This window comes from Podarcis melisellensis (genome assembly GCF_964234715.1).
Source record: "Podarcis melisellensis genome assembly, chromosome: 1".
NCBI classification, from domain to species: domain Eukaryota; kingdom Metazoa; phylum Chordata; class Lepidosauria; order Squamata; family Lacertidae; genus Podarcis; species Podarcis melisellensis.
In genome coordinates this window covers 125,748,266-125,892,444 of record NC_138528.1, presented here as the reverse complement: position 1 = coordinate 125,892,444, position 144,179 = coordinate 125,748,266, and the positions used below count along the sequence as shown (strand labels likewise).

The following is a 144,179-nucleotide window of genomic DNA, read 5'->3' as shown; positions in this document are numbered from 1 at the left end:
CTCAGTAAGGCAAGATGGTTTAGAACTGTTTTCTTATTTGCTAGCAGCTGCCAGAATTTTATGCCTAGAGAAGTGGAGATCTGTCACTGTATCACATATTAAAGAATATGAAAGAAAAAATATGGGATTGTGCACTAATGTCAAAACTACCCATATTGTCAGTTTTAGAGAACAAAACAAAATACCTGTCAACTGTAGGTCAAGATAGATTGGTTTTATTGATCACATCAGGATATAGAGATTATTTTCCAATGAATGTTATGGGTTTGCAGTGGAAAGGAAAGAGAGAAAGAGGGAGGGAGGGAGAAAAGAAAAAAGGAAGAAGGGAGGGAGAAAGGAAGGAAGGAATTATGCAGACAGGTCAGAGTTGATTTACTCTTTGTATCCTGCTTTTCCAACAACAAATGTTGAACTCAAAACAGCTTGCAATAACCACAGTAGCATTAACACTGCAATCACTATAACATCGAATACAGTAGCCTATAAAGCAAACAACAACAACAAAATTTCATCAAAACAAGTAATACAGTTGCTGGAAGTGGTGTCTCCATTTATGAAAGCCTTTATTCAATTTCTTCTTATTTAATAGTTTGGACCGCACTCCTCTGTCATGTGATATTGTCTCCAAATCTCTGCCTTTCAAATTCTCCCAGATAAGTACTGCCCTCTGTGGCTTCTTCTCTTTGCACAGATCCTGAATTTACTTAATTGCAGGAAGTCGAATTAATCAGCCTGGGATTAATTAAAAGACAAGCTGAGTAAAAACGTAAACATTTTTGGCCAGGTCTGTGTAACTGGAGATTTTCACAGTGCCTTTCCATTTCCACATTTAAGGAAATGGCTTTAAGGATGTTGCACTCCAGCAAATACTGAACACTATGCATGTTCTGGCACTATGGGAAAGTCCTGATAATTGATAAAAATGTATACTCCTCCTGCCGCTACGCATTTTATCACAACAAGCTGTCACGGAGTACACAGGACAGCTTAATCAGATATAAACAAGCAAAAGCATTCCAGCATTTAGCTAATATTTGTGGGTCATTTCCTGCTCTCCTCCCAAATACTTTTCCAAGCATCTCAGAAGTCAATGTTCTGTCTGAGAATGAACGGGAGGATACTTAAGACTTCTGGCTCAGCTCCAGAGCAACTCAGTGTTATAGTCTAGGCTCTTTGGACAACTATAGAACTTCAGGTGGTCATGACTAAGATCTGATTCTCATTGAGATGGTTTCAGGGCAACCAGGATGCATGTGGAGGCTCTTATGACTGAATGTTCCTTGGTAGAACCAATTGGGAAAAAATAGAATTTGGAAAGATGGGGCCTAGCCTTCCCAATTCCATGCCATATTCCCCATGTGTGGATGATGCCGCGCAATGGACATCATCTGGCCACTAACTAGTCAGTGCTTGTCAAGCAGTTCCCAGGCAAACTGATTTTCTGGATCCATTTCAAACAAGATTTAGTCCTGACACACATCACTTGCAAAGACAGGCGAACTAATGCCAGTGTACTGGAAGAAGCAAAGATCACCAATGTTGAAGCAATGATTCTTCAACATCAACTCCGTTGGACTGGTCGTGTTGTGCAGACGCCTGATTATCGTCTTCCAAAGCAACTACTCTATTCCGAACTTAAAAATGGAAGGTTTAATGCTGGTGGTCAACAAAAGAGGTTTAAAGACTCTCTCAAGGCAAATCTTTAAAAATGTAGTATAAACACCGACAACTGGGGAACACTGGACTGCGAGAGCTCCAGTTGGAGAACAGTCTTTACCAAAGGTGTCATGGACTGTGAAGACACTCAAACTCAGGACACAAGGGAGAAATGTGCTAAGAGGAAGGCACACTTGGCAAACCCTCACCGTGATCAACTGCTGCCCGGAAACCCTTTGTCCTCACTTTGGAAGGACGTGTGGATCCAGAACTGGCCTCCACAGTCATTTACGGACTCATTGTTAAGACCGTGTTCATGGAAGACAATCTTACTCAGCTACGAGTGACCGCCAAAGAAGAAGACATTTCCGAGCCCAATTCCATGTTTTTGTTTTAACCCATAAAGCCCTATTTGTCTTGAGAGGTCCCTTTTCCCCTCAGAGACCAACAATTCCCAGAGTTCCATGGGAAGAAGGGTGGACTGCTAAACCGCACTGGGAAACGCAGCTCTGTGAGGGGAAAAGGAGTCTCCTAATAATGCTCAACACCCTTAGCAAATTGTATACAGTGGTACCTCGGGTTACATAGGCTTCAGGTTACATATGCTTCAGGTTACAGACTCCGCTAACCCAGAAATAGTACCTCGGGTTAAGAACTTTGCTTCAGGATGAGAACAGAAATCGTGAGGTGGCAGCGGGAGGCCCCATTAGCTAAAGTGGTACCTCAGGTTAAGAACAGTTTCAGGTTAAGAACGGACCTCCAGAATGAATTAAGTACGTAACCAGAGGTACCACTGTAGTATGGTTGGTTGGTTGCCGTCTGTCTTGGGAGACAATAGACAAGTGTGCCTTTGGAGACGAAGTTTTTTTTTTCTTTTTAATTTATTTAATTTATTTCAGATTTTGAAATTTACAAACAATGATCAAACAAACAACAGAGAAAGAGAATTCCAAAGAATCTCCTGAACTTCCCTCCTCCCCTTTGTGGGTCCTTATATTAACCTTTTCCTCCTGCATCTTGTCTATTAATCCAAATCTCATAACTCTCCATTATAACAAAAAAATCAGCATTAAACTACAAGTGTTATTCCAATCCTACTAATAATTTTGTTTGCCATAGTTTTTAAGGTAAATTATTTATTTCCTCCATTCCTTAATAAAAATTTAATCTTCCTGATTTCTGATTCATTTTTGCCATTTTGGCATAGTCCACCAACTTAATCTGCCATTCTTCTCTGGTACAGACTCTGTCTCCTTCCCATCTCTGGGCTAGTAACATCCGAGCAGCAGTAGTCATTGGGGTGAAGTTAAACCATTGGAGAGGTGCAATGCCTACTCTGGTTGTAGAGACCAACATGGGAGAGACATATTTTGATGCAGGCCCTCTGCATTGTTCTCTGTAACTTCACTTCTCGCAGTGAGGGAACTAGACCTCAGCGTCTGGGTTGAATGATGGGGGGTGGAGACGCTCCTTCAGGTATACTGGGCCGAGGCTGTTTAGGGCTTTAAAGGTCAGCAACAACACTTTGAATTGTGCTCAGAAACCTACTGGGAGCCAATGTAGGTCTTTCAGGACCGGTGTTATGTGGTCTCGGTGGCCACTCCCAGTCACCAGTCTAGCTGCCACATTCTGAATTAGTTGCAGTTTCCAGGTGACCTTCAAAGGTAGCCCCACGTAGAGCACATTGCAGTAATTCAAGTGGGAGATAACCAGAGCATGCACCACTCTGGCGAGACAGTCTGCAGGCAGGTAGGGTCTCAGCCTGTGTACCAGATGGAGCTGGTAGACAGCCGCCCTGGACACAGAATTGACCTGCGCCTCCATGGACAGCTGTGAGTCCAAAATGACTCCCAGGCTGCGCACCTGGTCCTTCAAGGGCACACTTACTCCACTCAGGACCAGGGAGTCCTCCACACCTGCCCATCCCCTGTCCCCCCAAAACAGTACTTCTGTCTTGTTTTCTGTCTTTAAATGTGTTGCGCAGAAGGGGCCCCACTGTGAACAATGGGTGAAATAGCTGATCCGGTATAAGACAGCTTTCTTTATTCCCAACGCTGTGGGTTAAACCACAGAGCCTAGGACTTGCTGATCAGAAGGTCGGCGGTTCGAATCCCCGTGATGGGGTGAGCTCCCGTTGCTCAGTCCCTACTCCTGCCAACCTAGCAGTTTGAAAGCCCGTCAAAGTGCAAGTAGATAAATAGGTACCACTGGCAGGAAGGTAAACGGCGTTTCTGTGCGCCATTCTGGTTCGCCAGAAGCGGCTTAGTCATGCTGGCCACATGACCCGGAAGCTGTACGCCGGCTCCCTCAGCCAATAAAGCGAGAGGAGCATCGCAACCCCAGAGTCGGCCACTACTGAACCTAATGGTCAGGGGTCCCTTTACCTTTACATATCCCTAGATGACCAACAGCATATATTGTACTGGTTCTTCCTAGAACCTAACTGGCAGAGCCAGTTCAGAGCTGCGGTAGAAATGTCATTGACCAGCAGAGTGGGAGCTACAAGATCAGCAACCGCAATTGGAAATCTGTGGCTCACAGCTTTCTCCTGAATGATACGACCGCTGCCATGTGCAAAACATCTCTCGGACACATGTTGCAAAGCTCACCGTCCCTGGGGGGGTGGGGCTGTGTTGAAAGAGTGATGACATCATTTTCTATCGCCATCCATAAATCCCACAGCAGGCTGCCTTCTTCTGCAAACTCTCAGGGAAATCAAAATAATGTTTTGCACATGCCAGAAGCTCTTTGCTTTTGGAGTTCCACAAGGAACCACGGGACAGAAAGGAAAAGCAGCAGCTTCGAGCTACAGCTGCATTCTCAAGGAAGCATGTTCTCTCGACTGCTAAGGGACACATGGTTTTGTTTCTGTCAGGAAAGCCGGTGGAATTCACAAATGTTCCCACATTCATTTCCATGTCTGTGTGAAAGGTGGCTGCAACATCTTTTCCTTGCATTTAAATTTTGTTCTACATTTCAAGAGTCCAGAGTCCTTGAGGAAGGAAGGAAGGAAGGAAGGAAGGAAGGAAGGAAGGAAGGAAGGAAGGAAGGAAGGAAGGAAGGAAGGAAGGAAGGAAGGAAACTTATGCTTATAATCTGTTGACTGGCAGAGGTTATTTTTTTATTTTAAAAACGACATGATAAATTATAAGTTCTCATGGTACATATTCCGTTAACTTCCCTGCACTGTGTGGACTAGACATTATAGCAACTGGGGTTCATTGTTTTTGAATTTGTTTCTGTTGCTATGGCAACACTTTTCTGCTTTCTAATCTCTTCATGCAAACGCTAGGTGCTTTACACACCTTGCGCATCCTTATAGACCTAGAGGGCGGCAGGAACGAAACACTAAAGACCTTCTTCAAACATCGTAAAACCTACTCAAAATAACTGATTATTTTTCCGATGACACTTTTTTTGTACTCTCTGCCTATAAATGCACGGGTCATCTTCATAGGCACCAGACCACAGCCAGCATCTGTCGAGGATAAATTCTACAGATTTAATGCAAAAGTCATTAAGAATTGATAATAGACACCAGGGCTGGGTGATATCTGGTTTTCAACATCATGATCTATCACCAGCTAAACGTCGTGATACAGTGGTACCTCGGGTTAAGTACTTAATTCGTTCCGGAGGTCTGTTCTTAACCTGAAACTGTTCTTAACCTGAAGCACCACTTTAGCTAATGGGGCCTCCCGCTGCTGCCGCACGATTTCTGTTCTCATCCTGAAGCAAAGTTCTTAACCTGAAGCACTATTTCTGGGTTAGCGGAGTGTGTAACCTGAAGCGTATGTAACCTGAAGCATATGTAACCCGAGATACCACTGTATACCGATTTATCATGATGTCTGAAATAAGGATAGAGCTATGTGAATACATTGGCTGGTTTCATGGTTTCCCCCGCATTGTGTTTTTTGCGTAGCACATGCACACACACACACACACGCCATGATTTACAGTATATTGCCAGGTCAAAAATTATGAAACCAGTATCACGATATGGACTTCAAACCAGTTTGGGACGACATATCGTCCAGCCCTAATAAACTCACAAGGCCCCAGAAGGCATCCTTTTTATTGCACATTCACGATGACTTGTGCTCAGGATGCTATCAGAGTGGTCATACGTGATTTCAATACCTTTTGCGCGCACAAAATTTTTGGGTGCTTTCTTTCCAGCCAGTCCATATTCTGAAACTACCAGCTGAAATGCAATAATTTTTTTATTCCACAAACATCCTGGACTTTATTTTGGTCCCGCTTTTGTTGCACTATAGCCCCTCCAGACAGCAAGAATGGGAAAGCACCGCAGAACAAACAAAAGCAGAATAAACCCACCAGTTGCTGACAGCATGGTGCTGAGCATGTTTGATCCCTGTATGAGCTAGCTGCATATTCCTGCATTGCAGAGGGTTGTACTAGATGATTAGCATAACGATGCCTTATGAGGAATGGCCAATGTATTCACGTGAAACCAGCCAATGTATTCACATAGCTATATCCTTATTTCAGACATCATGATAAATCGGTATACAGTGGTATCTCGGGTTACATACGCTTCAGGTTACATATGCTTCAGGTTACACACTCCGCTAACCCAGAAATAGTGCTTCAGGTTAAGAACTTTGCTTCAGGATGAGAACAGAAATCGTGCGGCAACAGCGGGAGGCCCCATTAGCTAAAGTGGTGCTTCAGGTTAAGAACAGTTTCAGGTTAAGAACAGACCTCCGGAACGAATTAAGTACTTAACCCGAGGTACCACTGTATCACGACGTTTAGCTGGTGATAGATCATGATGTTGATGGGCATGTTTAGCCTGGAGAAGAGGAGGTTAAGGGTTGATATGATAGCCATGTTCAAATATATAAAAGGATGTCACATAGAGGAGGGAGAAAGGTTGTTTTCTGCTGCTCCAGAGAAGCGGACACAGAGCAAAGGTTCCAAACTACAAGAAAGAAGATTCCACTTAAACATTAGGAAGAACTTCCTGACAGTAAGAGCTGTTCGACAGTGGAATTTGCTGCCAAGGAGTGTGGTGGAGTCTCCTTCTTTGGAGGTCTTTATGCAGAGGCTTGACAACCATATGTCAGGAGTGCTCTGATGGTGTTTCCTGCTTGGCAGGGGGTTGTACTCGATGGCCCTTGTGGTCTCTTCCAACTCTATGATTCTATGATTCTATGATCAGGTTTCCCTTCCAACTCTACAGTACTATACTATGATTCAAGAACATACTTGTGTCAAGAACACTAATGCACTGCAAAATACACTGCAAAATATAGTCGTACCTTGGATCCTGAATGCTTTGCGAGTCGAATGCTTTGGCTCTCAAACGCCACAAACCCGGAAGTGAGTGTTCCGGTTTGCAAACATTCTTTGGCGCCCTAACATGTGATGTGGCTTCCGATTGGCCACAGGAGCTTCCTGCAGCCAATCGGAAGCCGTGCCTTGGTTTCCGAACATTTTGGAAGTCGAACGGACTTCTAGAATGCAGCAGTCTGATTGGTCCTAAAACAATACGATTCAGAATGAAGCAGTCTGATTGGTCCTAGAACAACAGGATCCAGAATGCAGCAGTCTGATTGGTCCACAGGAGCCGCCCAATCCATCTCCAGGTGGAAGTGAATCTGCAACCTGATTGGCCTGCAGAAGAATCCTGGAATTAGCCAATCATGTGGGGCCCATTGTGTAAATAATGTATATAAAGCAGACATTCTGGGGGAACTTCCATTCCTCCTCACCACTATGAGCTGAATAAAGAGCATGAAATCCACTCTCGACTCCGAGTATATTTCAGGAAGAGTGGGGTTGCCTTGGGGGGGGTAGAGAAAAAAGAGGGAGGGGTGTTGGGGGTAGATGGAGAGGGAAACACAGGAGACATTCCCCATTTCTAGAGATATTTTTAAATCCCTCCTTATAGAGCACACACAACATCAATGGGGTCTCTGGGGTTTCAGGCAGCAGTTTTTTTCCTAGCCTTACTGGGGAGGTGGGGGGGGGAGTTGATCCTGAGACCTTGTCAGTGGGAGACATGTGCGAAAACCACAAGAGGAAAAGCTCCCCCTCAGCCGGTGCTGGATAGGAAAATTTATTCTAACACAATCAAGATCAGAGAAATCGCAAAGCGTTTTGATAAAATATTCCCCAGGGGCCGTGATATTCTGTCTCCCCTTCCCACAAAGAAGCATGACGTCTTCCAAAAGCCCTCTCTGAATCCTTATCTAAGCAATTGCCACCCTGCTAATAGCTCTTCCACCCCACCCAGTGCTTTTTTGTTCTATTAAAAAAAATGTTTAGGGGTACTCTCATGTTGACTCAAGAAAATCACCATTTTATAGTTAGAATCGGGGAAAATAAATACAGTAAATGGACGAAAGTACGAAGATTCACAAAATATTTAGGGGCATACGTACCTAGTGCTTTTTTCTGGGGGGGACGCAGGGATACGCATACCCCTAAACCAGGGGTGTCCAAACTTTTTTCAGAGAGGGCCAGATTTGATGAAGTGAAGAGACGTGAGACATAGTGGTCAACCTACAGATTTGAAAATAAGGGACCAGAAGCCTCGAAAAGAAGGGATCAGCGGCCAAAATAAGGGATTTTAGTCAACCAGCTCCTTTCCTTTTCCCCATAACAATATAGCTGTCAACTGTCCCTTATTTGGTGGGAAAGTCCCTTATCCCAGCGCTGTGTCCCGCTGCTGTCCCTTATTGATGATGTCCCTTAAATTTCCCGGGTTTCAAAGGAAGCAGCTCATCTCTCTCCCTCCCAGCCGGCCAGGGAGGAGGGAGGCTCCAACTGTGTTGCTTGGCTGCGTTGCTCACCCAATAAGTAGTCTAAGAACGACTGGGGGGTGGAGCTTGCATGCCTTGTGCCAATCAAATCGGCCGCGTTGCCTGGGGACTTGCCTTTGCTCAGCGCTTCCCAGCGGAGAGGTGACGGTGGTTTTCCTTGCTGCATCCCCTTTGCCGGGTTGCTCCGCTGTGGGAACCACCGCTTGAGGCTTCGTTTGGCTGCTGGCTGGGCTTTCTGCCTTTGGCTCGGAGGGGCTCAAAAGTTGAACATACCTGTTTTCGGAAAATCCCTTATTTTGGCTGCTAATCCCTTGTTTTCGAGGCTGCTGGTCCCTTATTTTCAAATCTGTAAGTTGACAGCTATGCATAACAGTGCATGCCCGCCCTAGATCCTGCACCAAGCAAGACCCTGCATATCTAGCTATGCATGCTAGGGGTGCCTCGGGCAGCTGAAGCAGCGATAGTTCTCTCCTCACTGGCCCTTTAAAGAAGGGGGTGAGCCCTGCCGCTCGACAGGATGGACCAAGAACTCTGGCCACAAGTTTCAATGTAAGGATTAACTACTACTCAAAGGTTGAAAAGAAAAAAACGTATATATTCTGCAAAGAATGACAGTTTAAAGCTAATAGTAAATTTAAACACAACGTGTGAGTACAATAGTTTTAAGATAATAATAAATTTAGATTTAGAAATAACGTTTAAGTGCCGAAATAATGTAGTTTCAAATGTGCAATAATATAGTATCAAGGTACATAAAATACCAGTACACAACAATAGTTTTATACAAGTCTCAATGGTAGTCAAAAAGAGTCCATATTATATAAACTCAGAATAAAGAATAAAGAGCCAAAAAGGAGTATCCGGAGTATGAATCAGATGTACGACTCAGTAGTGGTGACCAGGACAGGGCCCTGTTTCGGAGTAAACGCCTTCTTCAGCTGGTAATATCAAATAATATGTCAAAATAAATCAAGGTTCTTCAATTCCATAGATCATAAATATAATAAAGTATATACATTCTAGAGTGTATTAGCACATATCATGATATTTGGTTCCATACCTCGGTTTTTTGAGGACTATAAATCTGTTGGAAGTCTATATCATATCATATAATTCTTTTATGTTTCTTTTTCAACATGCGTCTAGAAATAAGAATTTACAAGAGTTATTATTTCCAGTCAAATTGTTTTTTAAAAAAACGGACATCAGATGAGTGTTTTCTCACCTTCGATAATTTAAACACGTTGTGTTTAAATTTACTATTAGCTTTAAACTGTCATTCTTTGCAGAATATATACGTTTTTTTCTTTTCAACCTTTGAGTAGTAGTTAATCCTTACATTGAAACTTGTGGCCAGAGTTCTTGGTTTATCCTTTTCAGTGCTCGACAGGATGGGCCAGATGCGGTTACCTTGGCCTGCTTAGAGCTCCCAAAGTCTCGCTGGAGTCCAGGGAATGGGGAGCTAGTTGGCCGCTTTTGGTTCAGGGAAGAAAGCCCCCAGATGGCACCATAGTCACGCCCCGTAGGCGGATTGCCCCCGCCCTGGAGTGCACATCATCTTTCCAGCTCCTGGTGCGACCCGGGAGTTGCGGGGTCTTGGGTGTGTTGGGTGGCGGGCACTGTGTGATGGCCTGGGAATCCGATTCAGAGGCTGAACCTGAGGAATCCCAGCCTGCACAGGAGTCCCCACCTCCAGGGCCGGCTGAGCTGGGGCAGGGGCTTGAACCTGAAGGGCCCTCACCTGTGCCGGATCCTCAGGAGCAGACACCAGCTGAATCCTCTCTGGCTCCAGAGGTGATCAAGGACCCATTGCCTGCAGGTGCTCCACTCTCAGCCCCGTCAGGGGAAGGTGAGGTTGCCTCTGGGTCCAGTAACCCTCCAACCTCTCCTGAGCGGCAGAGGCTCAGGGCAGAGAGGCGGAGGGAACTCAGTTCCCGCAGGAGGAGTGCTTGCCTCCAGGCCAGGAGAGGCGGGTCACCTGTAGGCCGGGACCGCCCTATGCCTCAGAGGAGATAAAGGCCAGTCAGCCCAGTCCCAGCTTGCGGGAGCAACATTGCTGGTAGCCTGTTCCTGCCTGCACCCTGTCCTGCTCTTCCAGAGTTCCTGACCATGCCCGGCTCCTTGTCTTGGACCCCGCTTCACCCTTGATGGACAGCCTCCATACCCTTGACCTAGGGCCAGACTCAGACCACGCCGCACAGTAAACCCCCCCCCCCGGGACCAGCACACGCTGCGACTCTCCAACAAGCTGACATTCTCCCCCGAAGATGCGCTCCTCCCTTATCTCCTGAGACAGACGGATGCTCACCGAGGCCCTGCCGCGATGTAAGCAGACCCTTGTGGGGATGGGTCTTATCCCTGCGAGTGGGGGTGGCTGGGAGGTGGGGGTAGTAGGCCTTTTCTCCCAGGCAGCATTGAAACCCGGGAAATTTACAGGATATCATCAATCCGGGACAGCAGCGGGAAATGGCGCTGGGGTAAGGTAGTTTCCCGCCAAATAAGGGACGGTTGACAGCTATGCCGTGAGGGCCGACCAATGTTGTTGACCTTTTTTTGTTGAGCTTTTTTTAAGATTTTACCCCAGGAAATAAACTGCTACAGGGGCCGGATTAAACTGACTGGTGGGCCGGATTAGGCCCCGGAAATGGACTTTGGACATGCCTGTCCTAAACAGTTTGTGAATCTAAGTTTGGCCTCATTGAGGGCTAGTATTTCAATATGAGTAGGAAAATGAGAGTACAGTCATACCTCGGGTTAAATATGCTTCGAGTTGAGCGCGTTTGAGTTGCGCTCCTCGCAACTCGGAAGTAACGGAGCGCATAATTTCCGTGTTTCGCCTCTTGCGCATGTGCAGACGCTCAAAATGACATCACACGCATGCGCAGAAGTGGCGAAAAGCCACGCACGCGTGCGCAGACGTGCCGTCGTTAGTTACGTTTACCTCTAGATGTGAACGGGGCTCTGGAATGGATCCTGTTCGTATCTAGAGGTACCACTGTAACCCTAAATATTTTTTTAGAAAAAAAGCACTGTGCCACCCACCAAGTGGTCAGATAAAACTATATTCTATTCCTCCCCCTCACCACATCTTCACAGCCAAATCCCCTGGATTTTTTTTCCTCCCGTTCCAAATCTATTATAATTATGTCGTTTTCCGCATGTGGGATTTTGTGACTTATTGATGCATCCTCAAGAAACCAGATTAAACGTTAAGCTAAAAGTGCAAGTTCGTTTCAATTTAGAACTTGTTGCATCATTTGGCCTACGTTCTGCTTGGTTTCTGCAGGATTGGCTTGGCTTGGCGTAGCTATACATTTTTTTAAAAAAACCAACAATAACCCAAAACCATCAAGAGCATTTCCTGGGAATATTTCCCACCAACCTTATTGACTTGTTTGATTTTTCTTTGCAACTCTCTCTCTCTCTCTCTCTCTCTCTCTCTCTCTCTCTCTCTCTCTCTCTCACACACACACACACACACACACACACACACACAATGGGTGGGTAATATGATATAGCCTTTACATTGGCAAAGTGGCATTTTATGGTCCCAGCAGAGTTCTACAGATGTTGATGTCATCTTCCTACGCGGAGTCTCGTTCTCCCAGATTCTGTAATTTGAACATAATGAGTGGCTTTGGTTAGGGCGGCCCAGCCTTAACAGGCAACCGTCTCATTTTACACTCAGAAACATCTGTTCGCCAAGATCAGTTATAAACCAATACTTTAAATTAGTAGGTCCTGGTTTGCACTCTGCCCATTTTTTGAACCTAGTACGGGAATTATGGTATAAAGTGTTTCTCATGTTCGTTGCTCTCTGGACAATCACCATTATGACTATTTTAAAAAAAAATTCATCTGGATTGTATTCCTTAAGACCAGACAAGAGCATCTGAAAAATATTATTATTATTATTACCAAGGGCCTTCTGGCGGTTCCCTCACTGCAAGAAGTGAATTTACAGGGAACCAGGCAGAGGGCCTTCTCGGTAGTGGCACCCGCCCTGTGGAATGCCCTCTGTGGTGTTTGCCCTCTGAGGTGACATCATGCTGAGTCATAAGGAAAGGGTTAAATGAGTGTGACGTGATTGGCCAGTGGGGACCCAAGGGGAGGAGTTAGAGTTAGAGTTGTTGAGGAGTCAGTCGGGTGTTAGAGAAGATAGAGGGAGGATAAGTCTGTGGGTTGGGATAGTTTGATGTGAGAGAGTGAGAGAATCTGTTAAGAGGAGTCAGATAGACAGGTGGGATAATTAGTTAGAAGTTATTAGGAAGGTATAGGCCGGTAAGAACCTAAGATTAAGAAACTGACAAGAAAAATTATCTGAAACCATAAACTTGTTAAGGCTTATAATATAAACTTGTTTATTTGGTTTAATGTTAACAACTGAGGAGGTCTGAGAAATAAGGTAAAAGAAAATAAGTAATTGAAACTTTATGTGTTTTTAATTGTTGTTAAGTTTTGATTTTTTTGTATTTTTGTGTTGTTTTTATTTTGTTTATTTTTGTTTTCGATTTTTAAATGTATGCTGAAAATACCAATAAATATTTATTTTAAAAAAAATAATGTTAACAACTGTCTGGACTCAGTGTGTACCCAAGAGAAATGGGTTGGTGGCAGCGGGGAAGCAATCACAGTGGTGGCACAGGGATCAATAGACCGTCAAACGTCTGGGGACCCTGTGTGATCGCCACCCCTCCCATCAGATTTCAAGGAAATATTTAACTATCCGACTTTTGGAAAACATCTGAAGGCAGCCCTGTTTAGGGAAGTTTTTAATGTTTGAAATTTTATTCTGTGTATAATGTTCTGTTGAAAGCCGCCAGAGGCTGGGGAAACCCAACCAAATGGGTGGGGTAGAAATAATAAATTATTATTAAATTATTATAGAATTTATATACTGCCCTAAAGCGGGAGGACTCAGGGTGGTTCACAGAACAAATTATCCACGTTGTCTATGACTTCTGCACAGATCAAAGTACAAGTAGATAAATAGGTACCGCTCCAGCGGGAAGGTAAACGGCGTTTCTGTGCGCTGCTCTGGTTCGCCAGAAGCGGCTTAGTCATGCTGGCCACATGACCCGGAAAAACTGTCTGCAGACAAACGCCAGCTCCCTCAGCCTGTAAAGCGAGATGAGCGCTGCAACCCCATAGTCGTTCGCAACTGGACTTAACTGTCAGGGGTCCTTTACCTTTACCTTTAAGGAAAAGTGGGTCATTCAGGGATCAAAACAGAAACTGGGTCAGATCCTGTAAATCCAAGACTGTCCCTGGAAAATAGGGACACTTGGTAAAAAGGTGAAATGCTTCTGGGAGATGATATATAATGAGATGAAAAAATGTTGAAATATACATTTATTAAAAAACCAGAAGCATTTTTATTGGGAATTGTTGGGAGTGAAAAAAATAGAAAGGAATATAAGCTTTTTTTATATGCAGTAACAGCAGCAAGAATATTATTGGCCCAAAAATGGAAGCAAGAAGAATTACCGACGATTGAAGAATGGAGGATGAAGTTAATGGACTATGCAGAACTAGATAAACTAACAGGAAGGATTCAAAACTGGCGGGACCATAAATTCACGGAAGACTGGAGTAAATTTACGGACTATTTGAAAAGTATTTGTGACGATCAGACGACGTTTGTAGGTTTGCAAGAAGTTTTGTGAGGAGTATTATTAGAAGTATTGTAAAAATGGACATGGGGGAGGATGATTTGTTAAGAGATGTAAAGGCAATATAAAGTTAAGAAATGCATAAGAAGTGGTTAAAATGGTGGGTCATCAGAGGTGCTGATGGAAGTCTAAAAAGATTGTATAAGTGATAAGTTTTGTGGTACATTTTACAATTTATATGTTAAAATCAATAAAAAAAATTTTTAAAAAAAGGAAAATAGGGACACTTGGAGGTTCTCGAATGCCAGATCCGTAACGCTGTACTCCCTCACCTGTCATGGTGGTTCTTCTTCCTGCCAGCATTTTGTCTGCTGACTTTCTTTCCGTAGGTGGTCTGCCAAGTCCCCTCTACAGTTTTTTGGCCCATCTCTGCACCTCCTCAATAATAATAATAATAATAATAATAATAATAATAATAATAATAATTTATTATTTGTACCCCGCCCATCTGGCTGGGTTTCCCCGGCCCTCTGGGCGGCTTCCAACAAAGATGAAAGATACACTAAAATGTCACATATTAAAAACTTCCCTGAACAGGGCTGCCTTCAGATGTCTTCTGAATGTCAGGTAGATGTTTATTGCTTTGACATCTGATGGGAGGGCGTTCCACAGGGCGGGTGCCACTACCGAGAAGGCCCTCTGCCTGGTTCCCTGTAACTTAGCCTCTCGCAGTGAGGGAACCGCCAGAAGGCCCTCGGAGCTGGACCTCAGTGTCCGGGCAGAACGATGGGGGAGGAGACGCTCCTTCAGATATACTGGACCGCGGCCGTTTAGGGCTTTAAAGGTCAGCAGCAACACTTTGAATTGTGCTCGGAAACATACTGGGAGCCAATGTAGGTCTTTCAAGACCGGTGTTATATGGTCTCGGCGGCCGCTCCCAGTCACCAGTCTAGCTGCCGCATTCTGGATTAGTTGTAGTTTCCGGGTCACATTCAAAGGTAGCCCCACGTAGAGCTCCTCTACTTCGTGCATGTATTTATTCTCCAAAAATATTGACCCAGACTTAAGTCACTATGTCAGCGTTGGCCAGAATGTTGGAGCAGGTCTATTCTTACCTTTATTATCTCCCAGACAATGCTTCGGTCCATGCAAAAATGTTATGTGTCTGGAGAGTGGGGTGGGTGTTCTTTTTAGCAACATCGTGTTTTAGTAACCTTCAAGCAGCCTGCTCACTCAATGGACAACCGACTCAGCATTGTGCACCGTCAGTTCGCCTGACTAAGGCCTCCAGCCTTCGATTTTGGCTGCCGCCACTTCAATATTTGCTAAAGGGAGATCCCTTGACTCGTGTGAATTTACATATACACCCACGCACAGTCATTTTGAAGTTTCAGCACTTGTGTAAAACTCTTTCAACTACACATGCCATTCTGCACCGGAGTATGGTTTAAGATACTCCAAGTGTCCCTATTTTCCAGGGACAGTCTCAGATTTACAGAAACTGTTCCGGTTTCTGATTTGATCCCGGAATGTTTCCTTAAGGTAAAGGTAAAGGGACCCCTGACCATTAGGTCCAGTCGTGACCGACTCTGGGGTTGCGGCGCTCATCTCGCTTTATTGGCCGAGGGAGCCGGCATACAGCTTCCGGGTCATGTGGCCAGCATGACTAAGCCGCTTCTGGTGAACCAGAGCAGCGCATGGAAACGCCGTTTACCTTCCCGCTGAATAAAGAGCATGAAATCCACACTCAACTCCGAGTATATTTCAGAAGGATATTGAAAAGCGGGAACATGTGGAGAGGAGGGCAACCAAGATGATCAAGGGTCTGGAAACTAAGCCTGATGAGGAGCTCTTGAAGGAGCTGGGTCTGTTTATCCTGGAAAAGAGGAGACTGAGAGGAGATAGGATGGCCATCTTCAAATGTCTTAAGGGCTGTCACATGGAAGAGGGACCATGCTTGTTTTCTCCTGCTCTGGAAGGTAGGACTGAGGCAATGGCTTCAAGTTGCTAGAAAGGAGATTCTGACATCCGGAGAAACTTTCTGACGGCAAGAGCTGTTCAGCAGTGCAACCGACTCCAACGAGAGGTGGTGGAATCACCTTCCTTGGAGGTTTCTAAGCAGAGGTTGGATGGGCATCTGTTATTATTTCAGCTGAGATTCCTTCATGGCAGGGGGTTGTTTGAGATGACCCATGGGGCCCTTCCAATCCTTAAGAAAGTGTTGGTCATTACCTTTAAAGCCATATATGGCTGTTGCCTAGTATATCTGAAGGACTGTCTCGTTCTGTCAGCACCTGCCCTTTTCATGAAGATCTACTCAAGTGGTTTTACTTGGTGTCCTTTGGGTGGTCAAGACACAACTGGATGGACCATGGGAGTGGGCCTCCTCTGTGACTATGCCTAGTGGGCCTCCTCTGTGACTATGCCTAGTTTTTGAGACTCCCTCCGTCTTTAGTTCTGTCTTCTGCACCCTTGTCTTCTGCCCAAGACATTATTGTTCTGGCAAGAGAGGTGGTGGGCTCTCTTTCCTTGGAATGTTTTAAACAGAGGTTGGATGGCCATCTGTCATGGATGCTTTAGCTGAGATTCCTGCACTGCAGGGGGTTGGACCAGATGACCCCCGTGGTCCCTTCCACCTATGAGATTCGATGGTAAACTTTTTTTTTAATTCCTATACAGGGCTGCCTTCAGATGGCTTCAGGGTCACTTAACTCCATACCCTCCAACACTTCTCTGATGAAAATAGGGATGTCCTAAGGAAAAGCATTTCCCAGTAGTGATATATGGAAGTGAGAGCTGGACCATAAAGAAGGCTGAGCGCTGAAGAACTGATGCTTTTGAATTATGGTGCTGGAGGAGACTCTTGAGAGTCCCATGGACTGCAAGAAGATCAAACCAATCCATTCTTAAGGAAATCAGCCCTGAGTGCTCACTAGAAGGACAGATCCTGAAGCTGAGGCTCCAATATGTTGGCCACCTCATGAGAAGAGAAGACTCCCTGGAAAAGACCCTGATGTTGGGAAAGATGGAGGGCACAAGGAGAAGGGGACGACAGAGGACGAGATGGTTGCACAGTGTTCTCAAAGCTACCAGCATGAGTTTGACCAAACTGCGGGAGACAGTGGAAGACAGGAGTGCCTGGCGTGCTCTGGTCCATGGGGTCACGAAGAGTCGGACAGGACTAAACGACTAAACAACAACAAGGAAAAGCGGGACATTCTGGGATTAAATCAGAAACTGGGGCAGCTTCTATAAACTCAGGACTGTCCCTGGAAAATAGGGGCACTTGGAGGATGCGAGAGAGAAACCAGCCTACAGTACAAAGGTAGAATTTACATTTGCTGGCCCACACAATTTTGCCTCTGGTCCCCAGAAAGTTGTCGAGAGGGGAACATGGCCTTCAGTCTGAAAAAGGTTCCCCCCCCCCTTGTTTTAATGATTGAAGACCCAGAAAGAGCTGTTTTCTGCTGTGCCTGTTATGTACTGAGTTGAATAGGATCCAAAATGCAGCAGTCTGATTGGTCCTAGAACAATAGGATTCAAAATGCAGCAGTCTGATTGGTCCTAGAACAATAGGATCCAAAATGCAGCAGTCTGATTGGTCCTAGAGCAATAGGATCCAGAATGCAGCAGTCTGATTGGTCCTAGAACAATGCAGCAGTATGATTGGTCTGCAGGAGCCACCGAATCTGGCTCCAGACGGAAGTGAATCCACAACCTGATTGGCCTACAGGAGAATTCCGGAATTAGCCAGTCACGTGCAGCCCATTGTGTAAATAATGTATATAAAGCAGATACTTTGAGCGGACATTCATTCCTCCTCACCACTATGAGCTGAATAAAGAGCATGAAATCCACTCTCGACTCTGAGTATATTTCAGTGCCTCCGTTGCTTTTGGATGGGTGTTCGTTGTGGAATGGGTGTTACAGCTGTATGCAACTTTTTCCACAGCATCCCCATGAACACCATTGGGATCAAGAAAGCCAGGCTGTACACCTGCAATCTGAAGGCCTGGAAGAAACCATAATAATCATTCTGCTCCCTGAACCATTTCCGTTCAACTGACCCGAACCTTGTGTGTGAGATTTGACTACGGTGATTCTTGTGTATGACTCAGGAGTGCACCCAGGTCATTCATTTATAAAACAGGAAGTTCTTCAAGCTCTCCTCGATATTATTTCACAAGGGAAAAGCGAGCCAGCCTGACTAAGTCGTTGAGGAGGACGGGGAATTCTCTGCAGCGGATGGGAGTTGAATAGCGTGGAAACGCTGATAGTGCTTCGTGCTCCGAATATTTCCACAAAACAATAAACAGAGTGGTGATGCAATCACTTCTGCAATCGACACAAGATAATATCACCATGGAAACTATCTGTAAACAAACAATAAACGCCCATAAAAGTGGCAAAAGTAGTTTCTTTCCCAAATCAGTTTTATCTTAAACAGTAGCAAGTGCAGTAAATAAGGAGTTTGCTTGTAATATATCAGTAGTTCAGTCCTCATTTCTTCTCTTTCCAAAATAGATTTATCTTGAATAATTGTTACGGAAGGGGGGGGCATGTCTTCTTCACCTTCTTCTTCGCTACAATATATCAATTTATTTCCAATTGTCAATGTCAAAAGGGACTAAAATCTATAAAATTCATAGAAAATCAACGTGCCAGTTTGCTCTGATCAGCCTTTCCTCCAGGCAATGTCAGGTGCCAGACTATGCATATTTGAGACCATTGTTTTCTCATCCCCAGGAAGTGTTTATCTGTGCATATCTCCAGCTCTGCATATTCCCCCCTCCCTCCTCCTTATGTTAATCCGGTGTAGCTCTGCATATTCCCCCCTCCCTCCTCCATATGTTAATCTGTGTAACCCAACCTCCCTTTAATATATTCATGATGTAATCTGTGTAACCAAACCTCTCTTTAATGTATTCATGACGTGTTTTGCACTGTATTCTGGGACATGGAGGGAAGTTTCAAAAACTCATGTCACCCCTTTCTCACTGTTCAATCTCGTCTTGAACCTGTTGGCCAATAAACTTGGATCTTCTGCAGTTTGCTCCTGTCTCCGGCTGAGCTCATTTTCCTCCGCAGGGACCCACGGACTGAGTCCGATGAGCTGGGTGGCAGAGCAGCCTCGCACCCAGATTTTTGCCGTAACAATAATAATAATAATAATAATAATAATAATAATAATAATAATAATAATAATAATTTATTATTTATACCCCGCCCATCTGGCTGAGTCTCCCCAGCCACTCTGGGCGGCTCCCAATCAAATGTTAAAAACAGTACAGCATTAAATATTAAAAACTTCCCTAAACAGGGCTGCCTTCAGATGTCTTTTAAAGATAGGATAACTGCTTCTTTCCTTCACATCTGGTGGGAGGGCATTCCACAGGGCAGGCGCCACTACCGAGAAGGCCCTCTGTCTGGTTCCCCGTAACCTCGCTTCTCGCAATGAGGGAACCGCCAGAAGGCCCTCGGCGCTGGATCTCAGTGTCTGGACTGAGGGGGGTGGAGACAATTCAGGTATACAGGACAATTACAAAGGCAGTAATAAATAGTCCAGTTGTGATATACCAGTGGTTCGGTGCTTGGACGTTGTTCCGGTAATCCAACGTTTCATCGCTAAAGAGCTTAGTCATCGGACTTTGTAGTAAATAATATACAAGAGAAGGCAGTATGTAAACGGCTTAAAGCAGGGGTATGTTGTTGTTGTTGTTTAGTCGTGTCCGACTCTTTGTGACCCCCTGGACCAGAGCACGCCAGGCACTCCTGTCTTCCACTGCCTCCCGCAGTTTGGTCAAACTCATGCTGGTAGCTTCGAGAACACTGTCCAACCATCTCGTCCTCTGTCGTCCCCTTCTCCTTGCGCCCTCCATCTTTCCCAACATCAGGGTCTTTTCCAGGGAGTCTTCTCTTCTCATGAGGTGGCCGAAGTTTCGGAGCAGGGGTATATCTGTCCCCATTTGCATGTTTCCATCGGGAGGAGCATAGAAAAAGGAAGCTGTCCTTCAGTTTGTTAACTGCTGCTACCAATGGAAACATGCAAATGTGTGTGCGTGCGCGATGCAAAAATCTCAATGTGGTGGAAACCGGGAAGCCAGCCAATGCTTCTCTCGATTCCTGCAGCCCCTGTTAACTCTGCTGGTTCAGCTCTCCCCTTCCTCTCGCAGGGGGAAGCAAATCACAAGATCAGGCGCCAGCCGAAATCACGATGCAATAAAAATCACAAAGCAAACCAATTGCCTCTGCACAGCTCCATCCTTCTTTCAGACATCGTGATATATCGCTATAAAAGGTAAAGGGACCTCTGACCATTAGGTCCAGTCACGGACGACTCTGGGGTTGCGGCGCTCATCTCGTTTTACTGGCTGAGGGAGCCGGCGTACAGCTTCCGGGTCATGTGGCCAGCATGACTAAGCCGCTTCTGGTAAACCACAGCAGCGCACGGAAATGCCGTTTACCTTCCTGCCAGAGCGGTACCTATTTATCTACTTGCACTTTGACGTGCTTTCAAACTGCTAGGTTGGCAGGAGCAGGAACCGAGCAACGGGAGCTCACCCCGTCGCAGGGATTCGAACTGCCGACCTTCTGATTGGCAAGTCCTCGTCCCTTATCGGTATACTACCTGGTGATATATCACAATGTTGAAAACCAGATATCGCCCAGCCCTTCTCAGTACATCGCTTTTTCTTTTACATTTCTGACAACTCGAAACCAGGCGCTAAGGGACAAACTGACACTCTCTCCCATGCATGGTGTTCTAAAAACTACATATTGAAAATATTCCGGAAAGACACTAAAGGAACAACGAAATCCTTGTAATATTAAAGGCTATGGTCAGTAGAGTCTTGTGGTTAGATGAATCGTTCTGTTCTATTTTATAAGAATGATCTACCCTCATAAGGATTCATGAATTTCAGAATCAAGACCAATTTCTGTATTGCCTCATAAGAGCGAATAACATTAGGGACGCATTGGGGGGGGGGGAGTGATTATCCATTATTAATGCCCTATCTGGCAAAAATAGGCCTTTAAATATTGGAATATACATCAAACACATACATATTTTATCATCGGGTCACTTAAGTCAACTATGTTCGCTGCAGAATTTTCTTCCATTGGGCAGAACGTCCAAGTGTTCTGCATATCTAGTAGGCAAAAATACATTTACAAGCTTTCTTCTAGCTACCCATTTATTATCTATCTCTGTGGCCGTGAATGCTATATCATATGTAGTCTGATGGCCTGGGATTCAGACTCGGAGGCTGAACCTGAGGAATCCCAGCCTGCACAGGAGTCCCCTCCTCCAGAACCAGCTGAGCCGGGGCTGGGGCTTGTACCTGAAGGGTCCTCACCTGTGCTGGAGCCTCAGGTGCAGACACCAGCTGAGTCTGCTGTGGCTCCTGAGGGGATGGAGGACCCATTGCCTGCAGGTGCTCCATTCTCAGCCCCATCAGGGGAAGAGGAGGTTGCCTCTGGGTCCGGTAACCCTCCAGTCTCTCCTGAGCTGCAGAGGCTCAGGGCAGAGAGGCAGAGGGAACTAAGTTCCTGCAGGAGGAGTGCTCACCTCCAGGCCAGGAGAGGCGAGTCACCTGTGGATCGGGGCTGCCCTATGCCAGATAAAAGCCAGCCAGCCCCAGACCCAGGTTGCGGGAGCAACATTGTTGGTAGCCTGTTCCTGCCTGTACCCTGTCCTGTTCTTCTGTCAGAGTTCCTGACCTCACCCGACTCCCTGCCTTGGACCCCGCTTCAGCTTTGACAGACAGCCTCCATACCGCACCCTCGACCTCGGACTGGACTCAGATCTCGCCGCACAGTTAACCCTCGGGACCAGCACATGTAGTCACAGATGTTCGCTTGTAATATTTTTGTTTTAAGATATATTACCAAGTGCCCCGCATTTTGCTATCACTGGTTTTTTTTAAATCTTAACTTGAGTTCTTTGCATATTTTAAGAGAGAGAAGTGCTCTTAACAGCTGGGTGGCAGGCAGAAATTAAATGGAGCAAGCTTTTTCTAATTCTGGGGGAAGTGTCACCAGATCGCATTCTGTCTGTCAGACATCTCATTGCATTGTGCCCGAAATACATTCTGGTGGAGTGCAATCTTGCACATGTCTGCTTGGAATTAAGTCTCATTGAGTTAAATGATTTAGGATGTCTGTGCTTCTTCACCAGCTGTAACTTCCGGTGTGCTGCAAAAACCGCTAGCAGCAATCACAACTCTCTCACCGCACTCAAGGCAAACTGAAAGAATTGTTCATAATCTTACAGTGCAGTGGTTCCAAAACTCCCAAAGATAACTTGGAAATTGCTGAGGCTCTTGGCATTATACCTGATTTTTCAGCATGTTGTAGCAATTGGAATGCACCGTGCTGGGTGCTGGATGAATTTTAATTGCATTTTAATTGCTTCTTTTATTTGTTATGTCACAAATTGTTGCGTTACAGTGGTACCTCGGGTTAAGAACTTAATTTGTTCCGGAGGTCCGTTCTTAACCTGAAGTACCACTTCAGCTAATGAGACCTCCCGCTGCCACTGCACGATTTCTGTTCATCCTGAAGCGAAGTTCTTAACCCGAGGTACAATTTCTGGGTTAGCGGAGTCTGTAACCTGAAGTGTCTGTAACCCAAGGTACCACTGTACAATTCGAATTCCATAGACTGAGAGACAACGACTGGCCCAGGGTCACATAGTGGGTTTCGTGACTGGGTGGTGATTTTAACCCTGATTTCCAAGCTCCAAGTCCACTTGATATCCCTGCATTTCATTCCACATTCAGAGGGCAGGGATGTTGAAATGAATATAATATAATTAATATAATCCTTTCCCATAGGCCTGGAAACACATTGGGTCCCTTGTTAACAGTCCTGTGTTGCACCTTTAAGACTAACCAATTCATATTGCAATCCTGTACATATCGGGGAGCAATTCCCACAGAATTCAGTCGGGCTTCTGAATATTATTGCGTATCAAGACCCCAAGGCTTATGTTGAACAATAACACCAGGACACAGTATATTAGGTTAATGGGCAAATTTAGATCACAACTTTATTGGTTACAGAATGTGAGCGGTATTGGCTTAGGCACTGGAATTGAACCGACTATGTCTGACTCCTGCCCGCCATGCAGGTAGTCTAGTAAGGGTCAACCGCCAATAGGGGAAGCCATGTTGATGTACATCAACTCAAGCTCCCCCAGGGTCCCTGATGCACCCGGGGACTTCTACGTCATTGGAAAGCTAAGCCCAGCGCCGGTGCAGGCAAGAAGCCAAATGGCCTACTCGCAACACCGCCCCACCAGGAAGTGGAGCGGCCTTGTCACATGAATCCACACAAAAAATTGGGACGGGAAGGATCCCTTCTGAACTAAGAGATGGAGGCCGTAACCTTTGTCCCTGCAGAATGGCAACTGTGACATCCGGGAGCCCTTCTGAAAGAAGTAAGACATTTTTCAGATTAGCTAGTTGCTAACTACAGTGGTACCTCTGGTTACGTACTTAATTCGTGGTCCGTTCTTAACCTGAAACTGTTCTTAACCTGAAGCACCACTTTAGCTAATGGGGCCTCCTGCTGCTGCCACGCCGCTGGAGCACGATTTCTGTTCTCATCCTGAAGCAAAGTTCTTAACCTGAGGTACTATTTCTGGGTTAGTCTGTAACCTGAAGCATCTGTAACCCGAGGTACCACTGTAGTAGTAGTAATAATAATAATAATAAAGCGGCAAAACATCAAACATTAAAAACTTCCCTAAGCAGGGCTGCCCTCAGATGTCTTCTAAAGTCAGATACTTATTTAAAAGTCAGATAGACCTACATACATAGGTCATAGGGATTCATATTTTTTGTTATGTACTGAAGTTCTCACCCTGGGCCAGCAGGGGGATACTGTAGATAGTTCAGGTCCACATATGCAAATAAGGGATCGAAAGTGACGTTCAGTGATTGGATAGTTACAGAAAATGGTTACTGTTGCGTTGTAGTGGAGCTCTATATAAGCAGGCTGGCTGAACCCTTCAGTTCAGTTCTGTTCTGGCCTGTGTATAAACAAGAGCTGTTTGAAGAATCGCTGTGTCGTCAGTTATGTTCACCCACAACTTAACATTTTTCCTCCTTCAGATGTCCCTTGCGGGATGAAGCAGAGGGGTTATAACTCGGAAGCCCCTCTTAGTGCTCCACACTGCCCTAACTACAAAGTTGCTCCCTCCCAAGTAGACAAAACCACATGCAGGCTGACAATAGACTCACAATCAGAGCCTCCATGGTGTTGAGTACTCTTCTGGCTCAGCAAGCACACACAGCAGGAGATGTTTTTGGCAAAACTCTATTCTTTGCCCTGAAGGTAATGAATGTTTGCAGATGGCATCCACATGACCCAAGTAGGAAGTATGAATGGAATCCTTACCCACAAACAAGAAAACAAGGCTTGCATCTTCAGTCACCAAGATGCTGATAGATGCTTGCCCAGAAGGCGGTTGAAATCTGGCTGGATAACTACATTCCTGGCCTGGAGACAGTTCCTAAATTTACTCTCATCAGACTGTTTACAAAGCTGTGGCAGAAGAATGCTATTCAGTGGTTTGGAGCACCTACGCAAGCCTGACACACAAACCCCATTTTACAGTGTTTCTGAAGTTTTTAGGGGCTCCCAAAATATCCAGAACAAGCACCAGGATGAAGACCGCACTCCAGTTTTCGGGATTTTTAGTGCAATTGTTATTATTCATGGCAAACAGAACCTGGTCGTTCAAAAGGCAAAATGCCAGGCAAAGCAGTTATAGACAACTTTGCCAATCTGGTATCTTCCGGATGTTTTGGACTCTACAGCTGGAATCCAAAACATCTGGAGCTTGTCTGGTTAGCAAAGACTGAGCTATAAAGTATTTCTCTTCTGGATAAGAAAAGAGGTGGATGAGATCCAGCAGCAGGCCCAGAAGTCATGTGCAGAATAGCCTGTCTCCTTGACAATTACCAGTCCAAGAAAACTGGAATAGTTCTGATATGATGTGCCGTATCACTCATCCAAAGACTATCTCTGGAGAGACTTATCTTTCATTTGTTGGCAGCTTCTCTAAAGCTTCAACTTGAATGCGGAATATCTGCCCAGGTTTCCTATGTGCAGGGTGGAGAGAAGGTGTGTTTATGCCATGGAAGGCAAAAGAGCTTAGCAAAGTTCATGCAGGTTCTCACAAGAGGATGAGTGACTCATTAACAAACCCCAAATGAGCGGGAACGCTGCGATTGTGACGGCAAGTATTATTGTTATGACATTCATGCTGTGCTTCTCCCTTGTCTGGCTGTATTGTGGCCAGCCTTCTGAGTAGGGAAGTTAAAAATAGAGAACATTTGTTAGAAAGCTTTGGGGAGCGTTCTTTTTTCCAAAAAAAAAGATAATTATGGATCCCCTATGGTGCATAGATTCTCACTAGTGGTGCAACATTTGTTCTGTTCAGAGGATTATTCAAGACATAGATAGGAAATCAGAACAGCTATTCCGATGTCTTGGGCGTGTGATAAACTGCAACTCTTTTGGAAGACTGCTGTTAATGAGATAAGCTTCATTAGAAACCCAAACGTTATTTGCACCCCAGCCTTGGTTTTGATAATCTTTCTCCAAGGTCCCAGGCAGTTCCAAGAATGGAAACTCAACGGACATATTTGTGTTTCTGTGTGTGTGTGTGTGTGAGAGAGAGAGAGAGAGAGAGAGAGAGAGAGAGAGAGAGCTCCCATTACTTAGATGAGAGTGTTTGGATTCCTGTAAACCACAGAGCCTAGGACTTGCCGATCAGAAGGTTGGTGGTTCGAATCCCCACGACGGGGTGAGCTCCCATTGCTCGGTCCCTGCTCCTGCCCACCTAGCAGTTCGAAAGCACGTCAAAGTGCAAGTAGATAAATAGGTACCGCTCCAGCGGGAAGGTAAACGGCGTTTCCGTGTGCTGCTCTGGTTCGCCAGAAGTGGCTTAGTCATGCTGGCCACATGACCCGGAAGCTGTACACTGGCTCCCTCGGCCAATAAAGCGAGATGAGCGCCGCAACCCCAGAATTGTCTGCAACTGGACCTAAAGGTCAGGGGTCCCTTTACCTTTACCTTTAATATTTCCAGGGGATTACAAGTCATAGTAAGGCTATCTTTAGGGGGTCGCAGGGCCTGGGGCAAATCACACACCCCAGCCTTCCAAAGTCCAGACCATCCCTCTCAGCGACATCCCCGGATATCACGCCAGGTAATTTTCAATGAGAATGACAAGCAAAGCCCGCCGAGGCTGTTTTTCTTCCTGCAAGGATGCCGTTCTCTCAGATGTCAGCTTAAAGGTTGTGTATGTCTTCTCTCCCCCTTCCTCTTAAAGTTAGAAGTCCTGTAGGTACCATAGCAACAGCTGCATCACGTGGCTTTCTGCAATGCCACCTAGAACTGTGTTAACTAATAAAGTCTGTGCAAGTGTCAGACAGAGAGAGAACTCAGCCAGACTCGGCATTGCTTGGGAATAATTCATTACTCAATGATTCCTCACTCCTCTGATTCACATAGGTAAATCCCAGCCCACAAGCAAAGTGAGCTCTAATTACAATTCTGCCTTTTAAAAAGGAGCTGTCAGTGCTACTTACATTCTGCTGATCTCTCTCTCCTTCTCTCTCTAATTATCCAGTACTCCATTGTGCTAAAGCTTGTAGTTGGGTGAGTTTGGGAGTGGAATCTGTATTCCTATGGACATGTGTTAGCAACCATTGAGGGGCCCTTTGCTTTGCTATTGGTGGGATTGATCCTGGCTGCAAGGCTGTGATATAGAAAAAATAGGGGTGGTTGCCTTTTGCTGCCCAACTCCCCAAGGGACTGAGTCCCCTAAGTCCAGAATCAGCAGAGATGAAGGGATGGAGGCAGGATGCAGTGAAAGCAAGACAGATCTTTATTTTTCTGTTGCGACAGAGTTCCCTCCCCTCCTAGCAAGGAGGCAAGAGAGACCCCGGAACCCAGAAGAAACATCTCTTTTCATGGTTTGCATTTTGGCATCAAGAGGAGGGACACCCCCTCTACAAACAGTCAGAAATTATATCACACACAAGGTGGGGTTACTGTGGCTCAGGCAGGCCAAGGTGTGATATTCCTGAGGATTTAGCAAGCTTCACAAAATTCCAGACACAGTTTACACAAAACATTAGCATTTGATAAGACCATCAGGATGACCATTGGACATCCCTCAATGCAGAGCATCTGGGCAAACCATGACAATTAATACAAGGGAGGTTTATAGATATAAGAGAAGAATTCCTTCAGGAACTTCCCCTGATTGCTGTCTGCCTGCCTGTTCTCAGGAAAGGGAGATTAAGGAAGCAAAGGAAATATTGAGAGCGCCAAAATGGCTTTTGGATTGCTCTCCTGTACTATTTTAGACATGTGATTTATATACTTACCGTATGTATGTGTGTTTACCTTGTGCAATTATCAACATTTATTCTATACGGGTGGCGCTTAGAAGAGCCTAGGACTTGCTGATCATAAGGTCGGCGGTTTGAATCCCCACAACGGGGTGAGCTCCCATTGCTCGGTCCCTGCTCCTGCCAACCTAGCAGTTCAAAAGCACGTCAAAGTGCAAGTAGATAAATAGGTACCACTACGGCGGGAAGGTAAATGGCGTTTCTGTGCGCTGCTCTGGTTCGCCAGAAGCGGCTTAGTCATGCTGGCCACATGACCCAGAAGCTGTACGCTGGCTCCCTCGACCAGTAAAGCGAGATGAGCGCCGCAACCCCAGAGTCGGCCACGACTGGACCTAATGGTCAGGGGTCCCTTTAAGACCTTAGAATTCCTATAACAGCTGGTTGCTGGCATTTAAGGGGGAGGTGAACCTAAAATTGAATGGGTATCTGAACAGTTGCATTAAACATGCTAAAAAACTGTTGTGCCTACTAGAAGCGCACACTAAAACAAGCATAGATCCACTTAACTCAGGAACTTCGGAAGCTGTCGTACCCTGAGGCTCTGTACACACACCCATTTACAACCAGTGACTCCCACTGCTGGTTTGGGAAGCAGTGTAAACATCCATATCTATTCTGTATCTTGGAGCGATGGAGAAACGTTCACATCTCTGCACCAAGAGATCTCTTTATCAGAGATATGTTGTTTGTTTGTTTTTATATATATAAATTTTTATTAAGGTTTTTTTAATACAAATGCATATTTGATAAACAACATTGATTTTTTAACATCCTTTCATTACTACAATGGACTCCCTCACGTCTCCCGCTTCCACTTGCATCATTATAAAATTATTTCCAAGCAAATTATCATTTTGTTTAGAATCTTAAATCCATTCATTTTTAGATTACACTCAAATCTAATTTAATGGTAGACAATTATTTCTACTCTGACATCCTTGTTAACATTCAGCCAAATTACAATACTTTTGTAGATAAATCTTGAATTTCTTCCAGTCTTCTTCAACCTTCTCCTCTCCCAGGTCTCGGATTCTGCTGGTCATCTCAGCTAGTTGCATATAGTCCATCAGCTGCATCTGCCATTCTTCCAGTGTGGGTAGATCTTGAGTTTTCCAGTTCTTAGCGATGAGTATCCTTGCTGCCGTTGTTGCATACATAAAAAATGTTCTGTCCTTCTTTAACACATTCTGGCCGACAATGCCCAGAAGGAAGGCCTCTGGTTTCTTGGTGAAGGTATACTTAAACACCTTTTTCAGCTCATTATAAATCATTTCCCAGAAGACCTTCACTCTAGGGCAAGTCCACCAGAGGTGAAAGAATGTTCCTTCATTTTCCTTACATTTCCAACATTTATTATCAGACGAATGGTATATTTTGGCCAATTTAACTGGGGTCATGTACCATCTATATATCATTTTCAATACATTTTCCTTCAAAGCATTACATGCAGAGAAGTTCAGCCCAATGGTCCACAACCTTTCCCAATCTTCAAACATGATGTTATGCCCAATATCCTGAGCCCACTTTATCATAGCTGATTTAACCATTTCGTCTTGTGTGTTCCATTTCAGCAGCAAATTATACATTTTTGAAAGTACTTTAGTTTTAGATTCTAACAATTCTGTTTCCAACTTCGACTTCTCCACCTGGAATCCTATCTTTTTGTCATTCTTAAACACTTCTTTAATCTGAGCATAGTGTAACCAGTCTCGCACTTTATCTTTCATTTTCTCTAAACTCTGCAATTTCCAATTGTCTCCGTCTCTTTCTAATATTTCCCAATACTTTGGCCAATTGGCCTCCATATTGGGTCTTTTTCGGGCCTTAGCCTCCAGGGGTGACAGCCACCTCGGAGTTTTATTTTCCAGTAAGTCTTTGTATTTTGTCCAGACATTAAATACTGCTTTTCTGACAATATGGTTCTTGAAGGCCTTGTTAATCTTAACCTTATCGTACCATAGATATGCATGCCATCCAAATGCATTGTTAAAACCTTCCAAATCCAGTACGTCCGTGTCTTCTAGAAGTAGCCAGTCTTTTAGCCAGCAGAAAGCTGCGGCTTCATAATATAGCTTTAAGTCTGGCAGGGCAAAGCCCCCTCTTTCTTTCGCATCCGTTAATATCTTAAACTTAATTCTGGGCTTTTTGCCCTGCCAGACAAATTTAGAAATATCTTTCTGCCACTTCCGGAAGCACTCCGTTTTGTCTACAATTTGTAATGTTTGAAACAAAAACAACATTTTTGGCAATACATTCATCTTAATGGCAGCTATACGGCCTAGCAATGAAAGTTTTAACTTTGACCAACTCTCCAAGTCTCTCTTAATTTCCGACCAACATTTTTCATAGTTATCCTTAAATAAACTCAGATTTTTTGCTGTTATGTTTACCCCTAGGTATCAGAGATATGTTGTTTGAGGTTGATGTGCCCTTGACAGCAAACTTCAAGGAAGCTCCACAGAGACTCATCAACCGTTTTGCCCAAGCCTGCAGGGAGTTCAGCCTTCTCATCAGCCTGACGAAGAAAGACCAACATTGTCCTGGGTCAGGACGTTACCGGCACTCAGCACTGATGACTACACACTTGAGGTGGTAGATGATTTTGTCTACCTGGGTTCCACCGTAACCAGGAACCTCCCGATTGTCAGGGGCTGGACCAATCGGTGGGGGCTGCCACCCCAACCCCACTGTGTGGGAATCCCTTGCAGATGGCCACAGTACCTGGAGACAAGCAGAGAGAAGAAACGCCATGGTGCATCTGCAGCAGCACAACCGGACGCCTTCATTTGCCCCAGCTGCAACAAAATATGTCTCTCCCATATCAGTCTCTACAACTACAGCAGGCACTGCAACCTTCCAGCAGTTTGACTTTGCCCCCCAAAGGCTCACTCCTCCATTGCCTCCCGAGGCAGGATATCAGGGACTGGGCAGAGGAGGAATGGTGGAGACCGCCTCCCCATCCTGACCCTTCCAAGGAGGAGGAAGAGGAAGACATATAGATTTACAGCAGGGGTTTGCAGGAGGTCACAACTCAGAGGCAGATGAGGGGGAAAGTTGGGAAATCATGGGAGAGCCAAAACAACACCCGACCAACACATTGTCATTAGAAAGCATTCCAGAGCCTCCATCTCCCAGAACCCGGCGAGCCTTAAAAGTAGGAGAGCAAAGAGCTCAAAGACAGAGGGCACCTAGCAGCACCCGTAGAGGAGATGATGAGATTGACGAATGAGGAAGTAGGAGAGATTCACTCAGGACAACGCCATTATCCAAGAGGCTGGGTTCTATAGCTTCTTTCTGCAAAGATTGAAATGAAAAAGGACTGTAAGAAACTTTTCCTTGTCTCCATACTTTCTTGGGCAACCAGCCGGGAGCCGCTGACAGCATTCTGACACAGACGGATGCCAATACAGTCATACCTTGGGATAAATACGCTTCAGGTTGAGCGCTTTCAGGTTGCGCTCTGTGGTGACCTGGAAGTAACGGATTGCGTTACTTCTGAGTTTTGCCGCTCGCGCATGTGCAGACGGTCAAAATGACATCACAGGCATTCGCGGAAGCGGGAAAATGCAAGCCGCGCATGCGCAGACGCGCTGTCACGTCTTATGTTCTGTTCGGGATGCGAACAGGGCTCCGGAACGGATCCTGTTTGCATCCCGAGGTACTACTGTAACAACCAGGAAAGGAGGATATCCCTGACAAAGCACAGAGTAGGTGAAATTCCTCTCTGCCCATCGCTCGGCAGCCCTTTGCATCAATTCCAAACCTTTTTGTGGAGTTTTCATTCAAGACCACGGTGTAGCAGCATTGCCATATAACCCTTTTCCACACATCCCGTTTCCCCTCCCTCTATCTTTCCCTTGTATGTTTCTGCCACACCTACTCGGCTACGAGTGATCGCCAAAGAAGAAAGAAGAAGACACGCCATACCTCTCTCTTGCCACTACTGCCTGTACCTCCTCTTTTGTTGTTGTTCTCACCTAAAGGCTTCCATCCATCTCCCTACCTGCTCCCCTCGACCAGTCCTTCCTCATTTCTCGATTTCTCCCAACTTATCCCAAATGCGTGAACAATTCAGCAGCTCAGCGAATGAACAGGGAGAAGCTGGCGCACTGTCATGCAACAGACAACAGCATGTGTTTGCTGCCCTAAGGTAAAGTTAAATGAAGCATGGCGCCAGAAAAAGGAAAGAAAAAAACACGCACGTATATGCACTCACATTCACAGTGAGAAAGGGAGCTGGTCAGCTCTGAAGTTGCAGCAGGGAGAGAGCTAGAGGGTTCGCTGGAACTTAACTAATAAATTGAGCAAAATCATCAACAGCGCTGGGAGTTGGCAGTCAGCCTTCAGCAGCAAGCTAAGCAACAAACGATCCCCTCATTCCCATTGCGAGAAGCAAAGTTACAGGGAACCAGGCACAGGGCCTTCTCAGTAGTGGCCCCTGCCCTCTGGAATGCCCTCCTATAGGATGTCAAGGAAATAAACAACTATCTGACTTTTAGGAGACATCTGAAGGCAGCCCTGTTTAGGGAAGTTTTTAATTTTTGATATTTTATCGTTTTTTAATATTCTGTTAGGAGCCACGCAGAGTGGCTGGGAAAACCCAGCCAGATGAGCAGGGTAACAACAACAACACAACAACAACAACCTGTGTGCAGGATTGCAGCCAACATGTACATCAGCAGAGAGGAAATAAACAACTATCTGATTTTTAGAAATTATTTGAAGGCAGCCCTGTTTAGGAAAGATTTTAATATCTGATGTTTTATCGCTTTGTTGTTGTTGTTGCTGTTGTTGTTGTTGTTATCATTAAGTCTGTTGGGAGCCACCCAGAGTGACTGGGGAAACCTGAAAGCACCTGAAGTCCGAAAGCACGTGCAAGTAGATAAATAGGTATCGCTCCGGTGGGAAGGTAAACAGCTTTTCCATGCGCTGCTCTGGTTTCGGTGTTCTGTTGCGCGAGAAGCAGCTTAGTCATGCTGGCCACATGACCCGGAAGCTGTACGCCGGCTCCCTCGGCCAGTAAAGTGAAATGAACACCGCATCCCCAGAGTCATCCATGACTGGACCTAATGGTCAGGGGTCCCTTTACTTTAAGGAAAAGCAGGACATTCCAGGATCAAATCAGAAACTGGGATGGCGTCCGTAAATCTGGGGCTGTGCCTGGAAAATAGGGAGACTTGGAGGGTCTGAAATGGAATCCATGCTGAATCCAGGAATTAGAAGAGCTCAGCATTAAACCCGCGCTGCCCCCGTGCCCAAACTCACAATGCTGCTTTTTTAAAGGGGCCCCAGGTGGTGCCATTTCAGTAGTGGGAGAATCAGAGAGAGATTTCATAGAATCATAGAATCATAGAGTTGGAAGAGACCACAAGGGCCATCGAGTCCAACCCCCTGCCAAGCAGGAAACACCACCAGAGCACTCCTGACATATGGTTGTTAAGCCTCTGCTTAAAGACCTCCAAAGAAGGAGACTCCACCACACTCCTTGGCAGCAAATTCCACTGTCGAACAGCTCTTACTGTCAGGAAGTTCTTCCTAATGTTTAGGTGGAATCTTGTAGTTTGGATCCATTGCTCCGTGTCCGCTTCTCTGGAGCAGCAGAAAACAACCTTTCTCCCTCCTCTATGTGACATCCTTTTATATATTTGAACATGGCTATCATATCACCCCTTAACCTCCTCTTCTCCAGGCTAAACATGCCCAGCTCCCTTAGCCGTTCCTCATAGGGCATCGTTTCCAGGCCTTTGACCATTTTGGTTGCCCACCTCTGGACACGTTCCAGTTTGTCAGTGTCCTTCTTGAACTGTGGTGCCCAGAACTGGACACAGTACTCCAGGTGAGGTCTGACCAGAGCAGAATACAGTGGCACTATTACTTCCCTTGATCTAGATGCTATACTCCTATTGATGCAGCCCAGAATTTGAAGTGGCCGAGGATTCAGCAAGTTTCAGAGATCCTCTTTTCAGTCGATTCCAATCCCACACACAGTTATGCATCTCAACGGCATTCCTTGTAATCATCTTGCTCCTTAAGAACTGTTGTAATACCTTCTACCATATGTGGTGGATATGTAGGAAAATACAGGTATTCTGGGAGAGTATCCATGCAGAATTGCAAAAAATGCTAAAGATCTCTTTCAATAAAAAAACAGAGGCCTACCTCCTGGGAATAACAGATCTGGATATTCCACAAAAGAGGAAGGGTGTCTTTTTATATGTGACGGCGGAGCAAGAGTTTTGAGTGCAGCAAAATGGAAGAGTAATGAAATCCCCTCTATACAAGATTGCATCCAAAAGCTGACAGAATATGCCAAATTAGATGGTCTATCAGAAAAAATAAAGAATAAATCAAAACAGGAATTTGTTTCCAAATGGGAGGTTTTCAAAGAATACCTGAAAAATAAATATAGTACTTTAAATTCTGTTTCAGCATTCAAGGAACTTCAGTAATAGTTGCAACATAGATATAAGAAATTAGATATATTAAGAATAAGTTTAATTATGATAAAAGTGTGTATTGGCAATAAGTAATATGAAATTGAAATATGGAATAGACGGGAGGTTGGGTCTTTAGTGTTAAGACCAATATATGTTTTATTGTTTGCTAAGAAAATTATGTGTTATTCTTGTGTGTAATTTGGTATTTGTGGGTTTTTTTCTTCTTTTTTCTTGCTGTATCAATAGAAATCTTTTTTTAAAAAAAGAACTATTGTAATACCAGCACGGTAACGTTATAACGTTATCATGTAGTGGAAAGTTATTACGGGGATATGATAATCACATGCAGCCCTAGTTCAAATACCCAGTTCAAAAGCCCCTCAAGAGTGCAGAATTAGGCCCGAATGAGACATGGCGTTAATTGGGTAAATGCAATTAACCCGTGCATTAGAAACAGAAAGTAAATAGCAGCTGCAGGGGAGCCTGAGCAGCAGGGAAAACGTGGAGGTGGAGAATTTAATCCTCTTTCTCTCTAGCATTCCTGACAAAAAACAAACTCCCTGTTTGCAGAGGCAGAATCCTTCATGGGCTTCCATCACACATCTGGGGAAATCCTCACGGCAATCTGGTGATTTGCTCCACCTCCAAGCAAGGATGATTATAAAGCAAATTATAGTTAACTTTTCTTGATCCACTCCATTTCTGCCCTAGACAGACATGTCTACCGAAAAGCTACCAATTATACGGACCTCTCAGATGCCCTTGCTTCTCTGAAACACAAACAGATTAAAATGGAATGTGAGTTGCACGCTGGATACTTTCACAGGGAAGAATGTACTTTTTCATTCTGTTTCTCTGCCGGAATCAGGTTGTTTGGGGATTCCAATGTCCTTGGTAGGAAATGTCCTTTCACAAAAGGAAACCACAAGAATGTAGATATATCTCACATTCTCGCTGCATCTTAAATCCTTCTAAGCAGCTGTGAGAACGTGGATGGGAGGAGGCTGAGCTGCATTCTGGCTTGGGAATGGTGACCCATTTGCTCCAAACACAATTCTTTGGGCTCAAAACTGACAGCACCTGGTACTGTATTATTTTATTATTTCTATTATGGGTTAATTACTTTTCGAACTATTGTCTTTTTAAAGATTTTTACCTTTTTGCAGTTTGTGTGTGTTGTTCAAATTTGTGACACAACCTTGATGGCAGAAAGTGAGGAGGAATTAAAGAACCTTTTAATGAGGGTGAAAGAGGAGAGCGCAAAATATGGACTGAAGCTCAACATCAAAAAAACCGAAGATCATGGCCACTGGTCCCATCACCTCCTGGCAAATAGAAGGGGAAGAAATGGGGGCAGTGAGAGATTTTACTTTCTTGGGCTCCATGATCAGATGGTGACAGCAGCCACGAAATTAAAAGATGCCTGCTTCTTGGGAGAAAAGCAATGACAAACCTAGACAGCATCTTAAAAAGTAGAGACATCACCTTGCCAACAAAGGTCCGTATAGTAAAAGCTATGGTTTTCTCAGTAGTGATGTATGGAAGTGAGAGCTGGACCATAAAGAAGGCTGATCACTGAAGAATTGATGCTTTTGAATTATGGTGCTGGAGGAGACTCTTGCAAGAAGATCAAACCGATCCATTCTGAAGGAAATCAGCCCTGGGTGCTCACTGGAAGGACAGATCCTGAAGCTGAGACTCCAATACTTTGACCACCTCATGAGAAGAGAAGACTCCCTGGAAAAGACCCTGATGTTGGGAAAGATGGAGGGCACAAGGAGAAGGGGACAACAGAGGACAAGATGGTTGGATGGTGCTCTCGAAGCTACCGGCATGAGTTTGACCAAACTGCGGGAGGCAGTGGAAGACAGAAGTGCCTGGCGTGCTCTGGTCCAGGGGGTCACAAAGAGTCGGACACAACTAAACGACTAAACAACAACAACACCTTTTTGTATTTTGTGTGTATTGTTCAAATTTGTGCAAACCACCTTGAGTCCCAGCCTGGGGGAAAGGCGGGATAACAACAACAACAACAACAACAACAACAACAACAACAACAGTAGTCCAACGTAATTTGCAAAGAAAAGACAGATATGACTGAATTGGCACAGCCAAAGCAGCTGGCAACTTCTTTCTTCATAGAAGAATGTAAATAAGACCTGCTTTGGGGGCTAAGACGTCTGCTACCCAATAGCTCGTGACCAGCATTTCTATGGTGAGAAAAGCAAGTTTTAATAGGATTTTGTTATTAGTGCGTTTTCTGGAACATAGCAGATATTCTCATTTCTCCAGAGCTGCAATCTTAATTTTCCGTTGGCACAATGCAAGTCGTTTACAAACTGATTGTTCTATGTTACTTTTAGATAATGGAAGCCAACATCTTGATTAACCAGGGAATGTTCCTTCAAACACCAGGAGTTTCTTCCCCTTCCACCCTTCTCACAGAATTCTTGCTTTTACTCATTTCTCTAATGTGAGATTCCGACCACGTCAGACCTTCCAAGTGCCCCTATTTTCCAGGGACGGTCCTGGATTTTCAGAAGCCGTCCTAATTTCTGACTTGATACTGGAATGTCCCACACTTCCTTAGGACATCCTTATTTTCATCAAATGTTGGAGGGTTTGTTTGGGTGTCCTTATATTCACCGGAGAAATGTTGGTGGATATATAGAGCTTTGTGACTCCCGAGCCAAGGAGATAAGTAGCTATACAACTTTTAGAAGACATCTTAGGACAAAGTGTGTTCTCCCTCATGGAGAGCACAGGTTGCGGGCGGGGCTGACAAGACACCTCACTGTTACTAGGCAAATGGTTTGGCCATCCTGTAAGCAGGGGCGGGCTGTTACTGGGGAAATTTAGATGTTGCCAATTAGTGATTGACAGCCCTATTTGTTAAATACAAGGCACGCAGCAACGGACGTCCTCTTTCGCTGCATGTTAGGCTGTTTGCTTGACCTTGCTATTGCCTGTCATGGGGTCGTCTGCTTTGGGGCAGCGGCCCGGTAGGAATTTTGCCATTTAGCTGATTAGTGTGTGCCACTTGGTTTTCGCCTACCACGTAGCAAATCGTCACAACTTGTAAGGTTTGCAGTTAGGCATTGGTCTGGAATTGGTTGCTGGGGGGTATGGATTTGGCTGTGCCTGCCCCCCAAAATTCTGCTGCTGCTGAAGGGTTTTACCGTTAAAGGAACCCAGGGGCTCCCCCATGCTTTTGTCCAAAACCCCCTGGCAAGGGGCTAGGGCCACGCAAGCCCCTGGGAGCATGCTGGGGAGAGGTGAGGCATGGTTCCCAGTCCCGTCTCTCTCCCCAGGTGACTTACCCTTCCTGACTTCGCGGGGGGTGCCAATGTCAGAGCTGTCCCCGTGCGGCGGCAGTTAGTGCTACCAATGCCTAAGCAACCACTCACATTGCTGTATTTGAATAAAGTTGTGGCCAAAATTATGCCAAAAACCTTAAACAAAAATTAAGTGTCAATTGTGTTTTTCTTGGGTTGGGGGGCTGTCTTGGGGACCTTGACACGCAAACAGTTTATCTGTAAAGGAACTCTGCCTCGCATTCAACAGTCTAGAGAAAGTTTTTCTGCCAAAAGTGGGGGGGAAATAAGTTGAAGCAGTAATTGGCTGCTTCGGATAAGTTGGGTGATTTATTTTATTTTATTTTTTCCAGGAGGGGGGACTTTTGAGAAGTTCCCAGAACTCCTAAATCAAAGATCAGTAATTTTTCTTGTGTCTTAAACGGAAAAGTGAATTCCAGCTTCGCGAAACAATTTGTTTCATTCCTTTGGAAAGAGTCAAGGAGTGCCTGTCTAGCCCCGATAAAAAAGAAGCAGTGTTTACTAGGAAATTGTCATGGATTAATCTGGAGGGAAAAGAAAATTTGTATTAGTGTGGGAGGAACAAAATATTAGTGATATCGATTCTCCCCCTCTCTTTTCCTTCAGATTTCTAACTACAGTGGTACCTCGGGTTGCATACGCTTCAGGTTACATACGCTTCAGGTTACACACTCCACTAAGCCAGAAATAGTGCCTCAGGTTAAGAACTTTGCTTCAGGATAAGAACAGAAATCGGGCTCTGGCAGCACGGCGGCAGCAGGAGGCCACATTAGCTAAAGTGGTGCTTCAGGTTAAGAACAGTTTCAGGTTAAGTACAGACCTCCAAAATGAATTAAGTACTTTACCCGAGGTATCACTGTAGACTGGGTCAGTAAGTTATATATAACAGTAGGGCTGAAACGTTGAAATCAGAAATTGCATAACAGCAGTCTAAAAAGCAGTTGAAAAAGTCATGCTTTATGATCGCAGCACGGATATATTTTTTTGTTTCAGCCAGTTCTCCTCCTCAGTTTTATATATTTCTACAGTTAGTAAGAGCGGTTTTTAAGAGCAAGCGAAATGTCATGTGTTTATCCCCGTTCAGTCAATTGCACAAGTCGGTTAAAGCAATATTACCTGGGAAATGCCCAAAACACACTCACCTCCTTGGGTGGGACTTGCCTTGACAAAAAATTTCCACACTGGCAGGAAACCAGACCAAGAAAGTAGTCATTATCCCACACTGATGAAATAAGACTAAGGAAAAACGCTTTCAATGGGATTACTATGAAACGGTTGGGAGGAGTGGAAAAATACCCAGCAGCTCCTTAAAAACCACATAAGGTCTTGAGCGTTTCGTTGGGTGAAGGAAGGGGTAGGTTGATTTTCAAAAGGGAAATAAAATGGGAGAAAGAGAATATCGATAAAATATACTCGGAGTTGAGTGTTGATTTCATGCTCTTTATTTCAGCTCATGGTAAACAGTGAGTGAGTGATTTCCCCAAAAAACCTCTGGCTATATGTACATTATTTATACAATGGGTCCCGCCTGATTGGCTGACTCAACTTCCCTCCTGGAGCATGATTGGACTGCTCCTGCAGACCAATCAGGTTACTGTCTTCTAGAATCCAACCTGCCTATTGTTCTAGGATCCAAGCTTAGTACATAACAATTGAGGTCCTGAGCAGTGGGCAGAGTCAAACACTAACTTTGTCTGGTGGCCTTTCCACGAGAACCAAACTAGTTGTGATCTGCATCATTGATCTGCATCACTCGTGTAAAAAATAGGGGAGAGTTTCTACATCCTGTATGGATAAATTTTTACATCTAATGTACGCAGGTCTGTCAGGGGTCCCTTTACCTTTTTAAGGAGAAGTGGGACATTCTGGGATCACATCAGAAACAGTAAATCCATGGGAAACAGGGATGCTTAGAGAAACTTGGGTGTTCCTATCACATCTTGTGAATGTAACAAAGCCCAAACAAAGGCAAACAGTTCCCCCGGCAACATCCATTTGAAGGGAGAAGGGTCTCCTTTATATGTTATTGTCCATCCATGGGCATGTAGATCTGGAGGTAGATCTGCTACTCTGGAAAATGAAGGAGTTTTGCGCTCCTTGGCCTCTGGCACCCAAGGTTGCTTCATGAATCAACTGCTATTTTCCAATGCAAGCTGGATCCAAAATGCTACCTTCCTTTCAAATCCAAGCTCAAGGCTGAATAATAATAATGAACCTGTTTCTAACCATTGCTCTGTCTCTCGGTGTCTATTCCCCACCTGAAAATGGGGGGTGAACAGAGACGGGCTGTGAAATGTAGTTAGTTAAGGTAGTGATAAACATTACCTGCCCATGACTTAAGAGACAGGGTGGGCTCTAAATCTAGGCTAGATAAATAACTCCTGTTTTAAAGTCAAAATTATACTCGGAGATGACTCACATTCTTTGCAACCGCCATCAAAGGAAACTACAAATGCAGTTTTAATTAGTTCCATATTGTTTCCTGTCATGCTGAAAGGGTTTTAAAAAAAAAAAAAGTCCAATATTGTGCATTTGAAAAGATGTGACTGTTCTATTTTCGGACAATATACACTGCATCCCTTTACATAAGTAAACTAACTTCTAGTGATAGCATTGCTTTTTGAGTTGATTTAAAAGAAAGAAAGAGAATATGCTCTAGTAATAGGATTTTCCCTGCAATAATTATTCCCCTTTATCCCTGCTAAAGCTAAGTGTTGCCTAAAAGCTTTATGGTACATGTTGCTGCTTTAATTGACTCTATGCCCAAAAGACAAAGGATAATCACATGACAATATGCTCTTACGCCGATGCGGTGCATTAATAACTGGAATGAGGATGATTGTTCATAACACTGGCTGGTTTCATTAAGTCAAAGCCGCACGTCACTTGCAGATTTCATCATTTGCAAGTCCTGTGTCTGAGTGTTCGAGGAAGTCGGTTGCTAGCGGAATAGACTTAGCAGACGGTAATCACCACATGAAAATAAACCCAGCTTAATCATGGGCATCGTTGAGCCCTGCCTACTACCTGTGAGTGACACGTGACAATCTTCAAACTGGCAAGGCAGGCGCTAGGCTGAGGGTTCATTGCTGTTCGAACAAGGAGGGAGAAGCCTGTCTTAACCTGTCCGCAGCCACAGGAAACGCAGACAGGGAGGGCAAACAAAATGGTTCTACAGGTGTCTCCTGCCTGAGGGTATCCGAACACCTACAAAAACAGTAGGCTCTTTGAACCAGCGCTCCACTCGTTCTTCTCAATCCTGGGACTTGGCTACACTGGCAAAGAAAAACGCTTTATTATGCGTTGCTCATGCATTCTAACACTGTGACACCAGATGGCGCTGCGGAGTTCCTCTTCTTGCCAACCCGATTCTCATACAAAGTTTAAAACGATGTGTGTAGATCCAGCCCTGGTGTGCCATGATACCAAAAGGATGCCCTACTGTCAGACAGAGGGAGGCAGCTGCCTGTTATGGGCTGGCTAGATGCAGAGGACTGAGGGAGAAGCACCAGCTGGGGAACCCCCAAGGGAACCCCCCAGAAAAAGAAGAAGAAGAGTTTGGATTTGATATCCCGTTTTATCACTACCCGAAGGAGTCTCAAAGCGGCTAACATTCTCCTTTCCCTTCCTCCCCCACAATAAACACTCTGTGAGGTGAGTGGGGCTGAGAGACTTCAGAGAAGTGTGACTAGCCCAAGGTCACCCAGCAGCTGCATGTGGAGGAGCGGAGACGCGAACCCAGTTTCCCAGATTACGAGTCCACCGCTCTTAACCACTACACCACACTGACTCTTCTTCCCCAGCAGAAGAAGGCTCAGAGTCAAGGGCGTGGTGATGGGTGGCATTGCAGAGTCTGAACAGCAAGGCTGTGTATTCGAACAGGTCCACAGCACATCTAGAATGCTGTCTTCAATTTATAACCTTCCCTGCCGCACACTAGGCTATATGCTCCTCTCACATCACGCCGAGTGAAAACTTCTGCAGCACGCAGGTGCTCTGGCAGTTCATCATATGGCAGATTGAGGCAGTGGCCACGGGCGGCGGAACCCCATGGGATGGCACCCCCACAGATATCCTGTCCGCCCTTTCCACCACTACTGGGGAATACAAGTACTGAAGAAATGAACTTATGCTGCCAATTCTCGTAGTGTTGTTGTTGTTTAGTCGTTTAGTCGTGTCCGACTCTTCGTGACCCCATGGACCAGAGCACGCCAGGCACTCCTGTCTTCCACTGCCCCCCGCAGTTTGGTCAAACTCATGCTGGTAGCTTTGAGAACACAATCCAACCATCTCGTCCTCTGTTGTCCCCTTCTCCTTGTGCCCTCAATCTTTCCTCTCTTTTCCAGGGTGTCTTCTCTTCTCATGAGGTGACCAAAGTATTGCAGCCTCAGCTTCAGGATCTGTCCTTCCAGTGAGCACTCAGGGCTGATTTCCTTCAGAATGGATAGGTTTGATCTTCTTGCAGTCCATGGGACTCTCAAGAGTCTCCTCCAGCACCATAATTCAAAAGCATCAATTCTTCAGCCATCAGCCTTCTTTATGGTCCAGCTTTCACTTCTATACATCACTACTGGGAAAACCATAGCTTTTACTATACGAACCTTTGTTGGCAAAGTGATGTCTCTACTTACAGGGAGTATCTTTTTACAAATTTATTCCCAGCTGAGCCTCCTCTGGGGGTGGGGATCTCCACCCAGCAGCTTCTTGGGATCAGACATCTCTTTGGATTCAGAATCCGTCAGCCCTCTCTGCTCGGACCCGCTCCAAGGTCCTCCAGATCGAACTCCCCAGGTTCTTCCCACTCACGACAAATATGCCTAAAAAACACTCCCATCACTGCTGGCCTATTTTAGCTCAACACAATCTGCAATACACAGATGTTTCAAATACCGCTTCTGTGAAGGGTAAGATTTATCACCCATTCAAAGATGCGGAAGAAAACCACAGATGGAAATATTAAGTAGTGGAGTGAATCACAAGCTGGTTAAGTCTGTGGAACCCAATGAGTTTAAAATCAGTTTAAACCTTAAGTATTTCCAACTGGTTTGAAGAATGCAACTTGAGTTATCTCAGGCTGGCAGGAGTACGTTGTTCCCAATATAAGGGATCCCTTCTGTTTTCTCATGGTCTTCTTCTTCAAAGTTGTGCTTGACTTAAAGGTCCTTTTGACAGATTTGCTGGGTGAGCCTGAAAAAGACAACCGATCCCTGTGCCTCATTTTCCTCACATGTGTAATAAGAATAATGTGTCTGTCACAAATGGCTGTTGCTGAGCTCAGTTTCCCATAGTGTGAAAATCTATTTACACTCCTCAGATGGGGGCGGAAAATTACATCAGAACAAGAGTACAGTGGTACCTCGGGTTACAAACGCTTTGGGTTACAAACGTTTCAGGTTACAGACTCTGCTAACCCAGAAGTGGTACCTCAGGTTAAGAAGTTTACCTCAGGATGAGAACAGAAATCGCGCGGCAGCAGCAGGAGGCCCCATTAGCTAAAGTGGCACCTCAGGTTAAGAACAGTTTCAGGTTAAGAACGAACCTCCAGAACGAATTAAGTTCTTAACCAGAGGTACCCCTTTACACTGCTATTTTTTTATTATTATTATTATTATTATTATTATTATTATTATTATTATTATTATTATTTAGTGTTCGTTCCTATTAAATGGCATGTTATAAAATTGCACCTGGAAGGTGTACCAGTAACAGGAAGAGACTTTTAGATAAGAAAGTTCATCTAAGTTCATCTACATTGAATCAAGCTTGATTTCTAACCACACTTGAGTTCTTTCCTTTTTTAAAAACAGAAAGTGTTTTGTCATGAGATAATCCAGTATAAACTTGGTTATAAGTTACTCCTTAAAAAATGTTCTTGCAGGCTGCATTCCTAAGGTAGGGGGAAGTGTTTGAACCTCCATATCCCAGTATTGGGAAATGATATATAATGAGTTGGGGGGATGTTTAAAAGTACCTTTCCCCCCAAAAAGCAGAGTCCTTTTTGTTGGGGATAATTCAGGGGGAAATTCACAGGTGTCAAAAAAGATTAATCATGTATGCCACTACTGCGGCCCATGTTTTGCTAGCCCCCAAATGGAAATTGAGAAAGGTCTCAACCAAAGAAGAATGGCAACTTAAACTGATGTAATACGCACAGCTTGCAGATTTAACATATAGAATAAGAGAACAAGAGAACATACATTTAAAGAAGACTGGAAAATGTTTACTGAATATATGGGTGAAATATCACCTCAGAACACTGTGATTGGAAACAGAAGGCTTGAATTGCAATGGGGGGAGGAGCAAATTAGCAGCGCAACAGGAAACACAGTGTAGCACCCTGCTTGTGGTTAACGCTTAGCTGGAATGAAATATTCAACGCAGCAATAGAGAAATTAAAATAATAATTTATTTGTCAGACAAATAAATGAGAGGCACAGTGGTATATGGTTACCAAGCTCTGGCCTGGGCTCCTGCCATTATGGCCAGCACTTATATTCCCTCAGCCCAGCCTCCTTGCTCCTCCTTTGGCTGCCTCTGTCCAATCAGCCTGGTTGAAATTCCCATTGGCTGTTTGCTAGAACCAATCACAAAAGATACACCCATTTCCTTTTGCCTTTTATGGGAAATAAAAGCTATATATTCTTCTATCTATAAATGACAAATAAGTAGTCATTTATCTTACATTTATCTCAACAAGGAACCTTAATTACCAGCTCACCTCTTTCCCTCCTTGCCCTATTGCCCTCCAAAACAGATGGTTAATAGTTTTAAATTTTTATCTTAAACAGATGTCAAGGATCTTGAGTTCACATCCTCATGCATCATCAATGAAAGATCTCCTTTTTGGAGGTCTTTAAACAAAAAGCCTGACAACCATATATCAGGAGTGCTCGATGGCGTCTCCTGTCTGGCAGGGGGCTGGACTCAATGGCCCTGTGGTCTCTTATAACCATGATTCTATGAAATAAGAATCTAGCATAAGGTTTTAACATTTCTTAGTTTCTAAATCCTTTGCATAATTACATTTAAGCTAATATATTTCATACATTATCATAGATAACCTTTTAAAAGGAAAAGAAATCTTAAGAGGATCTCAGTTTAAGAAAGAAACAACTTTAGAAAAAGACTTCCCAAAATACTCCCTCCCTTTCTGCCAGCCAGATGCTTTTCCATTGCTCTTGGCCTTTTAACCTTAGGAAGAAGATATGGCTCATTTTACTATTTGTCAACGCTTAATTTGTAGGGTCAGTGTAACCTTGCTCTTAGCCTGTAATTCCCTTTTTTACGACTTTGAGAATTGTTTTCTGCTATAAATCAAGGGGCCCCCTTGTCCAGGAGGATAAACATCTTGCCAAGGTTTTTAGGCAGCTGGTCTTCTGCCTGGCATGAAACATTTGAAAATCTTTAAGCTCATTTTAAAATACAGATCCTGATTAATATATAAGCTTTGATAAAAATGCAGGCTATGATTAGATGCCTCAACAGGGGAACTCAAAACGGAGCACGTTTGGTTTCCGAAAGAAGTTCAAAAACCAGAGCACCTACAGTGTTTGGGTACAGTGCTTGGGTACAGTGCAGTGTTTGGGTACTAAGTTGTTCATGAACTAAGCTGCTCAAAAACCAAGGTACCGCTGTACACAATACTTAACTAGATGGACAAATTGTCTGATTCAGTATAACACAGAAGTCACATGAAGTAAGTCACCACTTTGTCTGACACTCCAGTTTAAGGCTGTGTCTCCCTCTGCACAAGAGGTAAACTTTAGTTTCGTAAGTCACGCTAAGGATGAAGGGAAGAGGACCTTAAAGGCGAGGAGTTGTAATCAAGGCATCATTCTTTGATTATAACGTTCAACGCAGAGCATGCAATATCTCTGCTCTAATAATACAGAGCGCAGGGCGCTTGGAAGAATCTAACTGTTCATTTTAGCATTATCGCTTCCACTTTTGCCTTTGCTGTTTTGCTTGTGTTGCTAGTGAACAGAGGAGGGAAGTTGCCAGCAAGCTAGCAAGCAAGTTCAAGGCTATAAATAATGATAACCAGGAAGAAAATGCCTGTCACCAAGCTTTATGTTCCATTTATATTGACTAGAATGATAGCTTTTGTTGTGGAAAGGGTTTTTTTTCTGTCTCCTACATCTATAGCCGGGCCGGATTTAGGTTGGATGAGGCCCTAAGCTACTGAAGGTAATGGGGCCCTTTATATGTCCAGCTGTCCTTTGTCAGCAACAAATTGTCACTGTTTTTTGTGTTGAATATATCCTATATGGTAGTTTATGGACCTAGTAGGTATCTAAAGCCATTTGCACATAACAAAATATGCATTTTATCAAAGTAATTGTTGAAATGAAATACAATTAAGAAGAAGTATATTAATAGTGAAATTTGGGGGAGGGGCAAGAAGTACTCTGTGTGTGTGTGTGTGTACGCTAAAAATAAAATAAAAGTACTCTCTCTGTGTGTGTGTACGCTAAAAATTAAATAATAAAAACAGCAATTTGTCAAAAAAACAAACAAACTCAAGAACTCTAGGCTAAGCTAAACAAAAGTTTTGCCTCCCCACCCCCCCAAAAAAAACTCAACAATTTTTGTGTCTGGGTTTTCACTTTTCGAAATATGGCAACCTTAGAAAATATCCAGCATAGTATAGAAACAGTATGAGCATTCTTCGAGGTGTCAGGTGTTGCGTGTCGAGGTCCCCAGGGCCACCCCAATAACTCACACATCACACAAAAAATTGTTTAAGGTTTTTGGCATAATTTTGGCCGCAACTTTATTAAAATACAAACATGTGAGTGGTTGCTTAGGCATTGGTTGCGACTATCTGCCCCCACCGTGGGGGACAGACTGACATTCCGCACGCCTGCGAAAATCAGAAAAGGGGAATACACTTGGGGGTAGCGACGGAGCAGGGAACCTGCCCTCAGCCCTCCCCAAATGCAGCCAGGGGCTGTTGCAGTGGCCCGGGCCCCTTGACAGGGTGGACAAGCAATAGTTAGCCCCTGATTCCTTTAATGGAATCCCTTGCAGCAGCAGCATTAGAGGGGCAGGCACAGCCAATCCATGCCCCTCAACCAACCAAACCATAAACCAAAGCCTAACCACAACCTTACAGGTTGTAACGATTTGCTACGCAGTAGGCAAAACCCAAATGGCCCCAGCCAATCAGCCAGATGGACAAAATTCCTACCAGGCCCCTGCCCCAAAGCAGACGACCCCATGACAGGCATAGCAAGGTCAAGCGAACAACCCTAAATATAGGAAGGGGGGACGGGCAATCCGATGCACGGGTGAGAAGAGGAAGCCCTAGCCTCGTGCAAGGAGTTTTACTATTTCTGGCTGTCAATCAACAAATGGCAACATTAACTTCTCCCCAACAACAAGCGAAGCCCAATCGCATCAGTGGCCAACGATCAATTAGCCTGCCCCACAACTTTGGAGTGTCCTGGCGGCCCCCACCGCAACACGTGCTCTCCATGAAGGAGAACACGCTTTATCGGATGGCGGTAGGTTTAGTCTCTCTCTCTGCTGCCACTACGGTGCGGCCCCAAAACTAATCTCACAAACGTGGTCTGGAACACGAGAGCTGGCAAAGGGGCTGTGGGGTGGGGGCATAATGTTAAGCTAAAAATAAAAAAGGAGAAAGACAGCTTCCTCGTTGCCCTGTAACTGAAGCCCCAAGGCCAAGGTGACACTATGGAAAAAGAGGAGGCTGTTGACTCAAGTGCCAACCTCTCCCAGATCCACAAACAGCTCTGGCCTGGGCAAGGCTAGAAATAGGCCCTATCTGGAAACATTCTGTAAAGTATGTCATGCTTATTATTAGGTCACATTCATGAATGGTTTTGACTACACTTATAGTGCCTCTCTCAAGGGACGCGGGTGGTGCTGTGGGTTAAACCACAGAGCCTAGGACTTGCCGATCAGAAGGTCGGCGGTTCGAATCCCCGTGACGGGGTGAGCTCCCGTTGCTCGGTCCCTGCTCCTGCCAACCTAGCAGTTTGAAAGCACAAAGTGCAAGTAGATAAATAGGTACCGCTCTGGCGGGAAGGTAAATGGCGTTTCTGTGCGCTGCTCTGGTTCGCCAGAAGTGGCTTAGTCATGCTGGCCACATGACCCGGAAGCTGTACACCGGCTCCCTCGGCCAATAAAGCGAGATGAGCACCGCAACCCCAGAGTTGGCCATGACTGGACCTAATGGTCGGGGTCCCTTTACCTTTATAGTGCCTCTCTAGTTTCATGGTAATGATTCTGTCTCCCACCCCCCACCAAAAGTGGGGATGTAGTCAAAACAACCCCTCTGCAGCGCCACAAATCCAACTCAATGGTGTAATGCCAGAAAGTGTCAATCACTTCTCCTACCTGGGCAGTTATCTTTCCCCAAGGGCCGACACTGATGCTGAAATCCAGCATCGTCTGAGCTCTGTGAGTGCGGCTTTCTCCCGACTAAAGCGCAGAGTGTTTGAGGACCGGGACATTCGCAGGGAAACCAAAATGCTTGTTTACAAAGCTATTGTACTACCAACCTTACTGTATGCTTGTGAAACACAGACCACTTATAAACGCCATCTTCAACTCCTCAAAGGATTCTATCAACAGTGCCTCAAAAACTTTACACATGACTTGGGAAGACAGGCAAACTAACGCGAGTGTACTGGAAGAAGCAAAGATCACCAGTGTTGAAGCAATGATTCTTCAACATCAACTTCATTGGACTGGTCATGGGTGTGTCTCTTTTTTTGGATGACAACCCATTTCTTTTGGATTACAACCCTTTGGGGGGGGAAGGTCCCACTGGTGAAAGTGTGCCCAGGGTTACAACCTGTTTTGGTTTGCAACCGGACCTCAGGAACGGATTATGGTTGTAAACCAAGGTACTACTGTATTGTCATTCTTTCTTTCTCTCTCTCTCTCTCTCTCTCTCTCTCTCTCTCTCTCTCTCTCTCTCTCTCTGTGTGTGTGTGTGTGTATAGTGGGAGTTGAACTTAATCATCAATGAAAGGTCCATATGATCAAATTATAATATTATTTTTATTTATTTATTAAATTTATATACTGCCCTATACCCAGAGGTCTCAGTGCAGTTCACAAAACAAAAGCAAAACAAAACCACAATATATATAATCAAGATAAAAACAACAACCCAATAACACCCAATTCTACCAGCAAGACAAATAGGGAGAAAACCATCTGCTGTCTCATTTCTGAATGGCTTTATTCTAATGACACAGCAAAAAGCAGTTTCTAGGCAAAACAATGCTTATTGTCAGCACAGCACAGTTCATGGTAGCAGCTCAAAATGCTGATCTCTTTGTCACTATTGTTCTATTACTTTTTAAAAGCCAGGCAATCAAACACAGCTACCCTGATCCAGTCAAATAGGTTTGTTGGCCGAAAGAGGTTTCTGGAACAAGTATTTTGTCCTCTCTCCCTGTTTTATCTGAAGCATTAAGATTTTTACCCCAGGAATTAATTGATGTTGTTATAATTTGGCTATTATTGGGGGAATATTGGGAAACTAATAAAAACGCTGATGGGGATCTTGGTAACCCATTAGTGGGATGTACCTTACATCTGTTTTCAAATGGATGCACTGCCAGGTAACACAGATTCAATCTAAAAAGGGCTTTTGTTTTCAGAATGAAACCAGTTTCTAAAGAAGCACTTTTCAGGGGCGCAAACATGCAATGGAGCCAAATTATGTGTGTGCTACGTGGAGGGCAGGGGTCAGTCTCCATTGATGCTAGAACAAAATGTGTGTACCAAGCTATTGGGTTCTTGCACTCTTAATTTAAGAAAACACTGAAATCAGATTACTAACACAGAATACACACCCGCAGAGAAATTTAATGGGTGTTTCTGGGTGTGTGTTTGGTGACAATGAGGCAGCGATTCTGGGAGTAAAAATAGAATGACCCTATTTTCATCTGTTGGTGTTGGAGGAGACTCTTGAGAGTCCCATGGACTGCAAGAAGATCAAACTGATCCATTCTGAAGGAAATCAGCCCTGGAAGGACAGATCGTGAAGCTGAGGCTCCAATACTTTGGCCACCTCATGAGAAGAGACGACTCCCTGGAAAAGGCACTGATGTTGGGAAAGATGGAGGGCACAAGGAGACGGGGACGACAGAGGACGAGATGGTTGGACAGTGTTCTCGAAGCTACCAGCATGAGTTTGACCAAACTGTGGGAGGCAGTGGAAGACAGGAGTGCCTGGCGTGCTCTGATCCATGAGGTCATGAAGAGTCGGACACGACTAAGTGACTAAACAACAACATTTTCATCTGTGACTTGCTGGAAGAAATGAATTTTGCAGATGCTTTGGGCTCCACAGAGCGGGTCGCCCAAATATTCCACTTATACAGCTGGTGGGGTTACTTTTCGTGCTTCTGATGAGCCCAGGGACAGAAATGCAACCGCCTTAGATTCCCTGAGCACACTGAAAATTTGCAATACTAAAATGATACTCAATTGTGCTTCCCTACCCACAAGCACTATCCTGTGGCCTCAAGCCTGCCAAAGCCTTAGTCCCCCCTGCTGAGCCGCCATAACCATGCCAGGAATCCTTGGGAGGGTGAAAGCTCAAGATTCAAAACATCACATGTGAACGAGATCATGCCTAGTGGTTTGCAAGCGACGCAAGGTATTACCTAACAGAAGTGTAATAGCTCTAGTATGAGGAAAAGAATTCTCAAGTTCTGAAAAAGGGCATTGGAAGTCATGTGTCACAAACTGGTGGGACGCAGAGGAACCAGCTGGGGAGTCACCAAGGGAAGAAGATTCAGAGCCCGGGGAGTGGTGGTGGGAAAGTGATGAGTGATCAGAGGGAGAAGACTGGGAAGAGGAGGCACTGGAAGCTGGATAAGTTACAGGGCTTAGTGAGCTGTGAGAATCTGTGGCATAAAGAAGTTCAGAATCAGAGGCAGAAGCTGAAACAGGGCAGTGGGAGGAGGGCAGCCAAGAGGCTGTGAGACTGTGATGGGTCGCCAAGAGTCGCCAAGAGACTGTGATGGGTCAGGCTGGTGAAGAGCCACGGGGGTCTCCCACTCCTGCTGTGACAAGCTCTCCTCCCCGCTGGTCTCCCAGAACCAGGAGAGGCATGAAGTGGGGGGAGCAAAGGCAGGCATGCAGGCAGTCTCTGATTGCTTGAAAAACACCCTGGAGAGGAGGAGACATAGCCAGCTGTGGGATGGCGTCAACTGCTTCATGGGGGCAAGACCTGAGTTGATGTGCTTGTTACGCCTGACACTCCTATGCAGATCCTGTTTTGCATGCATATATATATATATATATATTTCAATGATTTTACAATCATTTTAACATTCTGAAACTCGACTTCCTTCATTTTTAATATTTGGAAATGTTTATCGGAACTATCTGGACTAATTAAGGAATGCAGTAACAATATTAGATCATCACTCCCCAAACATTAGAGCATGGGAAGCCACCCAAAGATATATAATGTGACATGATTATTTGGCTGTTGTGTTGCATTAAAATTTGGAATGATTTAATGTGGTTTTTATTGGATTGTTAAATTGGAAAAATTAATAAATATTATTTTTTTTAAAAAAATTGCTCGTTTATTCATCTACTTTAAACATACACTCTTATAAAAATTGCAGGTTATTACAGTAATCCCGCCAATGTTCTTATCTGTTTACAGTTTATTTATCAGTATTCAATAAACCATTTCCATTCTTATATAAAAAGTTTGTTACCTTGATTTCTTATTCTTCTGGTAAGTTTCGCCATTTCTGCATATTCCGTAAGTTTTTGTATCCATTCTTCTTTCACTGGGACTTCTTTCCATTTGGGGGCAAGTAACATTCTTGCAACTGTAGTCGCATACACAAATAAATTTCTATACAGTCTGGGTAGTTCTGTCCCTATAATTCCCAAAAATTCTCTGTTTTCCTAATACACAGTTAACTCCAGTTTGCTCAGTGTGATTTACTGCTGGCCTGCTCCTTTCAGAAATAGGGCTGATGATGTGTGCTGCTTTTGACCCCTGGGCCTGAGGCTCTTCATACCTGTCAGGCAGAAAAAGGGAATAAAGTAGTTCTCCTTTGCCACTAAGGACAGGGCAGCGGATTCTAGCCTATGTCTATGTATGCCCACTTTCTCCAACGGGGCTTAGTCCCAGATAATAAACAGAACTATGCATATTTAGAAGGTTGGCAATGACCTGGTGTTATTGTTGTTTAGTCGTTTAGTCATGTCCGACTCTTCGTGACACCATGGACCAGAGCACGCCAGGCACTCCTGTCTTCCACTGCCTCCCGCAGTTTGGTCAAATTGTGTTAGTAGCTTCGAAAACACTGTCCAACCATCTCAACCTCTGTTGTCCCCTTCTCCTTGTGCCCTCCATCTTTCCCAATGCCAGGGTCTTTTCCAAGGAGTCTTCTCTTCTCATGAGGTGGCCAAAGTATTGGAGCCTCAGCTTCACGATCTGTCCTTCCAATGAGCACTCAGGGCTGATTTCCTTAAGAATGGATGGGTTTGATCTTCTTGCAGTCCATGGGACTCTCAAGAGTCTCCTCCAGCACCATAATTCAAAAGCATCAATTCTTCAGCGATCAGCCTTCTTTATGGTCTGGCTCTCACTTCCATACATCACTACTGGGAAAACCATACCTTTAACTATACAGACCTTTGTCGGCAAGGTGATGTCTGGGAGCCCATTTAGGAGAAGGAAAACTCTGACGCTAAACCTCCGCTGCTTTGCGGGACATCTTTTGGAAGAACAAAAGTACTGTTTAGAAGCAAGTTTCCTTGAATTTAGAGGGGCTTACCTGCAGGAATGTGGATGGTGCTGTGGGTTAAACCACAGAGCCTAGGACTTGCCAATGAGAAGGTCAGCAGTTCGAATCCCTGCGGCGGGGCGAGCTCCTGTTGCTCGGTCCCTGTTCCTGCCAACCTAGTAGTTCGAAAGCACGTCAAAGTGCAAGTAGATAAATAGGTACCACTCCGGTGGGAAGGTAAACAGCGTTTCCGTGCACTGCTCTGGTTCGCCAGAAGCGGCTTAGTCATGCTGGCCACATGACCCGGAAGCTGTACAGGGACCGAGAGACGGGAGCTCACCCCGTCGTAGGAATTCGAACCGCCAACATTCTGATCGGCAAGTCCTAGGCTCTGTGGTTTAACCCACAGCACCACCCGCGTCCTGATGTAGATCTTTACCCTTCCCTTATTCCCTGATGGAGAGGAGGACACTATTTAGTGGTTCATCTCTGGTGCCAAAATGTCTTGGTCTAGCTCTGGGTGTTCCTAGAACTGCTTTTTTAAAAATAATCAAATGTGTGCAGTCTAGGTGTGTTTAAACAAATTAAAAACTCTTTTAAACCAACAAGTAGTTTGAGCTGAAATTCCTTAGTAGGAGTTGGAGCACTATTATTATGATTGAATTGGGTCCCTTTTCCTTGTGTTTTCTCTTCTATTTTCATATAGTTGCACAATAAGCTGTTGCCTGTTGCACAACAGAGTTGGACTTGGGCCTCATCAGACAGGGAGAAAAAAGGCACACAAGATCCCTAATGCTGCCTACTGCATTTGGAAGCTGTAGGAGAACATTTTCCCCTCTCTAATTAGCCGGAGTCTATGTGGTAAGAATGATTAATGCCAGCCACAGAAAACATTTCCTGTTTTCAAACACTTTCAGTAAATAAAACTGATTTCTAAAGGATACGAAACTGGGTATTTTTGAGGCTTAGCAGGACATCTGGAACTTCTTCATCCCAGAGTCCTTGAAAAGAAACAACTTTGCTTGCTTTCACAAGTGAATCCCTTTCGCATACCCTCCAACATTTCTCCTATAAAGGTAAAGGGACACCTGACCATTAGGTCCAGTCGTGGCCGACTCTGGAGTTGCGGCGCGCATCTCGCTTTATTGTCCGAGGGAGCCAGTGTACAGCTTCCGGGTCATGTGGCCAGCATGACTAAGCCGCTTTGGCGAACCAGAGCAGCACAAGGAAACTCCGTTTACCTTCCCACCGAAGCGGTACCTATTTATCTACTTGCACTTTGATGTGCTTTCAAACTGCTAGGTTGGCAGGAGCTGGGACTGAGCAACGGGAGCTCACCCCGTCGCGGGGATTCTAACCGCTGACCTTCTGATCGGCAAGTCCTAGGCTCTGTGGATTAACCCACAGCGCCACCCGCGTCCCTGTTTCTCCTATAGGGATGTCCTATTCAATAATAATGATAATCATGATCGTAATTTTACTATTTATATCGCACCCATTTGACTGAGTTGCCCCAGCCACTCTGGGCGTCTTCCAACATATATAAAAACACAACAAAACATTAAACAACTTCGCTATACAGGGCTGCCTCTGGATGTCTTCTAAAGGTTGAGGCAGAGACCTCGTTTTCTCTTTTTGGTGAACTTACTTTTTATGTTATGTTAATACATCACGCATATTGATGGTATCATCATGACCAGGATGCGAATTGTTAAACACGGCTCAAGATTAGCAGGAAAACATTTACCGTATTTTTCGCTCTATAAGACGCACCAGACCACAAGATGCACCTAGTTTTTGGAGGAGGAAAACAAGAAAATAAATATTCTGAATCTCAGAAGCCAGAACAGCAAGAGGGATCGCTGCGCAGTGAAAGCAGCGATCCCTCTTGCTGTTCTGGTTTCTGGGATAGCTGTGCAGCCTGCATTCGCTCCATAGGACGCACACACATTTCCCCTTACTTTTTAGGAGGGAAAAATTGAGTCTTATAGAGCAAAAAATACGGTAACTCTTCAGAAATAAAGAGGTTGGAAAGTAGGGTGCAACAGAATGGCAGAGCTGAATATCTGCATGGGCAAAGAGATTAAGGAGAACATGATTCAGCCGATGAGATTAAGAGCTTCTGCTTTGAAGTGACAAGGACCTAGGAAGATATGACAGATTCACCGTGGAGACTTCCTAGAAGAGGAACAGCCCTCCAATAAATGCTGCAGTGACAGCGGACGCCAGTTATCTGTCGTCTTTTATCTCACAAATAAAAGTTATTTCTCAAGCAGAGAACAGAAATACCTGCTTGGGAAAAGTACATTTTCCATTTGCAGAATCCCACCGCCCTAGAAAGTCATCGAGCAAACAGTTCAGCACAGCTAAATCGGGATTAGATAGCTATGAGGCCAAAGATAACATTTGCAGCTGTGTGATTTAGATTAAAACAATACAGGGGACAATCAGGACAGCATAAGCTGATTGCCTGTGAAGGCCTGCAAGATAAATTTGCATGGCCTGAGACAACTGGCATTCACATGGAGGACGGGCTTCTGTGCGATGAAAGAGGAGACCCACCTCTTTTGCACATGAAGGGCTGGCAAATGGATGCTTACCGTCATGCCCCTATGTACGATCTGTATGACCAAGGCCATGAACCTCAAGAATAAACTCATGCATATACGAAGTATGAAGTACTCCTCAGCCACCCCTTATGGAGAAAAGCTTACGAAGATAAGACCAGGGTGTGGCTATTTATGGTATCACGGCATAATGATTGCTGCGTTCCTGCAAGATGGACTTATGAAATGAATCAGGGAGAACTTAATTGCAACTGATTTTGCTAATCAGAAGAGCTTCCATATTGAACCTGTGAAGGTGAGGGAATAGCAGGAGCTCAGAGCTTTAGAGCTCAATTCCTGACCATTTCATGGTGACTCCAGAATCACAACCATCACTCCGAGTCTTCACAGGAACGGACATTTTCCCCAAATCAGAAGTAGAAGGAGTGAACTCTCCTTATCATGTGTTCCTCTAGCTAGGACCTCTGGAGTGACAGGTGATACAGTGTTATCTTGGTTCTCAAACTTAATATATTCCGGAAGTCCGTTCCAAAACCAAAGCGTTCCAAAACCAAGGCATGCTTTCCCATAGAAAGTAATGTAAAACAGATTAATCTGTTCCAGACTTTTAAAAACAACCCCTAAAACAGCAATATAACATGAATTTTACTATCTAACGAGACCATTGACCCATAAAATGAAAGCGATAATCAATGTACTTTACTATAAAATAAATAAGACAGTATTGTGGATGATAATTTTTTTAAAAAAAATCTTACCTGCACTGATGATGGTCATTGTTTGGATGGGGGGCTTTTATCCATTTCCACAGTCACACAATCAATCAATCAATCAGTAGCTGAATTGTGATCCATACAGTCACAAAAACAAATTAACCGAAAAAGCCTCTAAAACGAAAGGGCAGAATAAATAGTAAAAACAAAAGCAGCAAACTTAATCTGTTCCGGAAGTCCTTTTGATTTCCTAAAAATCAAGGTACCACTGTACAAACACACAATTCCTCAGTTTTGTGTTGCCATCTTACAGACACAATTAGCCCTACAACTGTTTGCCTGCCCAGTTTGCCTGTGGGCTTTCCGTACAACTTTATCGCCATTCAAGGCTGCTGGCAAACAGGATTGCCTGGTTCTAAAGGGCTTAGGGATAACGTTCAGGCCACCTCTGCATTGCCCTCTGCTTTCGCCTTTCTCTGCTCATCTCTGTGCTTCACATAACAGATATGTGTGCCAGCACTTGCGGAGAACTGGCACAACTATCTCAGCGCATTCAACTGGGCCAATGCAGCCTAGAGCAACTTTGTGGGTGAGCTTTCATTGCCCACTCCTAGAGCTTGTGTGACAGCACAAAGTCTTTGTAACCAATTCTGCATTATTATTTATTGGCACAATAGTTCATAGCCCTGGGTCACATTTTTTAATTGCAGGGTGGGGCGGAGGGAGGACGCAAATTGTTTTAAAGTTTTCAAATAACTGTTCAAATGCAACTGTTCCAGAAACCAAAACGTATTTTAATTAGCCAACAGCGAAAAAGAAGCGCTCGTCCAGCTTTCTGGAAAACCTGCTCTTTGGTGCTAAATTGGAGCAAACAGCAATCCGGGGGGAAACCCAATTGCTCCATCTGAGCGCTAAAGAGCAGTTTCTGTAATTCTGTTTCCTAGCCCAGTGAGTTTAAACAAACAAACAACTTTTCAAAGTGAGGTCACTGGTTTCATGGCCAAGCATTCATCCAATTTATATCAGGTGCTCTCGACAAGAAATAATAAGATGTAATATTTCAGTTTTCGCAAAGGTAGCCCGCGATGGAAGCGGTCACAGGAGTGAGTGGAGATGACTTTGGCCAAATGTAAACCAGCAGTTGAAGACAAGCTGCCTTTATCAAACTCAGATATTGAGATTTGTAAAAGAAGCAAATAAAAAAGAATCAAATAAAAAGGGTAGGCTGAAAAAGGCCCCTCTGGGAGGGGAAGGGAGATTTAAATCTGCTTTAAAAGGAGCTAATCACATAGCTGCCTTTGGGTCAAAGCAACCTAATTCAGCTTATAAACTTTAATATCAACAGCCTTAAGCTGTTTGAAAATTCCCACACTTGTTTCTGCAGTTTTTATACATTGCATGCTGCATCCTAGGGCAGCTCCAGATATTTCTTGTGCAATATGGGATGCTCTCCTATTTTTAAAAGCATGCATCGGATGTGCATTGCTAGACAGATGCACATACTTTTTTTTTTTTTTGGCAGGGTAAATGAGACTGAAATGTTGTACAGTGGTACCTCGGGTTAAGTACTTAATTTGTTCCGGAGGTCCATTCTTAACCTGAAACTGTTCTTAACCTGAGGTACCACTTTAGCTAATGGGGCCTCCTGGTGCCGCCGCTCCACCGGAGCACGATTTCTGTTCTCATCCTGAAGCAAAGTTCTTAACCCGAGGTACTATTTCTGGGTTAGCGGAGTCTGTAACCTGAAGCGTATGTAACCTGAAGTGTCTGTAACCCGAGATACCACTGTACTCACTTGCCTAGAAGGAAGCCCTGATGAGTACAAGGGGGCTTAAATTGAACAGGCGTGCATAGGATTGCAATGTAAAAATGTCTTGCTTCTCTATGTGGTGGTGAAGAAGAAGAAGAAGAGTTTGGATTTGATATCCCGCTTTATCACTACCCGAAGGAGTCTCAAAGCAGCTCACATTCTCCTTTCCCTTCCTCCCCCACAACAAACACTCTGTGAGGTGAGTGGGGCTGAGAGACTTCAGAGAAGTGTGACTGGCCCAAGGTCACCCAGCAGCTGCATGTGGAGGAGTGGGGAAGCGAACCCAGTTCACCAGATTACAAGTCTATCGCTCTTAACCACTACACCACCAGAGAAAGGACACAAACCTAGTTAGATAATTTCCAAATCAGCCTTATCAAACAAATGTTGGCAAGCTTCCAGAATGCTTTGGGGAACCAAACGCTGCTATTACATTGTGGGGCTTGCATGTATGTTTAACCCGGTGCTCTGTCATCTTGGTCAGTAGTTACTTTGCGTGTCCAGGTCCCCAGGGCCACCCCAATAACTCACACATCACACCAAATTTTTTGTTTAAGGTTTTTGGCATAATTTTGGCCATAACTTTATTAAAATACAAACATGCGAGTGGTTGCTTAGGCATTGGTTGCGACTATCTGCCCCTACCGTGGGGGACAGACTGACATTCCGCACGCCTGCGAAAGTCAGAAAAGGGGAATACACTTGGGAGCAGCGACGGAGCAGGGAACCTGCCCTCAGCCCTCCCCAAATGCAACCAGGGGCTCTTGCAATGGCCCGAGCCCCCTTGACAGGGTGGACAAGCAATAGTTAGCCCCCGATTCCTTTAATGGAATCCCTTGCAGCAGCAGCATTAGAGGGGCAGGCACAGCCAATCCATGCCCCTCAACCAACCAAACCATAAACCAATGCCTAACCGCAACCTTACAAGTTGTGACGATTTGCTACGCAGTAGGCAAAAACCAAATGGCCCCAGCCAATCAGCCAGATGGACAAAATTCCTGTCGGGCCCCTGCCCCAAGAGCAGACGACCCCGTGACAGGCATAGCAAGGTCAAAGTGAACAACCCTAAATATAAGGGGGGGGGACGCAATCTGATGCACGGGTGAAAAGAGGAAGCCCTAGGCTCGTGCAAGGAGTTTTAGCATTTCTGGCTGTCAATCAACAAATGGCAACATTAACTTCTTCCCAACAACAAGGGAAGCCCAATCGCATCAGTGGCCAACGATCAATTAGCCTGCCCCACAACTTTGGAGTGTCCTGGTGGCCCCCACCGCAACACGTGCTCTCCATGAAGGAGAACACGCTTTCCCGAAAAGCCACTTTGATGTCCGGGGAAGGGGCACAGGGAAATGCTGCTGCCCCGCCCCTCCCCTCCAAATGCCCTGTTACCAAGTTCTGCTGTGGGGTTGGCAGTCAGTGAGGGCAGAAGACACCCCTTAGGGGCTTGCATTTGACCTAGGGGTTGCTGACCCAGATCTCTATTCTGATCTATTCACATCAGATACGAGGGACGTTCATTAAAGATTTCCCCTGACATACTTCCCGTGGACTGAGACAAACGAAACTGGGCGCAGTCCTTTTTTTAAAAAAAATTAAAAATAAATTTTTATTAAGTTTCTTACAGATATAACACATATCACAACAAAAGAAAAACAGAGGAAAAACAAAAGAAAAAAGACAAGATCACAAATATAAACAAGAAAGAAAATAAAAACAAGGTACCTAAATACCCAAACAACCTAAACGCCTAAACAACACAAATTAATTAATTATTTAAACTTCTAACCTCATAAACATATTTTGGGTTTCCTCCGACCCCTCCCATCTGAATTTCCTTGTGATTAAAATGTAGCAGTTTTTTTTTAAAAAAAACACAGTATTCCAATTGAAATAACATTTCTTAACTTTCCTTTAGGTTCTAAATCTTATTTATTTATTTAATTAACTCTTAATTTAATCCTAGGCCTATTCTGGTACTTTCAAGTAATTTCTAATTTTTAATATCACAGCACAGTCCTTCTCTACATAGCTACCAGCAAGAGTCAAACACTTCTCCCGTTGCTTTATACAGCTATGGAGACCTCATCTGTAGAGGTTGGCAGGTTGCGTCAGAAGCCACGGCTACCTCAGAAATCAGCATTTCGTCGTCTGGAAAAAGCTTGCCCTTCAAAAACAACTTCATCGTTGGAAAGAGGTGGAAATCGGAGAGCAAGGTCAGGAGAATAAGGGGGGTGAGGAAGGATTTCATAGCCACAGGACCGTGCTTCGGTCTGAGCAGCATGCGAGTTGTGAACTGGGGCGTTATCCCGCAGGAGGCAGACACCTTTGGTCAGCATACCACACCTCTCGATTTTGATGGCCTTCCGCAATTTCAGCAGCAGTATAGTGCAGTATGTCCTGGTAATTGTGGTACCCTTTGCCAGGAAATCCATCATCACTACTCCGCGCTGGTCCCAAAAGACTGTGAGCATGACCGTGCCCTCTGACAGACCTGTGCCTACTTTGGAGGTAGGTAAAGATAAATGGGATGCGGGTGGCACTATGGGTTAAACCACAGAGCCTAGGACTTGCCTATCAGAAGGTTGGCGGTTCGAATCCCCGTGATGGGGTGAGCTCCCGTTGCTCGGTCCCTGCTCCTGCCAAACTAGCAGTTCAAAAGCATGTCAAAGTGCAAGTAGATAAATAGATACTACTCCGGCGGGAAGGTAAACGGAGTTTCCTTGTGCTGCTCTGGTTCGCCAAAGCGGCTTAGTCATGCTGGCCACATGACCCGGAAGCTGTACACCGGCTCCCTTGGCCAGTAAAGCGAGATGAGCGCCGCAACCCCAGAGTCGGCCACGACTGGACCTAATAGTCAGGGGTCCCTTAAAAGTCCCATCGCGGGGATTCGAACCAGCAACCTTCTGATAGGCAAGTCCTAGGCCCTGTGGTTTAACTCACAGTGCCACCCGCTTTGCATGTAGTGAGGCATATATTTTATCCTGAGTTTTATCCACGCAACAAACCCGTGGGATAAGTGGCGGCAAGAAATGTCGGCCCAAGATTTGACAGTGGCTCAGTGGAGTGTTTTTTTTTAAACCCAGTTCTCCCCTGCCCCAGTTTGCCATTTTTTGTTTTGGTATTGTTTTGAATTTTACACATGCGCTGAGAGCCTTTTGGGGTGAGAGGCGTCATGGAAATAAACCGTAACAAAAGCCTAACAGTCGACCATTTCCACTGCTCTAGCTGTTATGTTGAAAATTGGCAGGGAATAGAAATTTTTCCACCTGGACAGTTAACTCTAGCAGCAAGCCCAAAAGAGAAAGTATGGAGGCAGATATTGAACTGAAATATTTGCAGACACACCTAGTTGTGAATTTTCCATGTTTCACTTTGCCCAAGACTGCACAGGAGCTGTGACCTTCTAATCCAAACAATTATGCACAGTAGTCCACCAGAGGCATGAGGGAGGAAAAACCTTGCCTGACGTGGAGTTTAACAACAGCGGTTGGTAAGCACTGACTAGGACATGACACAATACATTAAGGACAGGCTGTGTTTGGCTTGGAAGTTGTGCCAGACTGATTTAGGCTGAACAATCTGCAGGTTCTGATAAACACACATTGCTTTCCCTTAAGCCTAGTTCTGCTGCAGAGTTATCGCAGTCATCTTGGAAGGGCCTTTAATTATATCAAAGGACATATTGCAGTAGTCTAGAAGAGCCTGTGACTGAGCCCCCCCACCCCCCGGAAGCTTGTCCCAGTGATCTGAAATCATTATAGCCCTGACATTGTTTTTATTCAGATTTTATTCAGATTCTTGAGGATGTTTCAAACAAATGTGAAGCAGCCCAGTCCTAAAAGCTCCCATCACCCTTACTGGTCAATACCTTGTTGTTTTATCAAGAAGATCTGTCACAATGTGAATAAATGGAGAGAGAGAGAGAGAGAGAGAGAGAGAGAGAGAGAGAGAGAGAGCGCATGAACAAATGTTCACTTATGCACACCCTATGCTCCAAACAAGAGGGAACACTGCTAAATATGGATGCCTTCTCATGTCTATAATATGAGCAGCAGTTTCCAAATCTAGCATATCAGACAGACGGATTTTGGTTTAAAATGCATTGTAAGGAGTCTGCATGGGAGTATATTGTATTTAAAAATGGGGTATCAGAGTTTTTAGGGGCTAACCAGGTTGGGATAGCTGGGATAGCAGGCTTGTGGGGTTTTGAATGTCTTATGTAGATTTTTCAATTTCAGTTCCGTTGTTCTGTATGGAACAATGATAATAAAGATATTGTATCGTATCGTATCGTATCAAATGCACCACCCTATTCTATAGAATGACATCCGGAGACACTGAGAATCAGGATGTCATTCTATAGAATAGGGTGGTGCATTTGATACGATACGATACAATATCTTTATTATCATTGTTCCATACAGAACAACGGAATTGAAATTGAAAAATCTACATAAGACATTCAAATCTCATAGCCCCAAGCGCCACCTTCCTCATCACGTCCTTTACCAACTGTAATCATTCTGTTCCTAGGAAAGGAGGCCAGAGCCTATCGATGTGATTTTTATCGTAAATCAGGTAAACCTTTTGTACTCTGCAACCCCACCCCACCACGCCTTAGAGACATGTTCTTAGTCAATGCTTGTACATGGCTTGCTAGGAGATAGCAGCTGCAGCATGCTTCAGAGCGAGCATGAGAAAATCATTACCTACCTTCCAGATGCCTCCGTGGTGATACTATTTATTGATCATTAGCTATAGCCGATGCCCCATCAATAACCTAGCAATGAACCTGAACATGCCCCACAGGGCTGATATTAAGAATGCCGAGATGATACATGAAGCAACTTGCACATATTGAAAAGTGCTTTATAAATGCTGGGATTTTTTATTTATTTTACAATCGCTAACAGCATGTTTGTTTTCATTACCGAGTCGGTCACGACACCAGCTGCTGCTAAGTGTGTCTTGGTCTTCGTTTTCATTTCTTGCCTGGAGGGTGTTTATTCTCGCCTGGGCAGCGCTCCCAGGGTGTTGCCCTCTCATGTCACACTTGGCCAGCCTGCCCACAGTTGTCCATGGGTGTGTCCCCTGATTTGGCACTGCCCATTGGGCAGGCTGGAACAGGAGGCAGGGCTGTTTCATGCCACTCTAGCAAGTGGGTCACAGCTGCTAGAGGACTCTCCTTGCCCTCCCCCCCCCCCCGCCTGCTTCAGGAAGTATCTCTATTTCCTTTTTATTTATGACTGAGCCTGAGCTGGCCGGTGACGCTGCACACCCAAAGTTAATTTAAAACGAATGCACTGCCTATTAACACGTGATAAACGCCGTAATGCCCAGAGTGTGATTTAGTCCAGTGGCTTAAGACACTGCGCTGAGGATCAGGAAGTCCCTGGCTTGAATGTTGCCTCTGCCTGAACTCACTACGACCACAATTCTAGACACATTTAATGCACCTGAAGTTCTTTGAATGCCTGAAAGAACAATGCCAATGTCGTTTTATTATTATGGCCAAGGCAGGTAAAGATGCAAATTTCTGCCTCGTGTCTTCTAACGCTATTTATTGATTCAAATCGTGCACCAAAAAGAAAAAGAACTGGGAGGTAGTTAGTATCTAGGTTAGTGAATTCAGAATGAAGTGTAGTACTTCATATGCCTTTCCTGCATGAGCACAGGAATGGGCAGAATTTTAATCTCTCACTTTGTTGCAATCCCCTTTCCTCTGGTCTACTGTTATCTCGCTGTTATCCACTTAAGTCCATCCAACACTCTGCTGCTAAAATTATTCACATCTCTCTTCATCGCTCTGACCACGGTGCCCCTCCTTAAATCCTTACCCTGGCTTCTGGTTTACTCCCAGATCCTACTATAGCTGCTCTATAGCCTGCTGGATCAGAACAAAGAAAAGCTTATCGAGTCCAGAATCCTGTTCTCACAGTGGCTAACCAGATGCCTAGGTGAACTCCACAAGCAGGACACGTGCGATTCCCAGGATTGATGGCTGTCACTTAAATCATTTGGGAGCCAAGACCACAGTTTAATAATAATAATAATAATAACAACAACAACAATAATAATTTTATTATTATTTATACCCCACCCATCTTGCTGGGTTTCCCCAGCCACTCTGGGTGGCTTCCAGAACATATAAAAACGTATAAAAAATTGCTTAATTGTGCATGTTGCAACAAAGTACCTCCTTTTGTCTCTCCCGAACCTTCTAACATTCCATTTCATTGGATGGTCCCAGGTTCTCGTGTTATGAAGGAGCAGAAAGGCTTCTTTCTTTCTCCATATCCCACTTTCTTCCTGTCGTGTATAATCTCTGTTATCAGGTCCCTGCTTCCTCGCATTCTCGGCATTTTAAAAATGTTCTAATCTTTCCTCATAGGGGAGCTGCTCCAACCCCTTGATCATTTTGGTTGTCATTTTCTGAACCTCTTCCAGCTACTAAAAATATGCTTTTTTAAAAAAGATGCAACACCCGGAACCGTACACAGCATTCCATGGGTTTGTGTAATGACACTGTGATATTGGCAATTTTAATTCAATCCCTAATGATCCTAATTTGTAAATCACTCCCCCCCCCCAGCTGCCACACACCAGCTTGACATAAAAATTAAACAATATTAATACTACCAACTTAATCAGAGGTGGCGCATCAGGTTAGGATTTTGAGACAGAAGTACAGGGCCACAGGGGACCTGCTAAAACAGCAATGCCAGATATTCACATTTTTAAGTACCATCTAAAAACACCACTCTCCCAAGAACAGTAATAGGTCCAAGAGACTAAAGTGATCAGCCCTACTTCTGAAAGGAGCAAGCCAGCAGTAAATCACACTGAGCAAGCTGGAGTTAACTCTGTATTAGCAAAACAGAGAATTTTGGGAATTATAGGGACAGAACTAGCCAAACTGTATAGAAATTTATTCATGTATGCGACTACAGCGGCAAGAATGTTACTTGCCCAAAAATGGAAAGAAGAAGTCCCAACAAGAGAAGAATGGATACAAAAACTTACAGAATATGCAGAAATGGCAAAACTTACTGGAAAAATAAGAAATCAAGATAGCAAACTGTTTATAAAAGAATGGAAATGGTTTATGGAATATTTACAAATTGTAAACAGAGAAGAACATTGGCGGGATTATTGTAATAACCTGCCGTTTTATACGGGTATATATTTAGAGTAGATGAACAAATCAGATTGGGTAGTTCTGTTCCTATACAGTGGTACCTCGGGATGCGAACGGGATCCGTTCCAGAGCCCCGTTCGCATCCCAAATGTAACGCAAGACGCGACAGCGAGTCTGTGCGTGCAGCGTTTCGCCGCTTCAGCGCGTGACGTCATTTTGAGCGTCTGCGCATGCGCGAGCGGCGAAACCCGGAAGTAACGCGCTCCGTGGAGCGCAACTCGAACATGCTCAACCCAAAGCACATTCAACTCGAGGTATGACTGGAATTGCCAAAAGGAAGGGTTCTGGGTTGTTGTTGTTTTTAAAACGTTATTTTAAACATCTTTTTCAATTCATTATATAGTACAGTTGTACCTTGTTTTGCAGAATGATTTGTGTTTCTGCGCATGCGCAGAGTTTGGCGCAGACATTTGCCGAAGCGGACGCTAGACAAGGCAGACGTTCGCAGAGGTATTACTGTATATCATTTCCCAGTAAGCTTTAACCTTACTACAAGACCACCACATATGCTTAAAAGGACTGCAGCACCATATTTAGGGTGTTGCGGGAGGTCCCCCATCACAGGGTGCCAAGGTGAGGGAGTGAAAAATTGAGAAGATCTGTAATGAAGAAGATGATGAAGAAGAAGAAGAAGAAGAAGAGGAGGAGGAGGAGTAGTAGTTTGGATTTGATATCCCACCTTTCACTCCCTTTAAGGAGTCTCAAAGCGGCTCACATTCTCCTTTCCCTTCCTCCCCCACAACAAACACTCTGTGAGGTGAGTGGGGCTGAGAGACTTCAAAGAAGTGTGACTGGCCCAAGGTCACCCAGCAGCTGCATGTGGAGGAGCGGAGACGTGAACCCGGTTCCCCAGATTACGAGACTACCGCTCTTAACCACTACACCATACTGGCTCTAATGGAGAAGATCTCTTGGGGAGCACCAAATTCTGGCCTCGCACAGGGAGCCACATTACGAAAGATTACCGCCTCGGCCAACCGGCAACCCATCTTATATTTGTGTAAAGGGTTCTTCATGCCTTGGCAAAGAACCTCAGCTCAGCCGGCAAGAGGCGCATGATCTTAAATCTCAGGGTTGTGAGTCAGGGCCGCACATTGGGCAGAAGGATTCCGTTTTTCGGGGGGTGTTGGACCAGATGAGCCTTGTGGTCCTTTCTGAGCCGACGACTCCGTGACCAGAACCTCGCTTGGGTCCCGACCGAAACAGATGACCAATTTAAATAAAATATTGGCGGCCTGTGGAACGCCCTTCCATCAGACATCAAGACCAGGGGTCAGCAAACTTTTCCAGTAGGGCGTCGGCCCACTGTCCCTCAGACCTTGTGGGGGCTGGACTATATTTTGAAATGAAAAAATGAATGAATTCCTATGCCCCACAAATAACCCAGAGATGCATTTTAAATAAAAGCACACATTCTACTCATGTAAAAACACCAGGCAGGCCCCACAAATAAGCCAGAGATGCATTTTAAATAAAAGTACACATTCTATTCATGTAAAAACACACTAATTCCTGGACCATCCGGGGGCCGGATTTAGGCGATTGGGCTGGATCCGGCCCCCAGGCCTTAGTTTGCCTACCCATGGTCAAGACTATCTGACTTTTAGAAGACATCTGAAGGCAACCCTATATCGGGAAATTTTTAACGTCCAATGTTTTATCATTTTTTATGTGCTATAAGCCGCCCAGAGTGACTGGCGAAACCTGGCCAGATGGGCGGGGTATTATTATTATCCAAGTTAAAGATACCAAACTTCCTCAACTCTTCCTTATAATTTGGCATCTGAAGAAGTGTGCATGCACACGAAAGCTTATACCCAGAAAAAACTTAGTTGGGTCTCTAAGGTGCTACTGGACAATTTTTAAATTTTTTTATTCCTCATAAAGTTTGATTTCCAGACCTTTCATCCTCTAGGCTGCCCTCCTCTGCACATATTCTGGAAACCGGGGTATAAATTATTATTATTATTATTATTATTATTATTATTATTATTATTATTATTATTATTTTATGGAGGGGGGCAGCAGGTAAGCCCCTTCCCACATAACCCATCGCATGATGCCATTTGAATGGCAAGGCCCATCAACTGCTGTTTTGCGGGGGGCTCCGTCGAATATTTGTTTGGAGGCGGGCCCGGAGGGACCCCGGAGTTCGGCTCCTAGGGGCGGGGTGGACTCTTCGCATGCTCAGAGGAGCTCTCGTTCCGCGGATTGTCGGGAGGGGCGCTTGGAGGGCGAGGCTAGTTTCCTCCTCCTCCTCCTCGCGCGGGAGGCCCAGTCGGAGCGGAGCCGGGCGAGAGGCATCTCCTTGCCGCCGCCGGAGGAGGAGAAAGGCGGGGAGGCGCGGCGAGGCCTGCGCGCCGGAAGTGAGCTGACTGAGGGGAGAAGAAGGAGAAGGAGGAGAGGAGAAGCGGGGCGGAGGAGGAGGGAGCCCGGCCGGCTGCGCGGAGCTGCTCGCGGTGTGGCTGCTGCTGCGGCTTGTGTGTGTGTGTGAGAGAGAGAAAGATTGTGAGGCGTCGGAGGAAGGAAGGAATCTCGTCAGCCTTGGCTTGAGGGGTTTCCGCGGGCGGGCGGAGGAGGCAGCCAAGCCCAGCCAGGGCGCTGAGGGAAAAGGAGGAGGAGCAGCCGCCGCCGCCGGGTGTCCAGCAGGAGCAACAGCCGCCGCCACGGTGAGAGCCCCGCTTGCCTTCCCTTCCCCCCGAAACCTCCTCCCCACACCCGGCGTGGTGGGTGTGAGGGAAAGTGGGGGGGGGGTCTCTTCTTCCGCCGCCTCCTCCCCCAGGAGCAGAGGCGGCGGAGCCTAACCCCGGGGTGGGATGTTAGTAAGGGGGTGCGGTGGGGTGGGGCCGGAGAGAGACCCCCGCTAGCACCTCAGCCTGGCCGCCCCCTTTCACACACAAACACACCCCGCCGCCCCTTTTCGCCGGGCGCTTTTTTCCCTCCCCCCCTCGCTGGGGAGGGTCTCCCGTTTTTTTATTGTCCCTGCTTGCGGGTCGCAGCGTGGGGAGGGGGCGGTTAGAGGTAGGAATGTCTTCTTCCTCCTCCACCACCCACTCCAAAAAAAAAGCTAAGTAAGTGTTGGGAGAGGGATTCATGTTTCGAAACGTACCCCACCCTGCCTCACCCCACCCAACCCCCGGGATGAGCTTATATCTGTATCCACATCTATAGATCTATATCCACATCTATAGATCTGTATCTGCATCTATATCCAAATCTATATCTATCTGCATCTATATCTATATCCACATCTATACATCTGAAGCCACATCTATATATCTGTAGCCACATCTATATTTCTATATAGCTATATATCCACATCTATATAGCTATATATCCATATCTATATCCACTATCCACATCTATATAGCTATATATCCATATCTATATCCACTATATCCACATCTGTATAGCTATATATCCATATCTATATATCTATATCTATACCCACATCTATATATGCATATCTATGTGTGTGTGTGTTTTCATTGGGAGAATGGGTGCAGCAGGGTCTTTTCTGAATTATTGGGGGGGGGAGAGCATGACTTGGGTGTATTTATGTACAGCGCATTTCTGCATGCAGGAAAGGTCTCCACGGAGCAAGCAACCCAGGGAGCCAGTCCCCTTTTCCTCCAGCCTGCATGCGAGAGGGGAGGGATGGGCTTGCAGCAGAAAACAGCATTACAGTACATCCCTTCTCTGTCTGTTGCTATACCCAACTGCTTGTGGATCCAGCCTCCACCCTTACACCCCTCCTTCCTTCTGGAATCTGTTAAGCGCAGGCTGCGCGCTGGAGAGAGAGGGGTTGGTCTAGGACTCTGGTTAGCTCCCCTGTCCCCCGCCCCCCCAAATCTCAAATCTCTCCCAGCGGCATTCCCGAGGATTGCTGTCAAATAGGCAGAGATTTGAACGTAAAAATAGGAAAGCAATAGCACTTAGCCGAGCTTTCAGAACGGACTTAGAGGCTGTCAGAGGAAGGGTTTGCTCAGGACTGAGGCATTCAGGCAGTGCCAGCCGGGGGGGGGGGGGCAGCGGACTCCGCCCTGTGTAGCTGGCAGACCAACATAGCACCTCTCTTGCAAGGATATGCAAATCCGTGTGGAATAATTCTCGCAAAAGCCTCACAAATTAAGAACTTGAGGGCAAAGGGGTTGCAAGCATGGATTGGCGTGAAATAAATGTTTCCTTTCAGAATGTGTTCGCATAGCTGTACAGAGAATAGTGGGGTTGGCATGGTGTTGAAGAATCATTCCTGCCGGCACAGCTGGTGGCTACCATTTGGGTGAGGAGAGGTTTCTAGTGCATGGTGAGGATTATTGGTGAAATGGGAAGGATGAAGTAGGAGAAATGCTTTTTGTTGTAGATAACTGTTTGATAATGTTTGTTCCCATTTTTGCAGTAATGTATACTGGCCTCTTGTGCAAAAAGGAGCAAAACTTAAGATAATGCAGAAATGGTAATGAAAGTGCCTTCTTGAACTAGCACTGTTACAGATCCGCCTAATACCAGCAGTTGTAAGAAATCTCTTTTATTTTCATTATTTCATAAAAATTCTATACTGCTTGATTGTAAAAACAAACCCCCAGACCCCACACAGTTGTTAACAAAGGCAAGTTTAGTGTGATGTATCTGAAAGTTCACTCAGTAGATTTCTAGATTTCCCATCAACCAAAGTCTTCTGGGTGGTTTATAAAAAATGTAGTTTAGAGCCCAGAAGTCATGTGAATTCTGGGAAGGATAGTGTGGCACTGAAAGGTGGAGAGGGATAATCTGTAAAGGAGACAGAAGAATCGTAGTGGGCAATATGTACATGTTCCAAGAAAACATATACAACAAGAAAAAAAAATAAGGCTGTAGAGATGTGAAAGAAATAATGGATGCATAGCAGGTATCAGTGACACAAGAAGAGGTTGTCTTTGGACTTTTGAAGTGTTCCAGAAGCAGATATTTTACAAGGGTCCTGCCTTTTACAAGAGGTGGAAGCTGCCATTCTAATGATAACACTAAAGTAGTGCAAGATGAATACATTTTATATCTGAAAGGCTATTAGCTGGCTTATCACAGTTTTCTCTGGTTTAATTCAAATTAATTTTTATGGTTACTCTTTTGGGGGGAAAAACTTGTCTTTCTCCCTCTAAGATTCAGTTTCCTGAAACCAAATATGTGTGTAGAAATGCAGGTACATATCATATTTGAACAGTTTTGCCACTTTTGTGTAGCCTGTTAAATTATAGCCGTCTGCTTACTGAAGCAACCCTTGTAAGTGAAAGGGCGGAGAAGTGTAAGGATCTGGAAAAATGCTGAATCAGATTCCAGCGTCTCAGTGTCTTTCTCCAGTGACTAAATTTGACAGTGCGGGCTGTTAATGTGCCAGTTTCTTTTACGGCTATGTGTACAGAATATAGATCTAGTTGTTTTGCTATGCCTCACTTGGTATGTAGCCCTTCTCTGTATGTTGCACTGCATTCCAGAATACAATGGTATTTCGGGAACAAGCAATTTTAAGGAGACAGTTTGGGGAAAGTACACGTGAGTAGGAAATATTGCTGAGGGAGACCACAACTGGGATTGTAATCTTATTCATACTTGGAGTAAACTGCAATTCCTATTGAACACATTGAGGATCAGTCTGCAAATACAGTAATCTCTTCTGGAATCTAAAATATTCATATGAGGTTGCATCTCTTTGTTGATTTCACTTGTTTCTTAATTTATCAAACACTAACGCATTTAAACGTTATGGCAATTCTATTGTATGTGGGTTTTAAAAAATCCTTTCTCTGTTGTTTTACATTTACAGTGGTACCTCGAGTTACAAACATCTTGGGTTACAAACACTTCAGGTTACAGACTCCGCTAACCCAGAAGTAGTACCTTGGGTTAAGAACTTTACCTCAGGATGAGAACAGAAATCGCACACTGGTGGCGCGGCAGCAGCAGGAAGCCCCATTAGCTAAAGTGGTACCTCAGGTTAAGAATGGTTTCAGGTTAAGAACAGACCTCCAGAACGAATTAAGTTCGTAACCAGAGGTACCACTGTTATTACAATGTTTTAGGCACGAGATGCATGTTTAAGGGCAGTATAATCAGGTTGTTACTGGGGGGCTCAGGACAGCATCACAGGTGAAACTATGCTCAGGGAAACTTGGAACAATTCCATAGCAAATAGCTGTGCAGAATCCCACCAAGTGGTGGTGAGGGGGTTGGCTTTTGCAGTGCCCTTGGCAGAGAAGTAGCATGCACCATTACTGGGATCAGCTCTAGCAGTGAGTCCCAGGGGTGGCCACACTTAGGAAAGAAGAAGGAGAAGAAGAAATTTTATTTATACCCTGCCCTCCCTCAGGGCAGCTGACACCAGGTATAAAAACAATTGATTGAAATACAACTTAAAAACAAGATTAAAATACAACATTAAAACATTAAAATGCAGCCTCATTTCAGTAGGAACTCAAATCAAAAACTGTTTTAGGGATGAAGACGTCAAGTCTTCACCAAGGCCAACTATCCAGACTGGTCCTACATGGGCCAGAAAAAAGCCAGGGAAGTCCCCAAATAGGAGTTCCATCACAGAAAGAAAAAGGAAAGAGGGGGAGGAGATCAAGTTGATTCCAAGCTAAAGGCCAGGCAGAACAACTCTGTCTTACAGGCCCTGTGGAAAGAAATCAGATCCCTGGTCTCATGAGGCAGAGCGTTCCACCAGGCCAGATCCAGTGTTGAAAAGGCCCTGGCTCTAGCTGAGGCTAATCTGACTTCCTTAGGGCCCAGGTCCTCTAGGGTGTTACTATTTATGGACCTTAAGGTCCTCTGTGGGGCATACAGGTGGTCCCGTAGGTATACTACTGTTGCGGAGGAGGCACTGAGCTGGTATGTTAGGCTTGGAGACAAAAACCAGGCCGCTCTTGCAGCTGTTCCTTGGCTGGGAACTCTTCCCTCCACCACTCTCCAATGCATTGCCTTCTGGCACCACTTCTCCCTAGTTGTCTTGCTCTCCACTTTGAAAAAGGAAGTGTGTTTTATTTCAGCCACAGCTGGAACCCAGACTCCTCATTGACCTGCACCATCACCTCTTGTCCTGGTGGCTGCTGTTTCCCCTGCAGGTGGGGTTGCCGTACACTGCCACCTCTTTGAGAAATTTTGGACCTTTTCCCTATTTTGAACTGGGAACCAATGAGAAGTCCCCTTCCCCCACCAAGAGGAAGTTAAGCTTCGGAGCAGGGGTGCAGGGAGGTGAGGGAACCAGGTAGCAACAGGTACCTACAAACAAGGTTGAGGCAATTCTTCCTCAAAGAACAAGATTAGTAACTGGAATCTGTATAAGACAAATATGGCAAGCATATATCCTTTCTCTCTTTCCTCCCCTCCAGCACCAAATCTTCCCTGGAACATTTGTACAACAGACCTGATAAAGTTTGATAAATCCCTGATTTGAGAACTGGAAATAGTTTATTTTCCATTGTCTCCTCCATTGCCCCCTCCCCAATATGGGCAGCAACCATTCTGTGCGCGTTTCATTGATGTGCAACCACTGACACATGAGTCCTTTTCGATCTCAAAGAGGCTGGAATGAGGGTTGGGCTAATGCACAAATGGGGGGGGGGTTGCCTGTGTATAAAACACTCTTAAATGATATTATTTGTGCTTACTTTATTGCTTTTTAATATTCTAAAGGCACAACACCATTTGGTTTTAGGGACTTGATGCCCATTGATGTGTCAGGTTCAGAGTCAGACACATCCAACGCATACCATTTATTTTACCGTTTTTAATGCTAAATGAAAACCTTTAGGATTATTTTCACTACTCATTTTTATCTGCAGCTGTGTATAAACTCAGTCCTAGGTTTTGTTCGTTTGTTTGGTTTTTTATTAACCTGTCCTGCCTTTAGACCATAGTTAGTTTTGCTATTTCCTCTGGATATCTGGAGTTTGATAAATCCCTGATTTGAGAACTGGAAAGATTTTATCTTCCATTGTCTCCATCATTAATTATGATAATATCTTCAGGAAGGTTATTCCTTATTGAGAAAGAGGAACGTGATTGGATCATGCTTTGGGAACAATATTTTGGATGCTTGTTGATTTCTGCACATGGCATATTTTCAAAACACTCCTCTGCATTTTTTTTATTTTTATTTTTTTGGCATGTAGATATATTGGTTGGTTTACATTTGTAGAGGCCCAGAAAATGTTGCCATGGCTTGTTCTTATGACACTCCTATCTTGCAGACCTTGGGTAATAGACCAGTACAGTTACAAACCAGCAATAGGAGGCCTGGTAAAAAAAGCCATAAATGCAAGAACCAGACACTGCAAAAAACCACATGCCAGCTTTGTCCCCATATCTACCCAGGCAGCACTGTTACAGAGTCTAATAATGTCAACCACCTTATCATGGGTTCATTTACCTGCTCCTCTCCCTATGTGATATGTTGCTTGTTTTTTATATTGTTTTGTACATTACTTTGGTCACTGTACTTTTACAGTTGACTTCTCCTGTAACTCCACTTCCGTCCATATACATGTATGCATAATATGGTTGTATTACACTCAGTGCATCTGATTAAGTGGCCTGCGGTCCACAAAAGCTGATGCCATAATCAGTGTGTTATTGTTTAAGATATTGTTTGTTTCTTTTCAAGTGGTATCTTAAAACCATTTGATCTATTATGAGCAACCAAAGTTATTTTACAGAAGTTCTTTCTGTCATCAGATATATGTTTCATTATCTTAATCTTGTGACTCTAGCTTGGTTTCCTCATGAGTTACACCCTTATACCGTCATTGATAATTTCTATATGTATGAAGCAGACCAAATTTCTGTAGTTTTCATCTTTGTCTAGCCACACTACTTTTAACACTTTTTTCATTCCATTCATCACTCTTTTCCCAGCCTTTCTCCTTGTTGCACAGGTTCTTCATTTGGTGCAGCTCTGGGATACTGTGTCAAATATTTTGCAGCTTTGTTATTTTTCAGACTATCCCCCTGTCATTTCCATCACACAAGCATTATGGTGGAAATGAGCTATGCAGATAGTGTTCATTTGGAAAAACCTGTTAGCAAATAGGGCCGATTTGAACCAGGGGCATGTGACTCCGGCCATCTTGTGTGTACCACTACCTTAGCAAGGATTGCACCAATAGCCTTTTTCTTTCTTTCCAAGCTTCATTTCTCCCCTCACCTATTCTACAATTTGTTCACCATTTATATTGAGGCTACATGTTTGTACCTCCTCTCAGTTTCTAACATATGTCATCTCCTCTCCTTTGAAAGAACCTAGGCTTATTTGAAGAAGAAAAATCTAGGACTTCTGTAGGTGTGGGGGAAGCTAGTCCATCATTTGTGTGTGTGTGTTTAGTACATGCTCTGAACTCATATGTGACAATATCACTAGTTCTATATTTTTTAAAAATCAAGCTTGCCCTTCCAGACTTATAATTCATCCTTATATACAGTAGGAAAACCATTGCTGGTATCCTGCAATCATTATACAGTAATTGTTAGGCGTCAGGCACATTTTGTGACTGGCACAGTTGCATCTGTGACCACATGGAGGTCTCTGGAATGGCAGGTTGGCAAATGACATCTCTGTCTGGTTGGCCCCTCCAGCTTTCTTAAGCTGGTAAGCAGAAGAGCTTATTTATTGCATTTAGTAAAGGTAAAGGGACCCCTGACCATTAGGTCCAGTCGTGACCGACTCTGGGGTTGTGGCGCTCATCTTGCTTTATTGGCCAAGGGAGCCGGCGTACAGCTTCCGGGTCATGTGACCAGCATGACAAAGCCGCTTCTGGCGAACCAGAGCAGCGCACGGAAACGCCATTTACCTTCACATTGAAGCGGTACCTATTTATCTACTTGCACTCTGATGTGCTTTTGAACCGCTAGGTTGGCAGGAGCTGGGACAGATCAACTGGAGCTCACCCAGGCGTGGGGATTTGAACCGTCGACCTTCTGATTGGCAAGTCCTAGGCTCTGTGGTTTAACCCACAGCGCCACTCGGGTCCCTTTTATTGCATTTATATCCCACCTTTTTCTCCAAAGAGTACATGGTTCACCCTCTCCTCCGTTAATCCCTACAGTGACCCTGTGAGGCAGATGAAGAGGCTGTGACAGGCCCAAGGTCACCCAGTGAGCTTCATGACTTGAGTGGGGATTTGAACTCTGGCCTCCTAGGTCCTTATCTGACACTCTAACCACTACACCACACTGACTTCCTAGATTACTTCTGCTATAGGGCAGCTGTATAAATTAAGTAGGTAAATAAACATGGGAAAAGCAAAATGTCACAGAGAAGGATCTGAAATATTTTCCTTGAAGCTTGAATTTGTTTTATTTTGAGTTGTTTTATTTGATGTTTTAATGTGAACTTTGAGATTTTTTTTCTTTAAAACATAAAGTGGTATAGAAATGATGGTGATTATGATAATATCTGGGGGTGGTGGTCCCTAGACATACCGTTGTGGCAACTGTAACCCAGGTTTAAGGTCCCATTTGGTGATTAGCTTATATACCTGAGATTCTAACACCATAGTTTTTTGATTACCCAAACCCTGCTGAGCTATATGGACATGCTAAAACCCACAATCTGAAGCCATGCTTTTTGTTGGTTTATTAATTTGGTTTATTTTAACTGTGGTTTGGTATTACTTGTAAACCTGGCACTCTTCCATAGCAATGGTTCGTTTGTCCATCCCAACCCAGGTGCGCAATCTAGCTACAAAGCACGATCAACTGGAAAACAAATCAAGCTTTGGAGAAAAAAGCCATGGTTTGTTTGATCACCTGTGGGACTGCTTGTTGTTCAGTCATGCTTTGTTAAACAAACAGCAGCTTAGTATGTGTGAACAAGGGCCTTTGAATTTTTCTAAAAATGTTGTGTATATGACTGCTGTGGGTATAGTCTATAGTTTATCCCTTCTGGGACTATAGGATGTTAGGTGCTAGCATTATCTAGTAATGGCTTAGCATTCCAAACAGTTGCACTGTCTTTCTGTTAAAAAAAAAAATGTAATCTGGTTTCTTTGGCAAAAGCATATCAAATATTAGAAACATAAAACTAGGTCAGAGATGTTTTTAAAATGATGAATGAGAACCACAGAACCATTAAACTATCTGGGTCACATTTTTCAGTTTTTCTTTTTACTTTAAGTACACATTTTATTATGCCTATTAACACAAAAAAACACACACTCTCACTAGAAGACCATCCTGCATTGTTTTAAAAGCTATTTTTTTAACTTTAAAAGTGAATTGCTTTTATGGCATAATGCAGTTTGGCAAACCTTTTCCCTTTGTGGACCACTTGAAAATTGCTGATGGTCTCGGTGGACCATTTAATGATTTTTTTGCCTATTGTAGCAGTTGCAGTGCACTGTGCTAAATGCTGTTATGATTTTTAATTGCTTTTTTACTGCTTTTTTGTTTCTTCTAATGTATGTATTGCAATTTGCATTCCATAGAATTCAAATGGTAATGCAATGTAATACAATATAAGATATAAAAGAAGCAATACAAGTACAAAAAAAAAAAAATTCAGCATAGACATGCTACAGACTCATAGAATCGTAGAATTGGAAGAGACCCTGAGGTTCATATAGTCCAACCCCCTTCAATGCAGGAATGCGTAGGTGTCCCTTGCGGGGATTTGTGTAGAAGCTAGCCTACTGCATAAAGTTAAAATTCATGTTGATTGCTCCACTAACTTTTGTCTCTAGTCCCACCCACCGCTGGCATGTGGGCTCTGGAAAGTTGCCCAGAGGGGAATGCAGCCTTTGAGCTGAATAGTTTCCTTACCCCAGCCATGATGTGTGCTTGGGTGGATATGCACGTGACGTTGGTGGTTCCAGGAGCAAGGTTAGTTTCAGTTTGTTGCTCAGGTGCTCACCAAGAGAAAAGTTCAGGTGGCAATTACTCTTGTAAAAAGCCATCCTTGCTTTTCTCAACTTTCCCTTGCACACAGTTCGTCCCTATTTCCATGCCTGATCCTCTCTCCTATATGCAGCCCCCTTTGTGCACACACCTTTATAAAATTCAGTCCCCTTTTCTCTGCCTCCTCCTTTTCCCAACTCTCCCTTGCACCCAAGACGCCCTCATTTCTATCCTCCTCTCTCTTGTTTTACAGTTCCCTTCTCTGCCCACTCCCATGCCAATATATGTTACTGTATCTGTAAGACGAATAGAACTTTAAGAGCAAGTCTGTCTGCTACCTAACATTGATCAGTGATTGATCAATGATTGAGAGCCAGTGTGGTGTAGTGGTTAAGAGCGGTAGTCTCGTAATCTGGTGAACTGGGTTCGTGTCTCCGCTCCTCCACATGCAGCTGCTGGGTGACCTTGGGCCAGTCACACTTCTCTGAAGTCTCTCAGCCCCACTCACCTCACAGAGTGTTTGTTGTGGGGGAGGAAGGGAAAGGACGATGTTAGCAGCTTTGAGACTCCTTAAAGGGAGTGAAAGGCGGGATATCAAATCCAAACTCTTCTTCTTCTTCTTTACTAAGGTAGCAATTATTGTGTCAAATGCTGCACCCCCTTCCACATCTCTCACTACAGTTCCTTTTGTTTACATGAGCCTTAAAGAAGGAGGGCTGGTTCAATTTTGAAGGATTGAAGTAGGCTACAAAACAAATAGAACCTATGGCCCTAGTAAAATTATGAAAGACTATGGCTGTCATTAATGAATAGCTTTTACTGGGGCGGGAGCAACCTTAGTGGGGGGGAGCAGGGAGGAAACCAAAATAAATGACTCAAGTGGAGCAACAAAATGGCAATACACTTGCAACATGTTCTGTGTCGGCGGGGCAGGAAGTTATACAGTGGTACCTCCGGTTAAGTACTTAATTTGTTCTGGAGGTCCGTTCTTAACCTGAAACTGTTCTTAACCTGAAGCACCACTTTAGCTAATGGGGCCTGCTGTGCCGCCACCGTGCGATTTCTGTTCTTATCCTGAAGCAAAGTTCTTGACCCGAGGTACTATTTCTGGGTTAGTGGAGTCTGTAACCCGAGGTACCACTGTAGATGAAAATGAAAGAGAACTTGATTCCATGAGAATACTGTGTCGCTACCATTCAGAAATCCACAAAGATAAAGTACAGTACTGTACAGTGTTTTCTCAAACATTTTGACTAATCCTAGAAGTTGTGGTCATCATTATCTGCTTCAAGGAAGGATTCAGCATTATGCCAATAATAGCAAAACACCTCTATGACTTTTATTTCATGTTTGTCACATTGTTTTAGTATTTTGCTGCTTAGGTTTTAGTATTTAGTATTTTCAGGTTTTTCTCTATGTAACTATGGAGTGGTTTTGTTTTGTTTTGTTATGGTGAAAGCTACTCTTGGCCCATAGACCGTCTGATTCAAATAAATCTAAGGAAATCCCCTATCTTACTATATCTCCTCTTGTTAGTCTTGAACTGCTTCCATTTACAACCTTGCACATGCTGCGCATACAGTCGTACCTCCTTTTGCGTCCTGGATCCGTTCCGGAGCCCCAGACGCCCGACAAAAGGGATGCTCAACAAAGCGCCATGCTGCGCATGCACGGAGCACGATTTAGAGCTTCTGCGCGTGCGTGAGCGGCAAAGCCAGAAGTAACCTGTTCCGGTACTTCCGGGTTTGCCGCAGACGTTCGACGAAATAGACCCTAAACGGGACGGACTCAAAACGAGGTGTGACTGTACTGTTGCTAAAGTGTTTGACTTCTCATAAAAATCTAAGCCATTTGCACTGGGAGGTCAGGTGTGCATGAGTGTGAAAGCTGCCTTGTCTGTCCTGTCCTAACCAGAATAATCCTGCTTACCTTTTAATAGTGTTTGACTATAAGATGTAATAACTCTTCAAAATACGGAGTTCAAAGCACCATAATAGGATGCAGAGACAGAGGAAAGGGCACTCCGAAAATTTTTTATTTTTGAAAAGTTGTTCTTAACAGCAAGTGGCTTTGCCTATGTATTAATGCATGTTCTCTCTATTACAAATAGATGAGATACAAGGATCTAATTATTCCTCTTTACCCTCCACCTTTTCTAAAAACATTAGAAACATTCCAAAAACAATAAAAGCTATTAATCCTACATCCTGGTTGATTGCGCTAAACATAGTACAATCCTTCTCTCTCCTCAGGCGTATATAATTTAGTTTTATATAAAATGAGATATTTAACTAGTTTAGGGAGTTTTCTTCATTTTGGCACTTGTATGCAAGATGCATTTTCCATAACCTTTTTTAAAATTTTCTTGAGAATGGATCAAGTACCGCCAAGCAGCTGATTGTTTCACAAGGGAAACAGTTTGGCAGGGGTATCCCTCTGTCAACTGGATAGATGCCTATTTTTATCCTTGCTTCATAAAACCTTCCAGCTGTCTTTAATTTAAATAAAATGTGGATATGCTGGTTGATCCAGAGTGAGAAATTTCTGTCGAGATCTGTCTTTTGTTGAAACACTCCAGTCTCTAAGCCATTCATTCTGAGGATAAACTACTTTAGTTCCAATTATGGCAGAGAGCACATACAACAATTATGTCAGTAGTTGCTGGGTTCACACAACACAGTGGTGTGTATTATTAGACTCTCTATTGCAAATTATGTACTCTTGACAAGTAGAGACTTTTATTGACTGCCATCCACAGATCAAAATATCTTGAGGAAGTTTAGATGTGAAGCAGTCATCAAAGTAGCTCAGTGCATTTCTTTGTTTGCACAGATGACGTTTTCAGTCAGGAGAGTGTTCTTCTCAGAGACCACAGAGACCTGCAGTTAGGAGGATAATCTTTTAGTGTATGGTGCACAAGCCATTTACTTACTTTCTTATTACATTTTTATACTGGCCAGTAGCCATTTTTTATTTCATGTCTATGTCTCACTTTTATATATTATGGTTTTAATTTTTACTGTTAACCTCTTAGTTGACACCTTTGTTATGGAACAGTAGGGATGTGGGTGGTCCTGTGCTCTAAACCCCTGAGCCTCTTGGGCTTGCCGATCAGAAGGTTGGTGGTTTAAATCCCTGCAATGGGGTGAGCTCTTATTGCTCTGTCCCAGCTCCTGCCAACCTAGCAGTTCGAAAGCACACCAGTGCAAGTAGATAAATAGGTACCTCTGTGGCAGGAAGGTAAATGGCGTTTCTGTGCACTCTGGTTTCCACCACCGTGTTCTGTTGCTCCATAAGCGGTTTAATCATGCTGGCCACATGACCCGGAAAACTTTCTGTGGACAAACTCCGTCTCCCTCTGCTTGAAAGTGAAATGAGCACCACAACCGCATAGTCACCTTTGACTGAACTTAACTGCCCAGGGGTTATTTACTTTTACCTTTTTATTGGGCAGTATATAATTTCCCCCCTAATGTTTTTATTGAACATATACAGTTCAAGAGTAATATAAAAATAAGTAGCCAGAGTGATAAAAAAGTAAAAACGCAACACAGAAAGTAAAGGAGAATACACATTTTCTGTAATTGAATACAAGATGATGTAGAGGGAATGATTAATATGAGCAAGTAGATGGTAGCTTATTGTTTTAAGCTTAGCATCATGTGGAAGAATTAGTTCTCTCCAAAGTGATACCTGAGTAACTGGGGACCTGACAGTTGACTTTCTGTTAACACAACATAAAAACAGAAACCAAATTGATTCAAAACAATCCTGTTTTGAAGTGCTGTGGACCAGTCTATTATGGTAAGTGAGCTTTTCGGAGAGTGCCACAGACCAGATCCTGTCCAACCATCCTTTCTTTCACAACCCTATTTTGCATTTCCAGTGGCGTGCTATCTGTGCCTTCACTATTGCCAGCAATAAAGCAACAAATTCCTTGTGTTACATAGAAAAATGTAACTCACTATCTTTTGACAGTAGTGGGAAACGAGGATCTGGGTTTAGGAGTTGCCTGAAATTGTAGGAAAAAATCATTGTAATGCTTAACATATGTACAGTTCCACCCACAAAGCCCCCAGCACAATGGAAATATATTTGGATTAATACTATGATGTTTCACCAGGATCCAGTGCCAATGAAATACAATATTGAGAACTGCCTTCTTAATTTTAGCAGAAATAGATTTCAGGGGCAGGTGGGTCTACAAACATTCTAAATTGGGATCATCTATTTTTATCCTGAGATCTTCCTATGCATATTTCAATGCCACTATAGACCACATGGACACATAGATGAGAAACTTAAAAGTCTTAGAAGCAGTCCCCTTAAATTCTGAGAAAGGTTGTGTACAAAGATGTTGTTATACAGTTTGAAAACACAGGCTATGGGCCACACCTATGAAGCCCCATAGCAAATGACAAAGAAAAATAGTTTTTTGTAGCCAGTTGCATGGTGGCCCCATAAGCTTGGGCAGTCTGTTAAAATCATTGTTTTTAGTCATCTTCTTGAAATTGCCTTATGAAGATGTATCATGTTGTTTGTCATCTTTTTATGTTGATAGTTTTATGTTGATACGTAGAGTTACGACAATGAAATTCAGTTTGGTAAATTTTGGAGACCATGCTGAAGGAAGAGCACTCTAGTGTGTAGTAGAGTGGAAGACCATTCTAGTGCTAATATCAGTGGCCAAAATCAGTTGGAATGGAGAACCTGCAGTTTTTATCTGGGCTAGACTATGGATTAACAATGTGTGAAAATGGCATATGTGTGGAATCCAGTTGGGGCATCTTTTGCAGTTGCTCCACTGAGACATCAGCTAATGGGCAGAAGGGAAGGAGTGGATTGTTACCAGTTCCGCTTTCTGGGAGCCCCCAGTCTGTTCTTAAGGTTTGGGGGACCCTCAAACAGATTTTGGTGGGCACAGGAGGCTGCAGAGGGGCAAACAGTACTTTGCTGGTTGAGGCATAGATGCAGTTACTGTTAACAAACTTATATTTTGTAATTGGCATAAATGTAAAACCCACTGATGATTAAAAGTCTCTTGTTATTTTATTTATTTAGGCAAGTCGTGTATCACTTATATTTGGGAGGGGGAGATTTCAAACAGTTGCCAGTATTAAAATATTAAAACATAGAGTATAAATAATAAAGTACTGAAAAAATTCACATTACAGTGGTGCCCCGCAAGACGAATGCCTCGCAAGACGGAAAACCCGCAAGACGAAAGGGTTTTCCGTTTGCGAGTTGCTTCGCAAGACAAATTTCCCTATGGGCTTGCTTCGCAAGAAGAAAGCCCATAGGGAAATCTCCGGGGACCTCTTTTAAATGCTGGCGGTGGGGAGCAAAGCCTTCCCCCCCCCCCGGCCTTCAGAAGAGGTCCAGGAAGGCCGGCGGGGGCCGAAAGGCTTTGCTCCCCACCGCCAGCATTTTAAAAGCGGTCCGGGATAGCAGGGAAGCGCTTCCTGCTATCCTGGACAGCTTTTGAAGGCAGGCGGGGGGGGAGCAAAGACTTTCGCCCCCCGCCGGCCTTCAGAAGAGGTCCTGGACCTCTTCTGAAGGCTGGCAGGGGGCGAAAGTCTTTGCTCCCCCCCCCGCCTGCCTTCCCGGGGGCTTTAAAATCGCCCCGGGACAGCGGAGAAGTCCTCCGCTATCCGGGGCGATCTTAAAATGCTGGCGGGGGGCAGCGAAGCTTTCGCTGCCTCCCGCCAGCATTTTAAAAAACCCCGGGACAGCGGAGGACTTCTCCGCTGTCCGGGACGATCTTAAAATGCTGGCGGGTGGCAGCGAAGCCTTCGCTGCCGCCCGCCAGCATTTTTAAAAAAACCGGGACAGCGGAGAAGTCCTCTGCTGTCCCAGGGTTTTTTAAAATGCTGGGGGTGGGAAGAAAAGCCCTTGTCCTCCCCCCCCCCCCAGCCTTCAGAAGAGGTCGGGGGACAGACTGTCCCCAGACCTGGTCTGAAGGCGGTTTCCATAGGAACGCATTGATTGATTTTCAATGCATTCCTATGGGAAACCGTGCTTCGCAAGACAAAAAACTCGCAAGACGAAAAAACTTGCGGAACGAATTAATTTCGTCTTGCGAGGCACCACTGTATAGAACATCACAATTAACAATTAAGTCTGGGCATTGTCTAATATCAGCATAAGCTACAGAAATAACACTGAAAATGCCAAGTTTTAGAACATAGCAGCTAAAGAACTAAACAAAATGACCTCTAAAAATAGCAATAAAATACTACAAATTATAATAAACTACATAATAAAAAGCCCACATTTTAAAATAATATAATTGACAACTAAGCAAAATAAAAAGCAAACTCTTTCCAAACCACCATATGACCAGTCAATCATGTACTTAAACAAACTGATCTAATTAAATTCCTAGCCCCTCCTTTCCAGCGATAAAGACAGCTTAATCTAACTGTAGCAAAAAATTCCACCCACTTCTATTCAAGAGCACCCTTTCATAATCAACGCTCAGAACAAACAGATAAATGCTATAAACCAACATACTCAAACCTCAGTCTTCTAGCATGCCCGCCAGTTAAACTATTCATTCATCGCAACCACTCCTATAATTCAATCTAACATCAACCACCGACTCACATGTCTACACCACGAGACTTTGACCCTCTCCTAAATAAAACTTTCCTGCCAATAATGCCCCCTCACCTCTCACGCAGGGTTACTGGTGGAGATAATCTATCCCCACTATTAGTCTGCAACTCAATGGCCTTTTAAATGTGTTTGTGGGGTGGGAGGGAGGTTAATGGTTTTTTCTTTCTTTGTCTGTTTTATTACATTATGTATTTGTGTTTTTATTTTGTATTTTTGTGCTTTAAACCACCTTGTGATCTTTGGAAGAAGGGCAGTATGATAGATAGATAGATAGATGAGAGAGAGAGAGAGAGAGAGAGAGAGAGAGAGAGAGAGAGAGAGAGAGAGAGAGATATGATAGATATTCATTCTATCTATCTATATCTATCGTCTGTCTGTCTGTGTATCTATCAGCAGCCAAGCAATAACACTTCCCCCTTAAGAATGAATGCCTTGTATAAATACCACCTACTTCCCTCATCTCTCACCTGAAGAACCAAAAACTACTCCAGTATCAGGTTGTCACCCTAAGAAGGTGTAGGAATGAATGTCTTCAGGTTCATATGCAACCTGATGATAAAACCTTATACACCTCTCCCCACAGAAAACGGGAGAAAGCAGTAAAAATACAATATGAGGTGACAGCTTTGTTCTTGTGGTGTACCTGAAGGGTGATTGGTGTTGGCCTGCTGCAGGAGATCTACCGCCCTTGGCAGGTCTGTTCAAAAAGTCCCACTCCCATAAGCAAGGAGTCAGCCTGCTGCTCAGCTGATTGCATTAAGCCAGATAACAAGGCTCTGAATCACAGCCTGCTCACTTGCCCAGGTCTCACCATTGTGTGAGGTGCAACAATGATTCCGCCTGGGGGGAAATTGTGCATAAGGGCCTTCAATGTCCCCTCCCTTCCTTTGCACATACTCACACAGTTTTGCCCAGAATCTAGTAAATTTAATGCTTGAAGAATATTATTGCTACTTCACATTACCTGACCAGTCTATTGACCATTTTATAGAATCACATTTACGTTATGGGAACTTCTAAGTGAGTGGGACAGGACTCTGATAATAGTCTGGAGGAGCTGATTCTCTGAATTCTGTCACATGACATCCATTTCTGATCTGTCCACTTTTGGTTTTTCATGGTTATCAGGTAGCAGAAGTTTTAAGTACAGGAAATAAGACTTGTTAAAAATTGCTACATCTTTCAGTTAAAATCCAAATTCAAGGTCAATATTATAAGGCCTTATTTCTGTACTGTATCATTCTTAATAAAGCCTTTTTAAAAAGTCTGTAATTGGTTCATCGGTGCATTTGGTCAATTGCCTAAGTTGCAAATTAAAATAGATTCTTCGAAATGATTGGCACTCAACAGTGGTGATTATGGGCTGGTATTCTATTCTCCCATTCTGCCTTGTCATATGAAAATTGTACTAGCCTTTCCCTTACTAACCTTAACTAATAGATTTTACATTAGCACAGATATTGCTGTGGTTTACACCTATCATGCTCTGTCAACTAGAGTTGGCTAACCAGCTGTAAATTCTAGTTTTTGATCATACTTAAAACTGCGCAAACTCTCTTTTATTTATTTCAGATATGAAAACCACTGGAAAGGATTAACTCTTCACACAGTGGCTTCATTCTAATGATCATATGTCAGCTTAATGATGTGAACCATGAATTAGCCCTTTGCCTCTCTCTTTGTAGCACAAGCAATTGAGCAATTTGAACCAGTGGTTCCCAAACTTTTTTGTGGCCACCGCTCCTTTGGTTCCATAAACTCATCCTCGGTGCTCCCTGCCCTTTGAAAAGCATTATTCAGAAAAGTGATTTGCATAACCCACTAAGGAATATATCAACAAATAAAATTCAAAACTATAACAGTTAATTGCACATTTATTCAAAATCCACTTAAAACTACTTTATTTAATTCAACAAATTTGATGAATTTGTTCCAGTGATACAAAGTCTTTTCACAGTCTGATAGACATTTACACCTCCAGCACCCCTGTGCCACCACCTTGCCTCTTAGCATAAGGTTGCCAGATTTTTTTTCAATGAATCCAGGGACACTTTTCAACTTCAGTGGATTTTGTATGGGGACTGATTTGTAAATCCGGGGACTGTCCCCGCTGGTAGCCTGATCTTGGCACCTCAGGCAATCCCACCACTCCCAGGGGGTGGTACCAGCCACTCTGGGAACCACTGTTCTAGATTGTTCTAAGGCTGGTAACCATAGTCCCCCAATTTGGACAAAATAGAAAACTATGTTTAACTGAAGGCATCCTGTTTTAATTGTGAGTTGTGCAAAGGAGTGGAGAGCAGTTTGAGTTCCCTGTGCAGGCAAAAGTTTTGTTCCTATCTTGACTTACTAAACCAAAATACAACTGACCAAATTGGGGTGGTGAAGTAAGTTTGATAGCACAGTTTTTCTTGTGTCCTGGAATTGGTTCATGTAAATCTCAGTAGACATGTCTTCATGCCAAGGAGGATATTTATGAGGAAGGGAAAATAATTGTTCTATTGGGATGTTATTCACACACACTGATCTATCTGAACCATGCCAATACGCTGCACAGCTGTTTTAGTGACATAAGGTTTTTTGTTTAAGTAAGGACGTAAATAAGAGCTTCCTTCCTCTTCCATTCATGCTTGTTTTAACTTGATGTGGAACTGTGATTTGGCGAAGAATGATCATGAAGTTGCCATCCCTTGTAAAGCAATCCAGGAAAATGTTTTCATCTGAGATATTCTCTTTACCTAGAGACACTTGATCTACAATATGAAAACAACATGGTTTCGTATTTTCACTTTCAGGGAATTATTTGGGGACTGCTGACTGGGTGGCACCTTGCTGTTCATAATTACCAAAAGGCGTTAAAAATACTAACAAATCCCTAAACGGGGGAATTAAGAGGGTTAGCCCAGTTCATGGTAACACACAGTTTAAATTAATATTCCAGATTGAATTGTTACATTGGCTGCATGTAGCCACATATGTGGCTACCTTTTTGAAGAGCTTTGAGAAGCTTCAGTTGGTTCAGAATATGGCAGCAAGGCTGTTGGTGAATGCTTGCCCATGGGTCTATATTGCACTTACCCTGTACTGATAGTAAATACCTTTAAAAACCCCAAAGCATAGTTGGTTCAGTCAGCCTTCAATGGTTTGTTTGCTGTCTTCTGCTGTTTTAAATACTTCTCTGTTCTTGCAAGGTTTTGCCTCACCAGGCAAATAATGTGTTCTGTGATGAGCTTTGCATTTTAGCTGCTGAGACTGTCTCTATGTTTTTAAAAGGATATCTTAATTGCTGTAAGTACCTCTGATTAATGCATATACATTTGAAGAGTGGGGTATAAATTCTTGAATAAATAAATAAAACAGCTAGACTTGTGACTGGGGGTGGCCAACTGGACCATATATCACTGGTCCTAAAGGATCTACATTGGCTCTCCGTACATTTCCGATCACAGTTCAAAGTGTTGGTGCTGACCTTTAACGCCCTAAACGGCCTCAGCCAGGTATACCTGAAGGAGTATCTCCACCAACAACATAATCTGGTAAAGGAAACAAGTTTAAAGTAAGATGGCAAAGAATGTTAAAGATATTGCAGAAGAAGTATAGAATGTTATATTTAGAATTATCTCCAAATGTAAGTATAAAAGAGAATTCCTTTAAGATGTAGTAGTGTTATTTATGATACACAATGCTGTAGTCAAAATTGGAAATGTGGAAAATCTGGAGTTGATTTCATGCACATGTGATGGAGCTTGTGAAATGGTGAAATAATACTGAGAAAAGATTATTAAAACACTGAAACTGACTCATTATCATTTACCTTTAAACTATTTATTAATACTTCACAGTTATATGAAAACAGACATGCTATCTTAACGGCATATTTTAGGAGGCTGTTTGTTAATAACTACATGAACATTACTGGTCACAAAATGGCATATACTCGCAACTCCTACAGTACAAAAATAGTTTGCTGAATAAACAAAATTGGTAAACTGAGGGAAAGGAGGCAGAAAAAGGAACAGTTTGAAAAATCCTGGTCTCACGTTTGTAAGCAAAAATTTGAAATTGAAGCGTTTGAGACATCACTGCTGAAATGATAGGATAACAACAGGAGGATAGCATGGAGAATGATAACAGTAAATAACGAAATTATGCATTAAATATTATACTATTATATTTATTTCCTTGTGTATTATATATTTGTATTCTAAGTATATATTTGATAAACTTATTTAGAGATGAAATTTACTACAAATGGACAGAGCAATATCTAAGTTTATTTTATGCATTTTAGCAGGGAGCTGTATCACAAAGTTTGAAGTGTAAAATCCCAGTAATAGTTATGTTCCGATTGCCACAAAAGGAGAGGGGCATGGGTATTGAAGCTGAAAACAGGTGGAAAGAGAGGTACAGAATAGAACAGAAAAGTGGCTTCCTTAATGGGATTGGCAAGGTGAAAAACAAGTTTAGTAGTTGCAATGCGGGGGGGGGGGGGGGGAGCTATATCGTTGGGATGGTAGAACACCATTCAGTCCTTACAACTACCTTTTATTAAACAGAACAAAAAATAATTTTATTGGCCGCAAGCTACAAAGTTCAACAATTGCAACCCTGTTATTGCTTAATAATTACCTATGTAATTATGCAGGAAGGATGGTTCACTTAGACTGTTGAAGGTAAGAATTCAAGATTGCAGGTGTTGCCTTCTGGCATCTTGCTGTTTCTACTTGTCTGTCAACTCTGCAACTAACGAACGGATGTGTTTTTGAATCCGCAGATAGCATATGCAGTGCATTTTTTTAGCTCTTTTTGGTATGTCCTAAAGACTTAGACAAAAGCAAACTAATGCTTTTTTCATTTATTTTATGGGCTGTGGCACAATAGTAAGGTTGGCTCAGCAACCCACTACATTACCTTGATGCCTGAAAGTTGCTAGTGAATATGGTTTAGTTTGTAGATGGCAACAGATCTGCTACTGGTATTCCCCTGTCTACCATAGAGCAGAAATAGGGCAGTGTCTGAGGAGAAAAGATGGCAAGGAGAAAAGCAGGACTTTTCCACTCTCTACCTGGCCCAAGGTGGGGCCTTACAGGCCTCATAAGGACTGTTGCTGCAGCTGCTGCCCAGCAAGTACAGTGGTACCTCGGGTTACATATGCTTCAGGTTACATACGCTTTAGGTTACACACTCCACTAACCCAGAAACAGTGCTTCAGGTTAAGAACTTTGCTTCAGGATAAGAACAGAAATTGGGCTCCGGCAGCGGGAGGCCTCATTAGCTAAACTGGTGGTTCAGGTTAAGAACAGTTTCAGGTTAAGAATGGACCTCCGGAACGAATTAAGTACTTAACCCGAGGTACCACTGTACTGGGGTATTTTGGGGAAAGTTTGTTGGGAGTTTTTGCTGTTGTTACTGATATTAACTGGTATTGCTGATACTAACTTTTTGTATCTTTATTTTTATGTGGAAATTGTTCAGTTTGGTTATGAAGTTTTTAATGTGTTTTATTTATTTTTGACTACTTTGCTATGTTTGTAATCATGTCAATCTTTTCATATTGTAAGCCGCCTTGAGCATTTTTTTAACTGTGGAAAGGTAGCATACAAATAAATAATGGGGGGGGATTCATAGGACCATGGAATTGTAGAGTTGGTCCCCGACCCCAAGGGTCATCTAGTCCAACCCCCTGCCATGCAGGAATCTCAACTAAAGCATCATGACAGATGGCCGTTCAGCCTCTGCTTTAAAACCTCCAAAGAATGAGAGGCCACCACCTTCCCAAAGAGTCTGTTCCATTGTTGAGCAGCTCTTACCATCAGAAAGTTCTTCCTGAAGTTTAGTCGGAATCTCCTTTCTTGTAACTTGAAGCCATTGGTTCATGTCCTACCCTCCAGAGCAGGAGAAAACAAGCTTCCTCTATTTTTCCTGTGGCAGCCCTTAGATATTTCAAGATGGCTGTCATACCACCACTCAGTCTCCTTTTTTCCAGGCTAAACATACCAAACTCCCTCATCTGTTCCACATAAGGCCAGACCCTTGATCATCTTGGTTGCGCTCCTCTGCACATGTTCCAGCTTGTCAATGTCCTCAAATTTGTCATGCCCAGAACTGGACACAGTACTCCAAGTGTGGTCTGACCAAGGCAGAATAGAATGGTACTATTACTTCCCTTAATTGGGAGACTGTACTTCTGTTGATGTTGATTTATGGCTGGAACTATTAGTTTAAGACTGGGAAATACATTGCAAGCTCTAGGGGTCTGTGTGCATACTAGCTGAATGCACACAAATTTTGCAGATATGCAAAGAAGAAAATTATATATGCATGTAAACATAATTCAGGAAACAGGTTGTGTCTTGGTTCTAAAAGCAGACAAAGGTGTGAGTGAAAATCATTTGCATTATGCTTCCACAGAAAGGAATGTAGCCAGACTATTCAATATGTGGTTTATGTTGGTCTCCGCAGTGTAGGCAGTAGGAAAAGCTATTAGCTTCCAAAATATGGTAAGACCTGAATCTTTACTTGGAATCCTACCTGTACAAATTCTATTGAACTCAGTTGGGTTTACATTCAGATAACCATGCTAAAGATAGAGCTGTTAGTTTCTCAAGAAGTGCATGTAGAATTGCGAAGTGTTGGTTGTAAAAATGTATTTTCCATGGATTCTCATGTAGGAAATGGCAAAGAAACTGTTCCCGGTCCATAGTTTGACAAAGTGCTTCTGCTGTCTCCTAGGTAAAGGAAGGGTGAAATATGTATTGTTGTTTACTTTTAACTCTGATTGAAGGTTCTTTTTTAAAAAACGAAAGAACTAATCCCAGGTCTTTGGGCCTGTTTGACTTTTAAATATGGTTGGCCGTTGTGCCTAAGCCATGTCTTCACACTTTAATTTCTCTTGACACATTTATTTCTTCCTTGACTTCTTGGCTCTTGCATACCATAGCTTGCCATTATGTCTGAACGGGCAAACTATGGTTTGTACTTGTTCCTTAAACCAGAATTGATTTGCACTTCAGTTTCCCATTCTGGTTTGGAGAACAAGTGCCAAGCTGTAGTTTGCTAGAACCAGGAAGTCACAGAGGGAATTTATATGTGAGAGGAGGAAGAAGCACTGAGTTTTTAGACCCAGTGGTTAAACCAGCCCCTATCTGTGCCTGCCCGTTCTGTGTATTGTGCTGAGTTGTGCAAGCATCATCAGTTAGTATTTTTAGAATATGGTTGTTTACAATTAAATATTTAATTACAGTTAAAGGCTTATAAGAATAGGCACTCTGAGTAATAGTGAAGAGAGCAAAACAGAGCCCAACAGCTCTTGTTATCAGTGCCTGAGCATTTGCTGTTGGGGCTGCCCCTCCACCTACTCAAGGATTTTTGCCCCAGGGGTGATTACTCTCAAGTGGTTGACAAAGCATGATATCTTGGTTGGCCGTTGTTTGGGAACTGCAGTGAAAGGAATGAAGAACACTTCTTACATTTGTTCAAACTTGCCCACTGTGTGCTTGGGTTAGGAAGAAGATAGGGGGTGGGAACTCATGACCCATTAAGCTAAATTCAGCCCACTAGCGATGTACTGTGGCTTATCATGTTTTCTATCACAGACTAGCAGGAAAACCAGGAGATTTTTTGATCTTCTGGTGGTTGGTACACTGTGTTCACTTTGTTGGGTTACAAGTTGTCCAAGCTTTTAGGACAACGTTTAGGATTGGGAAAAGAGTCAATTGAGGCAGCGCTGCCTCCACCCACATGTAAGAGAGAAGGTATGCCTGTGAAGTATCATTGTGTTGCCGAGTTCAAACCATTGTGAATGAATGAAGTGGGAATTCTGGGGAATGTAGCATGGGAGTGAAAATGGGAGGGTGATAGAGCTGGAAGGGACCTTGGAGGCACCTGGGAGAAATTGAGTATGCTTTGAATATGTCAAACTGGGATTGATTTTAGGTGAGTATCTGAACTGGACAAGGGAAAGAGGTCTTGCACTGATAAGTATGGGACCAGGTATTATTGGTGATTAAGTGTTCCTTCCAGTATTAGAAAATCAGGTGAATCTGCTTATAAATGCAACTGAGGAAGGCATGTATCCACCACTCCTTTTTAATGGTTCTTTGTGTTTGTTTTTAAGACTTGTTACAGCCATAGCTCAGCAAAAACTGTTACTGCAACAGTATTTCTTAACTACAGAATTGAATCAGATTGCTGTTGGGTTTAGCTTAGTGGTTATGAACTATAATTATATAGTATGACAACTGTATGCAGGAAAAGATGTTTTTATTGTAGCAGTTTGAAGACTGTGTCCATCTTTGTAAAAAACAAAAACAAACCACAGTTGAAATGCTGATACTGAGTCCTTGTTGAAAGGAATTTGGCAGCTCCTCTGGACTTTTACTGGATAAGTACCCACATTGTACAAACCAACAATGTCTCACATGGCAGAGAATCTAAAAAAACTGAACACTCACATAATTGCCACTTAAATCCTTATATAAAGGATCCATTTAGCAAGAATAAGAGGGTGTTTATTATTGATGGCTTTTTAGAAAGCTCGGTCTTTATAAGCTGGCTTTTTATAGACCAAGGCCATATTATTTTATAGACTTTGCATCTTCTAAAAGATATAATCCCCCCCCCCCATTACAACGATGTCCCAGGAAATCCCATCCAATATTTCAATTTAAGCTGACTGTTTTTAAATAATTTATTTGCAATATATTTCACTTAACTGATTTATTGAACCCCGACAAGAGCAGGCAACCTCCCATCTCATCCGGTCTGTGGAACCACCCACTAACAGTGTCTCAGTCTTATCTGGATTGTGCTTCAGTTTATTGGCTCTCATCCAGTCTATTACTGAGGCAAGACAATGGTTTAGCACATCCACTGCTACGCAAGTAGAGCTGTGTTGTCATCAGTGTATTGCTGTCAATGTACTCCAAACGTCAGATAACCCCACTCAAGTGGTTTCATGTAGATGTTAAACAGCATGGAGGATAAAATTGAACCTTGAGAAACCCCACATCGAAGGCTTCACGAGGCTGAACATCACCCTCTGGAAATGACTATCCAAGTAGGACCAGAACTTCCACAAAGGGGTGTCACCGACTCCTAACTTAGACAGCTGCTCCAGAAGGATACCACAGTTGATGGTATTATAAGCTGCTGAAAGGTAAAGGAGAATGAACAAAAACACACTTCCCCTGTCTCTTTTCTGACAGGTCATCATACAGGGGAGTGGGTGGCTCAGTGGTTTAGACCAACCTTCCGGTCAGCAATCCTAAGAGTCTCATTGGAGACTCTTAGGATTGCTGATTGGAAGGTTGGTGGTTCGAGTCCATGCAACTGAGTGAGCTCCCATTGCTCTGTCCCAGCTTCTGCCAACCTAGCAGTTTGAAAGCACACCAGTGCAAGTAGATAAATAGGTACCACTGTGGTGGGAAGGTAAACGGTGTTTCCATGCGCTCTGGTTTCTGTCACGGTGTTCAGTTGCGCTAGAAACCACATGACCCAGAAAGCTGTCTGTAGACAAACGCTGGCTCCCTTGGCCTGAAGCGAGATGAGTGCTGCAACCCCATAGTCACCTTTGACTGGACTTAACCGTCCAGGGTTCCTTTAACTTTTACCTTATAGGGCAACCAAAGCAGTTTCTGTGCCCAAACAGGGCTTAATTGAATTGGATCAAGAAAATCAGTTTCCTCCAAGAGTGACTGGATCTTATGACATTCCCTTTGAACACAAGGTTCTGCTGCACAATGCCAGGCAAAAAATCATTTACACTGCTAAAACTTCCTGACAATATAAAGAGGATGTTTCAGATATATATACACATACAAACACACACACACAAACAAACCAACAGACATATATATATGTTTCATACTGCCTTCCTGGTGCTAAATTTATCTGCTTTGAAGTAAATCCCGTTTCAGCAGGACATTTCTTTCAAGTAACTGTTCTTCAACTGTTGCAATCAGTCCTTTGTTGCAGAGCGTACGGACATAGCTCATTTTTAATTTTTTCTTCAAGAATTAGATTATGTGGTCTTAACTCAGTGCCTTTTGTGTTCTAAATGTTTATTGTCAGTTTAATACCAAGGTAGCATTTATAATATGATTGTGCTTCTTTATATTCTAGGAATGGTAAAAAGAAAGAGCTAGCAATAGACTGAACGTGGGCAGTGAGGTCTTTATAGTAAGAGAAAGAATAACGTGCAGTGATTTGAGGAGCATTTTCAAATCCGTTTAAGGTCTACTACAGATAAGCAATTTGTTAATCAGTGTTGCTAAATGTTTGGCCTAAGAAGCTTTTGAGTGCTGGTTTGACCAATAAAGCCTTAAACGGCTCAGGACCACAACACCTCAGGGACTGCCTCTCCCCATATAAACTGTCCTGGACTCTGTGTTCATCATCTGAGGCCCTTCTTTATGCGCCTGCTCCATGAGAAGTCTGAAGGGTGGCAACACAAGAACAGGCCTTTTCTGTAGTGGCTTCCGGTTTGTGGAATGCTCTCCCCAGGAAGGTTCGCCTTGCACCTTCATTATTTATAATTTAGACACTAGGCGAAAACATTCTTCTTCCACCAGGCCTTTGGCTGATTAATACCCTACAGCCTTTTAACTATATCTGTGAGAAGGATGGTTATTGTTTTGTGGTATTGGCTTAAATATTTACCTGTGTTTTATCTTTATTGTATTCTGTAAACTGCCATGGGATCTCTTGATGAAGGGTGGTGTATAAATTTAATCAATAAATTAATTTGAGAGCAGCATCCCATATAACAGTTCATCTGTGCTGATGCAACCACTGTCTCTTAAAATGCTGTTGTGGCTGAGTGTAATGTAACTTTCTGAATACAGTGGTTTTCAAATGCCTCCAAAGTTGGAACATTTCGGAACTCAAACGCCGAAAACCCGGAAGTAAGTGCCTCGGTTTTCAAATGCGCCTCGGAAGTCGAACAGGAAACGCGGCTTCCGTTTTGAGTTTTCCGTGTTGAGTCTTGTGCTTTCATTTTTTGAACGTTTTTGAACTCGAACGGACTTCCGGAATGGATTATGTTTGAAAACCAAGGTACCACTGTAGTTAAATTTGAAATGTGCTGCTTTCAATACTTTTGATATTCTGTGTACTATAGTTTTGCAGGCTACGTTCAGAAATATAAATTGAAGAAAGCAAATAATGCTTTCACTTCCACATTTAAATTCTGCTTTTACATGTTCTGACAACAGAGATCCTACTTAATGTTTGAATAGGACCTTGGCAAAGCCAACAGCACTCTCAAATTATGTTTGACAAGCTATGCTTAAGAGGTCAATGTTCAGCTGTTGAGCCCTGGATGTGAAGACTTTTGGATTAAGATTTTAGTATGTCTGAACCTTGATTTTAGAGCTTCAGTTTCGGGGAAAATATTTCACTTCTGACCAGCAGCTGCATATTGCAGGTATAGGTTGTACTCATATGGAAGTTTGCAAAGTACCCAGAGAACTTGTTTTCACATAGCCCATATGGAGCTGATGGAACACTTTACAAAAAAATGCAAGTGTGAAAGCCCCCGACCCCAGAGGCAGCTGCATAGGAAAAAAATATTACTCTGTTCAAACCCTCTCACTAAGATGGATCTCAATAACCTCAGACATGGATTTTTGTTCAAATTTGGCTTACCAAATAGTTTCAGTATTATTTTTTTTAAAAAGGCCTTGAGTCACATTCTGCTCAGCTGCTATTTTTAGCAGCCAGCTTCTTTGAATTAGACTTAGCTGATCGCAAAGAGTACACGCAGAGCAGCCGGGGCTGTGCACACACAGTCCTTCTTTGAAAGCTAAAATCCTGCTCACAACTGCTTAGCGATAAAGTGGGAGGGGAGACGACTGAGTCTAGCTCTCTACTTCTGTCACAAAGAGTGAAGCGGTGGGAACTGAGCTTTCTATTGAAGAGTTTTCTGTGTGCATTCTCAGCTGCAGGTTTGAAAAGAAGAACCACCAATGGTTAGAGCCATAGAAGAACAAGGATATTTGGCTCATTGTCTTGGCCAGCACATATACAGCCCTAGATACTTTAGAGTGTTGGTCAACTGGCTAATTACTTTAAATCACTTTAAATCAAATTTATTAGAACAGAGAGACTTCTAATGACAAAAAAGTGATATTCTAAACAACTGTGAACTAGAAGGTGATGCTGGGGGGGGGGCATTGCTCAACCCCTTTGCAGGTGTCCTTTGGGGGTCTGTTCTTTCCCAAACACACACACAAAGACAGCTGCCAAAGTAGTTGCCTGGAGATCCAGAATATGGATGACACCCAATTTTATCTGTTTTCAATTAGATGCCGATTGCACACACCAATTACAAAAACTGAAATGCAGTTGTGCTATTTAGTATAGTGCTAGAGATCTTCTGGAATACAGTGGTACCTCAGGTTACATACGCTTCAGGTTACATACGCTTCAGGTTGCAGACTCCGCTAACCCAGAAATAGTGCTTCAGGTTAAGAACTTTGCTTCAGGATGAGAACAGAAATCGTGCTCTGGCGGCGCGGTGGCGGCAGGAGGCCCCATTAGCTAAAGTGGTGCTTCAGGTTAAGTACGGACCTCCGGAACGAATTAAGTACTTAACCCGAGGTACCACTGTATATTCCTCTACCAACCCACCCCTTCTCTCATGCACACATACTTGCACTTAAAAAGAGACCTGGGGTTGGCAAGAAAGTGGTGATCTCTTGACATTCAGGTGCAGCCTGTTTTTTGTGTTCTTTTTTTGCCCAGTTTTTCCAGAAGGAAGTCAGCAGGAAGGGAAAGACTGAAATGTTCAGCTCTGTCTTGCCCCTTTCTCCAAAGTGGTATCCAAGATGCAGGCTGACCGCAGGTGGGGGAGGGACAGGCTCCTTGTTTGAAACTGTTTAGGAAGCCTTAAGGCTGAAGTGTTGGCCATGCTTTAAGTAAAACTGCTAGAAGTCTCCCTTACTTGGTTTATTTGGCTGTCCCAGACTATTTGCCTCGTCCTGAACTAATTTCAGTTCTTGTTTATTTACTGGAAAAGCTTCTAGGCTGCCACTTTTTAAAAAAAATACGCCAACTCTTAACATCCTTCATGTTAGGTCAACACTTTGCCCATACCTGAATTCTGGTTGCTGCCTTCTTCTTTACCTAACTTGGCCTCGTTCTAGAAATCTTTTGCTCTTGTACATACGTGGTTCAACCACTTTTCTAATTGTTTTCTACAGCTACTGACCATACTTCCTTCTTTAACCTACAAGGCTTGCCTACTTCGCAGTTATTCACTCAATTGTTCTGCAGTTCAACACTTAAGTAATTTTGATGCAATATCTATGTAACATTCAATCTTCTTTCCCTATTTCATACCAGATTGTTTCTCCAGATAGTAAGTCTGGAGGCACTGGTTTTATTTTTGTATATTGCCCAATGTGCAGGTATTTAACAAATAGTAATCTGGCTAACCTGTGCTATTATAACCTTTTGTATATCTTAAATCTCCAATCTTGTTTTCACTCTCCTTTTTCCAGCCCCCAAGTTCATTTTTACTTAATAGAAAACTTTAAAACAACAACTTGCAATGATTGAGTAGCTAAAATGTCTGCCAAAATGTCTTTAAAAATTACTAAACAGAGTATACTTTAGTCCATGGGCTCAGTGAACTTGAGATTTTCTACTGATGGATTTGTGCATGTTCCACTTCTCACAAATAACATCATGTGTTACCTGAGGAACTTCATATGTGTACCTACTGTATTGGCCCAAACATAAGCCACACTTTTATTCCAAATTCTAACCATGAAAAGCTAAAGTGCAGCTTAAATCCGCGACCTTACAAAAATTGGCTTTTACAATATTGCTGCTGAAACAAACATACAGTAAAACGGATCGGGTATGAGTGCCTGCGGAATTTTAAGGGAGCGGCTTATATTTGGGTTATTCTCTTTTTTCTTTTCCACTCTTGAATTTTAAAGGTGCAACTTATTTGCAGGTGTGGCTTATATTCTGTCCAATATGGTATGTGCATTGATTTCTGCTCTCAACATCTGAAACTTAGGAGCTCAGTTATGTCCGAGGTTTGGGATCTTCCCATTTTATTTTATTTTTTGCTGTATGTTGCTGCTTCTTAAGTATTTTTTTAAAAAAATTTCTCATTACACTGAGATAGTTTTGTGTGTTCTTTCTGTTTTAATTAGTCCAGCCTTGAAAGACACAGCTAATGCCCAAAGTATTATCTGTAATTAAGTTTCTTTAAATAAAAGGAAACACACCATCATTTCCACATATGGAAGGCATCCTTTTTGCCCCCCCCCCCTTTTTATAAGGTTCCTTTCAAGTGGCTCAGCACCCCAGCAAATGAACTCCTGTATACTAAATACTCAGGATAGTTATATGCTTATGGTGTTAATTGGGAAGATCACACAAAGCCAACATTGTCACTGATGCAAAAGTTTCTGTAATAGCAATAATATTTACAGATATTTCCCTTTTCTTTTGGGCACTTTAAGAGAAGTGAGGGTTTCAAGATTATTTGCTGTCTGGCAGCGGCTTTGAATGTGAGGGCAAGAAGTTACAGAGGTGCTTTTTCTTCAGACAGGAATCAACACATTTTGGGTAGGTTCGGCAGCAGTCATGGTTTCTTGTGACAAGTCTTGCTTGGCTGGCTGTGTGTGTGCCATAGATGTAAAGTAACAACATCATTTTTCTACCTGCAGCTTGGTATGGGGAATGAGTAATGGGCTGTGTGTTTATGTGTATGGCAACCTTTCCCCTATATCCCTGGACACTGATGGTGTATCATGTGCAAAATATAGTATTTTGAAAGAGCTACTGTCTTCTCCTTGTGTTGCTAGCGGGTTTCAAAAATGTACAGTGGGTGGTACCTCAGGTTAAGTATTTACTGTATTTTTTGCTCTATAAGACTCACTTTTTCCGTCCTAAAAAGTAAGGGGAAATGTGTGTGCGTCTTATGGAGCGAATGCAGGCTGCGCAGCTATCCCAGAAGCCAGAACAGCAAGAGGGATCGCTGCTTTCGCTGCCCAGTGATCCCTCTTGCTGTTCTGGATTCTGGGATTCAGAATATTTTTTTCTTGTTTTCCTCCTCCAAAAACTAGGTGCGTCTTATGGTCTGGTGCGTCTTATAGAGCGAAAAATACGGTAATTTGTTCCGGAGGTCCGTTCTTAACCTGAAACTGTTCTTAACCTGAAGCACCACTTTAGCTAATGGGGCCTCCTGCTGGTGCCGCGCCGCCGGAGCACAATTTCTGTTCTCATCCTGAAGCAAAGTTCTTAACCCAAGGTAATATTTCTGGGTTAGTGGGGTCTGTAACCTGAAGCGTATGTAACCTGAGGTACCACTGTATTATTATTATTATTATTAGTATTATTATTATTATGCAGTGTACCAGAGGCCATGTCCTTGCTGGTTTTCAGAATTAAGTATATGCCACCTCTGACAACATTATTTGTGAATCCCTGACCTTCAGGGAAATGGAACATGGACGGGTGGCTAGGTGTTGTTAGTGCCACAGCTTGTCAGGGGTAGCAGTGTGTTTGCCTGCTTCAGATTTTAAATCTTGTCTAAATGCTCCAGAAAGCGAGAACAAAGGGCTTATTTAGTAATGTTTCCTTTGAGGAAATCTGTACAGCAGTGATATTCATCACTAAACATTATAAGCTGGATTGCCAATATTAACTTGACTATTATCTAAATTTTGGGTGCAGTGTGTTCCCTTTCATGAACACGACACTACTAATTAAGAAGAAGAAACTACTTGCTTGGCTGTAGGAATCTTTCCCACAAGACAATAATCAGACTCTTCTGACAAGAGAGCAGCTGTCTCTTGCTTCAAACAAAATGAAATGCTCACTACAAACACATCCTTCCTCAACTTCCTCTTTTATGCACCAGAAATAGCGCTGTGGTAGCAGGAGGCTTGTAAAATATCAATTTATAGAGGAGTGTTACTAGTGTTGCTCTAGGAAGAACTGCAATTCAAATGCATTAAGGTTTTTTTTTAATTCCATGCCAGCATACTATTAGAGTAATTGTTGCTGGTCTAACAATTCCTTGGATTATTTGGCTGGTGTCCTTGTCCAGGAAATAAAGAATTAAATTATTAAGCTCTTCCTTTTCATCAGTTTGGCAAGCAGTTACATTAGGATTTGGAAGATGCAGGGGTGAATAAAGATTTTACTGTGTGCATTTTTTTTTAACTGTACAGTCTTTAGATGTGCTTCTTGCTCATCTTTCTGCTAACCATTTTAGCAGTTCTGAGATTATCTGTTCACCTACAAATAATCTGCAGAGTAACTGGTCCTTTCAATTTTCCTGAAATCAGTTGATGTTATTTCTAAACTTTCTCATAGGAGAAAGAGAATGTACTGACTGTTACTTTAAATTGGGCAGACCTGAATGAAGGCTAAATTCAAGTGAGTCAAAGTAAACTCCCTCTCTGCTTTAATGTAATACAATGCAATCTTCAGTTTCCAAGGAAAGAACTAGTTCTTGAAGTCAATTCAACAGTGTTTCAGGTTAGCTGTGAATGTTGGCATTGAATTTATAAAATTAGAAAGCCTAGCTGAGAAAGTACACACATTTCTACAAATCAGCTATGTCTAGATTTCCAAATCTGTTTATTTAATATGTCGTAATAGAACTAGTTTTGACATTCCCTATTATTTTGTCAGATTACCTCTTTTTAAAACATGCTCTTAAGATCCGAAGCATCCAAGAACAATTTTGTTTGGGTACAGTCGTACCTTGGTTTTGGCTCCCGAATGCCGCAAACTCAGAATGACTGTTCTGGTTTGCAAACTATTTTTGGAAGTCAAACGTCTGACAGGGCTTCTGCAGCTTCTGAGTGGCTTCAGGAGCTACCTGCAGCCAATCAGAAGCCATGCTTTGGTTTCCGGATGTTTTGGAAGTCAAACGGACCTCCAGAACGGATTCCGTTCAACTTCCAAGATATGACTGTACTTCCAATTAAGTGCATTGGAAGTTGCCCCAATAGTAAAGATTAAAAACACAAATAACAAGAATATAAATAAATTCAGAAACATACTGAGATAATTTCAAAAGCCATATGAGGACAGTATTTTCATTTCAGCCAACCAGAATATTGTCCCCTATTTTTGGAATATGAAAGCATTTTATCTTCCCCAAAATGTGGGCCAGACATTTCATATTCCATCTTCCTAGTAGCAATTGATACGATCTGCATAGTAGCCAACCAAGCCTCATGTGAATGTCTGCCGCCTCTTCTCACGTTCAGTCGTGAGGCTGTGACCAGATGCAGACTCTGTGACTTCACCATGAGCCACCTCTGTTCTGCCTGCTCACCCACCCACCCCACCCACCCGCTGTTTGACATTGGGCTTGAAGAAAGTTTGCATGTTGCTTTGCAGCATTTGGGTTGGCCTAACAAAGGTATTGCCCAGTATGGATTTTGAAATCTTTATTATGACCACTTTTGCTTGAGGTGATGCTAAGATTATGATTTTTCAGTGAAATAAATTGCCCAATACTGTTCTTATCGGACTTCACAGCTTCGTGATGGGGTAGTCTGGGAGGAACACCATAGAGTGGACTAGAGAGGAAACATGAATCTTTGCTGCTTATCCAACCCTTCCTCTCTAGATCATGCACCAACCGCTTTCATTTCTTTCTGATATACACTATCTTAATCAAAAAGTGAGGTCTGTAACAAAACCATGGTTAATTGTTGAGTTGTGGCAACGACAAATGCTATTTCCCATGTAGTGTTAATGGTTTGTTCCACCCAGCATGGCGAGAGGAGGAGATGGAGGCAATTTGAGCAGTGTGGACCAGCATGCTTGCTTGTTCCCAGCAAGGCATAATTTAACTCCGACTTACAGTTATATGTGAACGAGGCCATGGTCGCCCAAATGGCCATGTTTCTCCTTTTTAGTGCTCTATCAAGTCTGCTGTCATTTGTGTTGCAGTGTGTGTGTGTGTGCCTTGTAGTCCTTTTCTCTTGAGTTCTTGCCATATTAACATGGTCAGTGTTTCTAGGATATGTGTATATCTAGCTTATCTGCCAACTTTTTATTCTACTCTTGTGTCATATGATAAAATAACTGTCCTTCCTGTTGGATAGTCACCATAATTCAGTTAAAATCTTTATTGAAAGCAGATGGTAAAAAAAATAAAAATCATTCAGTTATAGCTGGTTCTGTTGTGCCTTTATTTTGTGTAGAGATCATAGAGGATATATGACTCAAGGAGTCTGGACAGTTTCTAATATTTAAACTCTGTGACAGGATGTCTTCCAGGCATTCTCTGTGGCCTATATAAGCAAGATTTCTATGAGCAGAATTCTGCTATTTAGGAGAGTGCATTTCTTATTGAGTGATATTGCACAACTTGTGGTCAGCTTGAATTCCCTGGACTTTTCCAGTGCAAAAATGGTTGCTGGCACTGACTCACAAGAAATGTCAGCTAGATGCATGCTGAGGATCTTAATGGGATTTTTTTTGCCTATTATGAAAGAGTGATTTTGAAACAATGACTTCCTAATCCTACAGTAGAAAGCTATTGCTTCTTTCTCCTGAAAAGAGTACAAACAAGTGTGGTGCTATTATAACGAACTCTGTTGGAAAGCTACCATTATGCCATTTGCTTCAAAGTCAAATACAGGAAGCTTTTATACCTTTTTTTTTTAAACCAAACACTTTGTGATGGAAAGCTTTGCTCTCGGCTGTCTTCTCTACCTGGGTCGGTGCATTTGGTTGATTCTTGATAGACAGGATATTACCACTGTGCTGTTCAGCTGCTAAAGGGTTTATTCTCAACATCAGTGTGCTTCTCTCATAATACTGTGTGATATTTTATATGAAAACGAAACTATTTGCACTGTAAAGCAATGGCCAGTGCTTTAATCAAATTTCTGTTGCACAAGATCTTGTGATGAGCAGGATTATTTTTAGGAGAGCAGAGTTTGTAAGGGAGGCAGCATAATACAGTAATCTCTTCATACATGGGTTACATCAATGAAACAATTTAAATTTCTAAACCCTTGAGCAGTAATTTTAAAAAACCAAAAAAACTGTAGCCATATTTTCAGCTGAGCAAGAACTGAAGAGACAGCAAGATTGGCAGGCATACTGGGTTCATTCAAAATCACATTTGTTATCCTCCAAACATAATTCAAAGAGACTTAACAGTGACCTTGAGTGACTTGATGCTGGTTTGGAGACATCACTCAAACCATAGTTTGGTGGTTCAGATGTCATGACAAACTGGTTTGATGAAACCAGGAAGACGTCTGTTTAGGGACATGAGAGGAAATAAGTGCTTTAGTTTGTGATCGTTTGAATATGTCCAAAGCATTAGGCTGTGACGCAAAAGCCCCCTTTCTGGAATTAAGTTAGCATGTGCTGAATTTTCAAAGTGAACTGCTTCTCTTTGTTACTTGGGTGTAGCAAACAGGGGGGAGGTTCTATTTTTTATGGAAAGAAAATGTTTCGCAATAACAGTTGTGGATTTTTTTTACCAGTTTTTAGTGACCCTCTAATATTTTAAACATAACTGATCGTTGTGGTCATCTACTTATAAAGAAACATTAGGAAGGTTGTTGAGCATGTTTGTTCTGAAATAGCGTCATATAATCTTCAAAACGTTCCCCTTTAAAATGCTGCTTTTTTGTCTTTTTTAGATGGAACAGCTATCAGATGAAGAACTTGACCATGGCGCAGAAGAAGATAGCGATAAAGAAGATCAGGATCTGGACAAGATGTTTGGGGCTTGGCTTGGGGAGTTAGACAAACTTACACAGGTTAAAGTCACTTTATAACACTCTCCTCATTCCACAGTGAAGGAGATCAGCATTTATAGAGTAAAGTATATTGGTCGTTGACTGTATGAGCCATATCAGCAGGGAACGGGTAGCATTTGTAATGTGATAATGGTTCCTCGCTGACACTTAGCAGAGCTGTCTATTGACCTGTCAGATGCACAGCCACTTTTTGCTGTATAATGCAGTAATATTGCTGTGGTCTAAACCACTGAGCCTCTTTGGCTTGCCGATCAGAAGGTTGGCGGTTCAAATCCGTGCAACAGGGTGAGCTCCTGTTTCTCTGTCCCAGCTCCTGCCAACCTAGGAGTTCGAAAGCACACTAGTGCAAGTAGATAAAGAGATACTGCTGTGGCGGGAAGGTAAACTGCGTTTTCGTGCACTTTGGTTTCTGTCATGGTGATCTGTTGTGCCAGAAGCGGTTTAGTAGTGCTGGCTACATGACCCGGAAAGCTGTCTGCAGACAAACGCCGGGTCTCTCGGCCTGAAAGCGAGGTGACCCATAGTCACCTTTGACTGGACTTAACTGTCCAGGGGTCCTTTACCTTTACCTTATTGCCATATGACTAAGGACTTGATGCAGAAGATGGTAGGATTATGTGTTTGAAAAGTTTAAATTTGTTTAGGAAATCTGTGATATTGGAACTCTGTTAAGTTCCTTGCTTGCTTCTGATAAATAGCAGAAAGTGAGGAGCATACAAAAAGACTAAACTAAAATAATGCTTAAAACTAAAATTAAGTTGTTGGGGTTGTTTTAATTGGAATTTATGCATAGAAACACTAATCAGCCTGACTAGTGTTGTTATTTTGCTGAGTTGGTATTGCAGAGATTTTGTTTTTCTCCATCGTCCATGCCATCTAAAATCGGAATGTCTGCAATTGCTGTATGTAATGATAGCTTTAGCAGAACCCAAGATTTGTAAGCATGCAAACATGCTTATAATTTTACAAGTGCATCATTAGTTTTGGGCCGCTGTCATACATCGAATGTCTATATTCCATGCCCATGCAACTTATTATTATTTATTGGATTTAATACCCAGTTGTCCCCCTCAGGTCCCATGGTGGGTCACAGCAATGTAAAATACAACTTTAAAACTAGTTTGATTACAGTCACAAGAATAGGGTGGGTCCTGTAAATATACACTTCATGTGTGAAAGGCCAGGGCAAAGAGTTGAGCATACAACAAAAACTGTATAGTGTAGGTGTCGTGTGCACCTTGGTGGGGAGGGAATTCCACAATGTAGGGGCTGACACAGAATGCCCTGTCCCAAGTCACCAACACCTCAAGCTTCATAGGGCAGTGGAACTATCAAGAGGGTCCCCCCTTTCTGATCTTAAGCAGAGGTGGTCTCTTCAGATATTTGAGGACTAAGTTTGCTATAGTGTTAAACATTAGTGTGAACACCTTCACTTATGCCCAGAAACAGACTGGCAACAAATGCAGCTGTTTTCAAACTGTTATATGAACACTATACAGGCTAAAATGTCTTACAATGCCACATAAAACTGAAATAGTTAAGGCACACAAACAGTTGTGTATTTGGCAAATACTATGGAGTAGATCATAGCGCCATCAAATGCTGGTAACTGTTTTCCTGTTGAACATATGTAAGGGGGGGAAACAAGATTTTAAAATAGCACCAATACAAAAGCAATATATTTGCCCATGTTGGAATATGCTGATTTATGTTTTACACTGTTGTAGCTTATTCTGCCTCCAATTTGTTTTATTTAGAGTCTGGATACAGATAAGCCCATGGAGCCAGTGAAAAGATCCCCTCTTCGCCAGGAGACTAATATTGCCAACTTCTCCTATCGCTTTTCAATGTACAATTTAAATGGTAAGATGCATTATTAAATCATTTTCAGCTGGAGGAGGTGGGGAAATGCTTAAAACTTAGAATTCTTCTAATGACAGAAAACATTGTGTGTATCAGAATGAGACCTGTTTGTAAAGGACACTTAACGTGACTTTTAGTGGGCACAAAATCCATTTGGCTCCTCGCCCCCCCCCCCCACAAAGAATCTTACTATTGAATGAAGTGTTGGACTTGGAATGGATGAACTTGTTAAACATTCCAGTAAAGCTGAATGTTGGAAGATTCAGGACAAACAGAAGAAAGGGCTTCCTTACACACCACACAGTTAAACTCTGGAAGAATTGATGGATGGCTTTGGAAGATGATTGGACAAATTTCTGGAGGAAAAGGCTATCAGTGACTACTAACCATGATGGCTATTTTCTGCCTCCATTGTTGACGGCAACATACCTTTGAATACCAGTTGTTGGGAATTGCAGATGTGGAGAGTGCTGTATTGCTCAGGTTCTACTTTTAAGCTTTCTATAGGCACCCGATTGTCCACTGCGAGAACAGGATGCCAAACTAGATGGGCCTTGGAATCGATTCAACAGGTTCCTCTTGTTTTCTTAAGAAATGCTGACTCTACGGTCCAAACCCTGTTGCAAAATTTATAAAATGCAAATTGTAATGTCACTATAATGAGAGTAAACAGGACAACAGAATGGTACATAAGCTGAAACCTAGAAGATGTAAATCTAAATACAATTTTGAATTACACGTGTCATGTACTACTTTTCTCTTAACGTTTTAACGATTTAAATGCGTTTATTGCAATTTGTTCTGCTTTTAGGCTGTAAATCCTTCCAAGGCAGCTTACAGGAGACATTAAATTATATTTTAAAACCGCAGTAAACAATATTAACAGTTTCAATATAGGGCAAGTTGGTGGTAGAATTGAATGTGTTCTAGGGCACACTCTGTTTAAGGGAGCCAATAGTGAGAGTCAATAGACCCTGCTACTGCCCTATGTTTACACTCTAGAACTGGGTCCTCCAGAGCCTATGCACATGGCCAATAAGGTCAGTGGAAGTTATTCACAACTTCTGAAGTGCACCATATTGACTTTTCCTGCCCTCAAACATGTCCCCGGAACACAGTGCAGACATCCAGTTTCTATACATACATACATACATACAGTGGTACCTCGGGTTAAGTACTTAATTCGTTCCAGAGGTCCGTTCTTAACCTGAAACTGTTCTTAACCTGAGGCACCACTTTAGCGAATGGGGCCTCCCGCTGCCGCTGCGCCACCGGAGCACGATTTCTGTTCTCATCCTGAAGCAAAGTTCTTAACCTGAGGTACTATTTCTGGGTTAGCGGAGTCTGTAACCTGAAGTTTATGTAACCCGAGGCACCAATGTACATAACATACATCATTTTATGTATGCCACCTTTTCATAGTTTAAACCATGCTCAAGGCGGCTTACAACATAAAAAATACATAATTGCAACATAACAAAAGTAAACAATAAAACATTTAGAAATACACAAATAAGTCAATCTGGAAAGGGGAGAAAACTTGAAAATTCCTGCTGTAGACTGACCAAATAAATTAGATATCAGAACAGTGGAATGTTTAACAGAGTATTGTGATAGAATCTGGATCATATTTTTGTCATTCATTGCAGAAGCCTTGAATCAGGGAGAAACTGTGGATCTTGATGCGCTCATGGCAGACCTTTGTTCCATTGAGCAGGAGCTCAGCAGCATCGGGTCACAGTCTGCAAACAGCATGTCAATGAAACGCTTTGCCACAGAAGGAAAAATGGCTCAGAAACCATCTGGTGGTGGACGACTTGCTGCTAAACACAGTAGTATGAAAGGATTGTCCTCTTCGTCATCTAGCCGGGTGACAAAGCCTTCACATGCTATCTTCTCCCTGGATGACATTACAGCACAATTAGAGAAGGCATCTCTGAGTATGGATGAAGCGGCACAGCAACCTATAATGGAAGATAGCAAGCCTATAGTTGCCACCCAGCATAGGAGGACAGCCTCAGCAGGTACTGTGAGTGATGCTGAAGTCCGTTCTATCAGCAATTCCTCCCGTTCCAGCATCACATCTGCAGCCTCCAGTATGGACTCCTTGGACATTGATAAAGTGACAAGACCTCAAGAACTAGATTTGACTCAACAAGGACAGCCAGTTAGTGAGGTACAGTATGATTCATTCTTCACAATTACTCAGGCTTTAAAAATGCAACTCATTAGCCTGCCTCGGTGCCTTTTTGTAAAACATGTTTTAATAAACATCATGCATTGGCAAGAATTACCCATTTTAAATATTTCCTAGAGAAATTTGCTACTTTCCTCTCTTTCTTGAACATCTTCCTTTCACGTTCATGTTCTGCAATGAAGTACTAAGCCATTTGTTTAATTGCTCAGAGGTGATTCCCTGGGCAAAATGAGTCCTTTTTAAACAGCAATCTTATAGCAGCACTGCAGAGGGACTCAGGAGCGGTGGTGGTTTTGCTCGTGATATACCACTGGGTGAAGCCGCCATCGCGGTCTTGGTTGGCCACTATGGGCTAGACCAAGCAGGCCTTTGGTCTGAACCTGCAGGGCTCTTCTGTTCACAAACCATCACCCGTCTGATGCTTCTTGAACTTCAGACAATATAGCATTTTTGCTCCATCTCCTGGGGAAGGCGAATCCTAGTAGTTCAGCTCTACTTTACATAAAACATGGCTTGAAGAAAAACCTAAGAGCCATCAATATCATCTGTAATTAAAGGGACGAGCAAGACAATGACTGACGGGTGAAATGCCATATTTGTTTGTTCCTAATCCGTGAGGCTTTGCAATGAAGCAGTAATAGAAGGAAGGATAAAAACCATTGAGAGGAAATGGCTCAATAAAACATCATTCATACCTGCCTAGAACATCCAGTTTCTTGCTTGCTGAGATGGCAATCATATCTGATCCTTAACATTCTCATAATAGTTTGTAAATGAATTTTGAAGTCTTCCATGTGGTCTTTGACAACTCTATGTAATTATGATAGATAAAAGTACTTGACTGAGGGCATTTGCCTAAAGACCTGTCCCTTTGAAGATGTAGATACAGGCTAAAAAGAAAAGTATGTATTTCAGAGATTTCAAAACTACCGTTAATATCATGTTCCAGAATTAGTCTGAAATAAATACAGAAAGCCATGTTCCGTTAAATTCAGTAGCTGAACATGTTAACTTATCGACACAGTTGAATTTCTCCATGTAACTTTATATAAAGTATTTTGACTTACTCAGAATCTGTCTTCCACTCTTAGATTAGTGATAATTGTCAAGCACTTCAGTTGTGTTTAGAAGTCTGTAGGGGCAGTGACTTTTGGAGTGGAGGAAAGCTTCTCCTGTGTACAAAAATTCGAAATTACTCTTTTTCTTTCTCCAGTAACTTGTGGAAATAAAGAAATATGAGAATGTCTTCCATAAGAACCATTTCCAGAGGGATAGCCATGCCTCTGTATGCATGCAGAAACAACATGGTCTAATAGCAAGACCACAAATATGACATGAGGCTTCATGTACTAGAGTCCTCTTCATCAGGTGCTGAACTCTAGTTCTTGTCCACAAATAATTATGCCATGATATATTTGTTAGTCTTGCCATAACAATCTGCTGTTTTATTTCTATCATATATATTCAGTCTTCTTTAAATGACTTTGAGTCATGGTTAGCCCAGTTTGTTTCTGAGTTCGTCATGGACTGTTGGGAACATACAGCTTACTGAGACTGTTTTGGCAATTTGCTTCGGTAGAACGCGTTTTGAAAATGTTGCTGTTTCGCATTAGATGAAAAGCTGTGTATGCCAGGCCATTCCCTGCTCAAAGCATGGGGATCTACTTCCATTCAGTACTGTCTTCTTCAATATTGGTGCTTTACAGAATTCCATACAACATCATGTATGAGAAAAATCTTGTTAAGGGCACTTCAGGACAGGGTTGAGAACCTTCAACTCTTATCAGTCTAGGCCAGCATGGATGATGGGAATTATGACACCACCACCACCACCCCCAGATTATTTTGGGGCTATAGCTTCCACAGTCACTGCTCCAGGAAGACTAGTCAAGAGATTGGTTGTAGCTTCTCAGAACAAATGCTTGATATGTAGAAGGTCTAGATTTGACCTCATCCTCTCCAGGTAGAGCTGAGAAAGGCTGCTACCTGAAATTTTGGATATCCACAGCCATCATAAGTAGATAGTAGTGAAGTAGATGAATCGGTCTAACTTATATCTTGTGATAGAAAAGGCCCCAGGTGAATTTTTTTCATAATTTTGGCTGAGAGAAATACATTATCCTCCATCAAGAACAAAGCTCCCCTGTTTTGCAGGCCTCTTTTGCCTATTTTGCTCTCCTCTGCTATTCCCTTTTCTTCCTTTGACTCAGAATTCCTCTTGGCTGTTTCCACTTTGTATCACATGATGCAAAGCTCTATTTTATTCCCACCACTGCAAGGTCCCATTAACTTTTAATTGGTAGAGTTCTCCTGTGCCAAAATCCACGCATGCTGCTGGAAATTAGTCTATGCAGATCTGCTTACTTTGCATATTTACTCAATTTGCATGCTGCATTTTGAATCGGATGTTTGAGATTTTGCAGAATTTTTTACTTTTGAGCATGTTGTAGTATGACTTCTATTTGTGGGATAGAGATCAGTAGGCAAGGAAGCATAGATAGAGATAATGTCCTGTCCTTTTTGATGATGCATTTGAAAGGCAGGGTCAAGTAATTTTCAGGGATTCAAATTCCATTTTAATCACCAGTGTTGCAAAAAGACAAACAGTCTTGTCTATGATGAGATCTTCCACTTTGCTATGTTGCTATCAGTGAACTCCAAAAGGCTGGTTTGCAAAAAGGTGTTTCAACCACAGTTGTTAGTTAAAAGTCCTATAAGCACAGAATAAAGTCTGCTTCACAGCATGGTGGTAATTGGCTTGAGAGGAGGCAGTATTCTACCTCTCAAAATACTACATTCTGAATATGCGCAAAGTTTTGAAACTGTGTCTTCATTATTGTTGCTTAGCATCAGCAGTGATTTATTTATTTTGTTAATTTATAATAAACTAGCGGAGAGGAATTTTGATCAGTAACGATCTTGAAATATTAGTTTGGCTCACAGCTTTGTTGGCAGCATAAATACCAGCAGTTTAGCATCTGTTATTTTTGGAACAAAAAGAAAAGAAAAGCTTCACTCTTCTATTGGAACAACTTCAGTGGAAATACTCAAAGTAGCATACCAGTTTGCCATGAGAGTCTTTATATATGCACTACAAATTTCAAATGAAGGAAGTGTTCATCCTAAATGTGTTGTACATAAGTTCCGTCTCAACATTCCTTTCACATAATATGCTACAGCTATAAGATTACTGGAGGAACTCTTATATGGAGGGAAATTGATTTGAATTTCCCTTCCTACTCTCAAGAACAATACAATTTATTTAAAATGTGTGATTTTGTTCATATGTAGATTATGTGTCCCAAATTAAATATGGCTTCCACTACCATTTTAAAAAATGGTTTATGAAGGATGTTGAAGGCAAATGTGATCCATTGGTTCCTTTCCCTTTGGGAGTTGGCTCGTGATTTGCTGCTATTTTTAAAAAGTCAAAAACAGTAGTGAGGTAAACTAAAAGGGAGACGTTTTATATAAGACCTACCACACCTCTTGTATTTGCAGTTTGAGTAGTCAATAGTATATTGCAGAAGATGCATAGTTGCTTTACGGGTTTCTTTTTGTTAAATTCTCTTCCACAGCAGGACACTAGGGCAGCTTTAGGAGGGGTGAAACATTAGAGCCTTCAAAAAATAGCAAATTGCTATTTGATATGCTCCATTATTTTCCTCCACCCCCATTTATATAGGGTATATTGGTTCATAGGCCACAGTCACATACTTAATACGAATAAGCCTCTATGAACCCATTTAAATCCCATGGCTTGCACACTTCCCCTTCCTCCCTCTTCCCTTCTGCATGAGCAGGAGGGGAGGACCTCTGTTGAATTTAGTGTTGCTTTCAAAGAATCTCAGTTTAGCTTTGTAAATGAAGCAGGGATCCTAATTTAAAACACAAACAGCACTCTGTTTCTAAACAGGTTAATTCAAGCCATGGGTTATGAAGCTGGTTTATTTAATTAACTATTACCTGTTTAAAATGAATGCCTGGTTTTAGCATTGCTTATGAACCTGGCCATAACTTGTGGGAGCAAAAAGGCAGAATGGAATATAGCAATACTCAGTCTGGAAACCACCATGGATGCTGCAGAGATTCCTCCCTCCCCCTTATTTATCTGCTCAGAATTGCTCGTTATCAAACTCTCTATAGCTTGACTTGGTAAACAGTATGTGGTTTGAAGGCAAACCCACCATTGTGATGGATATTTCTCAGCTGTTCCATAAGTAGTCAGCAGAATAATTTTAAACAAGTGGTAATCCTTGTGGTGACCTCACAACATTGGTGTTGCTTCAGTTTACCTGGACAGGACAGGGTGAAAGTGAGGTTCTGTCAGTATATTCATCCCCATTCTGGAAAGATGCAGGGACTTCGTTTTCAGGATGGTGTCTCGGTGGCACCGTCCAACCACATCACAGGTACTGCTTTAACCAATTACTTCCACAACATACCTAGAAACTAACAGTTCTTCTCAAAACAGAAATTGCAAATGGAGCATTCTGTGACCGTCAGCTGTAGTAAAATATAAATCGCATAAGAGCAAATCTATTTATTATTTTAAAATTTGTGTCCCATATATCTATATAAAGGTAAAGGGACCCCTAACCATTAGGTCCAGTTGTGGCCAACTCTGGGGTTGTGGCACTCATCTCGTTTTATTGGCCAAGGGAGCCGGCGTACAGCTTCCAGGTCATGTGGCCAGCATGACTAAGCCGCTTCTGGCGAACCAGAGCAGCACACGGAAATGCCGTTTAGCTTCCCACTGGAGCGGTACCTATTAATCTGCTTGCACTTTGACGTGCTTTCGAACTGCTAGGTTGGCAGGAGCAGGGACCGAGCAACAGGAGCTCACCCCATCGCGGGGATTCGAACCGCCAACCTTCTGATTGGCAAGTCCTAGGCTCTGTGGTTTAACCCACAGCGCCACCCGTGTCCCATATATATATATATATATATATATATATATATATATATATATATAATGGCACCCAAATCAGATAAAAACAATATAAAACAAACCTTTAAAAGAAAAGCGGTATTTGAAACAAGCTGGTAAAAAGTGGACCACTCCAGCTAAAAAAAGTCACCTGCAGCAGCAGGTGGAAAACCTGTCTAAATAAAAAGAGTTTTATCCATCATCAGAAAGTCACCAGAAGGTGATTTTCTGGTGTCAGATAACTTATTTTTACAGTGGTGCCTCGCAAGACGAAATTAATCCGTTCCGTGAGGCTCTTCGTATAGCGGTTTTTTCGTCTTGCGAAGCAAGCCCATTGACAGCTTAGCGGATTAGCGCTACAGGTGTCAAGCGGCTTCCAGCGATCAGCTGTTAAGCGGCTTATCAGCGGAACAGCTGATAAGCGGCTTAGCGGCTTAAAAAAAGGAAGAAAAAAGCGAAAAAAACCCGCAGGGGGATGCAAGATTTTTTTCGTCTTGCGAAGCAACCCCATAGGGGAATTCGTTTTACGAAGCACCTCCAAAACGGAAAACCCTTTCGTCTAGCGGGTTTTTCGTCTTGCGAGGCGTTCGTCTTGCGGGGCACCACTGTATTTAGGCAGGTCTTACTCAGAAAGGAGTTACAAAACTAATGTTTGTGCATTTGGGGTAAGCTATTAATTGTTTGCATTTGCTTTTTTTACAAAGCTAGCAAGCTTACAAATAATGGAACTGACAAATGCATCTAAAAGCTAACATGGCTATAAACAATTTAGAATCTGCTGCAGAAGTAGTGTAATACAGTAAAAACATAGAGAAGCTGTAGTTTAAAATATTTGCAAATTAAGTGATACATTCTGATTTTTGATGATGCATTTCTGGTGTAGCCTAATACCAAACAAATTCTTCAACACAGCATTAGAACCCTATGTTCTTTACACTCAGACCTAAATATTTTAATTGAAATTCCCATGTCCAATCCAATGCTATATACACATTTACTCAGAAATAGGTCTCACTGGCTGTGAAGGGACTTACTCCCATTTGGTCTGTAGGATTGCCAACATTTTATCTCAAAACTTGAAAGGTGTTGTAAAAGACAGCACTAGCTTACACCAATGAGATAATAGCTTTCTCCACAATTTGACTACTCTCCTGTTGGTATCAGTCTGTCTTGAGACAATGGAAGCGTTCTCCATTGGAGAGTTACAGTGCCTGCTGTGGCTGTTTTACAGACCAATATGGGAGAGGCGTGTTTTATTGCAGCTGGGTCAGATGAGGGCATCTGATTTCGCTGGGACAGGTGCACCATGGCATTTCTTCTCTCTGTGGTCCTCCCAGCAGTAATTTCTTCTCTGCTCACTGCTGTGGATACACGACCTAACAGTTTCCAGGCAGTGTGTTAATCTGCAAGGAATTCCTACAAGGCAGGGTTTCTGTTTCTAGTCTTCATGTCACATTTGCGAACATCTTTATAACACAAAGTTGGTCTGCCAACTACCGTATTTTTTGCTCTATAAGACTCACTTTTTCCCTCCTAAAAAGTAAGAGGAAATGTGTGTGCGTCTTATGGAGCGAATGCAGACTGCGCAGCTATCACAGAAGCCAGAACAGCAAGAGGGATTGCTGCTTTCACTGCGCAGCGATCCCTCTTGCTGTTCTGGCTTCTGAGATTCAGAATATTTATTTTCTTGTTTTCCTCCTCCAAAAACTAGGTGCGTCTTGTGGTCTGGTGCGTAATCTGTCTCCATCTAGAATGTAACTACAAACTTGTTTATTAGTAAAACAGGAGAAAATACATGCTTATTTTCTCGGAAATGGCTAATCTCACAGGGTCCGCAAAGGTGCTCAGTGTTCAGTATATTTTAATTCATATTGCTGCTCCTTGCCCCTGTCCTGCATGGTAATAAATAGTTCCTTCCACCACCCCTTTCTCCTTTGCCCTTCCCCATCCTCTTCCTCTGACATTTTCACAGCATATTGTTTCTGTGGAACATTCCAGCAAGCAAGCCAGACGACGCATTGACTTTTCTGAAGAAGAGGCTGAATTGGCTCCTGTAAGTTCTTAGTTGGGGTCCTTACCTGTGTGTCTGTGTGTGTTAGTTTCCTCAGTGTACAACGTATGAGAAAATTTTCAGTGCTGATTCCATTACAAGTTGCATTTACAAAGCAGCAGTGTGGAATTTGCAACATTCTACATCCATTTTCAGAATTGCATCATGCTGATTCTTTTTATATATTTGATAAATGTATGCCCTGCCTCATCAAAATTAAACTTGAAAACGAAAAGGAATAAACATTAAAACATTCAAAATAAAGCAGCAAAATAAAGTTACAAACAGCATGAAACCAGCAGGCAACATTAAAAATAAATGTAAATCCTAGACAGCAGCAGGTAAAACATTAAAACTACAGAGGCAGCAGTGAAACAAGGAACTGAACTAAAAGGCCTGGACAAATGAAAACTGGCCCCTAAAACTTCAAAGAGTTAGGTACTGAGCACACAGGTTTAGAGAGAGCATCCACACCCGAGGTGCTGCTCCTGAAAATGGCTTGGGTCTCCTGGTGCCCGACATCAGTAGATGGGACACTTTGAGAAGGGGTCTAGATCAGGCTTCCTCAAACTCAGCCCTCCAGATGTTTTTTGGCCTAAAACTCCCATGATCCCTAGCTAGCAGGACTAGTGGTCAGGGATGATGGGAATTGTAGTCTCAAAACATCTGGAGGGCCGAGGTTGAGGAAGCCTGGTCTAGATGAGAAAGTTCATATTGGTGTAAGCAGTGCTTGAGAAAATCTATAAACCCCCATAAGGTTTTAGGGTACAGTAATACTAGGACTTCTAATCTCAGTTAAATCAACCACACTGATGGTGTGAATCAGAACTACTGTAGTGTTCTGGTTAAAAAATCTATAGAAACTTAGTACAATATCTTTGTCTTAGAATCAAATACATGGGACAAATTTGGACAATAATATCTTAGCCTAATAATAGCTTGAACTTACAAAAAAAACACACCTTTAAAGCTCTGAGTTATATCCCTATCTGCTCTGCGCGAATGTTTTGTAATGCAGGACTAAATAAAAAGAATTGTGTCTTCATTAATTATCAGTTGCACAACATTGCCACCTGCTGCCTAGAATAGGAATAAAATTTATTATCTAAATTTACTGCCTCTATAAATGACTAGAATGCCCACACACACACACACACACACACACACACACTCTAGTTGCATACTAAGATAGAAAGAGATATATGTTTTGGAAAACCTTATTCTCAGCTAGACCAGTGCTTTTTGGATCATCACTCTTGCTGTTGACTATTATACAATACTTTGATGGTTATACGGTCGTTTTACAGATGCATGTAGAAGGAACTTCTTCATAGAAAAGAAAAGCATGTTCTGTTTCAGTATCATCAGAGATACGATAAGAGAATCTCATGGTAGCATAATCTTTTGCATGCCCACTTATGGTTGGGATGGGAAAGCAGGTTGCTAACTGCTATAGCAACGTTGTATACCACTTTGAGAATATATGGGTTGAGGGGCGATTCGAAAATGTAATAAATAATTTCAAACTGGATTTGGAAATTTCTGAATTACACTTGTAACTGTGAAAACTAGAAACTTGCCTTAAGCTATAAGAAGCTGTTCTGTCTTGTGAGTAGGTATTTGCAATTTTATAGAAAGGCTACCTCTTAATGTTAAGTATAAGAGGCTCTGTGTTTTTAATCTGAATTCTGTACCTGTGTTCAGCAACATAATGCACCAGCTACACATACTTAAAATATCATTTGAACCCTTCGACTGAATTTGCTAAGTTCAATAGGCTTTGAGAGTTTTAAACTTAATTTTAACATCTCTGTTGTTCTAGTAGGAAGCCTTACCTTTTAAGGTATATTTTGTTTTCTTGTACAGTATTAAAACCTTACATAAAACCTTGCTTCATAGATTTCCAGTTGTCCATGTATGAATTCCTTTTTGAATGGGGTTCCAGGTCCCCCCAAAAAAGATTATGCAAGAAGACTCTTGTCTCATAGGTGATTATTTTTCTGTGTATTAGAATATCATTCGGTAACATCAACAAAAGGAGAATCCATGTGAAGCAGGGATTCATTGGCCGGGGTATCCATAGTAAAAAATGCTGCATGGTGGTTGGCTGGCATTTCTGTGTGCTTTGTAAATGGATAATATCTATTGTAACAGGATGCTGCTTCTGATAGGACATTGGCAGTCCACACTTTTTATTTATTTATTTAATCAATCAAATCAATCCGTTCGTTGCTTTATCTAGCCCAAAGTAACCTGAAGCAACTTTAAACCAAGCAACCAATACTATAGCATTTGTCTAAAATAATTTGCCCTTCGGGGTAGCAATTTCTAATGAGAATATTTAATTTCAGCACTTGACACCAAGCCACAACCCAGTTTAATATGAGCTATACATAGCGCAAAACAAGCTGGCTTCAATGATTTCTGGCTTGCTTAAGCTAACATAGCTGACCACAGTTATTGGTAGAAATAATACTGCAAGCTGTGATTTTAACTAGAAGTGAATCCTTCTGAACGCCTCCCATCTATGTATGCAGGCTAAACATTCAAAACTCATTTGCCATGCACATTGCACTAAGCTATGGTTTAGTGTGGCTTGTAAAAACAACTATTGCCACTCTTAAGTTGTTTTTCTCCTCATTTCTCTGTCCTTCCTCCCCTCTTGCAATGCTGTAGCTGAATGGGGCCCAGAAACCTAGTGCTAATTGCAGTGGTCTGTGCAGGTGCCTGCCAGTTCTCCAGATGTTGTTGTTTAGTCGTTTAGTCGTGTCCGACTCTTCGTGACCCCATGGACCAGAGCACGCCAGGCACTCCTGTCTTCCACTGCCTCCCGCAGTTTGGTCAGACTCATGTTTGTAGCTTCGAGAACACTGTCCAACCATCTCGTCCTCTGTTGTCCCCTTCTCCATGTGCCCTCCATCTTTCCCAACATCAGGGTCTTTCCAGGGAGTCTTCTCTTCTCATGAGGTGGCCAAAGTCTTGGAGCCTCAGCTTCACAATCTGTCCTTCCAGTGAGCACTCAGGGCTGATTTCCTTAAGAATGGATACGTTTGATCTTCTTGCAGTCCATAGGACTCTCAAGAGTCTCCTCCAGCACCATAATTCAAAAGCATCCATTCTTTGGCGATCAGCCTTCTTGATGGTCCAGCTCTCACTTCCATACATCACTACTGGGAAAACCATGGCTTTAACTATATGGACCTTTGTTGGCAAGGTGATGTCTCTGCTTTTTAAGATGCTGTCTAGGTTTGCCATCACCTTTCTCCCAAGGAGTTCTCCAGATACCCTCACCCTTTTCTTGGTGACGAAGGGACTGTCTTGTTCTAGCCATTCCACGGGTGGATCTACACGGGGGGAGGGGGGACACACTATAAATAAGTCAGAAATTAGATCGTTATAACAAATAAACAAAAAACCTACGGAGAAGCACATATAAAAATTTCCTTCCCTCTGGCACCATCTGGTGTTGCATGTTTACAGCGCATTCAAATCGTTGTTTCTTTCCTAATGTAGCAGAGTCTCAGGTTTCTAGAAGAGCACAGAACACCACAACTCACTCTATCCAAAACATCTTAGCATAGTTAAGAAACCAAATGAAGCCAGAGGTGGTGATATGATTAACAATAGCAAAATCAGAGACTGCACATGATTGAAAAATCATCCTCAAAGTCCTGCAGTGAATACTATGGTTGTAAACAGTTGTAAGACACCTTGAATGGTGCATGGTCACTAGGAGAGTGAGTTAGAATTTTAAATAAAATAGACTTTAGCCTTTGCTCTGTTCTATGAATCAAAATAGTTTGACTAGGTTTATGAAACCGATTTATTTTGTGTGCTCAAACCTCATCTAGGCTTAGCTCAGTGTGTGCCCAGCAGCTACAGCTACTAAATAAATCTGTGGTTTAACTGGACTGACAAAAAACTGCAGCCATGATGGGATCAAAGGATTGTGAGGATGAACTCTGTGTATCTATTGCATTCAGTCACTTTTTACAGAAGAGGAACATCTCACAATTGGTTCTAGGTGAATCCTGCCATAGAGCAGGGACAACCCAAGGACTTGGAAGAGGTTTCCATAATAGTGTGGCATAATAAAGGTGAAAACAGTCAAAACTGGGTGGCGCCTGTAGTCCATTACCACAAAAGTCATTGCTACTGACCTGTTCTTTCTTTAATAAACCTTCGAACGACCAAAGTGTTTTCATGGCTTGCTTTGTTGTAATGCGCCAGTCAGTTGAGAAGTTTGGTGTGTTGAGAAGCACCTGGCAAATGTGTGAAAATGTGTCGCTTTTATATTATTATTAAGCAGCTTTGAATGCGAGAGGAAGTTTTCAACCTGTATTAATATTCTTAATTGGTCAAACAGGATGCACTGATATCAAGAAGCAGTCTACTTGCATAATAGTTAATTCTGTAATACTTTTGTAGAATTGCTAACAAGTAGGGCACACAAAATGAGAATTGGCCACGGATTTTAAAAAAGGAGTTTTGCAAACATGCAAAAAGTATATATCCTGATCACTCACTTGCCTATTTGCAGCTTAAAATACACCTGGAACTATTATTGAAGTGCTTCTGATGTAAAGAGGAAAAGTTGCACCTGTCTGCTGCTAATCATACACTATAAAATTACTGTACTGACTTTCTTTTTGACTTAATTTCTTTCTTTCTTTTCTTTTCTGCACAAGCATTCCTATTTGGACAGGGAAACCTCCCTTCTTCTGAGAAACATTGCAGGAAAGCCTTCTCATTTGCTGACCAAGGTGATACTACTATTTCCCACCTGCATGTGACCATTTCCTGGTAGATAGAATGGCATTCATAGAATGGCATTCCTGGTTGATGTTTGTGTGTGTGAATTTGGACTTTGCTTCCAGTAGCTTGTGGTGGTTGAGAGAATGACTTTTCCTCTGGTTGGAGCAGAGGCACTTCGTTTTAAAATACCTTTGGATGCGGAAGCCTGGAATTATGCAGATGTCCTTTCCTAAAATCAGTCTATTACAAACTAAGATATTTCAAAGGATGCCATCGGAGCAGTAGGGCATGTTAAGATGCTCATTGTCCATGTTGCCAAAAATCAGTTGAAAATGAAAATTTAAGAAAACATCCAAAATATCAAATTCATGTTGTGCTACAATAAAGAACCTGTTTACTTTTGATTTCTCTCTCTCCATAATAACCTTGGAAAGAGCCTTTCTAGTAGCTGACCTCGTCATATTCGATGGGTTCCCTCCACTCCCGAAATTTACAACCTGCACTATTTCCATCCACAGAATAAAATTACTGAAATTAGTACATTTCAGTATAAACTGTTTGCTCCAGTTATGTGCAAACCCAGTTTTTCAATCTTTCAAAAAAAAAAAATTTTTTTTTTGGCGGTGTGGCAAATTAAAGTTTAAAAGGCAGGGAACATGACTGAGAGCCACAAGATAGGAAGTGAACCCAGGCTCCACCCCCTAAAATGTTTTCTATCATTAGCTCTTCATTCTTCTTCTGAAAACCGAATTGACAATTGCAACAGAAAATTGTTTCTTAATTAAAGCCATAAATATACTGTAAACCTCCCTGTGGATAACTCAATCAGTAGAGCATGAAACTCTAAATCTCTGGGTTGTGGGTTCAAGCAAAAGACTGGTTGAGCTAGATGACCATGGTTGTGCCTTCCAACTCTACAGTTCTGTGATTCTGTGATCCTTGGATGAAGGATGGTATATCAATTTAGTAAATAATAATAAAATCAGATGTTATCCAGATTCCATACAAAACTTGTATGTTGAAACTTGTATGGCACATAACCTTCAACTACCGTAGGTTCCTAACAATTGGTTTAAGAAAATGCAAATAAGGCACTGTCATGCTTCTAACCCATTTCCCCATTTTTCATTTCTTTTGTAAATTATTATTACAGTAGAAAACCATAATTCCTGAGCTGCTCCTGATTCCTGTTTATCAGCAGGTGAAGGCTGCTTATGGAAGCCTGATTAAAATCAATTAAGTAGAAAAGCTATAAATAAAATCATGATTGATTAGCTGAAAAACATTTTATTTTAATTCTTCTAGAGCAGCCTTTGCCGAGCTTGAGTCTACAGATGTTGTCTAGTTGCAACCCAACTCACCCTTGACCATTGGCCATGCCAGCTGAGGATAGTGGGGTTTGTAATCCAACAACATAAAGGAACCTATGGCTTGGGAAAGCTGTTCTAGAGTTTTTGATAGGATGTGAGCGATTGCTGTTGGTGATTACATAAAGCTTTGTTGATACTTGCTAGAAAGATAGAAAAACTAAATTGTAGAGAGATCTAGGAATGAATTTGCAAAGTGACATACTCAAAATAATTTGAAGCAACTGGGGAAAAAGAGAACCTCAATAGCTGTGCTGCTTCTTTGATGCTTTCAAATTGAAAGACCTAGATCAGATGTCATGGGAAACCGTAATTTCCTGCCACGTGAACAAGCCATAGCCTAACACACTCTTCTCTTGACTTGTCTTTCACAGGAGCAGGAAGTTGGCAGCTTCTGTTCCCATTTTAAAAATAAGGACAGTTCTCTGTGGCATCCCAACTGTGATTCGTAAGAACCAGTTGGGATGAAACTTCCCCATTTTCAGATCTCTTCCCCATTCTCATTATCCGTAGTTTAAACAAATTGCTGTTCCCTGCATTTGGACAAGAAACTATAGTTGGCTTAAAAACAGGAAGTGAAAGTTTTCAATGTTCTCCTGGCACTCAAAAGGAAGAGGACAAATGCCCAAGGCTTGCTGTGTCTTTATTTACAAATGCGAAAACCATGATTTCTCACTGCTTCTGGAACCAGGCCAAAGTGAGCTTGCGACTCGTTGCAAATTAGCATTGCAAATTAGCACAGAAAACCAAGAAGTGGAAACCACAAATCTATAAATTTTGCTTATGTTTGATATACTCTCTGTGATGGAGACAAGTCCCTGCCATTTGATCTTGCTGGCTAGATGGCAGTTCCAGCAGCGTGGTTTAATCAGTTCTGGTTAGATATGCTATCATCTTATCACAACAGGCAAGAGGTTGGCTGTGACATTCTACAAGAGCCACAGCTCCCAAATAGCCTTAGAGGTATAGCACCACATAAGACCATGTTACGGTAATCTATTCTAGAGGGCACAAAAGCATGAATGATCCATTCCCAACAGGACTCAACTAATGTAGAGTTGCTAAAAGATACTCCTGATCATGGCCGCTGCCTGTTTTAAGGCGACTCTTTAGACTGCTCAGAAGCTGATCCACTTCACCAGAGCTCCTGGCTTCTCCATCAACATTGCATTCTTAAAATTTAGCTTTTGCTTGCAAACAAGCTATAGATAACATTAGCATTCTTGACAATGTGTTACTGCTTATTCGCCCCACCCTTCCAAATTCAGTCTCTGAACTTGCTCCTGTTTGCAATCGCAATTTCAATGTGTAACTAAAGCCAAATTTGTTTGGAATATAATAAACCGTAGGGTGATGAATGATAAGTATTGACGAAATAGTCTTAAAATCTGATGTGTTAATGCTTTATAGTGGAACAAATAGTTTTTCCTGGAGTAATGAAAACTGCCCTCAGGAAATACAGTGCCTGCCCTGGTATATCAACAGATTTAGTACAACATCCTAGGCTAGCTTAGATGTCCAGAATTGGCTGTATAGTTAGTGGATCAGTAAGATAATACTCTTCTCTGCAATGAGGAATTAAATACCATTACCACAATTAGCAAAGATCATTAGCGCACTGTCGCTTTGTAGCAAATTGAACTAGCAGTCCAGAACAAAAGTCATTTTCTGCTACTTCACAATCTCTGGTTTAGAAATCTTTCTTTTTTTAGCCCATGCAACTTAAGTAGTGGCACAGTTTAAAACTGTGTTTTAACAAAACATTTCAATGCTTGTTCTTGCATGCCTATGGAGTAGAAAAAAGAAAGCTCAATGAAAATGTTGATTCACTAAGCTGCTAGTTTGCTGTGGAACCCTCCTATGTTTAAGAAGCATTTTCTCTTTTGAATATATGCCTAGAAGCAATTATTTATGGCATCTATTTTAACAATGTTGTAAATTGAACTATGTTTTTTAAAAAACGTTACCTTCTAGTGATGGAGTTTTAGGTCCTGTGTTTTCTGAGTTGGTAAAATAATAAAGTCATAACTGGCTACCTGTAACCATGTACCCCTAAAGAGTTGGATCTGTTTCAAGAGAAAATACTGTGTGGTATCATCTAAGAGGAAACTTTGGAGCAGCAGAATAGAAGTTAACAGTCAATTCTACAATTGCTTTGTATTGAATATCGGATCTTTTGAATTATCAGCCATTTATAGTTAATGGGGAGTATCCAAAGAATGGCGTAAAGCAGAGCTTTCCAGACTGTGTGTCACGACATGTTAATGTGTCAGTTGCGCTGTGTAGGTATGTCACGCGAATGCTCCCTGTGCTCCTCCCAGGGGTGGAAAGGGGTTTGTTTAACCTCCAGTTTGCTAGTAAAACTGAATTACTGTGTCATGAAATGATGCATGTCTTTAAAAAGTGTGTCACCGACATGCAAAGTTTGGAAAGCTCTGGCATAGAGTTATACCAAGGGGCTTCTGCTAGCCCAGTAGAAGTTTTTATTTTTATTTTTAAGTGCTGGTTCCCTGGACCAGATTAGTCAACCAGGTTCCCTCCAGATGTTGGACTGTGTCTCCCATCATCCCTGATTATTGTCCATGCTGGCTTGGATTGATGAGAGTTGGGATCCAGCAACACATAAGGGGCTCTCTGTGGGCTACCCTTGCCCTACAATCACAGGCTGGTTGTGAACCTTCCCTAAGCTTCACAAGCAGTTTTGGTAGATGAGAAATGAGGCTCAATTCCATTTAGATTCATGGAACAGATTTCATAGTTGCTTTGATTTTGGCACTCTTTAGCACAAGCCGTGCTAATAAAAGAACTTGGAAAGCATCCCTGCATAAGTACTAATTAGACATATATTTACATTGTTCATTCTTGCATCTCAGTGCCTAAGAAATAACTTGGCCAAAGGATAAAAGAGACCTTTTGACATATTTTGGCATCTTTAGTAAGTTTTGGTTTACTAAACTGCAAGCACAATTCTGGAGTTGGAAGTTTTTTTCTTAGCTTAGTTAGGGGAGAATACTGCAAAACTGGGTGCTTTTTAGTAGGGGTGTGCATGGAACCCATTCTTTGGCTTTCATGTATACATTCTAAAGGTAAAGGTAAAGGGACCCCTGACCATTAGTTCCAGTCGTGGCCGACTCGGGTTCGGCGCTCATCTCGCTTTATTGGCCGAGAGAGCCGGCGTACAGATTCCGGGTCATGTGGCCAGCATGACTAAGCCGCTTCTGGCGAACCAGAGCAGCACACGGAAACACTGTTTACCTTCCCATTGGAGTGGTACCTATTTACCTACTTGCACTGCGTGCTTTCGAACTGCTAGGTTGGAGTTCACCCCGTCGCAGGGATTCGAACCGCTGACCTTCTGATCGGCAAGTCCTAGGCTCTGTGGTTTAACCCACAGCGCCACCCGCGTCCCATGTATACAGTCATACCTCGGGTTAAAGACGCTTTAGGTTGAGCGTTTTCAGGTTGTGCCCGTGGCGACCCGGAAGTAACGGAAGGGGTTACTTCTGGGTTTTGCCGCTCGCGCATGCGCAGACGTGGCAAATTGCAACCCGCAGACGCAGGTTGCGTTCTGCTCAGGTTGTGAATGGGGCTCCAGAATGGATCCCGTTCGCAACCAGAGGTACCACTGTATATGCATTTTTTAAAAAAAAAAATCCAATGTGTTTGAATTGCTCTGTGGTCTCTGCACTTCAAACTGTCATGCAAGTTCGAAGCCACTCTGAAATGATGAGATGACGCTCTCCCGTTTTCTGTTCACTGTGAAGGGGGATCTAAAACTGCCAGCAGAGTTCTGAAGATTTCTGGGTTATTGTTCTTCGTTAAGGCAGAGCAATGTACATTTGAACCTTAAAGTTTTTGACTTTTTAAAAATTCTTCCACTACTGTGCTTTAACATTTTAAATAATGTTCACCTAAAGGTCACCTACGGGACCGCCTCTCCTGGTATGCCCCACAGAGAAACTTACGGTCTTCAAATCTTGAAGGTCCCAGGCCACAGAGAAGTTAGGCTGGCCTCAACTAGAGCCAGGGCTTTTTCGGCTGTGGCTCCGATCTGCTGGAACACTCTGTCACAAGAGACCAGGGCCCTGCGGGACTTGACATCTTTTCGCAGGGCCTGCAAGACAGAGCTGTTCCACCAGGCCTTTGGCCAGGGCACAGCCTGACTCCCTCCCTCGGCAATCTTCGCGGAGCTCTGGCCCAATGGCTGCCAGTGGCTTGAATTAATTAATTTTATAATGAATGATTTTAGAGTGTTGTTTATGCTGTACTTTTGTACTGTTTTATTGTTGTTAGCCGCCCTGAGCCCGGCTTCGGCTGGGGAAGGCGGGACGGGATATAAATAAAATTTAATATTATTATTATAAATAATAATAGAGATCTTCAGCACTCTACTGACATGGACAGCTTCGCTTCTTGAAAAGCTAGGTGAACACTCATATATAGAAAAACATAGAGCTAAAAGGGGCAGAAGGGTATGCAAGCCACAGAGTAACTTGAGGCATTGTGGAGGACTTGATCTGACTGGAGTGGGTGTGCTATTTGGCCTGCACACTTGTTAGTGATAATTCTTACACTTTGGTTTTACTTTTACAGTACCTTCTTTCAACACACTTTCCATCTTTCTAAACCATGAAATACAATTCACTGGCCCTAGTAAGCACAAAGCAAGTTTATAGATTTATATTAAAACTGTATCCTACCCTTCCTCCACAAGGAGCCCAGGGCGTAAATTAATTGTATTAATTGAATACAGTTTAAAATAAAATAAAGCATAATTTGAAACAGTAAAAAACTTGTAAAAACAATAAAATAGAATTTGTTTAAAAACCCTACAACAATTTTAAAGAAATTTATGTCTTCAAAAAATTGACAGTATAATTTCCCCCAAAGATCATCTGAGGTGCAGAATGAAGAATTGGAATTTATCCAGATTTAAGAGGCGGTTCAGCATGTGACCTGCTTTCACCCTACCCACCATCTTAATTGACGTGGAGACTTATTTTAGGCAAAAAGTCAGAAGTCATGCCAGCATGTGGGTCCCAAAAGAGGAGCGGTCGCACCAATTTCTGTTTCTTCTCTTTCTCAAATAACGGCAAAGCCCACCAGTCCTCTTATTTGCCACCGACTGTCGATTTGTTTTTAAGGTGGTTGCCGTTCTCTGACCTGTGGGTTGTGCTCAGTGCTGTAAACCAGTTGGGAGGCAGTTTCTGTGGGTGGCATGGCTTGCTGATTGCTAAATGCCGTGTTAACTTTTCTTGTAGCAACTCATTAATAGGATTCAGTAAATTTTCTCAAGATAGAAGGCTTGGTTTTCTTTAATTGCAACTGCTTTTAAAAAACATTGCTCATTGAATGAACTGGGAGATAAAGGCTTGACCCTTCAGCTGGAGCGCTCCTCATTTGAAACTTTTCCCAGCTGTCAGCTGGGTTCCTCAAATCATTTAGCAGATGTGTAGCTGCCTTTTCGAAAGCACAGTTTGGTCTGCTTGTGCAGGTCAGGTGTGCGTACATTTCTACATATGCTGCAAATCGCACAGTGGGCTATAATTCTTATTTGCTAAGAAAAAGTTGCTGCCTGGTCCACCTCATTTCAAGTTTTGTGTGCCTCCTGGCACTCAGTGTAGAATTTGAGCCTCCCTCTATTGGACTGAACTTTCCAATAAGTCCCTTCTCCCAGCAAGCTTTGCATTTGCAGCAGGTGTGTTTTAGTACATATTTTGAGAGGTGGCTTATGGGGCTCTTTTTAATGGAAATTGGAAAATAAGCACAAACTTTTTATAAGTTCTCTCTGTCTTGCCAACACTGCCAACCTTTTATAATTAAGTTGCTAACCTTCAATATTTGCTTCCATTTATAGCCTTGTCTTTTTCTGGGTAAAGCAGCTGGTCCTTCTAATGGCTTATTGCTTGTGTTATTAATAGACAGAAGAAAAGGAGACATGCCAGTCTAATCTAACCATAACAGTCTCTTGAAATAGTTACTGGTTATAAGCTATAACTTGTCTAACTGGGTTTGACTTTCTAGATAGGACGGCCAATAGCTATATAGTTTGAGACCAAATGAATACAACCAATGTGAAACCATGGGTATGTAAGTGAGTTAAGGGAGGACTACAGTTGTTCCCTAGGGACACGGGTGGCGCTGTGGGTTAAGCCACAGAGCCTAGGACTTACAGATCAGAAGGTCGGCAGTTCGAATCCCCGCGACAGGGTGAGCTCCCGTTGCTCGGTCCCTGCTCCTGCCTACCTAGCAGTTCGAAAGCACGTCAGAGTGCAAGTAGATAAATAGGTACCACTCCAGCGGGAAGGTAAACGGTGTTTCCGTGCGCTGCTCTGGTTCGCCAGAAGCGGCTTAGTCATGCTGGCCACATGACCTGGAAACTGTACGCTGGCTCCCTCAGCCAATAAAGCGAGACGAGTGCCGCAACCCCAGAGTCGGCCACGACTGGACCTAATGGTCAGGGGTCCCTTTACCTTTACCTACAGTTGTTCCTGGGTGTTTAAATCACCCCATCACCCCCCCAAAAGGCAACAACATTTAGATGCTTGCAAGAGTTATACTTCAAAAGTTCCACTCCAGTTTTACTTTTCAAGCTGCATGAAACCATCTAAGGAAGGTCCTTACACCAGCTTAATAACCACCTTTGTTTCTTGCCTAAGTGACTATTCAGATAACGTTTCAGGCCTCATTTATTATTGCTGTTATCGTCTTACTTGTCACTTTCATTGAAGATAGTTGTAATGCTGGTGAACCAAGGCCATTGCTGTCAGCAGCTGTTGCCTTTTTCACCGCTCTTTGTAGAACAGACTGAAAATGATGACGCTGAAAGTAGCTACATGTGACTAGGAGAAAATGCATAAACGGAAGAGTTTTCACGGGAGGATGAAATGTGCAGCACAAATGCCGCTGTGTAGAAAAATGTGCAGCTGCTTAGGTCAGGTGAAACCAACTCGAATGGCGCATGTCTTTTTATTAAGAAGGGGACGATGAATTGGTGTTGGTGGTATCTTTCACAGTAGAGAAAAGTAATTTTGAAGCAAGAAAACTCTTTGGATGGAAGAACCATTAAAGAACTTGTAGCTGGGTATTGTTGGAGGGTGTTGCAATAGTAAGAATAGGATAAGAAGCATTAAAAATAACGAAAATACCAGGTGAGAAAAATGGTGAGTTAAGGAAATGACAAATAGTAGTTTGCTTTAAGTGGTTCTGCTAGAGCAGGCACAGGCAAACTCAGCCCTCCAGATGTTTTTGGGACTACAACTCCCATCATCCCTAGCTAACAGGACCAGTGGTCAGGGATGATGGGAATTGTAGTCTCAAACCATCTGGAGGGCTGAGTTTGCCTATGCCGGTACTAGACGTTATCATACTGTTTTAGTTGAGTGATTGTTGCCTCTGGGTAATCAGTATTCAAAAGTTTTTCAGTGGTTTAAGCTTTGCTTAGTGTTGGTTAAACAGACTTTTCTTCTCCCACAGGAGGAACAAGCTGCTAAGCTAAAGGCTGAAAAGATCAGGGTTGCTTTAGAGAAGATTAAAGAAGCACAAGTTAAAAAGGTAAACTATAGTTCTTGCATTATCCAAAGTCAGTCTTGATATATTGTGGAGGTCTGTTTTGAAATATTTGTTCCCTGTTGAGGAATGCATACATATGGCATAAATATTTTCCCGTGGTTGTATTCACATCATGTATTTTTCTAGCGTGATATTCTCATCTGGTGCTGCAGTTTGCATTTGTATCACATCCTAGTTGATTAGTTCTCAAATTCTGAATAGAGTAGTGAAAAGGGGAGTCCCTAAAGATGTCTTAAATTTTAACACATTTTGCAACCAAGTACCATGGATGCAGGTGGCGCTGTGGGTTAAACCACAGAGTCTAGGACTTGCCAATCAGAAGGTCGGCGGTTCGAATCCCTGCGACGGGGTGAGCTTCCATTGCTCAGTCCCTGCTCCTGCCAACCTAGCAGTTTGAAAGCACATCAAAGTGCAAGTAGATAAATAGGTACCGCTCCGGTGGGAAGGTAAACGGCGTTTCCATGCGCTGCTCTGGTTTGCCAGAAGTGCCTTAGTCATGCTGGCCACATGACCCAGAAGTTGTACGCCGGCTCCCTCGGCCAATAAAGCAAGATGAGCGCCGCAACCCCGGAGTCAGTCATGACTGGACCTAATGGTCAGGGGTCCCTTTACCTTTACCATGGTAGTATGTCTACAAATGAAAACTAAATAGGAGCAAGCTAGCTTATTATCTTGTTTTACTGAGAGATAACAGTAACAAAATGCATGTAATTTCATGAATTTTTGACTTGGCGCCTTTCTTAGTTTGCAGTTACTTAACTCGCTCTTGAATTCCACTGAAATCAACAGGAGAATTGGTGTTATTCACAGAATAGCAACTTATTAAGCCAAAAATGTTGGCTAGTTGCAAGGTTAATTCAGATTGCCATTTTATAGCCTTTTAAAGCTAATTGATAACAACATAGGACTAATTAGAAAAACGTCAACATGAACATGTTAGCATTTACTTTTATGTTTTCTACTTCTGCCTGGCTGATTTAACTCTGTCTTCTTCTGTCTACATACAGCTTGTCATTAGAGTCCACATGTCAGATGACAGCTCCAAAACAATGATGGTCGATGAACGACAGACAGTAAGACAAGTGCTGGACAACTTGATGGACAAGTCCCACTGCGGTTTTAGCTTAGACTGGTCTTTGGTAGAAACCATCTCAGAATTACAAATGGGTTAGTAAAACTTGAAATACAGCTTCTTCCTGTCTCTTGCGCCGAGCGGATGCAGAATTTTACCGATACGTAGTCCTGTTTTAGAACTCTTTGCTAACTTGCTCTGTATTCATAATCTCAGGTATTTGAGTTTTCAGTTTCCAAACTATGAGTTTTCAGTATTCCAAACTTAGATCTCGGAGATCTAAGACTTTTAGTGAAGGGCCTGACATTGTACTTTTTGTGATCTCTTATTAAAAACCTATGGAATTACTGGATGTGCTTAATGTGGCTACTCCTCATAATTGCATGTGGAAAATACTATGGCAAAAAGTCAAGTAAACAAACCCAGTTCCATTGCTCTTTCTAAGTCTGTAAACCCCATTTTTGGATTATAAACCCGAGGGCAGGGACTGTCTTACTACTGATTTCGGTAATCCACTTCAGGAGTCCTATTAGCTTAAATAAAATAGGATTACCATCATCGTTTGTTTATATTGCTCACATTTGCATGTCCTGATAAGCAGGATTCCTGGCAAATGGTGACACATATATATCAGATATATTTAACCATGTCATTACTGCTTTTTGTCATGAGTCAGCAAACCATTGCCCCCCCCCCCAAAAAAAAACACCCCACTCCTGTGTTTATAGCTTAGAATATTTATTATGTGATTTGTTTATTACGCAGAGAGAATCTTTGAAGACCATGAAAACTTGGTAGAAAACCTCCTCAACTGGACAAGAGACAGTCAAAATAAACTTATGTTTGTAGAACGTATAGAAAAATATGCACTTTTCAAAAATCCCCAGGTGAGTATATTGCTCCCCCACCCCGCATCTGAGCACCTTTCAGACACTTACTATATTTTAATATATGAAACATAAATTATATACACAATAGCGGAAATATCTCTCTTTAATAAATTTTCTCTGGGACTAAAACCACAGTTCTCTTTGATGGAACTTTAAGCGTTCACTTTTGTAAATCTCTTATTTAACCACTCTGAGGATTGAAATTTATGTTTGTAAAATGAGTGAACAAAAAGCAGAGCCCTGGCAGTCTCCCCAGACTCCAATTTTACCCATTGTCTGTCCTCAGCCACAATGGGAACCATGTGACTTATATGTTTAGTCTTACAATAGAGAGCTATTGGACATTCCCCAGACCCCTTCACTTGCTGGCTTGTATATGAGACCCTTCAAAATTTGGGGTATTCTTGAGCCAAATGCAAACTGGTGTACTTTTTTTTTTTTTGCAATTTATTTATCTGTTGTAAGGAGCATTTGAAATAAACAGAGTTGTTTAAGGAAGGGCGTTTTTTCTCAAACGCTACCAAGTTTCCCCATCCTTTCCCACGCTTTGCCATAAAAGTAACTTTGTTTACATTTATAGATATTTGAATGCAAATGGTGAAAATTATGGTAACGTGTAGGGATTAACAGCATATCAGATAAATCTCTTGTAGCTTAAATGGAGTGGAATGTTAAAAAACATGACTTCAGATTTAGTAAAGTTGATTCGAAGCCCAGCAACCTTTTTTAAAATAAACTGACTCCTTTCTGAGTTTGAGAGTGGTTTTAATAGGTCTGGACATCATCTGCATCCCCCCACAAAAAGAATTTGTTCCTTCATAATGTTGATTTCATGGACCGGTTCTGCTTCAGCCTTCTTCCTAGTGGTTCTGTGGCAAGATAAACAAGAGATATCTCTGCTTTGTCCCATGCTACAGATTGGTTTTGAATCCAAATTGCCTATCTTAATTGTCATAAATATTCCATAGATTCCCCCCGCCCAATATTCCAACAACTTTGATGCCCAATCCCATCCTAATTACTTCAATCAAAGGCTTCATAGATACCTTGCACAAAGATTCCAAGGGAGTAAACGTTTGGTTTTACAGAATTGTATATTTAGCCGAGTCCTGATTGGGTCAGGTATTTGGCAAGCACATGTAGATTCAGTTATCTGGATCGAATCCAGAAGAGAGTGTAAGTACTTTAAATAAAATTTTTAAAAACTTCTCTGGTTTATAGGGGTTTTTTTGTGTATAAACCTGGAGAAGTTATTCTCAGAAACGACGCCGTTATCAGCATAGGGTTATCATGATGATTAAATTTCTGAATTCTAAGTACTTCAGCTGAAGTCTCAATCCCTCTCTTACAGAATTATCTTCTAGGGAAAAGAGAAACCTCTGAAATGGCAGACAGGAACAAGGAAGTACTACTGGAGGTGAGACTTTCCACATTATTGATGTGGTGGCTGTTTTGCTACTGCTGCTATTCATTTATTGCTATGCAAAAAGGGTGAAGAAATCTTAAGTCCTGCCTACAGAGCTCATAGGGACGCGGGTGGCGCTGTGGGTTAAACCACAGAGCCTAGGACTTGCCGATCAGAAGGTCGGCAGTTCGAATCCCCGCGACGGGGTGAGCTCCCATTGCTTGGTCCCTGCTCCTGCCAACCTAGCAGTTCGAAAGCACGTCAAGGTGCAAGTAGATAAATAGGTACCGCTCCAGCGGGAAGGTAAACGGCATTTCCGTGCACTGCTCTGGTGCGCCAGAAGCGGCTTAGTCATGCTGTCCACATGACCCGGAAGCTGTACGTCGGCTCCCTTGGCCAATAAAGTGAGATGAGCGCCGCAACCCCAGAGTCGGCCATGACTGGACCCAATGGTCAGGGGTACCTTTACCTTACAGAGCTCATAATCTAAATCCATTGGTCAAGTCAGTAATGAGTGCCAGGATAGAGCCGAAATAACTGTGCTAATTTACTGTAGAGGACAAAAAGGCTGAAGACTTCAAGGTTAGCTAATGTGTGTTGGAAGAAACATCCCTGTGACTGCAGAATGTTCTCTTCAAATCTATGTTAACTTTCTATTCCAGGAGTGTTTTTGCGGAAGCTCGGTAACGGTGCCAGAAATTGAGGGTGTCTTGTGGCTGAAGGATGATGGCAAAAAATCTTGGAAGAAGCGTTATTTTCTTCTGCGTGCTTCTGGAATCTACTATGTTCCCAAAGGAAAGGCAAAGGTGAATCTTCTGCTTCTAAAACAGAAGACTTGTGCCACTCTCATCTTTTCAAAACCCTGACATCCCAGTTTGTCACTCCCATCGGCTCAAGTTTGCAGCCTGCCAGATAAAATGATACCCCTTCTCTTCCTCTCCCACACTGTTCTGAGGGTTCCGCCCCACTCTCCCAAGCCGATTTCCTGGGGAGGAAAGGGGGGAAGCCCCATTGCACAAGCGGAGGTCCTTGCATAGGGGGCTTCCACTGATGGGGTCGGTTAGATGAGTCCTACCCATAATTCCCAACTCTTCCTCTTCCAAGAAGGAATAAGTAGTAGCAAGCTCTGATAACTGAATCTATTTCAATCTCTGTCAGAAGATACCGTATTTTTCGCTCTATAAGACGCACCAGACCACAAGACGCACCTAGTTTTTGGAGGAGGAAAATAAAAAATAAAAAATTCTGAATCTCAGAAGGCAGAACAGCAAGAGGGATCGCTGCGCAGTGAAAGCAATGATCCCTCTTGCTGTTCTGGCTTCTGGGATAGCTGTGCAGCCTGCATTCGCTCCATAAGACACACACACATTTCCCCTTACTTTTTCGGAGGGAAAAGGGGAGTCTTATAGAGCAAAAAATACGGTCTTTGGTTAACCAAGCCCCATCTTTTACCCATTCCCATGGTGGACTCAGTTTTTGAATGAAAACGCTCCCAATAATGATGAAAATATCTATTTAATATTAATCACCACCTGATAAAGAAATCTTAATGTCCCCTTTCTGGTAATATTTTAACACTCATGCTTTTCTTAATTTCCAGTTGGGTTCCATTAGGATATCACAGTTGAAATATATATATATATTATGTGCTAATTCAATAGTGACTTAGTGTATGTCACGAAGGCATTGTTTTTTACTTTGGAAACACCGGCATTTTAATCTAATTTGAAGTTCTTTTCATAGTTGAGAGATCCTAGAAAATTGTTCCACTTTGATCTTGTTACATTTTCCATTCTGCTGATTATATAGTACTAATGTTTTTATTTCTGTCTTGGGTTAATTTGTTTTATTCTAGTTGCCTACTGAGATTAGTTCCTTGTGTTTACATTAACCTGAAAGTTACACAGGAGGTAACTTTGAAAGAGTTACGGTAAAATGATTTGAGGGTTTCTACATCCATGACCGTATGTGTTTCTTTTTATAGGTCTCTCGGGATCTTGTATGCTTCCTTCAGCTGGACCATGTAAATGTTTACTACGGCCAAGACTATCGGAATAAGTATAAAGCCCCTACAGACTATTGTTTAGTACTTAAAGTAAGTGTTGAGTAGTAGCTGTCAATATGAGAAATGAAAAGGGGAAGGGGAAAAGGCCACAGACTAGTTGTTGGAAAGCTTCGTGTACCTTGTGTGCTGCGTGTTGCCCATTTCTGCATGAAACGCAAAAAAAGGCTTATTTTGTATCAGCCAGTATTGATTTGACACCCTCTCCATCAGATCCTGTTTTCATTTGCCTTTGAGAGAAGGCGGCAAGTTCTTAATCATATTTTGCAGCAGTTTCTGTCAACAGCTTCAGTGAAGACATATGAACCCTGGCATTCAAAGGATGCATTCCTCACTTTTTGCTATTGCAACTGCAAAATCTTTGAACATGACTGTTCTGCTTCCCTAGGAACCTTAATGCTGTAAGGTTAAGGTTGTTATTTTTAAATTCGGTTCACCCTGATGTTTCTCTTACAGCATCCTCAGATTCAGAAGAAATCGCAATATATTAAATATTTGTGTTGTGATGATATCAGAACCCTACATCAGTGGGTAAATGGCATCCGTATCGCTAAGGTATGTTCCAGTTCTCTGCTACTCTCCCAATAGCTGTCGTACCATAAGAGTTGGAAAGTATAAACACAGAATGGCTTTGCTAATGTCCAAACATAGACACTGTTTTTAAGGGCAGGGATTCCAAAAATCGGATTTAAATATATTGTTTTAAAAATTGTTACTAGCATATAACAAAGTATATGATTATATAAAAATGGATTGTTGTAACAATTTAAAGTTATCTGTTTTTATTTACTCTGCTGGTCATCAGAATATGCATTTCCAGGCTGGTATAACACATTAAACCAAAAGTACGTCCAAATTAATAGGTGATGCCCAACTTTAGTCTCCCTTAGATTTGAAATCTGGGTCTACTCTTGAGTATGACCTAGTTGGGTATCACTCAATCTGCATTCTGTGACCATTTATTTTTACGCTGAAGCGTTTCCAGCCTCTTTAATATTTTTATTCCTCCTTTGACAAGTAACCCTCTTCCTAGGAGTCCATGTCATATGGAACTTCGTGCTTGGGATGGCATCTGTGCCTTCTTGATTTTTCCCTATACCCTCATGTGCAAAGCTCTGTAGTTGTCTGGAGAATTGTAACTTGGTGTGTTAGAAGAGTTATTGGCTAGAACTACCAATTTCACCCCATGGCACTTTCCAGATAGTTGTTATTCCATCAGGCGAGCAGCTGTTTCTAGCTTTCAGTGCAGATTGGTAATAAGAAACCAAGACTCCAGCAGGCACCAAACAAAATTTCAGCTAATCTTACAGTGTAGGTTTTGTCAGGAGCAAGCCCACTAGTCTGAAATGAAAGGGATGGGGTTGATAAGCTTGGGATTTGAATCATGTAGTGTTCACATTCCCTGTTCTGTTTTGTTCAGTATGGGAAACAATTGTACGTAAACTATCAAGAAGCCCTGAAAAGGACAGAATCGGCATATGACTGGACATCCCTCTCCAGTTCTAGTATCAAGTCTGGATCCAGTTCATCTAGTTTGCCAGGTAAGCCTCAGTACCATTCTGTTTCTATAAAATGTTTTAAGAAGTTCTGATTCACTGTAAAAACACCCCTTGGGTGACATGAAAACGAGACCTACCATTTAATTCAGAAACATACACCTTTTCAAATGTGAAGAACGTGAACTAAAGAATAATTACATTGAGGCAGTGTTTGTGGGACTCGTTGCCAGAGCATCAAGATGAAAGAGGCTTCTGTTCAGTCCTGTGCACTGTTTTCAGTTGTTAAATGAACAGAGAAAGCATTCGATTCCATTGAGTTTCTTCCAGCTCACTCATGGAGCATAGCTGTCAAGTGTCCCTTATTTGGCGGGACAGTCCCTTATCCCAGTGCCATGTCCCGCTGCTGTCCCTTATTGATGAGGCTTTATTTGGCTGCTGGCTGGTTTTTCTGCCTTTGGCTCAGAGGGGCTCAGAAGTTGAACATACCTGTGCCCGGAAAATCCCTTATTTTGGCTGCTGCTCCCTTATTTTTGAGGCTGCTGGTCCCTTATTTTCAAATCTGTAAGTTGACAGTTATGACATGGAGTCGATTATACATGTGAGAGTGATTCACTCAAATAAACTTGTTTTTGTGGGTTTTGCACATTGATGCCCAATGTGTGTTCTGCATTTCTTTTCGCAGAATCTCAATCCAATCATTCTAATCAATCAGATAGCGGAGTTTCAGATACCCAAACAGGACATGTCCGTTCTCAAAGTATCGTTAGCTCCATCTTCTCAGAGGCCTGGAAACGGGGAACCCAACTGGAAGAGTCCGGCAAAATTAGCGTAAGTATCATACAACAGACAATACTATATTACCGTGATAGGGTATGAATTTCGTCATTGCGTAACATTGGCCTTGCTTGTTATCCATGATTCCTACGTGAGGAAGCAGCCAAGAATTCTCCATTAAATTTGGAGAAATAGCCAAGCCTCATCCATTCTGGGAATATACCATTATGGTAACAGTTGCTTCATGTCGCAGCTTGCTCCCCTATGTTTTATGCTATGTTTTGTTTTGTTTTCCTGTTGCCTCGCAGTCTCATGTGGCAAATGCAAAACCCGGAACAGCTCAGAGCTCCACTGCTGTGATGACTTAAGCAGGGGTAGAGTTAAGGTCAGGGGCCTTGTTTGAACTATTAACCTGGGTGAATGATGCAACCAAAATCATGCAGACTAACTTTTTTCAAGAGATATCTAATATTTAAGCACACTGATTAGTCCACAAGTGCCTGAGCGTTTAGTGCCCTAATTTGACAATGTCATGCACCCCCCCCCACCCCCAATTTATTAATAATCTGACATGGTTCTGGTTTAGCATATATTGCTGGAAAATTCTTCCAGAATGAAGAATCTATAGCTTCATTCTATAGCTTGCTGAATTTCAGATAAGTACTCTTTGCAATGGTATGCATAGCTCTAAATTGCAGGAAACCATCGTTTCACAATGCTTCCCTCAAATAATCACATAATGCGGAGGAACGGGCATAAAATATAGGATTGTTCATTTGGTGGTCCATTATCTATTAACAGATGTCACAAAGTAAATCACCTTAATAACTTGACCAGAACTCTTGGTGCCTTCTGTTTGACCCCTTCCTTCCTTCCCCCCCCCCCCGCCCCCCAGTGCAATAATCCCTGCATGCCTTGACTCCCCTTCCTATTCTGTGATATAGTTAGTCGTGATGGTTTTCACTCTGTGTATTGATTATCAGTGCTTGGTCACTTGCATTCCCCTCCCGTCAAATTTGGCCATATATATTTCCACCTTAGGCAGTTGTGAGGGATTTTGCTCTAAAAGCAATGGGAGATCTAGTCTTCCCTAATGCAGTTGCGAACTTTGTGCAGGTCCCTCTGCACATAGTACCAACCCAACCTTCTCTCTCAGTTATACGACACTTTATTCAACTTTTCGTAAATCATAGTAGTTAAGTTTATAGCAGGCACTTGCATAATCATTTCTCTTTTCATATATGTTTGAATTTTATTTTGTTTTTTTTTTGTATTCCCTTTTAGGCTAGAATGGACTCAATAAGTCGACCCTTTACTTCAGTCCCACCAGCCTTGTCTCCGCAGGCCAAAGCGACCCCCCTATATTCAGCTTCACAGCCATCGCCTCCCCTTCCGCCCCCGCCCCCTCCTCCGCCACCCCCTCCTCCACCGCCACCCCCTCCGCCGCCGCCCCTCCCCAGCCAGTCCATGTCATCGGGAGGCGGCTCAGCCACCATCTTTGTGAAGTACAGCACGATAACAAGGCTGCAGAACGCCTCTCAGCATGGGGGGCTTCTCTTCAAGCCCCCCCATATGATGCAGCAACCCCCACCAATCCTGCCACCGGCAAAACCCCAGAACCCAGTGCCCCCTAATGGCGTGGTCCCTCCGCCGCCGCCCCCGCCGCCTCCCCCCACCCCCGGCTCAGCTATGGCGCAGCTCATGAAGCCCGTGCCCTCCATCCCGTCAGTGCCACAATTCACGCCGCCACCCCCTCCTCCCCCTCCTCTCAAAATCCACCAGATTCATCAGAATATTCCTCCGGCGCCAGCCGCGGCCCCTGCCACGCCGCCGCCTCCCCCGCCTATGCCTGCGCCCCCGCCTCCTCAAGCCCCTCCTAAGCCTGCCATGACTCTGCCTACACAGAGCAGCTCAAAAGCCGCCTCGCCTGTCGCGGCACAACCCACGCCCCCTGCCCTGGTTCCTTCAGCGATGAAGAAGCAGCCCAGTTTTGCAACTCCGCAGGTTCCCCTGTCTCCTGTCCCGCTAGGGCCTCTCCCCCCGCCCACTTTGCCCAAGCAGCAGAGCTACTCCGGCAAACTTCCGCCCTCGCCGCAGTCCCCTGTGCCATCGGTGGTGAAGCAAATCGCCAGCCACTTCCCTCCGCCTCCCATGCCGGCTTCAGAGCCTCAGCCTTTAAAGCCCACCCCTCTGAATGTGCCACCGCAGTCTCCTCCAGCAGTCAAAGCCAAGCCGAAATGGCAGCCCACCGCCGTCCCATCTCCCGACTTTCCTCCTCCGCCACCTGAAAGTAGCCTAGCCTTTCCTCCGCCGCCTTCCCCTGCTCCGGCGGTGGTGTCTCCCACGCCGGACAAGGCAGGGGGGGGTTCCCCGGTCAAGAAGTCTACTAAGACCTCCAGCCCAGGAGGAAAGAAGCCGCCACCGACTCCCCAGCGGAACTCCAGCATAAAATCCAACAGCTCAGCGGAGTACCACGAATCAAAGAGACCGTCGGTGGATAGCCTGGTCAGCAAATTTGCACCTCCGCCAGAGCCTTTGGGGTCTCCTGTGAAGGAGACTCCGCTCCCCCCTGCAGCTCCCCCAAAGCCAGGAAAGCTCAATCTCCCTATCGTACTTCAGCAAGCGGGAATTTCCGCAAAGGCACTTGCCACAGGTGCGCCCGGGAAGGGTACCGTGGAAGAGTTTCCTTCCCCTCCGTCGGATTCAGACTTCCCCCCTCCGCCGCCTGAAATCGACCTCCCTCTGCCGCCCATCGAGATTCCCGCCGTGTTTTCGGGCAACACCTCTCCCAAAGTGGCCGTCGTCAACCCTCAGCCCCAGCCCCCATGGTCCAAACAGTCGGGGAAGAAAGCTCCTCCCCCCACCCGCCCCAAGCGCAACGACAGCACCCGGCTCACGCAGGCGGAAATGGCCGAAGCGCAGGCCGCCGCGGCGGCTCCGCAGGCAGCCGTGGCTCCGCAAGTGCCCACCTCGCCCAAGTCTGGCCTTAGCGTTCAGCCCGGGTTCCTGGCCGACCTGAACAGGACTCTGCAGCGCAAGTCCATCACGCGGCACGGCTCCCTCTCCTCGGCTCGGATATCCAGGGCGGAGCCGACGGCCACCATGGATGACATGGCTTTGCCCCCGCCCCCGCCGGAACTTCTCACGGAGAAGCAGAAGAGCAGCAACTTTGGAGGCAGCCACATATCGGGCTATGCAACGTTACGGAGAGGTCCGCCGCCGGCGCCCCCCAAGAGGGATCAAAACACCAAACTCTCTCGAGACTGGTGATAGTAAGTGGCCGCCAGTGAACTCTACGAATGACATGTCTGATACACTTGTGAAGCTCCTTGTCTTAATAGCTGTGTGTGTGTGTGTGTGTGTACACGCATGCATGCACACACAACACACGCGAACAGAAGCTATGGGCGCCTGTTTTGGTTCACAATCACTCCAAAAGATTTCTCTGTTTGCAGTTGGTTTATTGGGGCAAGGGGCGGGCTAACTCTTTTGAGATCCTCCTTACGGATTGGACCAAAATCTTTGAAACACTTCTTTTTCCTGCAATTCAGGAAAACATCTGTTGTCTGTCACGTGAGACATGTTGGTGCATGTATTATAAATGTAGGTATATAATATATTGTGAAGTATTTTGTTGCAATGATAGAGGCTAACCAGAATGTTTTTGTACATCTGTATTTATTTGTTTCAGTCAACCGATATGTATATTACCGGAAATTGGATGGCACATCTTAAAAGAAATGCCCTTTTAAAAATTGAAGATAATAGGAGGCACTTTAATCAGGAAAAAAAACCTATTTTCCCCAGTCGGTGACGGGTATAGGGTACTGACAGATTCTATCGGCGTTCATACACTGTCAGTTGATTGAAAACTCCGAAACAATCTACCAAAACATTCTGGTTGTAATACTACTGAGATTAAATCCATACATAGGAAAGGGGATGTGTTGTATTGTGGGCCTGGAGTTAAATATATTTGGACTTCGAAATACAGACATTCCCTTCTGGAACTGTTAAGGGGAAAGGAAAGGATTTATTTAATCAAAACGCTTAAGAAGACACTGCCCTTTATTACACCTTTCTGCACTTAGGTGTAAGCCCCATGGAACACGGCGGAGACATATTTGTGACTAAATAGGTGTAGGATCCGGCTCCAATCCTGTTCACGCTTACCAGGGAGCAACTTGCAATGAACCAAGTGGGATTTTCTCTGAAGGGATCGTGCTTTTAATTAGAATAAATACACACTCTTCTAATCCATGTTACTCATTTTTATTTAGATATCCGTTTGGCATTTAAGCAGAAATGGTGCATCTGCAAGCTCAGTTCAGAATCATTCTGGGGGTGCCAGTTGTCGTGTGACCACCAATTCGGCTCAGTTCGCAAGCTCCTTGCTCTGGTGCTACTCAGCAGGTTGCCAAGATCCCATCTTGCATACGACCCAAGAGCACCTGCATCTCTTAAGATTAACGCTCAACGCGAGCCGTCTCCCGACGTTCAAAACATGTATCTGTGGAGAAAAGTTGGCCAGCCCTCAGATGTTGGATGGCACGAGGTTCTGGGTTACGGGCAGGGCTGCTGTGAGCGTGTTCAGCCAAGCGCACTTGCAAACCCGCTTCAACCTTCCCGCTTGAAGTGTGGAGAAAATGGGGTTTGCTCACCCAATTGGGCACCCTTCCCCCCACCCATATACTGTATTTTTTGCTCTATAAGACGCACCAGACCACAAGTTTTTGGAGGAGGAAAATAAGAAAAAAAAAATCTGAATCTCAGAAGCCAGAACAGCAAGAGGGATCGCTGCGCAGTGAAAGCAGCGATCCCTCTTGCTGTCCTGGCCTCTGGGATAGCTGTGCAGCCTGCATTCGCTCCATAAGACGCACACACATTTCCCCTTACTTTTTAGGAGGGAAAAAGTGAGTCTTATAGAGCAAAAAATACGGTACATTCTGAATGGCTGAAGAGGGGCACGTGCAAATATGACCCCCGTTTCCGCAACAGCTGGGCGGGCAAGCATTGCTTAAGTGGTTGAAATGCTTCTTCACACACAGGTGACCCCAGGGGGCGGCAGAATGGCTTGTTAATGGACAAAGTGAAAGGGTGATCATAGTGCAATTTCCGTTCGCCTGATTTGATGATGGCATGAGAGCTAAGTCTTGGCTCCCGTCATCTGCAATGCTCTAGTCGAGTCGAAAAACCTCTTCGTCCTAGGAACCTGCACTATCATAAGTTCAGGTAGTGCATTTTGGAATTTAATCAGAACTTTTACCAGGCGAGGAAGTTCTGAAGCAGCAGCCCAGCTCATGCGACACCAGTCTCAATTATTGCTTAACATGAAGGACCAGTGTGCTGGAGAGACCGTGCTTCGCTCTTCCTTTTGCTAGCATGCCAGTGAGGAACCAAACCAGGCGCTGGTTTGCTGTTGTGTGCAAGCCAGCTTTTACGGTTAGGATAGAAGCGAAAAATATGATGGTAGGCTCCTCCTTGGCTAAGCAGCTAGATTTTTGTTGGGAGAGAAACTCCCATTGCTTTGCGTGCAACAGCAAGCAGCCCATGGCTTGTTTCATTGGTAGCATGCTGAACAAATGTGAGTTAGTGCTGTGCACTGTTGAGCCAGGATACCAGCAGCGCATTGCTCATTCCGCTTAAACCATTCAAGTGATGCGCAGGCCCAGGCAGCAAGTATTGCATCTCCTGTGCGATGCAATGCAGATTGTAAAACTTTCTTATTATTGGCTATTACTGAATTGATACGAGTGCAGTGCGTGTGTGTAAGGGGAAGGACAGCGATAATTTGCTCTGAACTTGTGTTTAAAGGGCTTGCCACCTTTTAAACCTCAAAGATTAGCCCATCGTAAGCTTGTCTTAGGTATCAGAAGTTAGTTGCTTCTGGGGCTGAGGTGGCGGTGTTTGCCTTTGTTTTTTTGATTTAAAAAAAGACTGTCATCTGCCTGAGCTCTGTTTGTAGAAAGGTATCCAAATTAGGGTAATTTGGAAGGCTTAACATTTCACCCTAGAAGAAGCTGGAGAAAGTTAAGAGTCATTTTTGCTTTTGGCCTAAAAGGATCTTGAATGCAGAAAGGAATGGTGCTATGTCATCTGATGTTGAATCTGCTTGTTTTCCCTTCCCCAAATGTGTCCTGGACACAGTTTTCCTCTTTTAGAATAGTTTACTTGAGCAATAATATACCATTGTGTGCATTTTTAAAGCACTGCTGTCGGATGGCACTTTTTTTTTGTAACTTTCAAAGTGTTCAGAGTTTCATTTCTTCTATTTTTGTGCTTATAAAGTGTCCTTAACCATTTACATTGCAGCATTTTAGCTTGTCTTACAACAAACGGTGGTTATTTTCTTACTTACAATGCATTTGGTGCTCAACTTTATTCTTTCCGTTGCTGCTCGGACCACTTGCTGGCCTAAAGGGGGGGGGGGAACCCCACCTCATTTGGGAGACGTGAGGAATATGCCAGATTTGTTCCATGTCTAGTAGCAACCTCATAGCCAGGTTCATAAGCTTGCTAAGAAGAGAGTGTGGGATTGCTTTGGGCAGCCAAGTCAGTTAATTCAATCCCTTCCCTGCCCCCTTTTGTTAATTTAGAACCAATGCCTTTGGAGTACTGTTATGTCTCTCCCCAGTTTTAACGAAACGTCTTAAATGCAAACACGGATCAAGATCCACATTGACATTTTCAGAATGTCATGAATTTTTGTGCCCTGGTAAATTAAAGAATGTGCCCCCCACAAGTAAGCAACAGCAGGGGTAAGAAGGTACCATTTTAGCTACCCATTGGTGCCTTCTGAGAAATGGTAATGTAGAACATATTTTCCAGATGTGTTTATGGGCATCCGTCTTGTCTCTGGAGACGATGTAGGAGTGCACTTTTGGGGGTGAACTGTTGGAAGGTTACAGAACCTATGGTGAGACATGTTTTGTTGCAGCCGGGGTAGATGAAGGGGTCTGGTTATGCTCCTGCAGATGGACTGTTGCATTTCTTCTCCCAGTGGTCATTCCTCCTCAGGTCACTGCTATGGACGCAGCATACGGATGTTATACCTTAATGGTATGTGCAGCTTAGAGGAATTTAATGCTGCAATTCTACACACTTACCTCAAATTAAGTCCCACGGAATGCAGCAGGGCTTACTTCCGACATTATGTAGGACTGCACTCTCTCCATGGATCTTTTTTCAAAATCGTGCTCATTCTGAGGTTAGCTAAGCCTGCTAATTGTGTGGTGCTTTGCCATTTTGCCAGCAACTCTATCTGTTAACCGTGCTCCGGGATTTTAAATTGCCTACAGCGGATGCGAAGGGTAAGTTACTGAAACAGAACAGGGCGACACAGCTTAGGCCTCACACGATCTCTTCAAGTTTGTGAAACGAAAAGGGCAAGTTGCATCTTTGCCCTGGATGGTGTCCTAATCTTAGCAGCGGCAACTGTTGTTTCTTCTTGAATGTCTCCCTTAATTTATAAAACTATCTTAAGAACCTGTGGCCCTCCAGATGTTAGGACTACAGGCTGCCTTATCCCAGGCTATTGGCCATCTGTCATGGATGCTTGAGCTGAGATTCCTGCATTGCAGAGTGTTGGGCTAGATGAGCCTTGAGGGGGCGGGATCCCTTACAACTACAATACTATGATGGGAGCCCACCCCCACATGAAAGGCCACAGGTTCCCCACTATTGCTTCAGTCGCTCCTACGGGGTCTTAAATTGAGTTTGCAGGTCTACTGCAATGCTCTGTGTCTAGGCTGCAATTTTCTTTACAAATCTCCTTGGAAGTCGGATGTGGCATGTGGACATTCTTGAAAGTTTGGGAAGGGTTCAAAAACAAGACAGGAATATTCAGTGAGCACAACATGGGCAGACATGTAGATGGAACTCAAAAAGACTTTTCTGAGCAACATCAGCTGAATTCATGCCTATTTAAACTTCAGTGATGCAAATGTTTGTTTTGTTTTTTTTCATTTCTACTTGCATTTCATTTTCTTGTCTGCATTGTTGATTAGCAAATTTCAAATTTGAGAAGAGGTTAGCCACACTGCTTTTGACGACAACCGCTTGGCCTTAAACGCCTTGAGTGTTTAAAGATGTCGATCTCGTTTCATGTTTAAAAACCACTTACAAGTTAAAGAGTACCAAGGATAGATCGGTTCAAAATGCATTTGGACATTTTTAACATAACCCCAACTTTATAATCCCAAGTGTAAAAAGTACATGCTGCTGCTGCTTCTTACACATAGTGAGGTACTTCTGTAGACCCTTTGGCCTGGACAAGAAAAGTATCCTATATTTATTTTTTAACGGTTACCTACTTGAAAAGGTATTGCTTAATCTCGAAAGCTGAAAAGCTTTGTAGGGCCAAATCACACCTTAACTGGAGAATTGGCAACTGTGCTTGTTTCTCTTTGCTAAATAGTTGAGTGCAGGAAAACCAACATTAAGCTCACATCTGCCCCAAGACAGCATATATTGGGGGGGGGGGCGGAGGTTAGAGAAGGGAGGAGACGGAGAGGTCCTCATCCCCACACTGGCAACCTAGCAATTTCGTACTTTTTCTTCTGCTTGCATGCTTCATGTGTAGTTTGGCTTTTAGATGTGCTGGAGCCAATTTAGGCTTGAGTATACCATTATGCCCACTCCCCCCCCAAAAAACCCCCATAACCATAAAGTGAATATTTAAAGCACTACAATCAGTGGCAATCTTGTTCAATGTGTGTAATGTACACATCTGTATGCTGCTTTACTTTGCCCCCTTCCCACCACTAAACCAAATTCAAAATTCAGCTACACATTGCCAACCTGTATATTTAGGACCTATTGGGGGGTGTAGAATTTATGAGCCCGACACTATCAATTGTGAACGCCCTTCTAGTAGATCACATCCTTGCCCAGCAGTGGCGAGAGAGATGCTCTACATGATGGCTTTCAATATATGCAAACTGCAATACTGAACCAGCAAGAAGCTGGTACCAGTTGCTGTGATGATATGGTTCACCGCCTTGGGCTTGGCAGGGCATCTTCGTACGCATGCCCTCAGCAACCAATATTTGGGGTATTCTTTCTACCAAAGAGATAACAGGATAGTCTGTGGAAGTTTTCTCAAAACGCCTATCTACGTCTAGCAGGTTCTGCTGCCTATTTCATCTTTATTACAGGGGCCAATACAAAAATGTTGGGAAACATTGAACTCTT

At 43.2% G+C, this 144,179-nt stretch overlaps 1 protein-coding gene across 5 annotated transcripts; it reads left to right on the top strand.

Moving 5' to 3' along the window:
* Positions 1–66,554: 66,554 nt before the first annotated feature.
* Positions 66,555–139,243, top strand: RAPH1 (Ras association (RalGDS/AF-6) and pleckstrin homology domains 1). Of its 5 annotated transcripts, none has more exons than XM_081903937.1 (16): positions 66,555–66,968; positions 102,432–102,551; positions 104,309–104,414; positions 106,064–106,590; positions 113,514–113,594; positions 118,280–118,354; positions 127,190–127,267; positions 128,293–128,452; positions 129,123–129,244; positions 130,599–130,664; positions 131,315–131,458; positions 132,637–132,747; positions 133,171–133,269; positions 134,135–134,255; positions 134,896–135,041; positions 136,272–139,243. In XM_081903937.1, exons 2-16 carry the CDS (start codon positions 102,432–102,434, stop codon positions 138,255–138,257), a joined length of 3,942 nt encoding a protein of 1,313 aa, XP_081760063.1. In that variant the 5' UTR covers positions 66,555–66,968; the 3' UTR covers positions 138,258–139,243. The 5 variants fall into 5 exon arrangements, with proteins under 5 accessions (XP_081760063.1, XP_081760064.1, XP_081760065.1 ...); XM_081903941.1 differs by lacking the exon at positions 136,272–139,243 and adding an exon at positions 135,296–136,257 and having other exon boundaries at positions 66,559–66,968; XM_081903938.1 differs by lacking the exon at positions 118,280–118,354.
* Positions 139,244–144,179: the final 4,936 nt, after the last annotated feature.

What these genes read in the sequence shown, in the direction of transcription:
- RAPH1 (XM_081903937.1), top strand. Translation starts at nt 102,432, where the DNA reads ATGGAACAGCTATCAGATGAAGAACTTGACCATGGCGCAGAAGAAGAT. An exon ending in AAGAAGCACAAGTTAAAAAG is followed by an intron (nt 127,268 to 128,292) that starts GTAAACTATAGT and finishes GTCTACATACAG; the next exon opens with CTTGTCATTAGAGTCCACAT. An exon ending in CACTTTTCAAAAATCCCCAG is followed by an intron (nt 129,245 to 130,598) that starts GTGAGTATATTG and finishes CCTCTCTTACAG; the next exon opens with AATTATCTTCTAGGGAAAAG.